At 50.8% G+C, this 121,896-nt stretch overlaps 3 protein-coding genes across 10 annotated transcripts; 1 reads left to right on the top strand and 2 right to left on the bottom strand.

The window, feature by feature from the left end:
• Positions 1-355: 355 nt before the first annotated feature.
• On the bottom strand, positions 356-51,131 carry KIF9 (kinesin family member 9). 7 transcript variants are annotated; one of them, XM_073551168.1, is made up of 22 exons: positions 50,998-51,127; positions 43,711-43,772; positions 20,629-20,733; positions 20,392-20,557; positions 20,182-20,288; positions 19,367-19,591; positions 19,128-19,211; positions 18,238-18,330; positions 17,784-17,928; positions 17,528-17,592; positions 16,903-16,980; positions 12,384-12,452; positions 11,931-12,035; positions 11,796-11,851; positions 11,241-11,331; positions 10,056-10,204; positions 9,660-9,845; positions 9,079-9,287; positions 7,520-7,699; positions 5,333-5,448; positions 857-961; positions 356-778 (listed from the first exon to the last, which is right to left on the bottom strand). In XM_073551168.1, the coding sequence occupies exons 2-22, from the start codon at positions 43,759-43,761 to the stop codon at positions 671-673; spliced, it is 2,493 nt and encodes an 830-aa protein (XP_073407269.1). In that variant the 5' UTR covers positions 43,762-43,772; positions 50,998-51,127; the 3' UTR covers positions 356-670. The 7 variants fall into 7 exon arrangements, with proteins under 7 accessions (XP_073407269.1, XP_073407268.1, XP_073407270.1 ...); XM_073551167.1 differs by lacking the exon at positions 43,711-43,772 and adding an exon at positions 25,215-25,276 and having other exon boundaries at positions 50,998-51,103; XM_073551169.1 differs by lacking the exon at positions 50,998-51,127 and adding an exon at positions 47,998-48,089.
• Positions 51,132-51,321: 190 nt separating this feature from the next.
• On the top strand, positions 51,322-68,208 carry KLHL18 (kelch like family member 18). 2 transcript variants are annotated; one of them, XM_073551173.1, is made up of 10 exons: positions 51,322-51,453; positions 54,853-54,983; positions 56,194-56,334; positions 56,575-56,773; positions 62,938-63,098; positions 63,180-63,316; positions 63,950-64,172; positions 64,262-64,366; positions 64,631-64,742; positions 66,361-68,208. In XM_073551173.1, exons 1-10 carry the CDS (start codon positions 51,328-51,330, stop codon positions 66,745-66,747), a joined length of 1,722 nt encoding a protein of 573 aa, XP_073407274.1. In that variant the 5' UTR covers positions 51,322-51,327; the 3' UTR covers positions 66,748-68,208. The 2 variants fall into 2 exon arrangements, with proteins under 2 accessions (XP_073407274.1, XP_073407273.1); XM_073551172.1 differs by having other exon boundaries at positions 63,935-64,172.
• Positions 68,209-111,341: 43,133 nt separating this feature from the next.
• On the bottom strand, positions 111,342-113,984 carry LOC141053993 (uncharacterized). Its single transcript, XM_073551135.1, has 2 exons — positions 113,975-113,984; positions 111,342-112,459 (listed from the first exon to the last, which is right to left on the bottom strand). Exons 1-2 carry the CDS (start codon positions 113,982-113,984, stop codon positions 111,552-111,554), a joined length of 918 nt encoding a protein of 305 aa, XP_073407236.1. The 3' UTR covers positions 111,342-111,551.
• Between the last annotated feature and the right edge of the window lie 7,912 nt (positions 113,985-121,896).

The following is a 121,896-nucleotide window of genomic DNA, read 5'->3' as shown; positions in this document are numbered from 1 at the left end:
TACAATAACCCCTCAATGCCCTAGCCAACCAGGGATCCGTACAATAACCCCTCACTGCCCTAGACCACCAGGGATCCATACAATCCCCATCAATGCTGTACACTACCAGAAATATTGGAATTAACTATCCCACTGCTCTAGACCACCATGGAATCGTTCACGGACTATTTCAAAATTTCCATTTATACCATCGCTGGCGACCACCAGGGACCCAGACATTTATCCTTTCCGTGTCCTAGACCACCATGGATGTAGACAATACCCAACAATGGAGGCCGCAGAGGGACGGCTCGTGTGTATGTGCTGCGGTGCTTGATCTTACTAGTAGAGACAGAGGTGAAATCCTCGCCGCGGCTTATGTGTCACCACCTTTATTACAGTATGAGACATTACCCCCAGATTGTTCCCACTTTACAGCGGGGTCAGTGCAGTGCCCTCTGGTGGCAGAAGCTTGTGACAAGGCGCCCTCTGGTGGTAGAGATGGTGCCCGCTGGTGGTAGAGATGGTGACACGGTGCCCCCGGTGGTAGAGATGGTGACACGGTGCCCCCTGGTGGTAGAGATGGTGACACGGTGCCCCCTGGTGGTAGAGATGGTGACACGGTGCCCCCTGGTGGTAGAGATGCTGACACGGTGCCCCCTGGTGGTGACAAGGCCTCATCGGACAGTTATTACATGGCCATCAGCATGGAGGGGGGTTTGCTCTTCACGCTGCTTGTGATTATTCCGGCTTTCTTCTTGGCCGGGGTGAGCTGAGCCTGGGCGCGGGTGTAATTGTGCTGCACGGAGAGACAATAATGTAAGAATTGTCGGCGTCCTCATATAACCGTACTGTCACCATTAATATCGGCACTCGCCTTTCGATCGGTTGTGATTCTGGCGATGTTGAACGGGAGGGCCCCCGGCGGCTCCATTAATATCTCCCGCTGAAGCTTGTCGCATCTCTCCTGCTCGTCTTCATCCTGTAAAATGTAAGGCGATGAAAGGCGTTAAATACTCTGTGCTGCGGGCGGCCTGGGTGTGTTGTAAATTTTGGTAAGAACATTGTCCCCCTTTTTACAACTCCTATGAGTTCAGCCTTTCTCAGTCCCTGCGGCCGGTTGGTATCTTCTGAATTTGAGGTGTGACACCGGAATGGAGGGCGCGCGTCTCTGGCGTCTGCTCCGGACAGCAGCTTATTCACCGGGATCAGCGAGGGACTCGGGGGGTGATCACAGGCTGCACCTCTGTCTATGGGGGCAGACACTCACCAGGGACAGCAGCTTATTCACCGGGATCATCGAGGGTCTCGGGGGGGCGATCACAGGCTGCACCTCTGTCTATGGGGGGCAGACACTGACCAGGGACAGCAGCTTATTCACCGGGATCAGCGAGGGTCTCGGGGGGCGATAACAGGCTGCACCTCTGTCTATGGGGGGCAGACACTGACCAGGGACAGCAGCTTATTCACCGGGATCAGCGAGGGTCTCGGGGGGCGATCACAGGCTGCACCTCTGTCTATGGGGGGCAGACACTGACCAGGGACAGCAGCTTATTCACCGGGATCATCGAGGGTCTTGGGGGGCGATCACAGGCTGCACCTCTGTCTATGGGGGGCAGACACTGACCAGGGACAGCAGCTTATTCACCGGGATCATCGAGGGTCTCGGGGGGCGATTACAGGCTGCACCTCTGTCTATGGGGGGCAGACACTCACCAGGGACAGCAGCTTATTCACCGGGATCAGCGAGGGTCTCGGGGGGCGATCACAGGCTGCACCTCTGTCTATGGGGGGCAGACACTCACCAGGGACAGCAGCTTATTCTCCGGGATCAGCGAGGGTCTCGGGGGGCGATCACAGGCTGCACCTCTGTCTATGGGGGGCAGACACTCACCAGGGACAGCAGCTTATTCACCGGGATCAGCGAGGGTCTCTGGGACGATCACAGGCTGCACCTCTGTCTATGGGGGGCAGACACTGACCAGGGACAGCAGCTTATTCACCGGGATCACCGAGGGTCTCGGGGGGGCGATCACAGGCTGCACCTCTGTCTATGGGGGGCAGACACTCACCAGGGACAGCAGCTTATTCACCGGGATCAGCGAGCGTCTCGGGGGGCGATCACAGGCTGCACCTCTGTCTATGGGGGGCAGACACTGACCAGGGACAGCAGCTTATTCACCGGGATCATCGAGGGTCTCTGGGGGCGATCACAGGCTGCACCTCTGTCTATGGGGGGCAGACACTCACCAGGGACAGCAGCTTATTCACCGGGATCAGCGAGGGTCTCGGAGGGCGATCACAGGCTGCACCTCTGTCTATGGGGGGCAGACACTCACCAGGGACAGCAGCTTATTCACCGGGATCATCGAGGGTCTCGGGGGGCGATCACAGGCTGCACCTCTGTCTATGGGGGGCAGACACTGACCAGGGACAGCAGCTTATTCACCGGGATCACCGAGGGTCTCGGGGGGCGATCACAGGCTGCACCTCTATGGGGGGCAGACACTCACCAGGGACAGCAGCTTATTCACCGGGATCAGCGAGGGTCTCTGGGACGATCACAGGCTGCACCTCTGTCTATGGGGGGCAGACACTGACCAGGGACAGCAGCTTATTCACCGGGATCAGCGAGGGTCTCGGGGGGGCGATCACAGGCTGCACCTCTGTCTATGGGGGGCAGACACTGACCAGGGACAGCAGCTTATTCACCGAGATCATCGAGGGTCTCGGGGGGCGATCACAGGCTGCACCTCTGTCTATGGGGGGCAGACACTCACCAGGGACAGCAGCTTATTCTCCGGGATCATCGAGGGTCTCGGGGGGCGATCACAGGCTGCACCTCTGTCTATGGGGCAGACACTCACCAGGGACAGCAGCTTATTCACCGGGATCATCGAGGGTCTTGGGGGGCGATCACAGGCTGCACCTCTGTCTAAGGGGGGCAGACACTCACCAGGGACAGCAGCTTATTCTCCGGGATCAGCGAGGGTCTCGGGGGGGGCGATCACAGGCTGCACCTCTGTCTATGGGGGGCAGACACTCACCAGGGACAGCAGCTTATTCACCGGGATCATCGAGGGTCTCTGGGGGCGATCACAGGCTGCAACCTCTGTCTATGGGGGGCAGACACTGACCAGGGACAGCAGCTTATTCACCGGGATCAGCGAGGGGGGCGATCACAGGCTGCACCTCTGTCTATGGGGGGCAGACACTGACCAGGGACAGCAGCTTATTCACCGGGATCATCGAGGGTCTCGGGGGGCGATCACAGGCTGCACCTCTGTCTATGGGGGGCAGACACTGACCAGGGACAGCAGCTTATTCACCGGGATCAGCGAGGGTCTCGGGGGGGGCGATCACAGGCTGCACCTCTGTCTATGGGGGGCAGACACTCACCAGGGACAGCAGCTTATTCACCGGGATCATCGAGGGTCTCGGGGGGCGATCACAGGCTGCACCTCTGTCTATGGGGGGCAGACACTCACCAGGGACAGCAGCTTATTCACCGGGATCATCGAGGGTCTCGGGGGGCGATCACAGGCTGCACCTCTGTCTATGGGGGGCAGACACTGACCAGGGACAGCAGCTTATTCACCGGGATCATCGAGGGTCTCTGGGGGCGATCACAGGCTGCACCTCTGTCTATGGGGGGCAGACACTCACCAGGGACAGCAGCTTATTCACCGAGATCAGCGAGGGTCTCGGGGGGGCGATCACAGGCTGCACCTCTGTCTATGGGGGCAGACACTGACCAGGGACAGCAGCTTATTCACCAGGATCATCGAGGGTCTCGGGGGGCGATCACAGGCTGCACCTCTGTCTATGGGGGGCAGACACTCACCAGGGACAGCAGCTTATTCACCGGGATCATCGAGGGTCTCGGGGGGCGATCACAGGCTGCACCTCTGTCTATGGGGGGCAGACACTGACCAGGGACAGCAGCTTATTCACCGGGATCATCGAGGGTCTTGGGGGGCGATCACAGGCTGCACCTCTGTCTAAGGTGGGCAGACACTGACCAGGGACAGCAGCTTATTCTCCGGGATCAGCGAGGGTCTCGGGGGGCGATCACAGGCTGCACCTCTGTCTATGGGGGGCAGACACTCACCAGGGACAGCAGCTTATTCACCGGGATCATCGAGGGTCTCTGGGGGCGATCACAGGCTGCACCTCTGTCTATGGGGGGCAGACACTCACCAGGGACAGCAGCTTATTCACCGGGATCAGCGAGGGTCTCGGGGGGCGATCACAGGCTGCACCTCTGTCTATGGGGGGCAGACACTCACCAGGGACAGCAGCTTATTCACCGGGATCATCGAGGGTCTCGGGGGGCGATCACAGGCTGCACCTCTGTCTATGGGGGGCAGACACTGACCAGGGACAGCAGCTTATTCACCGGGATCAGCGAGGGTCGCGGGGGGCGATCACAGGCTGCACCTCTGTCTAAGGGGGGCAGACACTCACCAGGGACAGCAGCTTATTCACCGGGATCATCGAGGGTCTCGGGGGGGCGATCACAGGCTGCACCTCTGTCTATGGGGGGCAGACACTCACCAGGGACAGTAGCTTATTCTCCGGGATCAGCGAGGGTCTCGGGGGGGCGATCACAGGCTGCACCTCTGTCTATGGGGGGCAGACACTCACCAGGGACAGCAGCTTATTCTCCGGGATCAGCGAGGGTCTCGGGGGGGCGATCACAGGCTGCACCTCTGTCTAAGGGGGGCAGACACTCACCAGGGACAGCAGCTTATTCTCCGGGATCAGCGAGGGTCTCGGGGGGCGATCACAGGCTGCACCTCTGTCTATGGGGGGCAGACACTCACCAGGGACAGCAGCTTATTCACCGGGATCATCGAGGGTCTCGGGGGGCGATCACAGGCTGCACCTCTGTCTATGGGGGGCAGACACTGACCAGGGACAGCAGCTTATTCACCGGGATCAGCGAGGGTCTCGGGGGGCGATCACAGGCTGCACCTCTGTCTAAGGGGGGCAGACACTCACCAGGGACAGCAGCTTATTCTCCGGGATCAGCGAGGGTCTCGGGGGGCGATCACAGGCTGCACCTCTGTCTATGGGGGGCAGACACTGACCAGGGACAGCAGCTTATTCACCGGGATCAGCGAGGGTCTCGGGGGGGCGATCACAGGCTGCACCTCTGTCTAAGGGGGGCAGACACCAGGGACAGCAGCTTATTCACCGGGATCATTGAGGGTCTCAGGGGCCGATCACAGGCTGCACCTCTGTCTAAGGGGGACAGACACCAGGGACAGCAGCTTACTCACTGGGATCATCGAGGGTCTCGGGGGGCGATCACAGGCTGCACCTCTGTCTATGGGGGGCAGACACTCACCAGGGACAGCAGCTTATTCACCGGGATCAGCGAGGGTCTCAAGGGGTCGGATACTTTCACAGAATTCTGCACGTCCTCCGGGATGACGAACGACTCATTGTACCAGATCTCAAACTCTAAGACAAGATGGTAGAACGTTATTAACTGGACCCGGGACAGGAATCCGCCATCACCAATGCTCCACTGTACCCCCCCGCCTCCCCTCCGATAGCCCTTGTGGATATTACAGGAGCACGTGTGTCCATAGTGACAACACAGCGACTAACAGAAGACCATCCCCAAAATCCACCTCCCCTCCCACGAGACAGGTGTCCTGTCCTTGCCATGCTTTATCCTGCTGCTCTGCTCCACTTCCACTATGATCACTGATTCCTGCTTTCTTATCTAGGACACTAAACTCATTGTTGTCCTCCTGAGAGGCTGTTTTAGCTTTCCCCTATGCTTTACACTACAGATCTGCTTGGTCTACATGGGAGGAAGATTTTATACAAGCACGGTAAAGAAATCGGGAAACTGCTGAACATAGACAAGGAGGTGGAGCCTCAATGTTCTTCATAATGGGAGGAGCTTATTAAGGTGAGCTGCTCAGTGGTTAGTACTGTACTATATAGGGCAGCACGGTGGCTCAGTGGTTAGTACTGTACTATATAGGGCAGCACGGTGGCTCAGTGGTTAGTACTGTACTATATAGGGCAGCACGGTGGCTCAGTGGTTAGTACTGTACTATATAGGACAGCACGGTGGCTCAGTGGTTAGTACTGTACTATATAGGACAGCACGCTGGCTCAGTGGTTAGTACTGTACTATATAGGGCAGCACGGTGGCTCAGTGGTTAGCACTGTACTATATATAGGGCAGCACGCTGGCTCAGTGGTTAGCACTGTACTATATATAGGACAGCACGGTGGCTCAGTGGTTAGCACTGTACTATATAGGGCAGCACGGTGGCTCAGTGGTTAGTACTGTACTATATAGGGCAGCACGCTGGCTCAGTGGATAGTACTGTACTATATATAGGGCAGCACGCTGGCTCAGTGGTTAGTACTGTACTATATATAGGACAGCACGGTGGCTCAGTGGTTAGTACTGTACTATATAGGGCAGCACGGTGGCTCAGTGGTTAGTACTGTACTATATAGGGCAGCACGGTGGCTCGGTGGTTAGTACTGTACTATATAGGGCAGCATGCTGGCTCAGTGGTTAGTACTGTACTATATAGGGCAGCACGCTGGCTCAGTGGATAGTACTATACTATATATAGGGCAGCACGGTGGCTCAGTGGTTAGTACTGTACTATATAGGGCAGCACGGTGGCTCAATGGATAGTACTGTACTATATATAGGGCAGCACGGTGGCTCAATGGATAGTACTGTACTATATATAGGGCAGCACGCTGGCTCAGTGGTTAGTACTGTACTATATAGGGCAGCACGCTGGCTCAGTGGATAGTACTGTACTATATATAGGGCAGAACGGTGGCTCAGTGGTTAGTACTGTACTATATAGGGAAGCACGCTGGCTCAGTGGATAGTACTGTACTATATATAGGGCAGAACGGTGGCTCAGTGGATAGTACTGTACTATATATAGGGCAGAACGGTGGCTCAATGGATAGTACTGTACTATATATAGGGCAGCACGGTGGCTCAATGGATAGTACTGTACTATATATAGGGCAGCACGCTGGCTCAGTGGTTAGTACTGTACTATATAGGGCAGCACGCTGGCTCAGTGGATAGTACTGTACTATATATAGGGCAGAACGGTGGCTCAGTGGATAGTACTGTACTGTATATAGCGCAGCACGGTGGCTCAGTGGTTAGTACTGTTTTGCAGCGCTGGAGTCCAAGATTGAAGTCCCATCAAGGACATCTGCGAGGAGTTTGTATGTTCTCCGTATTTTCCTGGGTTTCCTCCCACATTCCACAGACTGATCGGGAATGTAGATTGTGAGCCCCGATGGGGGCAGAGATGATGAGGCCTGTAAATTAATGGCGCTATATAGGTATCACAAATAACGTATCTGATCCTGGATGGAATCGATGGTCCCCCATAGTCCATCGCAGGGATAAGGTGCACGGCCGGGTCTGTTACTGAACAGGCAGCAGATTTCACAGCCGTCGGGTCCTGATGCCACAGACAAATCCTTTATTCACTAGGTCACGAGTCCGGGGTCCACAGCTCACCTGTAAGCAGCCGCTGCCGGCACTGATCCACCAGCTTCTGGCAGTACTGCACCTCAGCCTTCAGATCCTGCAGCTCGTCATAGTCCGCCCGGTACTGCTTCTTCAGGTCCTTGAGTCTGCAGATCCAGCCGAACTCCTGCTCATCAATGATTACCTGCCCCTCATCACTGATGTACGCACCTAAGGGGAGACACACCGTACACAAGGGATCACGGCCTGTGACACTGAGCACAGCACCCAGATGAGTGATGTAAGGACAGTGACTGCACCAGCAGAATAGTGAGTGCAGCTCTGGGGTATAATACAGGATGTAACTCAGGATCAGTAATGTAATGTATGTACACAGTGACTGCACCAGCAGAATAGTGAGTGCAGCTCTGGGGTATAATACAGGATGTAACTCAGGATCAGTAATGTAATGTATGTACACAGTGACTGCACCAGCAGAATAGTGAGTGCAGCTCTGGGGTATAATACAAGATGTAACTCAGGATCAGTAATGTATGTACACAGTGACTGCACCAGCAGAATAGTGAGTGCAGCTCTGGAATATAATACAGGATGTAACTCAGGATCAGTAATGTAAGTACACAGTGACTGCACCAGCAGAATAGTGAGTGCAGCTCTGGAGTATAATACAGGATGTAACTCAGGATCAGTAATGTATGTACACAGTGATTGCACCAGCAGAATAGTGAGTGCAGCTCTGGGGTATAATACAGTGTCGCGTTGCGTGCCACTGTCGAGGTAGCTATTTAGGGAGGGCTAAATTAACCCTTCACGGTTGAGCCAGTGATTTCCAAATTATTCCAGTGTTGCTAGCAACTCAAATGACCACACGGAGACTGGGGTCTCTGTACGGGAGGATCGAGGCAGATCACTAAGCCCCTTTATTTTAGTCACATCTTTTATAATCTTTTGCTTAATTATGCAAGGTTCTCAAGTACCAATAGCATCATTTCACTTTATAAGCCAATAATATTGCAAGAAAACCGGAAACTACATATATGTCCGTACCTAGATAGCGTAGAAAGTAGTATAATGGCATATTCTTCAGAGATTTACACCCCCGCCTCCCTTATCTTATACAGATGGGAACAGTCTGGTTTCATGACAGCCCATGCCAATTATAAAAATTTATCTTACAACAACAAAAACGGAGAAACGAAACCTCCAGAGAATGGCTAAAACGAAACTTCAACTCTGATTTTAGTATTAACCCTTCACAACAGGATGTAACTCAGGATCAGTAATGTAATGTATGTACACAGTGACTGCACCAGCAGAATAGTGAGTGCGGCTCTGGAGTATAATACAGGAGGTAACTCAGGATCAGTAATGTAATGTATGTACACAGTGACTGCACCAGCAGAATAGTGAGTGCAGCTCTGGGGTATAATACAGGAGGTAACTCAGGATCAGTAATGTATGTACACAGTGACTGCACCAGCAGAATAGTGAGTGCAGTTCTGGAGGATAATACAGGATGTAACTTTTGATCAGTAAGACTACAATAACTGATGCTGGGACCTGTAGTCCTCCGCAGGCTGGGTGATTACCTTGCTTCTCCCTCTCCAGTTTGGCTATGTTGAGGTTCTGGCTCGTTGTGTCGATTTCTTTCTTGATGAGGTTTATCCGCTGAGTGACCTCCTTTAGTTTCCCTCGTTGCTTGGCCAGGGTGGATTTATTCTCCTTGAATATTCGGTTCAGTTCGCCGCCTCTTTCTACCTTGAAGTCTTCGAATGCTGCGGCTTTGGGTGGAGGGGTCCTGGGGATGACAGCAGAGACTGAGAAATTCTTGCATCTATAAAGTGCCCTGAAAGGGTTAATAGTTAAATTTCGAGCACAGCGGTAACACCTGCAGTGTGAAGTACAGTGTAAGGATAGAAAAGCAACATCAACCCGTTATGAGTGGATTTCAGACTCCGACAGACAATGTAACCAAGCTGGGGTCACTGATCATTGCCAAGTTAAATCGAGCAGTGCTGCAGTGTAAAGCAGTGTAATAGTTGCTGATGAGACAGAATATGGATTTCAGATCACTCCATACCCCAACAGAGGTGACCAGGACTACGACAGTAGATCCACTTTCCACGAGAAGCCTACAGCTGTCATCCACCACACACACTACGACTCTCACCCAGGTCGGCTGGCCTCCTCTTTTGCTGCCGTCTCTGACCGCTGGGTGGCCATAGCTGTGGTTTCCTGCTGCTCCTTGTTTGGCGGCTCCTGGGCGGACAAGGACATCATAGTTTTCGAAGGTGAAGTGGCTTCTAGCTCCTTGGCGGGGGCCGGGCTCGCTGCCCCTTCTCTGCGGCTAGTGGGACTTAATGAAAAGTGAAGAATGTAAGCGCTGGACTGTGTGCCGCAGCCATACCAACCATGTCATAGACCAAACCTCCGCCGCACGGGGGGCAGAAACACCACCAGTGAGCCAATGCGATAAGAGATCGGCGGTGGCCCGTCCCCTCCGTGGGCTCCCGACATGTCAGACCTTCCTGAGTGCTGATGCCCAGGGCCCGTTACCTCCTCTCACCTGGACGGATCCTTTGATTTCCGGCCTTTGGACTTTTTCGCAGACAAGGAACGGTTCGTCTTGGAAGAAAATGGAGCGGCTCCGATGCCAAAGCTGCTCCCATCCATCTCCCCGACCAGGTGTCCGTCTGCTGCATCCAGCACGCCAGCCTGGAGGAGGAGCACGTGGTAAGGGGATGCGGAAGGCACCGCGGCACGACAATCACGACACAGCCATCCTGCGGGAAGCTGGCGGACAACTTCTGGTCCTGACCAGGGCAACTTAAGTCCAAGGTTTCTCCAAGAGAACACCTTAGGGGCCGATGTCGCACCCTGTGCCTTCCACGCCAGTGCAGCTCTGCTGTTATGGAGGTTGGGGGGGATTCTTGGCCCCCCACTGCGGAGCATCAAGTTCATTGTGTGACCCCAAACCCCTTTAAGGGTTATGGCATCTCCACAGGATGAGTCCACAGCTACATATAGGTTTTCTTACAGCTCTGGCTGCCATATTAAACAGGCCACCCCGTTATTAAATACTATACCCTTATACTCACCCCCACGCACACACCGGCGCCACCAGACGTGTCTGCACTAGGTCTATCGGTGCTTGTGTGACATTGTCGTGTCATAGAAGCGCTGCAGCCAATCAGCGGCTGCTAATGGGCAATTTCGCTTGTGCTTCTGTGGGATGAAACTGGAACGTGGATGAGAGATGTGAGCGCTGCAGCCCATTAGCCTCCTGTGATTGGCTGCAGCGTTATGTGACATTGCTGGTTTGGGAGGGGAGTATAAAGTTTTCTTATCTTACTCGCGATAGGAGTGGGGTAAGAGGTGGATAACCCCTTGATGACAAATGCTTGACCTTTATAGTGATGAAGCCTGGTGTTAATCACCAGCACAGTGATGACGTGGGCCCGACAGCGGACTGACGGCCTGCCGCCTACACAAAGGCCGAGATCTGAGATTAATCGTGATCTAAGTGCTCACATTATGGAGGAACTCGCTATAGTGTGCCATTGGCCACACTGGTGATGCAGTCACATAGGGCAACGACTTAAAGGGGTTAAGTGAATTCACGCGATATATAAGAGATGGTAAACCGTTGCTTTACACTGCAGCTGCACTCCAGGCTAGTTCCTCAGAATACCCAGTATTAGTGGGGGATGTTCTGTGCTACCAGTCTGATCGGCCAGACCCCGTCACTCACCTTCTGCGCGGCAGCGATGGCCGCGGAGTCGCTCTTCTCAATCATGGTGTATTTCTCCCTCAGCCGCGACTCCACCGCCTGCTCCTGTTGGCTGAAGCACAGGGACCGCATCAATCCCCGACCCTCCGAGTCTACGCTCCAGCGTCCCCTTGCACGTCACGTTTAACCCCTTGGGACATGTACAGACTATGGCGCTGCCGGAATAGGTGTGAACACTGGCGTTAATCCATGTCCCAACCCCAAATATCGTGCATGGAAAAAAAATATCTGGGAGAATCAGCAGCCGGTGACTTGTCCCCACAGATCCTAGAGAGTATCAACAGCTAGTGCTCCCCATGCTTTACACTGCAGCTCTGCTTCATCACAATGGCTGCTGTATAGAAGCACAAGCAGGAGGGCAGACAACAGAGGGGAGAGGCGGCCACAAGGGGAGGGGCTTGTATGAGAAGGTGGAGCCTCCACAAGGGGAGGGGCTTGTATGAGAATGCAGCACCTCCCCCAAGGGGAGGGGCTTGTATGAGAAGGCGGAGCCCGGATGAGGCTGCAGACACTCACTTCAGAATCATCTTAAACTGGGAGAAAACTTCCAGGATCTGCCTAAGATTCACAATCTGTGGAGGAGAAATGGAAGGGTTAAACATGGCGTCTGCGTCACCTGCGGTCATCCAGGTGTCAGCATCTCACACTCACATCGATCTCGTCCAGTGTACCGTCCAGATACCGGCGGACCTGAGCGCGGATCTCGGCCATCTGGGCATCGGTGAAGGGCTCGTAGCTGGAGGGGGGGCGTCTGCTCTGAGAACACAAGAACAGGACCCCTGTAATGTCACACCGTACACCACCAGCTCAAGCACCTAAATATAAGCTTTTTCGTATCTCGGGAGAAGCAGAGCTGCAGTATAAAGCACAAGGAACAACAAAACAGTGCAGAAAATGTGTGTATACCAAAAATACCCCCGTGCAATACACCATGGACAGCACTTCACAGGGTAAAGCTACAATCTGCATCAAGTAGTTACTCCAGTCACATCCAGAGCTGGATTCACCATCCCCCAGTCACATCAAGAGCTGCATTCACCATAACCCAGTCATATCCAGAGCTGCATTCGCCATCCCCCAGTCACATCCAGAGCTGCACCTTACCAGGGTGTCATGGATGGCCAGCTCCCGCCTCAGGTGCTCGATCTCTCTCTGCAGGTTCTTACACACTCGCTGAGGACGAAAAAGGAAATTGGTAATTCAGAAGAGTTCTCGGGGAGTACATGGGGGGCTCAGGTTTGTGGGGAGCCCCTCTGTGCCCCGTGTATAGTAACATATAGACATAAATCAGCTCTGTGTGTTAGACGGGGACACACTGTGTCTGCAGTTCCCCCTCATCTGTGTTGGGGGACACACTGTGTCTGCAGTTCCCCCTCGTCTGTGTTAGACGGGGACACACTGTGTCTGCAGTTCCCCCTCATCTGTGTTGGGGGACACACTGTGTCTGCAGTTCCCCCTCGTCTGTGTTGGGGGACACACTGTGTCTGCAGTTCCCCCTCGCCTGTGTTGGGGGACACACTGTGTCTGCAGTTCCCCCTTGTCTGTGTTGGGGGACACACTGTGTCTGCAGTTCCCTCTTATCTTTGTTGGGGGACACACTGTGTCTGCAGTTCCCCCTCGTCTGTGTTGGGGCCACACTGTGTTTGCAGTTCCCCCTCGTCTGTGTTGGGGACACACTGTGTCTGCAGTTCCCCCTCGTCTGTGTTGGGGCCACACTGTGTCTGCAGTTCCCCCTCGTCTGTGTTGGGGGGACACACTGTGTCTGCAGTTCCCCCTCGTCTGTGTTGGGGGGACACACTGTGTCTGCAGTTCCCCCTCGTCTGTGTTGGGGGACACACTGTGTTTGCAGTTCCCTCTTGTCTTTGTTGGCGGACACACTGTGTCTGCAGTTCCCCCTCGTCTGTGTTGGGGGACACACTGTGTCCGGGGACACACTGTGTCCGCAGTTCCCCCTCGTCTGTGTTGGGGGACACACTGTGTCCGCAGTTCCCCCTCGTCTGTGTTGGGGGACACACTGTGTCTGCAGTTCCCCCTCGTCTGTGTTGGGGGGGACACTGTGTCTGCAGTTCCCCGTCTGTGTTGGGGCCACACTGTGTTTGCAGTTCCCCCTCGTCTGTGTTGGGGGACACACTGTGTCCGCAGTTCCCCCTCGTCTGTGTTGGGGGACACACTGTGTCCGCAGTTCCCCCTCGTCTGTGTTGGGGGACACACTGTGTCTGCAGTTCCCCCTCGTCTGTGTTGGGGGACACACTGTGTCTGCAGTTCCCCCTCGTCTGTGTTGGGGGACACACTGTGTCTGCAGTTCCCCCTCGTCTGTGTTGGGGGACACACTGTGTCTGCAGTTCCCCCTCGTCTGTGTTGGGGGACACACTGTGTCTGCAGTTCCCCCTCGTCTGTGTTGGGGGACACACTGTGTCTGCAGTTCCCCCTCGTCTGTGTTGGGGGACACACTGTGTCTGCAGTTCCCCCTCGTCTGTGTTGGGGGACACAGTGTCCGCAGTTCCCCCTCATCTGTGTTGGGGGACACACTGTGTCTGCAGTTCCCCCCTCGTCTGTGTTGGGGGACACACTGTGTCTGCAGTTCCTCCTCGTCTTTGTTGGGGCCACACTGTGTCTGCAGTTCCCCCTCATCTGTGTTGGGGGACACACTGTGTCTGCAGTTCCCCCTCATCTGTGTTGGGGGACACACTGTGTCTGCAGTTCCCCCTCATCTGTGTTGGGGGACACATTGTGTCTGCAGTTCCCCCTCGTCTGTGTTAAGGGACACACTGTGTCTGCAGTTCCCCCTCGTCTGTGTTGGGGGACACTCTGTCTGCAGTTCCCCCTTATCTGTGTTAGGGACACACTGTGTCTGCAGATCCCCCTCGTCTGTGTTGGGGGACATATCCCCCTCGTCTGTGTTGGGGGACACACTGTGTCCGCAGTTCCCCCTCGTCTGTGTTGGGGTACACACTGTGTCCGCAGTTCCCCCTCGTCTGTGTTGGGGGGGACACTGTGTCTGCAGTTCCCCCTCGTCTGTGTTGGGGCCACACTGTGTTTGCAGTTCCCCCTCGTCTGTGTTGGGGGACACACTGTGTCTGCAGTTCCCCCTCGTCTGTGTTGGGGGACACACTGTGTCTGCAGTTCCCCCTCGTCTGTGTTGGGGGACACACTGTGTTTGCAGTTCCCTCTTGTCTTTGTTGGCGGACACACTGTGTCTGCAGTTCCCCCTCGTCTGTGTTGGGGGACACACTGTGTCCGGGGACACACTGTGTCCGCAGTTCCCCCTCGTCTGTGTTGGGGGACACACTGTGTCCGCAGTTCCCCCTCGTCTGTGTTGGGGGACACACTGTGTCCGCAGTTCCCCCTCGTCTGTGTTGGGGGACACACTGTGTCTGCAGTTCCCCCTCGTCTGTGTTGGGGGGGACACTGTGTCTGCAGTTCCCCGTCTGTGTTGGGGCCACACTGTGTTTGCAGTTCCCCCTCGTCTGTGTTGGGGGACACACTGTGTCCGCAGTTCCCCCTCGTCTGTGTTGGGGGACACACTGTGTCCGCAGTTCCCCCTCGTCTGTGTTGGGGGACACACTGTGTCTGCAGTTCCCCCTCGTCTGTGTTGGGGGACACACTGTGTCTGCAGTTCCCCCTCGTCTGTGTTGGGGGACACACTGTGTCTGCAGTTCCCCCTCGTCTGTGTTGGGGGACACACTGTGTCTGCAGTTCCCCCTCGTCTGTGTTGGGGGACACACTGTGTCTGCAGTTCCCCCTCGTCTGTGTTGGGGGACACACTGTGTCTGCAGTTCCCCCTCGTCTGTGTTGGGGGACACACTGTGTCTGCAGTTCCCCCTCGTCTGTGTTGGGGGACACAGTGTCCGCAGTTCCCCCTCATCTGTGTTGGGGGACACACTGTGTCTGCAGTTCCCCCCTCGTCTGTGTTGGGGGACACACTGTGTCTGCAGTTCCTCCTCGTCTTTGTTGGGGCCACACTGTGTCTGCAGTTCCCCCTCATCTGTGTTGGGGGACACACTGTGTCTGCAGTTCCCCCTCATCTGTGTTGGGGGACACACTGTGTCTGCAGTTCCCCCTCATCTGTGTTGGGGGACACATTGTGTCTGCAGTTCCCCCTCGTCTGTGTTAAGGGACACACTGTGTCTGCAGTTCCCCCTCGTCTGTGTTGGGGGACACTCTGTCTGCAGTTCCCCCTTATCTGTGTTAGGGACACACTGTGTCTGCAGATCCCCCTCGTCTGTGTTGGGGGACATATCCCCCTCGTCTGTGTTGGGGGACACACTGTGTCCGCAGTTCCCCCTCGTCTGTGTTGGGGTACACACTGTGTCCGCAGTTCCCCCTCGTCTGTGTTGGGGGGGACACTGTGTCTGCAGTTCCCCCTCGTCTGTGTTGGGGCCACACTGTGTTTGCAGTTCCCCCTCGTCTGTGTTGGGGGACACACTGTGTCTGCAGTTCCCCCTCGTCTGTGTTGGGGGACACACTGTGTCTGCAGTTCCCCCTCGTCTGTGTTGGGGGACACACTGTGTCTGCAGTTCCCCCTCGTCTGTGTTGGGGCCACACTGTGTCCGCAGTTCCCCCTCGTCTGTGTTGGGGCCACACTGTGTCCGCAGTTCCCCCTCGTCTGTGTTGGGGCCACACTGTGTTTGCAGTTCCCCCTCGTCTGTGTTGGGGGACACACTGTGTCCGCAGTTCCCCCTCGTCTGTGTTGGGGGACACACTGTGTCCGCAGTTCCCCCTCGTCTGTGTTGGGGGACACACTGTGTCCGCAGTTCCCCCTCGTCTGTGTTGGGGGACACACTGTGTCCGCAGTTCCCCCTCGTCTGTGTTGGGGGACACACTGTGTCCGCAGTTCCCCCTCGTCTGTGTTGGGGGACACACTGTGTCCGCAGTTCCCCCTCGTCTGTGTTGGGGGACACACTGTGTCCGCAGTTCCCCCTCGTCTGTGTTGGGGGACACACTGTGTCTGCAGTTCCCCCTCGTCTGTGTTGGGGGACACACTGTGTCTGCAGTTCCCCCTCGTCTGTGTTGGGGGACACACTGTGTCTGCAGTTCCCCCTCGTCTGTGTTGGGGGACACACTGTGTTTGCAGTTCCCTCTTGTCTTTGTTGGGGGACACACTGTGTCTGCAGTTCCCCCTCGTCTGTGTTGGGGGACACACTGTGTTTGCAGTTCCCTCTTGTCTTTGTTGGGGGACACTCTGTGTCTGCAGTTCCCCCTTATCTGTGTTAGGGACACACTGTGTCTGCAGATCCCCCTAGTCTGTGTTGGGGGACACACTGTGTCTGCAGTTCCCCCTCGTCCGTGTTGGGGGCCACACTGTGTCTGCAGTTCCCCCTCGTCTGTGTTGGGGGACACATTGTGTCTGCAGTTCCCCCTCGTCTGTGTTGGGGGACACATTGTGTCTGCAGTTCCCCCTCGTCTGTGTTGGGGGACACACTGTCTGCAGATCCCTCTGTCCTGCTGGCGCCTCCTGTGGGCAGTGCTCAAATTACCGCTCTCCCCTGCGGACAATAGTTGAATACAGCAGTAATGACCCCATCAGTCCCATATCTCCTGCTGCGGCTGCATTTAACCTCTCACCTGCCGGTATTCATTTCCTGGAGGTGTGGGTACTCCATGGTGTGCGGCGGTGACTTACCACAGGGTCGCAGCGCTCAACGACGGCCGTCTCTACTGGGACACATCTCATCCTGCTGGCGAAGCGAAGAGTGGAGAGCTGAGAAAACGAGAGGACGCTGAGATCAATAGTGATGACGGCAGGATTTACATTTATCCATGGTGACTCCGTTTTGGATATTCTACAGACATCTGCCTGCGCGTCTTGAGATAATGTCTTTGTCTAAAGACTTAGAAATAACAGAGAAACGAAACCAAAGTGAAACCCCTGGACTCTTCAGCTGGGGGGCAGACTATTACCTGTAGCCGGTGAGATGTATGTCTGCTAATGCCAGCACAGAAACAGAGGTAAGAGGAGACCATGATATCGCCACAGTGAATGTCCAAGAAATTCCTATATAACGTGATGTCATGACGTAATAAAGAGGGATCTGCCGTGATGCTCAGTGTGTCAGCGCGGCTCCTCCGTGCACGTACTTGGATTTGACATTTTAATTTGGAACAGTCACATCTCAGAACATCCTACACTATGTGGCGACAACAGCGGCGGGGTATGGGACGTACACAGCCTAGTTAGGGGGAGCACACCGCTCTCTGCAGACATGTCCTACCCCTGCCTGAGCCTATCACATCCCAGGCAGACTCACCGTCTCGTCGATCTGAGCCGCCTCTCCGTAGATGTTCGCCACCAGGACGGTGATGCAGTTCCCTCCTAAAAATCAGGAGAAGAAAACGAGGAATGTGGGGACCCCTGCTTCTACCTATGTGTGACACGACAGGGGCTACCTGAGAAGTCTCCCACCACGCCCTGCTCGCTCATGGTCTGCATTCTGGGACCTGTGCTGCTGACGCCAGGCCCCTCTATGTTATGGGCTGTGCACAATCCTGCTGACGGTTTCTTACCGATGGAGTCCTTGAGGGCGTGAGTCAGTTTACTTTGCCGGAACGGCACGTGGTCGCGGCGGTCGGCCAGAGCCACGATCGTCTGCTCCAGGAAGGATAGAGACTTGTTGATGTAAGTGGCTTCTCTCAGGACTTGTCCTTCAGACTGAGGAACAGAGCAAAAAGGTCAGGGCTGCTGACACTAAGGGAGTTCTGTGTCCCCGCCGGGGCATACGTCCAAAATCCTCTGCAAAATGGGGTCTGGACGCAAAGCACGGGCCAGAGACTGTAATGATGCAGAGTGAGCGTGTGCTCTGTCGTGCATCATCTCCGTGCGTGTATGCCGACTGGAGGCCAACACCAGGCCAGGGTGAGCATGTTCTCCCCGCAGTCCCGGCTCCCCGCAGACGTGGCCCCCGGCACCGGGAAGCACCGTTTCTGGCCGCTCTGCACAGACCGTCGGCCGTCCGCTCACCCTAGTTTTTCCTAGTCTCTCAGATCCTGCCAGGTCCACCAGGTTAATCTTCGATACCGTGTATTTTGCATCGGATAACGTCCTAGAGTGAGACTGGAGAATAAAAGGTTAATTGATTCCCTGCCGCCGTCTTCAAGGCTCCCAGGACAATGCGCTGAGGTCCAAATCCAGGGGGGCATACTGGATCAGTGGTCCATCGGGGGCAGCGCATTCTGTGCCCAAACCTGAGTGCTGAGGGTATGAGAGAGATCAGAAGGTGTTAATGGTTTATATAGTGTGGCGGGTGGTCTGTGGGGACCCCTCAAATCTATCCTCATCTGTGAGAGGAACATGATCGGGTCTATGGAGCTCAGGGTCCACATAGAACAGGTATCGGGTATGAGACACAATGGAATAGTGACCACAGCTCTGAAGGTGACTGGAGGAGAAGACACGATGGAACAGCAGAATAGTGACTGCAGCTCAGGAGGTGACTAGAGGATAAAGGATAAGACACGATGTAACAGCAGAATAGTGACTGCAGCTCTGGAGGTGACTAGAGGATAAGATATGATGTACCAGCAGAATAGTGACCACAGCTCAGGAGGTGACTGGAGGATGAGATACGATGTAACAGCAGAATAGTGACTACTGCTCTGGAGGTGACTAGAGGATAAAGGATAAGACACGATGTAATAGCAGAATAGTGACTATGGCTCTGGAGGTGACTGGAGGATAAGACACCATGTAACAGCAAAATAGTGAGTGCAGCTCTGTCTGTGGCTGGAGGATCAGACCTGACAGTGAGTGCAGCTTTGCCTGTGACTGGAGGATGAGACGTGAGGCCCTGTAGCAGGCATACACACAGTATACCCAGTATGATGTGGCTGCGGACACTGTACGTCACTCACCTCCAGGTGGACGGTGAAGATGCAGTGGGATCGGGAGGAGCTCTTATTCAGGGTGTGTGACCCAATGATCCTGTTGGTCTCGCCCTGCAGGGAATATAGCGACACTGTGACATAGTGACCTGTAGAGCGGAGCAGACACCGTGCAGACCGCCCACATGATGTGTGAGAGCCGACAATCTACACTTCAGCATCCGATAATCCAGAACATCGTCGTCCACATGGGCACCATGGCGTTTCACCTCAAACAGCAGGTTCAGGGCGTGCTCTTCGTCTGCAGCGTGATGGAGTGAGAGCCCTTTCACAGACACCCCCTGGGGCTCGTCCACTATGGTCATCTGTGTGCCGGAGGCTGAGACGTCCGGCATGGTGGACAGGAGGTCAAACAGCGTCTCGTTGTAGATCTCCAAGTACGAGATCCTCACAGTCACTGTGCGATCACTCTGCTCATCGATCTCTTTAAACACCTGCAGGATGGAGAAAAAAATAAAAAACAAATCTGAACTGAGAAAAGTAAGTTAATGTGTATGCACAATGTAAGTGCATATTAACACATGACCATTAACCAGAGAAAACAAAAAGCAAAAAACACAAATATCCTGAACTAAAAGTAAAAAATATACTGCAAATAATGCATAAAGGTAATAATAATAATAAGGGTATTTAGTAAACATAATTTTGATCAAAATAATGAACAAGCCATTGTTTAAATACTAGAGTAGGGACTGTCCCACAAGGGTTGCCGTGACGTGGCGGGATGGCTTGTTCATTATTTTGATCAAAATTATGTTTACTAAATACCCTTATTATTATTATTACCTTTATGCATTATTTGCAGTATATTTTTTACTTTTAGTTCAGGATATTTGTGTTTTTTACCTGCAGGATGGAGGCAGAATAACGTCAGGCCGGGTGAAAGGACCTCGACATTATCATCTCCAGTCACATCCAAAGCTGCGTTCACAAAGCTGCTCACTACCTGCTGTGCAGCTCTTGATGTGACTGGAGTGTGACAGGAGATTACAGTCAGAACTGCCCGCACCCCCGGGATCAGTACCTGCTGCAGTGCTCTGGGTATGACGCCGCGGTTCTTGTAGTTCTCTGTAGCGCCGGTGACGGTGTACGTCTTTCCGGCTCCTGTCTGTCCATAGCACATGATTGTACCTAGAGAAACACAGCACAGTCACTGACGGGCAAAGAAAGACTGAAATTAAAGGGTTAAGACAGTCACCAATATCCCTGTATACATTGCTGGCACACCGCTCACCGTTGTAGCCTTGTAACCCTCGTGTTACCACAGACTTGGCCACACCATCGTACACCGTGGCCTGGGACGCATCGTGAAGGACTCCGTCCACTTTGAATGACCAATCATATCGCTTGTTATTGACCACGCCGAATTTATCATCCTTCCGAAGGTGAATGTCAACGGCCTGACGGAGACAAGACATCCATTATAGGAGGCCAGAACCGAGACCTCCCCAGCACTGATCACCCCCCTCACCTTATTATCAGCATCCAGAATGATCACGTCCTGAGCAAAATGTGGAGTGGGACGGAAACGGACGAATACTTGTACATCACTGCTGCCGGCACTCATCTCGCTGCCCTGCAAGACCGAACAACGTACATTACACTGATCCTGCATTATACTCCAGAGCTGCACTCACTATTCTGCTGGTGCAGTCACTGTGTACATACATTACATTACTGATCCTGAGTCACATCCTGTATTATACTCCAGAGCTGCACTCACTATTCTGCTGGGGCAGTCACTGTGTACATACATTACTAATCCTGAGATACATCCTGTATTATACCCCAGAGCTGCACTCACTATTCTGCTGGTGCAGTCACTGTGTACATACATTACATTACTGATCCTGAGTCACATCCTGTATTATACTCCAGAGCTGCACTCACTATTCTGCTGGTGCAGTCACTATGTACATACAGTACATTACTAATCCTGAGTAACATCCTGTTCCAGAGCTGCACTCACTATTCTGCTGGTGCAGTCACTGTGTACATACATTGCTGATCCTGAGTTACCTCCTGATTTATACCCCAGAGCTGCACTCACTATTCTGCTGGTGCAGTCGCTGTGTACATACATTACTGATCCTGAGTTACATCCTGTATCTCTTTTATTATAAAAATATCAAAACACAATACATAATACATAAGACAGACAAAAACAACATTCCAGAAATCAAAAACCACGATACATGAACTAAAATAAACCACACCGACATACAAAAACTTGTGCAGATATGCTAGCTTACGACAGTCCATCTCTGAAGAACATAGTGCAGCGTCTACAGGCTTTGCAGCCTGAGGGACCCCCAGCAGGAACCTCCTAAAAAAAAGAAAACAAACAAAAATCTATTCCTTCACATTCAACCCCATTCACACCTTCACTCATGCTCCCATTCATTCCTATATACTGGATTTAAAGCAGGAAAGTAAACACTTTTCCTGGCCCACTGCCTTAAACAAAAAAAAAACAGCCATCTTGGCAGACCCTCAACTACTTCCCCTCAACACAGCAAGAAACCCCCCCCCCTTTTTTTTTTTATCTTTTTATATTTTTTTTATTTATTTATTTATTTTTATTTTTTTTTCCCTCCCTTTCCATCACCAACACCACAGGTCCACAAGTTCGTAGCCTTTTCCACACCTAGGTCCATGAAAGTTTATGGCCTCAGAGAAAAAAAAAAAAAAAAAAAAAATACAGCACTCCAGGGTCCAAGAAAGTTTATGGCCCGTCTTTACGTTTCATATTTCACATGGTCCTTGGTGTAGTTCCCAGGCCATCTTCCTTCTCATCTTCGGCCCTTGATTTTTCAGGGTCCTTTCCAGGGTCCAAAATTCCCCCCCCCCCAACAAGAAACCCCCACCCAACCTGACTGTACCCCTTCCCCCTTTCATAACTATAATATATACATTTTAAAAGCACCATCCTAACAACATACATACAATACTACATATGCACATACACAAAAGGAACATACTACACTTGTAATGCACCTAAGATACGACCTGCTTATATAACCAGTGATAATATTACCCAAACAATCAGTATTAACCACATTTCCAAAAACCTTGCCACAGGCCCAAGTTTGGTGCCTGCAAGCCCAATATCCATTAAATTTCATGCTTCCAAAACAAAAAGCTAAAGTGACATGCACCAGCCCAACACCAGGAAAGGAGTTCTGGAGGCCCCATCCCTCACTAACACATTCACCCTGTCCCTCAACAACTAAGACTGTCCCTACTTCTGTCCCTAAAGAAACTGTCCCTATCTGTCCCTACCTGCCCCTACTCTACCTAACTTATCATAACTAACTCTCTATCTGTCCCTCAGTGCCTGTCCCTCCCTGTCCCTATCTGCCCCTACTTCTGTCCCAAACACACCCAGTGAAACTTATGCTGTCACTACCCTCATTCACACGGAGCTAGCTCTCCCTTGAGTGAGTTTTTAAAAGGAGAGGCCTCTCCAAAGCCAAGAGGCCTTCCTCACACCCAACCTTTAGAACTCCAAAGAACAGACCTTCACCAGGTCACCCAAGATGTTTCCTACCACCTCATCCCTTGGGAGGGTTTTTTTCCGCGTCGAAACTAGGCACCGTGCATTCCAAGTGTAGAACCTAACCACTACACTGACTAGGAATAAAGTGCACGGGTCCCGGCCACCCAGGGATCTGAACGCTCCATAGGCCCACTCAGCGTAGGAGAGGGACGCCAGCCGTTGCCAACGTATGGAAGCACCCACCCTGTTGTAAACCTCTGCATTAAAGGGACAATGAAGCAGGAAGTGCTCCATGCTTTCCAGCACGTCGCCACATTCCTCACGGGGACAACCCCGATCATCAGCTTTCCTGCACTTCAAGTTATCCTTTACATACAGCCTCCCGTGGAAGCAACGCCAGGTCAAGTCCCAAAACTTCATGGGGATCCGCTTAGAATTTAAAAGCCCCAGCCCGACCTCCAGATCCCGGCCTGGGCAATCCTTAAGGGCCAGGGGCTTCTGGAAATGGGTCAACAGGACCCTCCTGTCAAGGCATTGCCTCGACATGGTCCTGATTTCCTACATTCCCAGACCCCACCGGCGGATCACCTTCAGAACCGGGGTAGCGTAAGCCGGGAGATGCCCATGAGGTGTGCGTAGGTCCTTCACCTGCCCTCCTGTCTCCCATTCCTGGAAGAAAGGCCAAAGCCAACCCTTGCAGGAGACTACCCACGGAGGAGCCCTCTCTAGCCAGAGGTTGGAGATGTTAGTATTAAGAAAGGTGTTTACTAGAAACACCACCGGGTTGACCATACCCAACCCGCCTAGTCTCCTCGTACGGTATGTAACCTCCCTCTTGATTAGGTTAAGCCTATTCCCCCATAACAATTGGAAGAACAGGCTATAGACCCGTGTCCAGAGAGGTTCCGGCAAGATGCACACACTGCACAGGTATATCAATAAAGGTAGCAGAAAGCCTTTAGCCAGGGCAACCCTTTCCCTCAAGGTTAAAGACCAACCCTTCCATTGGTCCACCTTTTGGGCGGCGATCTTAAGTCTGCCCTCCCAATTTTGCTGGGGGTAATCCCCGGGGCCAAATTCGATGCCTAGAATTTTGGCGGTGGCCTGGGGCCCTGGAAGGGTGTCCGGGAGATCAAACCTGGGATCTCCCCCTCCCAGCCAGAGACTTTCACACTTATCCCGGTTGATCATGGACCCGGATGCCTCCGAGTAGCGCACTACCTCCGACATGACCCAATCCGCCTTCCCTCTCGAGGACACGAAAAGGGAAACATCATCGGCGTACGCCACCACCCTCAGAGAGGACCTAGAGCCCGCCTGGTCCATCCCGACTCCCGCCAACGGTCCACGATCTACCCTCCTTAGGAAGGGATCGATCGCGAACGCGTATAAAAGCGGGCTCAGCGGACAGCCCTGACGGACCCCAGAACCCACCTCAAAAGGGCGACCTGACCAACCGTTCACCAGCGGAAAAGTCTCAGCCCCTTGGTACAAGATCTCTAACCATTTTACAAACCTCCCAGGCAGACCATACCTCAAAAGGACAGACCAGAGGTACTCGTGGTTGACCCGGTCAAAGGCCTTCGCTTGATCTAATGACAGCAAGTACCCCTTCCAGTGACCTGCCCTACCCTGCTCCACTGCCTCTCGGACACAGCACTAAAAGTACTGCGGCCTGGAACAGAGCAATGCTGGGCCCCTGAAAGGAGCCGGGGTGCAAACTTCACCAGCCGATTAAACAGCACCTTGGCCAGAACCTTCCGGTCCGTATCGAGAAGCGCTATGGGACGCCAATTCTCGATACGGGACGGATCCTTACCCTTTGACAGAATAATGAGGGCTGACTTCCTCATTGAGTCGGGAAGAGTGCCCGAGAAGAGACACTCATTAAATACCCCTGTCAAGAGGGGGACCAAGGAGTCCCTAAAAGTCTTATAGAACTCGGATGTTAAGCCATCCGGACCTGGCGATTTCTTGGGCCAAAGCCCATCAATGGCCAGTCTCACTTCCTCTTCCCTGATTTCTTCTGCCAAAACACCAAGAGAGGGATCACCCCCTGGCTCAGGGACGGTTTCAGCCAGGAAAGCCGACATCCCGTCCCGATCCAGATCTTTCTTCTCCAAGAGGTGTGAGTAGAAGGATCTGACCACCTCCAGGATCCCTGATTTGGATCTGTTCAGGGACCCCGTACTGTCGATCAGTCCTGTTACCATCTTACAATTCACTGACATCTTACAGTTTCTGTAAGGGTCGGGCGAGCGGTACTTCCCGAAGTCCCTCTCAAAAACCAAAGATGTGTGCCTATCATACTGACACCTCTTGAGTAAAGATTTCACTCTGGAGATTTCCTCACGGTCACCTCCAGTCGAGACAAGCTGCTCGAGTTTCCTCCCCAGAGCCTGATACAAGCGGTGCCTGTTCAGACTTCTGAGGCTCGAGAGCTGACGGAAGAACCCCGCCACCCGCTTTTTGAAGATCTCCCACCACTCTGACTTACTACTACAGAGATCCAACAGCGGTACCTGGCTCTGAAGAAAGTCCTCGAAGGATTGTCTCACCTCCGCTTCTTCCAGCAGGGACGAATTGAGCTTCCACAGCCCTCTTCCCATCCGAGGAGTCTCTGCAACATTCAGAGAAAACAAAATTAAACAGTGGTCGGAGAACTCCACCTCAACGGCGGACACAGCAGAAAAGATGGCGTCCTCCTTCAAAAAAAACCTGTCTATTCTAGACCTACTGCTACCCCTATGGTAGGTGAAACCCCCGTGACCTGGGGTGTGCCGGATGTGGACATCCACCAGGCGAGCTTCACTGGCTATGCTATTCAACGCGACACTATCATAAGCCAGGCGATCTCCGGGACCCCCCCGGTCACGGGACCTCGTAATGGTGTTGAAGTCTCCACCGAAGACCACCTGCCGGCTCGTAAAAAGAAAGGGCTTGATCCTCAGGAAGAGACATTTGCGGTCCCACTTGGATTGTGGGCCGTAGATGTTGATGAGCCGGAGCTCTTGTCCCCTCATGAAGACATCTAGGATCAGGCACCTCCCCATTTCCAACTCAGTAACCCGTCGGCATTCAACAGCTGCAGTCTTAAAAAGGACTGCCACCCCGCTATACGGCTCGGCCGCAAGAGACCAGTATGAGGGCCCGCACCTCCACTCCCTCCGTGCTTTATAGATGGCCCCCATGTCTGTTAGTCTGGTCTCTTGCAAGAATAAAATTTCTGCCTCAATCCGGGAGAAAAAATCAAAGGCCGTGAAGCGAGCCGCATCTGACTTTATGCTGGCAACATTAATAGATGCCAGCGTCAACGGGGCGAGTTCCGCCATCATGGGTGATCAAGTTGGATGGCCAACTTCTTACCACTGCTATCACCTCCACCTGGGGAGGGGTCGGACACCTTCCTTTTCAGGGAAGCTCCCGTTGTGTCCATCCCACCCCCCCCGGTGTCCTCGCCCCCGGGTTCCAGGTCTGTCCCCCCCCCAGGAGGAACACTGCCCCCTGAGGGACGGACCCCACCATCCCCCGAAGGACCCTCCGGTGGTACCCTTGGCCCAGCATCCTCGTCTTGCGGCCCATCATCCGAGCCTCCGAGGACGCTGAACCTGTTGGAGAGATCAATCAGAGGGGGGTCAGCGGGCCCTTCCGTGCGCACCCTGGTGGTCGGGGGCGGGGGAGATTTTGAAGGCTTGCCAGCCTTCTTCCCCCCCGATTTGTTACGATTGGCACGTTTGCTTTTGCCACCCGCTGCTGTAGGCTGCTCCTGGACCTCCTCATCAACACTTTCATACTGTGAGGACCTGTCCGAGTCAGCCGCTTTATCCTCCCTCTCCATCCTCCTGATCTCACCACACTCTCCCTCAGGACCTCAGAGGCTTTTGCCACGGGCCTGGAGGGAGGAGCAGGCATCGACCCGGTTCCCCGAGACTTTACCTGCCCCCCACCCCCATGGCGTTTTTCTTGCCTCCGCACGTACGCGGGGCCCCTCACCTTGGCATTGCCCTTCCTCACCGGTCCCTCAGCCCCTTCCCCTCCGCCACCACCTGCCACAGCTGCAGGAGCGCCGCCAGAGGTTTCTCCCTCACGGACTCCTCCCGCCGGGCCTGGAGCGGCATTAGAAAAGGAGCGAGGGCAGCGGCTGCGAGGGTGACCTAGGTCACCACACAGGTGACACCGAATGTCTTTACACGAGGCGGCCAGATGACCTACCCCACCACACAAGGCACATTTCTGTACCTTGCAGCTAGCGCTGAAGTGAGTGGGGTCGCCGCACTTGTGGCAGACCTTCGGCTGCCCCTGGTAGAAGACCAGGATCCTGTCCCTTCCCAGGAACGCCGAGGAAGGGATGTGGGTGACCGTGCCGCCGGAAACCTTCAATTTAACCATGAAGGTCCAGCCCCCCGACCAGATGCCGAATTCGTCCCTGTTCTTTTTGGGGACCTCGGTGACTTCCCCGTAACGGGAAAGCTACATCATAATGTCCACGCCGGCAAGTGACTCGTTACAAGTGACCACGGTCACTCGCTTGACGGAATTTTGGCGAGACACCGCTTGCGCAACGAAGTCTCGCCATCCGGGCTCTTCCTGCACCAGCTCATAGTTAGACCAGAAGAGCTCAAGCCCCTCTGGCCGCACAAAGCTGACGTCGAAGAAGCGAGACGCCGAAGGATGTATCAGGGCAAAGATGTCATTCGCCCCAAAGCCCATCTTAAGGAGGAGCTCCACCACCTTGCTCCTAGGTGGACCAGCTTCACTGCCCCCCCACCTAAGACGGACCACATTCCTCCTTTGCGGCCCCTGCCCGGCTGTGGGGAGAGACCAAACAGTCCCTCCCTCCCTTTGGTTTTGGAAGGCAGCAAGGCCGTGTCTCTCTATCCAGAAAGACAAGTCCACTGTCCCCCCCTCTACCACTATCGACCTTTCTCCTTTTTTGAGAGCCTCCAGGAAACGGTGGTGCAAAGTGCCGTCCCTGGAGCCCGGAGGCGAGAAGACCCCCCCAGGACCACCCCGACCCCCAGCCGCGGCCCCTGCATAATTGCGTTGGGGTCTCGCGGCCGGAGTGGCAGACGGGCCAGCCCTCCCACCACCACTTGTGCCAGCACCCTCATTCGTCCTCCCATTCACTCTTATTATTTGCATTCACTCCAGCACTTTCATCCACATTCACAGTAGCACTCACTCCCTCATCCATGTCACTCATATCACCATTCACTTCAGCAAACATCTCCTCAAATATGTCCACTCCGCTTTCGTACTCACTCTCACTCGCACAATTGGTGAACATAGCAACATTATTTACATTTTTTACATTATTTACATTTCCTGAACCAGTGCAGTTCCTCTCTTTGCCTGCTGGGGGCCCTGAGCTCTCTTGCTGGGAGCTACTCCAGCTCCTGTCCAGGAGCGCCGCTGCCCCTTTAAATGCCTCAGTGCTGATGACATCATGCACTCTGCCCTGGCTGGGCCTAGGAGCAGCAGCAGCTCCTGGTTTCAGCTCCATTTTTTTTTCTTTTCCTGAGTTTTCCTTGCTCTGGGCAGGGACGGCCACTGGCACCGCTCCCTGCCCTGCACTTTTCTTCACCCCCGCCGCCGGCTTGCCAGGGAGCGCCAGAGTCCCCGCAGCCTCAGATGAAGGTAGGTGGGACGGGGACCTCGACAACTCCCCGCCAGCTTTTGGGGGCAGCACATCATTACTTGGAAGGGTGGATGGGACAGAGGGCAGTGGGCCCGCCGTGGCCACGCCCCCCCCCACCGGTCGCAGCCACCCCAGGCAGAGCCGCGGCCCCTTGCGAGGCCACGGCCCCCCCAGGTGACGCGAGCACAGAGGGCGGAGCCGCGACCGCCGAGGCCACGCCCCCCCACCAGTCACAGCCACCACGGGAAGAGCAGCGACCCCTTGCGAGGCCACGCCCCCCCAGGTGACGCAGACGCAGCGGGTGGGACGACGGCCGAGGAGGACACGCCCCCCCCGCACGCCGCAGCCTTTGCAGGCCGGGCAACACTCGGGGAGGCCACGCCCCCCTCACAGACCACCGCCGCCACCCTATGCCCACCACTTGAGACAGGCAAGGCCGGCCACTCCCCCTCGTCGCCCAGCGGCGGTGGAGCCCCATGCACGGACCCCTTTTTGGGTCGACGTGCCGGAGACCCCGCTCTCACCACAGGCGCCGACATGGGAGCGACCAGCACTTTGCATCGCCTCAGCTGCTGCTTGATGTTCTGTTCGCCCTTCCTAGGCTTCTGGACCCCCACTAGCGATCCAGACTTAGCGGATCCGTACGTGGGGGGTCCAGAAGCCCCAGCACTCGCCGCCGGAGGTGCGGCCCTGGCTGTACCAACTTTACCTGGTGCCAGGCCAGCCCCCCCTGCCACCGAGGGCTGAGCCCGGACACCACCACCACAACCAGCACCGACCTCCATGTCGCTGCCCTGGTCTGAACTGTCACCAGATGCGACAGTCAGGTCACAACAGTCTCTCCCCGCTCCCTCGCTGCAGACCCACCACAGGGCCCGAGCCGGGGTGGGTAGCGGGTTCCACACAGCGGGACAGAGGGGCCCCGGGAAGAGGAGCAAAAACTAGTTGTTCCTCCACGCCTTCAGAGGCCTTACGCCTGCGCCTCCTGTTTCTCCTCTTCCCGGTTGCCTCATCCTCTGGGCAGACTTCATACCCAAACAACAGCGTGCCAAACCGTGCTGGGGATTCCGTCTGCCGTACTTGTTTAAGGATGAGGCAGCCCCCCTCAGAACTACTCCCGCTCCCTCCATCCTCCCCCTCGCTCCCGCTTTCCTCCGCGTTACTGGAGTCCAGCGGGAGAGCCACCTGCTCGGGGGCTATCCCACTGTATGTTACCTGGCTCACGCTGGTGTCCGCCAGGTCTTCAGGTGGAGGCGGCCCGGGTGTGGTGTGGGCGCCATCTTGCTCTTCCTCCTCCTCGCTTTCCTCCACCTGGATGGGGACTCCTGACCCCCCAGGAGACCCACCGGCCATGGCCCTGAACCGGTCCTCGTTTTGAAGCTTTTCCTGGAAGGGGCCGCTGCCGGCCATGATGGTACTTCGCCGGTCCTCCAGGGCCCGAATCTCCCCTTTCAGCCGCTTGACCGTGGCGGTGACCTCCGCTCTCTTTGAGGCAGGGAGCCTGTTTTTACTGATGACCCGGGCTCCCTCCAACTCCCCCCGGAGTCTCCTGAGCTGCTTGCCGGCCTCCTCGTACTCGGAGAGGTGGGCATGAATGCGGGAGGCATAGGTGGTAGCTGGCTCTCCCGCAACCTTGGAGCCCCAGATGTTAAGGGGGGGCCCCGCCTCACCTCTGCCGGCTGCTGCACCTCCGGGGGAAGGGCCCGCCACAGCCTTCACTTCGGGGGTCCCGGACCCTGGAGCCTTGCGGCCCCCTGGGGTCCGCTTTTTCCCCATCCCTGGGACTGTCTGGCTGTGCCTTGGGCCTCCTGGTGATGGATGAGGCCCCCCACCCCCAGCTGGCTTGCCGGAGGGTGGGAGCCAGGGGCACAGCCCCGGCGCTCAGTCCCAGGGAGAGTCCTCTTTCCTGGGAAGGGGGCAGATGGAAAGTCCTTGCAGGAAAAAAAACCTCCCTTCCCAGGAGCTTAGCAAAACCCCAGCCTGCAGAGCTCAGCCCAGACGCTCCTCCTCTTCCTGGGCGTGCCCAGAGCTGCACTCACTGTGTACATACATACATTACTGATCCTGAGTTACATCCTGTATTATACCCCAGAGCTGCACTCACTATTCTGCTGGTGCAGTCACTGTGTACATACATTACTGATCCTGAGTTACCTCCTGTATTATACCCCAGAGCTGAACTCACTATTCTGCTGGTGCAGTTACTGTGTACATACATTACTGATCCTGAGTTACCTCCTGTATTATACCCCAGAGCTGCACTCACTATTCTGCTGGTGCAGTCACTGTGTACATACATTACATTACTGATCCTGAGTTACATCCTGTATTATACCCCAGAGCTGCACTCACTATTCTGCTGGTGCAGTCACTGTGTACATATATTACATTACTGATCCTGAGTTACATCCTGTATCTCTTTTATTATAAAAATATCAAAAACACAATACATAATACATAAGACAGACAAAAACAACATTCCAGAACTAAAAAACAAGACAAAACCATACAGAAACATACAACGCCTGTGCAAAACTTGCAATGTCCTTTGTGGTCCTCAAGCTTTCCAGCTTGGAAGGCCCCCAGCAGGAACTCTCCAACAACACTATACAATTTAAAAAATAAAAAACCCCAGATATAATCCATTCATCCTCATGCATACCCGTTCACACCCCATTCACATTTCCCATCCATACCTATATACAAATAACTAAAGAAATACTTCCGGCCCATACTGCCTCAAAACTAGCTTTAGCCATTAACTTGGCAAAAAGAACCGCCACCGAGCTTACCACCCCTATCCTTTTTTTTTTTTTTTTTTAATTTTTTTTATTATATATTTTTTTTTTTTATAATTTTTTTTTTATTTAATTTTTCCCCCCCCACCTTTTTTCCTCACCACAGGCCCATATACGTCCATGGCCTATCACTCCACAAGGTCCATAAAAGTTCGTGGCCTTATCACATCTACTTGAGGAGCACGAAAGTTTTATGCCCCTCAAGAAAAAAAACCCTCCACCATTTGCCTCCGATGTGCTCCAGCATGCCTTTTTCCTCCATGGTCCATCTCCACTTGCCACTTCCCTTTGACTTGGGGTCCTTTGGTTTTTTTCACTCTCACCTCCCCCATTCACCCCCCTCCCAACCTCACTATACCCTCCCATGCCCTCTAACTAAAAGAAAATAATAACACATACACATAACATACAATACAATATAACACATAATACACCAATTAAATATAATGTTATAACATCCTATTCATCATTACTAAATACACCATACCCTTCAAAACTTTTCTTACAGGCCCAAGTTCAGTGCCTGCAAGCCCAATATCCATCAATGCTCTATGTTTCCAAAACAAAAGACTAGAGTGGCATGCTTTAGCCCTCCACCAGGAAAAGGAGTTCTCGAGGCCCCGTCCCTCACTAACTCATTCACCCTGTCCCTCAACAACTAAGACTGTCCCTGCTTCTGTCCCTAAAGAAACTGTCCCTATCTGTCCCTTCCTGTCCCTACTCTACCTAACTCATCATAACTAACTCTCTATCTGTCCCTCAGTGCCTGTCCCTCCCTGTCCCTATCTGCCTCTACTTCTGTCCCTAACACACCCAGTGAAACTTATGCTATCCCTACCCTCATTCACACGGAGCTAGCTCTCCCTTGAGTGCGTTTTTAAAAGGAGAGGCCTCTTCAAAGCCAAGAGGCCTTCCTCACACCCAACCTTTCAAACTCCAAAGAACGGACCTTCACCAGGTCACCCAAGATGTTTCCTACCACCTCATCCCTTGGGAGGGTTTTTTTCCGCGTCGAAACTAGGCACCGTGCATTCCAAGTGTAGAACCTAACCACTACACTGACTAGGAATAAAGTGCACGGGTCCCGGCCACCCAGGGATCTGAATGCTCCATAGGCCCACTCAGGGTAGGAGAGGGACGCCAGCCGCGGCCAACGTATGGAAGCACCCACCCTGTTGTACACCTCTGCATTAAAGGGACACTGAAGCAGGTAGTGCTCCATGCTTTCCAGCACGTCGCCACACTCCTCACGGGGACAACCCCGATCATCGGATTTCCTGCACTTCAAGTTATCCTTTACATACAGCCTCCCGTGGAAGCAACGCCAGGTCAAGTCCCAAAACTTCATGGGGATCCGCTTAGAATTTAAAAGCCCCAGCCCGACCTCCAGATCCTGGCCTGGGCAATCCTTAAGGGCCAGGGGCTTCTGGAAATGGGTCAACAGGACCCTCCTGTCAAGGCATTGCCTCGACATGGTCCTGATTTCCCACATTCCCAGACCCCACCGGCGGATCACCTTCAGAACTGGGGTAGCGTAAGCCGGGAGATGCCCATGAGGTGTGCGTAGGTCCTTCACCTGCCCTCCTGTCTCCCATTCCTGGAAGAAAGGCCAAAGCCAACCCTTGCAGGAGACTACCCACGGAGGAGCCCTCTCTAGCCAGAGGTTGGAGATGTTAGTCTTAAGAAAGGTGTTTACTAGAAACACCACCGGGTTGACCATACCCAACCCGCCTAGTCTCCTCGTACGGTATGTAACCTCCCTCTTGATTAGGTTAAGCCTATTCCCCCATAACAATTGGAAGAACAGGCTATAGACCCGTGTCCAGAGAGGTTCCGGCAAGATGCACACACTGCCCAGGTATATTAATAAAGGCAGCAGAAAGCCTTTAGCCAGGGCAACCCATTCCCTCAGGGTTAAAGACCAACCCTTCCATTGGTCCACCTTTTGGGCGGCGATCTTAAGTCTGCCCTCCCAATTTTGCTGGGGGTAATCCCCGGGGCCAAAATCGATGCCTAGAATTTTGGCGGTGGCCTGGGGCCCTGGAAGGGTGCCCGGGAGACCAAACCTGGGATCTCCCCCTCCCAGCCAGAGACTTTCACACTTATCCCGGTTGATCATGGACCCGGATGCCTCCGAGTAGCGCACTACCTCCGACATGACCCAATCCGCCTCCCCTCTCGAGGACACGAAAAGGGAAACATCATCGGCATACGCCACCACCCTCAGAGAGGACCCAGAGCCCGCCTGGTCCATCCCGACTCCCGCCAACGGTCCACGATCTACCCTCCTTAGGAAGGGATCGATTGCGAACACATATAAAAGCGGGCTCAGCGGACAGCCCTGACGGACCCCAGAACCCACCTCAAAAGGGCGACCTGACCAACCGTTCACCAGCGGAAAAGTCTCAGCCCCTTGGTACAAGACCTCTAACCATTTTACAAACCTCCCAGGCAGACCATACCTCAAAAGGACGGACCAGAGGTACTCGTGGTTGACCCGGTCAAAAGCTTTCGCTTGATCTAATGACAGCAGGTACCCCTTCCAGTGACCTGCCCTACCCTGCTCCACTGCCTCTCGGACACCGAGCACAGCACTAAAAGTACTGCGGCCTGGAACAGAGCAATGCTGGGCCCCTGAAAGGAGCCGGGGTGCAAACTTCACCAGCCGATTAAACAGCACCTTGGCCAGAACCTTCCGGTCCGTATCGAGAAGCGCTATGGGACGCCAATTCTCGATACGGGACGGATCCTTACCCTTTGACAGAATAATGAGGGCTGACTTCCTCATTGAGTCGGGAAGAGTGCCCGAGGAGAGACACTCATTAAATACCCCTGTCAAGAGGGGGACCAAGGAGTCCCTAAAAGTCTTATAGAACTCGGATGTTAAGCCATCCGGACCTGGCGATTTCTTGGGCCGAAGCCCATCAATGGCCAGTCTCACTTCCTCTTCCCTGATTTCTTCTGCCAAAACACCAAGAGAGGGATCACCCCCTGGCTCAGGGATGGTTTCAGCCAGGAAAGCCGACATCCTGTCCCGATCCAGATCTTTCTTCTCCAAGAGGTGTGAGTAGAAGGATCTGACCACCTCCAGGATCCCTGATTTGGATCTGTTCAGGGACCCCGTACTGTCGATCAGTCCTGTCACCATCTTACAATTCACTGACATCTTACAGTTTCTGTAAGGGTCGGGTGAGCGGTACTTCCCGAAGTCCCTCTCAAAAACTAAAGATGTGTGTCTATCATACTGACACCTCTTGAGCAAAGATTTCACTCTGGAGATTTCCTCACGGTCACCTCCAGTCGAGACAAGCTGCTCGAGTTTCCTCCCCAGGGCCTGGTACAAGCGGTGCCTGTTCAGACTCCTGAGGCTCGAGAGCTGACGGAAGAACCCCGCCACCCGCTTTTTGAAGATCTCCCACCACTCTGACTTACTACTACAGAGATCCAACAGCGGTACCTGGCTCTGAAGAAAATCCTTGAAGGATTGTCTCATCTCCGCTTCTTCCAGCAGGGACGAATTGAGCTTCCACAGCCCTCTTCCCATCCGATGAGTCTCTGAAACATTCAGAGAAAAGAAAATTAGACAGTGATCGGAGAACTCCACCTCAACGGCGGACACAGCAGAAAAGATGGCGTCCTCCTTCAAAAAAAACCTGTCTATTCTAGACCTACTGCTACCCCTATGGTAGGTGAAACCCCCGTGACCTGGGGTGTGCCGGATGTGGACATCCACCAGGCGAGCTTCACTGGCTATGCTATTCAACGCGACGCTATTATAAGCCAGGCGATCTCCGGGACCCCCCGGTCACGGGACCTCGTAATGGTGTTAAAGTCACCACCGAAGACCACCTGCCGGCTCGTAAAAAGAAAGGGCTTGATCCTCAGGAAGAGACATTTGCGGTCCCACTTGGATTGTGGGCCGTAGATGTTGATGAGCCGGAGCTCTTGTCCCCTCATGAAGACATCTAGGATCAGGCACCTCCCCATTTCCAACTCAGTAACCCGTCGGCATTCAACAGCTGCAGTCTTAAAAAGGACTGCCACCCCGCTATACGGCTCGGCCGCAAGAGACCAGTATGAGGGCCCGCACCTCCACTCCCTCCGTGCTTTATAGATGGCCCCCATGTCTGTTAGTCTGGTCTCTTGCAAGAATAAAATTTCTGCCTCAATCCGGGAGAAAAAAATCAAAGGCCGTGAAGCGAGCCGCATCTGACTTAATGCTGGCGACATTAATGGACGCCAGCGTCAACGGGGCGAGTTCAGCCATCATGGGTGATCGAGCTGGATGGCCAGTTTCTTCCCTGCCCCGCTATCACCTCCACCTGGGGAGGGGTCAGACACCTTCCTTTTCAGGGAAGCTCCCGACGTGTCCATCCCACCCCCCCCGGTGTCCTCGCCCCCGGGTTCCAGGTCTGTCCCCCCCTCAGGAGGAACAGTGCCCCCTGAGGGACGGACTCCGCCATCCCCTGAAGGACCCTCCGGTGTTGCCCCCGGCCCAGCACCCTCGTCTGGCGGCTCATCATCTGAACCTCCGAGGGCGCTGAACCGGTTGGAGAGTCTGATCAGAGGGGGGTCAGCGGGACCTTCCGTGTGCACCCTGGTGATCGGGGGCGGGGGAGACTTTGAAGGCTTGTCAGCTTTCTTCCCCCCCGTTTTGCGCTTGGTACGCCTGGTTTTGCCACCTGATGCTGTAGGCTGCTCTCTGACATCCTCGTCGACACTTTCATAACGAGAGGAGTCGTCTGAGTCAGCCGCTTTCTCCTCTCTCTCCATCCTCCTGATCTCCTCACTCACCGCTCTCTCCCCCAGGGCCTCAGAGGCTTTGGCCACGGGCCTGGAGGGAGGAGCAGGCATCACCCTGGTTGCCCGAGGCTCCACCTGTCCCCTACCTCCCTGACGCTTTTCCTGCCTCCGCTGGTACGCGGGGCCCCTTGCAGCATTGCCCTTCCTCACTGGCCCCTCAGCCCTTCCTCCTCCGCCACCACCTGTCACAGCAGAAGAAGCGCCACCGGGGGTTGCCCCCCCACGGTCTCCCCCCACCGGGCCTGCGGCGGCATTAGAGAAAGAGCGAGGGCAGCGGCTGAGAGGGTGACCTAGGTCACCACACAGGTGGCACCGAATATCCTTACACAAGGCGGCCAGGTGACCTACCCCACCACACAACGCGCACTTCTGCACCTTGCAGTTGGCGCTGAAGTGGGTGGGGTCGCCGCACTTGTGGCAGACCTTCGGTTGCCCCTGGTAGAAGACCAGGATCCTGTCCCTTCCCAGGAATGCCGAGGAAGGGATGTGGGTGACCGTGCCGCCGGAAACCTTCAATTTAACCATAAAGGTCCAGCCTCCCGACCAGATGCCGAATTCGTCCCTGTTCTTTTTTGGGACCTCGGTGACCTCCCCGTAACGGGAAAGCCACGTCATGATGTCCACGCCTGCGAGTGACTCGTTACATGTAACCACGGTCACTCGCTTGACGGAATTTTGGCGAGACACCGCTTGAGCCATGAAGTCTCGCCATCCGGGCTCTTCTCGCACCAGCTCGTAATTCGACCAGAAGAGCTCAAGCCCCTCTGGCCGCACGAAGCTGACGTCGAAGAAGCGGGATGCCGAAGGATGTATCAGGGCAAAGATGTCATTTGCCCCGAAGCCCATCCTAAGGAGGAGCTCCACCACCTTACTCCTAGGTGGACCAGCTTCACTGCCCCCCCACCTAAGACGGACCACATTCCTTCTTGGCGGCCCCTGCCCGGCTGTGGGGAGAGACCAAACAGTCCCTCCCTCCCTTTGATTTTGGAAGGCGGCAAGGCCGTGTCTCTCTATCCAGAAAGACAAGTCCACTGTCCTCCCCTCTACCACTATCGACCTTTCTCCCCTTTTGAGAGCCTCCAGGAAACAGCGGTGCGAAACGCCGTCCCTGGAGCCCGGAGGCGAGGAGACCCCCCCAGGACCACCCCGACCCCCAGCCGCGGTCCCCGCATAATTGCGTTGAGGTCTCGCGGCCGGAGGGGCAGACGGGCCAGCCCTCCCACCACTACCACCACTTGTGCCAGCACCCTCATTCGTCCTCCCAGTCACTCTCCCATTCACTCTTTTATTATTTGCATTCACCCCAGCATTCACTCCAGCACACTCACCCACATTCACAGTAGCACTCACTCCCTCATCCATGTCACTCATATCACCATTCACTTCAGCAAACATCTCCTCAAATATGTCCACTCCGCTTTCGTACTCACTCTCACTCTCACAATTGGTGAACACAGCAACAATATTTACATTATTTACATTTCCTGAACTAGTGCAGTTTCTCTCTTTGCCTGCTGGGGGCCCTGAGCTCTCTTGCTGGGAGCTACTCCAGCTCCTGTCCAGGAGCGCTGCTGCCCCTTTAAATGCCTCAGTGCTGATGACATCATGCACTCTGCCCTGGCTGGGCCTAGGAGCAGCAGCAGCTCCTGGTTTCAGCTCCGTTTTTTTTTCTTTTGTTGAGTTTTCATTGCTCTGGGCAGGGACGGCCACTGGCACCGCTCCCTGCCCTGCACTTTTCTTCACCCCCGCCGCCGGCTTGCCAGGGAGCGCCAGAGTCCCCGCACCCTCAGATGAAGGTAGGTGGGCCGGGGACCTCGACAACTCCCCGCCAGCTTTTGGGGGCAGCACATCATTACTTGGAAGGGTGGGTGGGACAGAGGGCAGTGGGCCCGCCGTGGCCACGCCTCCCCCGCCAGTCGCAGCCACCCCAGGCAGAGCCGCGGCCCCTTGCGAGGCCACGTCCCCCCCGGGTGACGCGAGCACAGCGGGAGGAGCCGTGACCGCCGAGGCCACGCCCCCCGCCAGTCACAGCCACCACGGGCAGAACAGCGACCCCTTGCGAAGCCACGCCCCCCCGGGTGACGCAGACGCAGCGGGTGGGACGACGGCCGAGGAGGACATGCCCCCCCCCGCACGCCGCAGCCTTTGCAGGCCGGGCAACACTCAGGGAGGCCACGCCCCCCTCACGGACCACCGCCGCCACCCTATGCCCACCACTTGAGACAGGCAAGGCCGGCCACTCCCCCTCGTCGCCCAGCTGTGGCGGAGCCCCCTGCACGGACCCCTTTTTGGGTCGACGTGCCGGAGACCCCGCTCTCACCACAGGCGCCGACATGGGAGCGACCAGCACTTTGCACCGCCTTAGCTGCTGCTTGATGTTCTGTTCGCCCTTCCTTGGCTTCTGGACCCCCACTAGCGATCCAGACTTAGCGGATCCGTACGTGGGGGGGTCCAGAAGCCCCAGCACTCGCCGCCGGAGGTGCGGCCCTGGCTGTACCAACTTTACCTGGTGCCAGGCCAGCCCCCCCTGCCACTGAGGGCTGAGCCCGGACACCACCACCACAACCAGCACCGACCTCCATGTCGCTGCCCTGGTCTGAACTGTCACCAGATGCGAGTCAGGTCACAACAGTCATCTCTCTCCCCGCTCCCTCGCTGCGGACCCACCACAGGGCCCGAGCCGGGGTGGGTAGCGGGTTCCACACAGCGGGACAGAGGGGCTCCGGGAAGAGGAGCAAAAACCAGTTGTTCCTCCACGCCTTCAGAGGCCTTACGCCTGCGCCTCCTGTTTCTCCTCCTCCCGGTTGCCTCATCCTCCTGGCAGACCTCATACCCAAACAACAGCGTGCCAAACCGTGCTGGGGATTCAGTCTGCCGTACTTGTTTAAGGATGAGGCAGCCCCCCTCAGAACTACTCCCGCTCCCTCCATCCTCCCCCTCGCTCCCGCTTTCCTCCGCGTTACTGGAGTCCAGCGGGAGGGCCACCTGCTCGGGGGCTATCCCGCTGCATGTTACCTGGCTCACGCTGGTGTTCGCCAGGTCTTCAGGTGGAGGTGGCCCGGATGTGGTGTGGGCGCCATCTTGCTCTTCCTCCTCCTCGCTTTCCTCCACCTGGACGGGGACTCCTGACCCCCCAGGAGACCCACCGGCCATGGCCCTGAACCGGTCCTCGTTCTGCAGCTTCTCCTGGAAGGGGCCGCTGCCGGCCATGATGGTACTTCGCCGGTCCTCCAGGGCCCGAATCTCCCCTTTCAGCCGCTTGACTGTGGCGGTGACCTCCGCTCTCTTTGAGGCAGGGAGACTGTTTTTACTGATGACCCGGGCTCCCTCCAACTCCCCCCGGAGTCTCCTGAGCTGCTTGCCGGCCTCCTCGTACTCGGAGAGGTGGGCATGAATGCGGGAGGCGTAGGTGGTAGCCGGCTCTCCCACAACCTTGGAGCCCCAGATGTTAAGGGGAGGCCCCGCCTCCCCTCTGCCGGCTGCTGCATTTCCGGGGGAAGGGCCCGCCACAGCCTTCACTTCAGGGGTCCCGGACCCTGGAGCCTTGCGGCCCCCTGGGGTCCGCTTTTTCCCCATCCCTGGGACTGTCTGGCTGTGCCTTGGGCCTCCTGGTGGTGGATGAGTCCCCCCACCCCCAGCTGGCTTGCCGGAGGGTGGGAGCCAGGGGCACAGCCCCGGCGCTCAGTCCCAGGTAGAGTCCTCTTTCCTGGGAAGGGGGCAGATGGAAAGTCCTTGCAGGGAAAAAAAAACCTCCCTTCCCAGGAGCTTAGCAAAACCCCAGCCTGCAGAGGCTCAGCTGCGACGCTCCTCCTCTTCCTGGGCGTGCCCAGAGCTGCACTCACTGTGTACATACATACATTACTGATCCTGAGTTACCTCCTGTATCTCTTTTATTATAAAAATATCAAAACACAATACATAATACATAAGACAGACAAAAACAACATTCCAGAAATCAAAAACCACGATACATGAACTAAAATAAACCACACCGACATACAAAAACTTGTGCAGATATGCTAGCTTACGACAGTCCATCTCTGAAGGACATAGTGCAGTGTCTCCAGGCTTTGCAGCCTGAGGGACCCCCAGCAGGAACCTCCAAAAAAAAAGAAAACAAACAAAAATCCATTCCTTCACATTCAACCCCATTCACACCTTCACTCATGCTCCCATTCATTCCTATATACTGGATTTAAAACAGGAAAGTAAACACTTTTTCTGGCCCACTGCCTTAAACAGAAAAAACAGCCATCTTGGCAGACCCTCAACTACTTCCCCTCAACACAGCAAGAAACCCCCCCCCCTTTTTTTTTATATATATATATTTTTTTTTTTTTTTTTATTTATTTATTTTTTCCCACCACCACACCACAGGTCCACAAGTTCGTAGCCTTTTCCACACCTAGGTCCATGAAAGTTTATGGCCTCAGAAAAAAAACAACAGCACCTCAGGGTCCAGGAAAGTTTATGGCCCGCCTCTACATTTCCTTATATATTTCACATGCTCCTTGGTGTAGTTCCCAGGCCATCTTCCTTCTGATCTTCGGCCCTTGATTTCTCAGGGTCCATTCCAGGGTCCAAACTTCCCCCTCCCTCCCGCAAGAAACCCCCACCCAACCTGACTGTACCCCTTCCCCCTTTCCTAACTATAATATATACATTTTTTTAAAAGCACCATCCTAACGACATACATACAATACTGCATACATGTACAGATACACAAAAAGCACATACTACACTTGTTATACACCTAAGATACGACCTGCTATAACCAGTGATAATATTACCCAAACAATAAGTATTAACCACATTTCCAAAAACCTTGCCACAGGCCCAAGTTTGGTGCCTGCAAGCCCAATATCCATTAAATTTCATGCTTCCAAAACAAAAAGCTAAAGTGACATGCACCGGCCCAACACCAGGAAAGGAGTTCTGGAGGCCCCATCCCTCACTAACACATTCACCCTGTCCCTCAACAACTAAGACTGTCCCTACTTCTGTCCCTAAAGAAACTGTCCCTATCTGTCCCTACCTGCCCCTACTCTACCTACCTTATCATAACTAACTCTCTATCTGTCCCTCAGTGCCTGTCCCTCCCTGTCCCTATCTGCCCCTAATTCTGTCCCTAACACCCAGTGAAACTTATGCTATCCCTACCCTCATTCACACGGAGCTAGCTCTCCCTTGAGTGCGTTTCTAAAAGGAGAGGCCCCTCCAAAGCCAAGAGGCCTTCCTCACACCCAACCTTTCGAACTCCAAAGAACGGACCTTCACCAGGTCACCCAAGATGTTTCCTACCACCTCATCCCTCGGGAGGGTTTTTTTCCGCGTCGAAACTAGGCACCGTGCATTCCAAGTGTAGAACCTAACCAATACACTGACTAGGAATAAAGTGCACGGGTCCCGGCCACCCAGGGATCTGAACGCTCCATAGGCCCACTCGGCATAGGAGAGGGACGCCAGCCGCGGCCAGCGTATGGAAGCACCCACCCTGTTGTAAACCTCTGCATTAAAGGGACAATGAAGCAGGAAGTGCTCCATGCTTTCCAGCACGTCGCCACACTCCTCACGGGGACAACCCCGATCATCGGATTTCCTGCACTTCAAGTTATCCTTTACATACAGCCTCCCGTGGAAGCAGCGCCAGGTCAAGTCCCAAAACTTCATGGGGATCCGCTTAGAATTTAAAAGCCCCAGCCCGACCTCCAGATCCCGGCCTGGGCAATCCTTAAGGGCCAGGGGCTTCTGGAAATGGGTCAACAGGACCCTCCTGTCAAGACACTGCCTCGACATGGTCCTGATTTCCCACATTCCCAGACCCCACCGGCGGATCACCTTCAGAACCGGGGTAGCGTAAGCCGGGAGATGCCTATGAGGTGTGCGTAGGTCCTTCACCTGCCCTCCTGTCTCCCATTCCTGGAAGAAAGGCCAAAGCCAACCCTTGCAGGAGACTACCCACGGAGGAGCCCTCTCTAGCCAGAGGTTGGAGATGTTAGTCTTAAGAAAGGTGTTTACTAGAAACACCACCGGGTTGACCATACCCAACCCGCCTAGTCTCCTCGTACGGTATGTAACCTCCCTCTTGATTAGGTTAAGCCTATTCCCCCATAACAATTGGAAGAACAGGCTATAGACCCGTGTCCAGAGAGGTTCCGGCAAGATGCACACACTGCCCAAGTATATTAATAAAGGTAGCAGAAAGCCTTTAGCCAGGGCAACCCTTTCCCTCAGGGTTAAAGACCAACCCTTCCATTGGTCCACCTTTTGGGCGGCGATCTTAAGTCTGCCCTCCCAATTTTGCTGGGGGTAATCCCCGGGGCCAAATTCGATGCCTAGAATTTTGGCGGTGGCCTGGGGCCCTGGAAGGGTGTCCGGGAGATCAAACCTGGGATCTCCCCCTCCCAGCCAGAGACTTTCACACTTATCCCGGTTGATCATGGACCCGGATGCCTCCGAGTAGCGCACTACCTCCGACATGACCCAATCCGCCTCCCTTCTCGAGGACACGAAAAGGGAAACATCATCGGCATACGCCACCACCCTCAGAGAGGACCCAGAGCCCGCCTGGTCCATCCCGACTCCCGCCAACGGTCCACGATCTACCCTCCTTAGGAAGGGATCGATCGCGAACACGTATACAAGCGGGCTCAGCGGACAGCCCTGACGGACCCCAGAACCCACCTCAAAAGGGCGACCTGACCAACCGTTCACCAGCGGAAAAGTCTCAGCCCCTTGGTACAAGATCTCTAACCATTTTACAAACCTCCCAGGCAGACCATACCTCAAAAGGACGGACCAGAGGTACTCGTGGTTGACCCGGTCAAAGGCTTTCGCTTGATCTAATGACAGCAAGTACCCCCTCCAGTGACCTGCCCTACCCTGCTCCACTGCCTCTCGGACACCGAGCACAGCACTAAAAGTACTGCGGCCCGGAACAGAGCAATGCTGGGCCCCTGAAAGGAGCCGGGGTGCAAACTTCACCAGCCGATTAAACAGCACCTTGGCCAGAACCTTCCGGTCCGTATCGAGAAGCGCTATGGGACGCCAATTCTCGATACGGGACAGATCCTTACCCTTTGACAGAATAATGAGGGCTGACTTCCTCATTGAGTCGGGAAGAGTGCCCGAGGAGAGACACTCATTAAATACCCCTGTCAAGAGGGGGACCAAGGAGTCCCTAAAAGTCTTATAGAACTCGGATGTTAAGCAATCCGGACCTGGCGATTTCTTGGGCCGAAGCCCATCAATGGCCAGTCTCACTTCCTCTTCCCTGATTTCCTCTGCCAAAACACCAATAGAGGGATCACCCCCTGGCTCAGGGACGGTTTCAGCCAGGAAAGCCGACATCCTGTCCCGATCCAGATCCTTCTTTTCCAAGAGGTGTGAGCAGAAGGATCTGACCACCTCCAGGATCCCTGATTTGGATCTGTTCAGGGACCCCGTACTGTCGATCAGTCCTGTCACCATCTTACAATTCACTGACATCTTACAGTTTCTGTAAGGGTCGGGTGAGCGGTACTTCCCGAAGTCCCTCTCAAAAACTAAAGATGTGTGTCTATCATACTGACACCTCTTGAGCAAAGATTTCACTCTGGAGATTTCCTCACGGTCACCTCCAGTCGAGACAAGCTGCTCGAGTTTCCTCCCCAGGGCCTGGTACAAGCGGTGCCTGTTCAGACTCCTGAGGCTCGAGAGCTGACGGAAGAACCCCGCCACCCACTTTTTGAAGATCTCCCACCACTCTGACTTACTACTACAGAGATCCAACAGCGGTACCTGGCTCTGAAGAAAATCCTCGAAGGATTGTCTCACCTCCGCTTCTTCCAGCAGGGACGAATTGAGCTTCCACAGCCCTCTTCCCATCCGATGAGTCTCTGCAACATTCAGAGAAAAGAAAATTAGACAGTGATCGGAGAACTCCACCTCAACGGCGGACACAGCAGAAAAGATGGCGTCCTCCTTCAAAAAAAACCTGTCTATTCTAGACCTACAGCTACCCCTATGGTAGGTGAAACCTCCGTGACCTGGGGTGTGCCGGATGTGGACATCCACCAGGCGAGCTTCGCTGGCTATGCTATTCAACGTGACGCTATCATAAGCCAGGCGATCTCCGGGACCCCCCCGGTCACGGGACCTCGTAATGGTGTTGAAGTCCCCACCGAAGACCACCTGCCGGCTCGTAAAAAGAAAGGGCTTGATCCTCAGGAAGAGACATTTGCGGTCCCACTTGGACTGCGGGCCGTAGATGTTGATGAGCCGGAGCTCTTGTCCCCTCATGAAGACATCTAGGATCATGCACCTCCCCATTTCCAATTCAGTAACCCGTCGGCATTCAACAGCTGCAGTCTTAAAAAGGACTGCCACCCCGCTATACGGCTCGGCCGCAAGAGACCAGTATGAGGGCCCGCACCTCCACTCCCTCCGTGCTTTATAGATGGCCCCCATGTCTGTTAGTCTGGTCTCTTGCAAGAATAAAATTTCTGCCTCAATCCGGGAGAAAAAATCAAAGGCCGTGAAGTGAGCCGCATCTGACTTTATGCTGGCAACATTAATAGATGCCAGCGTCAACGGGGCGGGTTCCGCCATCATGGGTGATCAAGTTGGATGGCCAACTTCTTACCACTGCTATCACCTCCACCTGGGGAGGGGTCGGACACCTTCCTTTTCAGGGAAGCTCCCGTTGTGTCCATCCCACCCCCCCGGTGTCCTCGCCCCCGGGTTCCAGGTCTGTCCCCCCCCCAGGAGGAACACTGCCCCCTGAGGGACGGACCCCACCATCCCCCGAAGGACTCTCCGGTGGTACCCCCGGCCCAGCATCCTCGTCTTGCGGCCCATCATCCGAGCCTCCGAGGACGCTGAACCGGTTGGAGAGATCAATCAGAGGGGGGGTCAGCGGGCCCTTCCGTGCGCACCCTGGTGGTCGGGGGCGGGGGAGATTTTGAAGGCTTGCCAGCCTTCTTCCCCCCCGATTTGTTACGATTGGCACGTTTACTTTTGCCACCCGCTGCTGTAGGCTGCTCCTGGACCTCCTCATCAACACTTTCATACTGTGAGGACCCGTCCAAGTCAGCCGCTTTATCCTCCCTCTCCATCCTCCTGATCTCCTCTCTCACCACACTCTCCCTCAGGACCTCAGAGGCTTTTGCCACGGGCCTGGAGGGAGGAGCAGGCATCGACCCGGTTGCCCGAGACTTCACCTGCCCCCCACCCCCATGGCGTTTTTCTTGCCTCCGCACATACGCGGGGCCCCTCACCTTGGCATTGCCCTTCCTCACCGGTCCCTCAGCCCCTTCCCCTCCGCCACCACCTGCCACAGCTGCAGGAGCACCGCCAGAGGTTTCTCCCTCACGGACTCCTCCCGCCGGGCCTGCAGCGGCATTAGAAAAGGAGCGAGGGCAGCGGCTGAGAGGGTGACCTAGGTCACCACACAGGTGACACCGAATGTCTTTACACGAGGCGGCCAGATGACCTACCCCACCACACAAGGCACATTTCTGTACCTTGCAGCTAGCGCTGAAGTGAGTGGGGTCGCCGCACTTGTGGCGAAGAAGACCAGGATCCTGTCCCTTCCCAGGAACGCCGAGGAAGGGATGTGGGTGACCGTGCCGCCGGAAACCTTCAGTTTAACCATGAAGGTCCAGCCCCCCGACCAGATGCCGAATTCGTCCCTGTTCTTTTTGGGGACCTCGGTGACTTCCCCGTATCGGGAAAGCCACGTCATAATGTCCACGCCGGCAAGTGACTCATTACAAGTGACCACGGTCACTCGCTTGACGGAATTTTGGCGAGACACCGCTTGCGCAACGAAGTCTCGCCATCCGGGCTCTTCCTGCACCAGCTCATAGTTAGACCAGAAGAGCTCAAGCCCCTCTGGCCGCACAAAGCTGACGTCGAAGAAGCGGGACGCCGAAGGATGTATCAGGGCAAAGACGTCATTCGCCCCAAAGCCCATCTTAAGGAGGAGCTCCACCACCTTGCTCCTAGGTGGACCAGCTTCACTGCCCCCCCACCTAAGACGGACCACATTCCTCCTTTGCGGCCCCTGCCCGGCTGTGGGGAGAGACCAAACAGTCCCTCCCTCCCTTTGGTTTTGGAAGGCAGCAAGGCCGTGTCTCTCTATCCAGAAAGACAAGTCCACTGTCCTCCCCTCTACCACTATCGACCTTTCTCCTTTTTTGAGGGCCTCCAGGAAACGGTGGTGCAAAGCGCCGTCCCTGGAGCCCGGAGGCGAGGAGACCCCCCCAGGACCACCCCGAGGACCACCCCGACCCCCAGCCGCGGCCCCCGCATAACTATGTTGGGGTCTTGCGGCCAGGGGGGCAGATGGGCCAGCCCTCTCACCACTACCACCACTTGTGCCAGCACCCTCATTCGTCCTCCCACTCACTCTCCCATTCACTCTTTTATTATTTGCATTCACTCCAGCACACTCACCCACATTCACAGTAGTACTCACTCCCTCATCCATGTCACCATTCACTTCAGCAAACATCTCCTCAAATATGTCCACTCCGCTTTCATACTCACTCTCACTCGCACAATTGGTGAACATAGCAACATTATTTACATTTTTTACATTTCCCGAACCAGTGCAGTTCCTCTCTTTGCCTGCTGGGGGCCCTGAGCTCTCTTGCTGGGAGTTACTCCAGCTCCTGTCCAGGGGCGCCGCTGCCCCTTTAAATGCCTCAGTGCAGATGACATCATGCACCCTGCCCTGGCTGGGCCTAGGAGCAACAGCAGCTCCTGGTTTCAGCTCCATTTTTTTTTCCTTTTTCTAAGGTTTCCTTGCTCTGGGCAGGGACGGCCACTGGCACCGCTCCCTGCCCTGCACTTTTCTTCACCCCCGCCGCCGGCTTGCCAGGGAGCGCCAGAGTCCCCGCACCCCCAGATGAAGGTAGGTGGGCCGGGGACCCCGACAACTCTCCGCCAGCTTTTGGGGGCAGCACAGCATTACTTAGAAGGGTGGGCGGGACAGAGGGCAGTGGGCCCGCCGTGGCCACGCCCCCCGCCGGTCGCAGCCACCCCAGGCAGAGCCGCGGCCCCCTGCGAGGCCACGGCCCCCCCGGGTGACGCGAGCACAGCGGGCGGAGCCGCGACCGCCGAGGCCACGCCCCCCGCCAGTCACAGCCACCACGGGCAGAGCAGCGACCCCTTGCGAGGCCACGCCCCCCGGGTGACGCAGACGCAGCGGGTGGGACGACGGCCGAGGAGGACATGCCCCCCCTGTACGCCACAGCCTTTGCAGGCCGGGCAACACTCGGGGAGGCCACGCCCCCCTCACGGACCACCGCCGCCACCCTATGCCCACCACTTGAGACAGGCAAGGCCGGCCACTCCCCCTCGTCGCCCAGCGGCGGCGGAGCCCCCTGCACGGACCCCTTTTTGGGTCGACGTGCCGGAGACCCCGCTCTCACCACAGGCGCCGACATGGGAGCGACCAGCACTTTGCACCGCCTCAGCTGCTGCTTGATGTTCTGTTCGCCCTTCCTAGGCTTCTGGACCCCCACTAGCGATCCAGACTTAGCGGATCCATACGTGGGGGGTCCAGAAGCCCCAGCACTCGCCGCCAGAGGTGCGGCCCTGGCTGTACCAACTTTACCTGGTGCCAGGCCAGCCCCCCCTGCCACTGAGGGCTGAGCCTGGACACCACCACCACAACCAGCACCGACCTCCATGTCGCTGCCCTGGTCTGAACTGTCACCAGATGCGACAGTCAGGTCACAACAGTCTCTCCCCGCTCCCTCGCTGCGGACCCACCACAGGGCCCGAGCCGGGGTGGGTAGCGGGTTCCACACAGCGGGACAGAGGGGCCCCGGGAAGAGGAGCAAATACCAGTTGTTCCTCCACGCCTTCAGAGGCCTTACGCCTGCGCCTCCTGTTTCTCCTCCTCCCGGTTGCCTCATCCTCCTGGCAGACCTCATACCCAAACAACAGCGTGCCAAACCGTGCTGGGGATTCAGTCTGCCGTACTTGTTTAAGGATGAGGCAGCCCCCCTCAGAACTACTCCCGCTCCCTCCATCCTCCCCCTCGCTTTCCTCCGCGTTACTGGAGTCCAGCGGGAGGGCCACCTGCTCGGGGGTTATCCCGCTGCATGTTACCTGACTCACGCTGGTGTCCGCCAGGTCTTCAGGTGGAGGTGGCCCGGATGTGGTGTGGGTGCCATCTTGCTCTTCCTCCTCCTCGCTTTCCTCCACCTGGTTGGGGACTCCTGACCCCCCAGGAGACCCACCGGCCATGGCCCTGAACCGGTCCTCGTTCTGCAGCTTTTCCTGGAAGGGGCCGCTGCCGGCCATGATGGTACTTCGCCGGTCCTCCAGGGCTCGAATCTCCCCTTTCAGCCGCTTGACTGTGGCGGTGACCTCCGCTCTCTTTGAGGCAGGGTGCCTGTTTTTACTGATGACCCGGGCTCCCTCCAACTCCCCCCGGAGTCTCCTGAGCTGCTTGCCGGCCTCCTCGTACTCGGAGAGGTGGGCATGAATGCGGGAGGAGTAGGTGGTAGCTGGCTCTCCCGCAACCTTGGAGCCCCAGATGTTAAGGGGGGGCCCTGCCTCACCTCTGCCGGCTGCTGCACCTCCGGGGGAAGGGCCCGCCACAGCCTTCACTTCGGGGGTCCCGGACCCTGGAGCCTTGCGGCCCCCTGGGGTCCGCTTTTTCCCCATCCCTGGGACTTGCTGGCTGTGCCTTGGGCCTCCTTGTGGTGGATGAGGCCCCCCACCCCCAGCTGGCTTGCCGGAGGGTGGGAGCCAGGGGCACAGCCCCGGCGCTCAGTCCCAGGGAGAGTCCTCTTTCCTGGGAAGGGGGCAGATGGAAAGTCCTTGCAGGAAAAACCTCCCTTCCCAGGAGCTTAGCAAAAGCCTAGCCTGCAGAGCTCAGCCCAGACGCTCCTCCTCTTCCTGGGCGTGCCCAGAGCTGCACTCAGTATGCTGCTGGTGCAGTCACTGTGTACATACATTACTGATCCTGAGTTACCTCCTGTATTATACTCCAGAGCTGCACTCACTATTCTGCTGGTGCAGTCACTGTGTACATACATTACATTACTGATCCTGAGTTACATCCTGTATTATACCCCAGAGCTGCACTCACTATTCTGCTGGCGCAGTCACTGTGTACATACATTACTGATCCTGAGTTACATCCTGTATTATACTCCAGAGCTGCACTCACTATTCTGCTGGTGCAGTCACTGTGTACATACATTACTGATCCTGAGTTACATCCTGTATTAAACTCCAGAGCTGCACTCACTATACTGCTGGTGCAGTCACTGTGTACATACATTACATTACATTACTGATCCTGAGTTACCTCCTGTATTATGCTCCAGAGCTGCACTCACTATTCTGCTGGTGCAGTCACTGTGTACATACATTACATTACTGATCCTGAGTTACATCCTGTATTATACCCCAGAGCTGCACTCACTATTCTGCTGGTGCAGGCACTGTGTACATCTAATATATAAAGCTCAAAGTGTGTATGTATGTATGTATGTCCGGGATTGGCATCCGCACCGTCGCAGCTACAGCCACAAAATTTGGCACAGTCACACATCTGGACCCCGAGAGCGTCCTAAGCTATGTTGTGAGGCGAAATTTTAACCCCGCGCGTTACAATTTACCAAACAATTTTGCCCCTATCTACATACTGGGGAAAAAGTGTGTGCGCGTCAAGCCCCGCCCCTCATTATGATGTCACAATGGTTTACTATGGGATGGAGGATGTGTGATGGGTATATGGGCACTCGACTATGGGATGGAGGATAGTTAGTTACTATGCCCAGACAGCGCCGGGCTCTTCAGCTAGTACTGTATATTACTCTGTCCTCCTCCTCTTGGACCTGTCGGCTGCCTTTGACACAGTGGACCATTCCCTATTACTACAGACCCTCTCATCCCTTGGCATCACAGACTTGGCCCTATCCTGGATCTCATCATACCTAACAGACCGGACATTCAGCGTCTCCCATTCGCACACCACCTCCTCACCTTGCCCCCTATCTGTCGGAGTCCCGCAAGGTTCAGTCCTTGGGCCCCTGCTCGTCTCCATTTATACCTTTGGCCTGGGACAGCTCATAGAATCTCATGGCTTTCAGTATCATCTCTACGCTGATGACACACAGATCTACATCTCTGGACCAGATATCACCTCCCTACTAACCAGAATCCCTCAATGTCTGTCTATTTCATCCTTCTTCTCTACCAGATTTCTAAAACTTAATATGGACAAAACAGAATTCATCATCTTTCCACCATCTCACGTGACCCCCTCAACGAACCTATCAATTACAGTAAATGACTGCCCACTCTCCCCAGTCCCACAAGCTCGCTGCCTCGGAGTAATCCTTGGCGCTGATCTCTCCTTCAAACCACATATCCAAGCCCTTTCCACTTCCTGCTGACTTCAACTCAAAAATATTTCCCGGTTCCGTACATTCCTCAACCAAAAATCTGCAAAAACCCTAGTCCATGCCCTCATCATCTCTCGCCTTTACTACTGCAACCTCCTGCTCTGTGGCCTCCCCTCTAACACTCTCGCTCTCCTCCACTCTATTCTTAACTCTGCTGCCCGACTAATCCACCTGTCCCCCCGCTATTCCCCAGCTTCTCCCTGCACTGGCTCCACCTTCACATTACCCAAAAACTCCAGTACAAAACCCTAACCATGACATACAAAGCCAGCCACAGCCTGAGTCCTCCATACATCTGTGACCTCGTCTCCCGGTACTTTCCTGCACGCATCGTCCGATCCTCACAAGATCTCCTTCTCTACTCCCCTCTTATCTCCTTCCCACAATCGCATACAAGATTTCTCTCGCGCTTCCCCCCTACTCTGGAACTCTCTACCACAACATATCAGACTCTCACCTACCATCGAAACCTTCAAAAAGAGCCTGAAGACCGACCTCTTCCGACAAGCCTATAACCTGCAGTAACCACCGATCGACCAAACCGCTGCACGACCAGCTCTACCCTCACCTACTGTATTATCACCCATCCCTTGTAGATTGTGAGCCCTCGCGGGCAGGGTCCTCTCTCCTCCTCAGGGAATAATAATAATAACACGCAGCACTACAACTCCCAGCACCTCCCACCTACCGCTCTCAGGAGCTTCTGTGTAAACTCTCGGTCTCCATGGTAACAGTCAGGGAGCCGGAAGTGAGCGCAGCTTCCATCCGGTCAGGTGACTTTTCTCGCTCCCCGGGGGCCTCGCTGGGCTCCGGTCGTTCCGCCTCCCCCGTCCCTCCTCGCCCCCTGCACACATCCCCGCAGCAGCCGGCACCGGACATGGTCAGGGACAGCGGCGGCCCGCGACCATCGGAAGTGACGTCACCGGTTCAGTGTAGGGGGCGGAGCCACCTGAGGAGGGCGGGGCCTGCGCGGGTCACAAGGTGAGCGGTGTCAGATCGTTTCCCGCCGGGTCACAAGATGGTGGACGAATTAGAGGAGCTGGAAGACCTGGTGCATGTTACCGTGGGCGATCTCCCCAGCCGGGGCTACGGGGTGATGGAGGAGATCCGGCGGCAGGGGAAGCTGTGTGACGTCACCCTGAAGGTGAGAAGAGCCCCCCCCCCGCTCAGGAGTGGTATCTGTCAGTCACCCTGATACCAATCCCCGGTGCCGCCCCCCCCCTCCCGGTACCGGACCCTCCCCCGGTACGGAACCCCCCCCCCCCCCCCCCCCCAATACCAGACCCGTCCACCCCATCTCTTGTGTCCCCCCCTCCCCCTCGCGGCGTCTCGCGTCCCGTCCCCCCCCCTCCCCCTCGTGGCGTCTCGCGTCCCGTCCCCCCCTCCCCCTCGTGGCGTCTCGCGTCCCGTCCCCCCCCTCCCCCTCGTGGCGTCTCGCGTCCCGTCCCCCCCTCCCCCTCGTGGCGTCTCGCGTCCCGTCCCCCCCCTCCCCCTCGTGGCGTCTCGCGTCCCGTCCCCCCCTCCCCCTCGTGGCGTCTCGCGTCCCGTCCCCCCCCTCCCCCTCGTGGCGTCTCGCGTCCCGTCCCCCCCCTCCCCCTCGTGGCGTCTCGCGTCCCGTCCCCCCCCTCCCCCTCGTGGCGTCTCGCGTCCCATCCCCCCCCTCCCCCTCGTGGCGTCTCGCGTCCCGTCCCCCCCCTCCCCCTCGTGGCGTCTCGCGTCCCGTCCCCCCCCTCCCCCTCGTGGCGTCTCGCGTCCCGTCCCCCCCCTCCCCCTCGTGGCGTCTCGCGTCCCGTCCCCCCCCCTCCCCCTCGTGGCGTCTCGCGTCCCGTCCCCCCCCCTCCCCCTCGTGGCGTCTCGCGTCCCGTCCCCCCCCCTCCCCCTCGTGGCGTCTCGCGTCCCGTCCCCCCCCCTCCCCCTCGTGGCGTCTCGCGTCCCGTCCCCCCCGCCCTCCCCCTCGTGGCGTCTCGCGTCCCGTCCCCCCCCCCTCCCCCTCGTGGCGTCTCGCGTCCCGTCCCCCCCCCCTCCCCCTCGTGGCGTCTCGCGTCCCGTCCCCCCCCCCTCCCCCTCGCGGGCTCTCGCGTCCCCCCCCTCCCCCTCGTGGCGTCTCGCGTCCCCTCGTGGCGTCTCGCGTACCGTCCCCTCTCTCCCCCTCGCGGGCTCTCGCGTCCCGTCTCTCCCCCTCGCGGGCTCTCGCGTCCCGTCTCTCCCCCTCGCGGGCTCTCGCGTCCCGTCTCTCCCCCTCGCGGGCTCTCGCGTCCCGTCTCTCCCCCTCGCGGGCTCTCGCGTCCCGTCTCTCCCCCTCGCGGGCTCTCGCGTCCCGTCTTTCCCCCTCGCGGGCTCTCGCGTCCCGTCTTTCCCCCTCGCGGGCTCTCGCGTCCCGTCTTTCCCCCTCGCGGGCTCTCGCGTCCCGTCTTTCCCCCTCGCGGGCTCTCGCGTCCCGTCTTTCCCCCTCGCGGGCTCTCGCGTCCCGTCTTTCCCCCTCGCGGGCTCTCGCGTCCCGTCTTTCCCCCTCGCGGGCTCTCGCGTCCCGTCTTTCCCCCTCGCGGGCTCTCGCGTCCCGTCTTTCCCCCTCGCGGGCTCTCGCGTCCCGTCTTTCCCCCTCGCGGGCTCTCGCGTCCCGTCTTTCCCCCTCGCGGGCTCTCGCGTCCCGTCTTTCCCCCTCGCGGGCTCTCGCGTCCCGTCTTTCCCCCTCGCGGGCTCTCGCGTCCCGTCTTTCCCCCTCGCGGGCTCTCGCGTCCCGTCTTTCCCCCTCGCGGGCTCTCGCGTCCCGTCTTTCCCCCTCGCGGGCTCTCGCGTCCCGTCTTTCCCCCTCGCGGGCTCTCGCGTCCCGTCTTTCCCCCTCGCGGGCTCTCGCGTCCCGTCTTTCCCCCTCGCGGGCTCTCGCGTCCCGTCTTTCCCCCTCGCGGGCTCTCGCGTCCCGTCTTTCCCCCTCGCGGGCTCTCGCGTCCCGTCTTTCCCCCTCGCGGGCTCTCGCGTCCCGTCTTTCCCCCTCGCGGGCTCTCGCGTCCCGTCTTTCCCCCTCGCGGGCTCTCGCGTCCCGTCTTTCCCCCTCGCGGGCTCTCGCGTCCCGTCTTTCCCCCTCGCGGGCTCTCGCGTCCCGTCTTTCCCCCTCGCGGGCTCTCGCGTCCCGTCTTTCCCCCTCGCGGGCTCTCGCGTCCCGTCTTTCCCCCTCGCGGGCTCTCGCGTCCCGTCTTTCCCCCTCGCGGGCTCTCGCGTCCCGTCTTTCCCCCTCGCGGGCTCTCGCGTCCCGTCTTTCCCCCTCGCGGGCTCTCGCGTCCCCCTCGTCTCTCTACAATGTCTCAGCTTCTGTGCAGCACAATCTGGACACAATTGTGACGACACCCCAGCTGTGAGGCGTCCGGTGTAGGGCGGTCTCCGTGCCCGCGATTCTGCTGTCCTGTGTGCGCCTGTTGCCTCCTGTTTCTCGGGTGTGACCGCGTTCTGCTGCCAGGTTGTACCCACATCACCCGTCCTGGTCACCTGGGTGCAGCACCGTGACTCTGCAGAGCCGTCGCCTACACCGGCATGTTCTGGATCGCTGCCAGGGGGAATCCCGAAAACTGCTCATCCTGCAGGAATTGTGCGTGTTACTGCCAAACCGTGCACTGCAGCATCACACACCGTGCCGCCCGGACGTGTGTGCAGACTGACGCTGGCCAGACCCTCTGTGCGGTGAGCCGGCGTCTGCTGTCATTGGAGGGAGGAAGTGACGTACAGCGGTGCGGATGAACCGAGCCGCGAGTTTGTTCTGGTGTCAGAGATAATCCCCCTGTGCCGCCCTCTGATGCCCGTCTGCCCGCGGGGCGTTACTGGCCACCTCTCATCACTCTGGTGGACGAGGCGCCGGATTACACTGGGGTCAGTGTGGCGGTGTAGCCCAGGCTGTACGCCAGCACGGTGACAGATACCGGGTGACCCGCCGTGCTGTGGCCGCGGAATCGCGCTCCTCTAGAATAGTCCTGGTGCGGCTCACAGGTCGGCTTTGCGGAGTGGAGTCCGGAGAGTCCGGTAATGCGGCATCTGGATCATCGGACTCTGTCCATGCTCTCGGCGTCAGCCCAGCGCTCGTTACTCCGTATATTCCTGGGGGGCGCGGCGCCCCGGGAAGTGCGGCTGTCCCGGGGGGGGCGGTGGGAGGATGCCAACAACCCCCATCATCCTGCACCAGTGCGGTCTCCGCAGATCCAGATTAATTCGGTGTCTCGGCCATTTCTTGCCTGCAGAAAGTTCATGACTTCTGAATCCTCCGTGGCTTCACTTTTCTCGTGTGTGCTCCTCCAGTCACATCTAAAGCTGCCGTCACCGCTCTGGCAGTTTCCTGACAGCTATGGAACATCAGGTTGGCTAGGTGAAGATGATGCATAGTGCAGCAGAGCTGTGCGTGCGGGGAAGACGCTGCACCATCCAAAACAGCAGACCCTGAACCAACAGCAGATCCCTATGCGGATAAGAAACCTGAAGCTGTGTGAATGCAGCTCTGGATGTGTCTGGAGTAGAGCTGGTGACACAGCGGATCCAGTAACAGATGTTGTATGTTTCTCAGGTCGGGGAGCACAAGTTCAGCGCGCACCGCATCGTGCTGGCGGCCTCCATCCCGTACTTCCACGCCATGTTCACCAACGACATGATGGAGTGCAAGCAGGACGAGATTGTCATGCAGGGAATGGACCCCTGGTAAGTAGCGGGGCCGACACATTGTAACAAACTCTCAGATGTCAGCATCTATAAGGAACTACCCCAGCTTGTCCTGTAGGTGACCCCCCCCGTGTGGGAGATAGTTGCCCCCTATAGATGACCCCTGGGTGGGAGATGATTGCCCCCTCTGGTCCTGTAGGTGACCCCCGGGTGGGAGATGATTGCCCCCCCTGGTCCTGTAGGTGACCCCCCCCCCTGGGTGGGAGATAGTTGCCCCCTATAGATGACCCCCGGGTGGGAGATGATTGCCCCCTCTGGTCCTGTAGGTGCCCCCCCCCCCGGGTGGGAGAGAGTTGCCCACTTTAGGTAGTTGCCCCCTATAGATGACCCCTGGGTATGAGGTGATTGCCCTTTATAGATTGTAGGTGTGACCCCCGGGTGGGAGATGATTGCCCCCTATAGATGATAACCCCCTCTGGTCCTGTAGGTGACCCCCGGGTGGGAGATGATTGCCCCCTATAGATGATAGCCCCCTCTGGTCCTGTAGGTGACCCCCAGGTGGGAGGTGATTGCCCCCTATAGATGATAGCCCCCTCTGGTCCTGTAGGTGACCCCCCAGGTGGAAGGTGATTGCCCCCTATAGATGATAGCCCCCTCTGGTGCTGTAGGAGACCCCCCCCCCCCCCCCCCCCCCGGGTGGGAGATGATTGCCCCCTATAGATGATAGCCCCCTCTGGTCCTGTAGGTGACCCCCAGGTGGGAGGTGATTGCCCCCCATAGATGATAGCCCCCTCTGGTCCTGTAGGTGATCCCCTGGGTGGGAGGTGATTGCCCCCTATAGATGATAGCCCCCTCTGGTCCTGTAGGTGACCCCCAGGTGGGAGGTGATTGCCCCCCATAGATAGCCCCCTCTGGTCCTGTAGGTGATCCCCTGGGTGGGAGGTGATTGCCCCCCATAGATGATAGCCCCCTCTGGTCCTGTAGGTGACCCCCACTCCTGGGTGGGAGGTGATTGCCCCCTATAGATGATAGCCCCCTCTGGTCCTGTAGGTGACCCCCACTCCTGGGTGGGAGGTGATTGCCCCCTATAGATGATAGCCCCCTCTGGTCCTGTAGGTGAACCCCACTCCTGGGTGGGAGGTGATTGCCCCCTATTGATGACAGCCCCCTCTTGTCCCGTAGGTGACCCCCCGTGTGGGAGGTGATTGCCCTCTATAGATGATAGCCCTCTCTCTCTCTCTGTCCTCAGCGCCCTGGAGGCTCTGATTAACTTTGCGTATAACGGGCACTTGGCCATCGACCAGCAGAACGTGCAGTCCCTCCTGATGGGCGCCAGTTTCCTGCAGCTGCAGAACATAAAGGACGCCTGCTGCGCCTTCCTGAAGGAGCGGTAAGTGGAGCTGTGACATCGCGGATCCGCGGACTCCTTCCCCAGTAACACTGCATCTCTGCGCCCACCACACTGGACGCCGACTGCCTGATGCTGGGTGGAGATGTACAGAGTACCCGACGGTGGGCTTAGTTGCCGGATGCCTGCAGTGGGGGGGACACGTCCCGTCTCTCGGGGGTCCTTGTTGCCGGAGCTGCAGGCATTGGGGCTTGTATCCTGATATCTCCGCTCTCCTCTAAGGTTGCACCCCAAGAATTGCCTGGGCGTGCGGCAGTTTGCGGAGACGATGATGTGCGCGGTGCTGTACGATGCCGCCAACCGCTTCATCCACGAGCACTTTGTGGAGGTCTCCATGTCGGAGGAGTTCCTGGCTCTCTCCTTCGATGAGGTCCTGGAGCTGGTGGCCAGAGATGAGCTGAACGTGAAGGCAGAGGAGCAGGTGAGACGAGGGGGATCCCGCCGACCTCCACACCCCTCATCAGAAGGATCACACCACCCTCCTCCATGATCACCTCTAATCTCCCGAAATACTCTGTGCTGCGGGGGAGAGTCATCCTTCTACAACGTAATATTACACAAGATGAACCCCTCGCTCTGCTGAAATACTCTGTGCTGCGGGGGAGAGTCATCCTTCTACTACGTAATATTACACAAGATGAACCCCTCGCTCTGCTGAAATACTCTGTGCTGCGGGCGACTTTTGGGCATCGGTCTCCTTGCACAAGTAATGGACACTGCGACCTATAATATCAGATCACTTTTTCCTGAAACACTCTGTGCTGCTGGGGAGCTGTCTCCTCTTGCTATAAATGACTCGGTCTAAAACCTCCCACAAAACTGACTTCACGTGTTCCCAGCAGCACAGAGTGTTACAGCAGAGGAGTGTGCGGATATTACAGGATGTCACAGCAGAAGGAGCCGGCTCCCCAGCAGCGCAGAGTATTTCAGGATAGGAGTGTGCGGATATTACAGGAGATCATATTAGTAGCCGGCTCCCCAGCAGCGCAGAGTATTTCAGGATAGAAGTGTGCGGATATTACAGGAGATCATATTAGGAGCCGGCTCCCCAGCAGCACAGAGTATTTCAGGATAGGAGTGTGCGGATATTACAGGAGATCATATTAGGAGCCGGCTCCCCAGCAGCACAGAGTATTTCAGGATAGGAGTGTGCGGATATTACAGGAGATCATATTAGGAGCCGGCTCCCCAGCAGCACAGAGTATTTCAGGATAGGAGTGTGCGGATATTACAGGAGATCATATTAGGAGCCGGGTCCCCAGCAGCACAGAGTATTTCAGGATAGGAGTGTGCGGATATTACAGGAGATCATATTAGGAGCCGGCTCCCCAGCAGCACAGAGTATTTCAGGATAGAAGTGTGCGGATATTACAGGAGATCATATTAGGAGCCGGGTCCGCAGCAGCACAGAGTATTTCAGGATAGGAGTGTGCGGATATTACAGGAGATCATTTTAGGAGCCGGCTCCCCAGCAGCGCAGAGTATTTCAGGATAGGAGTGTGCGGATATTACAGGATGTCACAGTAGAAGGAGCCGGGTCCCCAGCAGCGCAGAGTATTTCAGGATAGGAGTGTGCGGATATTACAGGAGATCATATTAGGAGCCGGCTCCCCAGCAGCACAGAGTATTTCAGGATAGAAGTGTGCGGATATTACAGGAGATCATATTAGGAGCCGGGTCCCCAGCAGCACAGAGTATTTCAGGATAGGAGTGTGCGGATATTACAGGAGATCATATTAGGAGCCGGCTCCCCAGCAGCACAGAGTATTTCAGGATAGAAGTGTGCGGATATTACAGGAGATCATATTAGGAGCCGGGTCCGCAGCAGCACAGAGTATTTCAGGATAGGAGTGTGCGGATATTACAGGAGATCATTTTAGGAGCCGGCTCCCCAGCAGCGCAGAGTATTTCAGGATAGGAGTGTGCGGATATTACAGGATGTCACAGTAGAAGGAGCCGGGTCCCCAGCAGCGCAGAGTATTTCAGGATAGGAGTGTGCGGATATTACAGGAGATCATATTAGGAGCCGGCTCCCCAGCAGCACAGAGTATTTCAGGATAGGAGTGTGCGGATATTACAGGAGATCATATTAGGAGCCGGCTCCCCAGCAGCACAGAGTATTTCAGGATAGGAGTGTGCGGATATTACAGGAGATCATATTAGGAGCCGGGTCCCCAGCAGCACAGAGTATTTCAGGATAGAAGTGTGCGGATATTACAGGAGATCATATTAGGAGCCGGGTCCGCAGCAGCACAGAGTATTTCAGGATAGAAGTGTGCGGATATTACAGGAGATCATATTAGGAGCCGGGTCCCCAGCAGCGCAGAGTATTTCAGGATAGAAGTGTGCGGATATTACAGGAGATCATATTAGGAGCCGGGTCCCCAGCAGCACAGAGTATTTCAGGATAGGAGTGTGCGGATATTACAGGAGATCATTTTAGGAGCCGGCTCCCCAGCAGCGCAGAGTATTTCAGGATAGGAGTGTGCGGATATTACAGGATGTCACAGTAGAAGGAGCCGGGTCCCCAGCAGCGCAGAGTATTTCAGGATAGGAGTGTGCGGATATTACAGGAGATCATATTAGGAGCCGGCTCCCCAGCAGCACAGAGTATTTCAGGATAGGAGTGTGCGGATATTACAGGAGATCATATTAGGAGTCGGCTCCCCAGCAGCTCAGAGTATTTCAGGATAGGAGTGTGCGGATATTACAGGAGATCATATTAGGAGCCGGGTCCCCAGCAGCACAGAGTATTTCAGGATAGAAGTGTGCGGATATTACAGGAGATCATATTAGGAGCCGGGTCCCCAGCAGCGCAGAGTATTTCAGGATAGGAGTGTGCGGATATTACAGGAGATCATATTAGGAGCCGGGTCCCCAGCAGCACAGAGTATTTCAGGATAGAAGTGTGCGGATATTACAGGAGATCATATTAGGAGCCGGGTCCGCAGCAGCACAGAGTATTTCAGGATAGGAGTGTGCGGATATTACAGGAGATCATTTTAGGAGCCGGCTCCCCAGCAGCGCAGAGTATTTCAGGATAGGAGTGTGCGGATATTACAGGATGTCACAGTAGAAGGAGCCGGGTCCCCAGCAGCGCAGAGTATTTCAGGATAGGAGTGTGCGGATATTACAGGAGATCATATTAGGAGCCGGCTCCCCAGCAGCACAGAGTATTTCAGGATAGGAGTGTGCGGATATTACAGGAGATCATATTAGGAGCCGGCTCCCCAGCAGCGCAGAGTATTTCAGGATAGAAGTGTGCGGATATTACAGGAGATCATATTAGTAGCCGGCTCCCCAGCAGCACAGAGTATTTCAGGATAGGAGTGTGCGGATATTACAGGAGATCATATTAGGAGCCGGCTCCCCAGCAGCACAGAGTATTTCAGGATAGAAGTGTGCGGATATTACAGGAGATCATATTAGTAGCCGGCTCCCCAGCAGCACAGAGTATTTCAGGATAGGAGTGTGCGGATATTACAGGAGATCATATTAGGAGCCGGCTCCCCAGCAGCACAGAGTATTTCAGGATAGAAGTGTGCGGATATTACAGGAGATCATATTAGGAGCCGGGTCCGCAGCAGCACAGAGTATTTCAGGATAGAAGTGTGCGGATATTACAGGAGATCATATTAGGAGCCGGGTCCCCAGCAGCGCAGAGTATTTCAGGATAGAAGTGTGCGGATATTACAGGAGATCATATTAGGAGCCGGGTCCCCAGCAGCACAGAGTATTTCAGGATAGGAGTGTGCGGATATTACAGGAGATCATTTTAGGAGCCGGCTCCCCAGCAGCGCAGAGTATTTCAGGATAGGAGTGTGCGGATATTACAGGAGATCATATTAGGAGCCGGCTCCCCAGCAGCACAGAGTATTTCAGGATAGGAGTGTGCGGATATTACAGGAGATCATATTAGGAGTCGGCTCCCCAGCAGCTCAGAGTATTTCAGGATAGGAGTGTGCGGATATTACAGGAGATCATATTAGGAGCCGGGTCCCCAGCAGCACAGAGTATTTCAGGATAGAAGTGTGCGGATATTACAGGAGATCATATTAGGAGCCGGGTCCCCAGCAGCGCAGAGTATTTCAGGATAGGAGTGTGCGGATATTACAGGAGATCATATTAGGAGCCGGGTCCCCAGCAGCACAGAGTATTTCAGGATAGGAGTGTGCGGATATTACAGGAGATCATTTTAGGAGCCGGCTCCCCAGCAGCACAGAGTATTTCAGGATAGAAGTGTGCGGATATTACAGGAGATCATATTAGGAGCCGGGTCCGCAGCAGCACAGAGTATTTCAGGATAGAAGTGTGCGGATATTACAGGAGATCATATTAGGAGCCGGCTCCCCAGCAGCGCAGAGTATTTCAGGATAGAAGTGTGCGGATATTACAAGAGATCATATTAGGAGCCGGCTCCCCAGCAGCACAGAGTATTTCAGGATAGGAGTGTGCGGATATTACAGGAGATCATATTAGTAGCCGGCTCCACAGCAGCGCAGAGTATTTCAGGATAGAAGTGTGCGGATATTACAGGAGATCATATTAGGAGCCCGGTCCCCAGCAGCACAGAGTATTTCAGGATAGGAGTGTGCGGATATTACAGGAGATCATATTAGGAGCCGGCTCCCCAGCAGCGCAGAGTATTTCAGGATATAAGTGTGCGGATATTACAGGAGATCATATTAGGAGCCGGCTCCCCAGCAGCACAGAGTATTTCAGGATAGGAGTGTGCGGATATTACAGGAGATCATATTAGGAGCCGGGTCCGCAGCAGCACAGAGTATTTCAGGATAGGAGTGTGCGGATATTACAGGAGATCATATTAGGAGCCGGGTCCCCAGCAGCACAGAGTATTTCAGGATAGGAGTGTGCGGATATTACAGGAGATCATATTAGTAGCCGGCTCCACAGCAGCGCAGAGTATTTCAGGATAGAAGTGTGCGGATATTACAGGAGATCATATTAGGAGCCCGGTCCCCAGCAGCACAGAGTATTTCAGGATAGGAGTGTGCGGATATTACAGGAGATCATATTAGGAGCCGGCTCCCCAGCAGCGCAGAGTATTTCAGGATATAAGTGTGCGGATATTACAGGAGATCATATTAGGAGCCGGCTCCCCAGCAGCGCAGAGTATTTCAGGATAGGAGTGTGCGGATATTACAGGAGATCATATTAGGAGCCGGGTCCGCAGCAGCACAGAGTATTTCAGGATAGAAGTGTGCGGATATTACAGGAGATCATATTAGGAGCCGGCTCCCCAGCAGCACAGAGTATTTCAGGATAGGAGTGTGCGGATATTACAGGAGATCATATTAGGAGCCGGCTCCCCAGCAGCACAGAGTATTTCAGGATAGAAGTGTGCGGATATTACAAGAGATCATATTAGGAGCCGGCTCCCCAGCAGCACAGAGTATTTCAGGATAGGAGTGTGCGGATATTACAGGAGATCATATTAGGAGCCGGGTCCCCAGCAGCACAGAGTATTTCAGGATAGGAGTGTGCGGATATTACAGGAGATCATATTAGTAGCCGGCTCCACAGCAGCGCAGAGTATTTCAGGATAGAAGTGTGCGGATATTACAGGAGATCATATTAGGAGCCGGGTCCCCAGCAGCACAGAGTATTTCAGGATAGGAGTGTGCGGATATTACAGGAGATCATATTAGGAGTCGGCTCCCCAGCAGCGCAGAGTATTTCAGGATAGAAGTGTGCGGATATTACAGGAGATCATATTAGGAGCCGGATCCCCAGCAGCTCAGAGTATTTCAGGATAGAAGTGTGCGGATATTACAGGAGATCATATTAGGAGCCGGCTCCCCAGCAGCACAGAGTATTTCAGGATAGGAGTGTGCGGATATTACAGGAGATCATATTAGGAGTCGGCTCCCCAGCAGCTCAGAGTATTTCAGGATAGGAGTGTGCGGATATTACAGGAGATCATATTAGGAGCCGGCTCCCCAGCAGCTCAGAGTATTTCAGGATAGAAGTGTGCGGATATTACAGGAGATCATATTAGGAGCCGGCTCCCCAGCAGCACAGAGTATTTCAGGATAGGAGTGTGCGGATATTACAGGAGATCATATTAGGAGCCGGCTCCCCATCAGCGCAGAGTATTTCAGGATAGGAGTGTGCGGATATTACAGGAGATCTTATTAGGAGCCGGGTCCCCAGCAGCACAGAGTATTTCAGGATAGAAGTGTGTGGATATTACAGGAGATCATATTAGGAGCCGGCTCCCCATCAGCGCAGAGTATTTCAGGATAGAAGTGTGTGGATATTACAGGAGATCATATTAGGAGCCGGCTCCCCAGCAGCTCAGAGTATTTCAGGATAGGAGTGTGCGGATATTACAGGAGATCATATTAGGAGCCGGCTCCCCATCAGCGCAGAGTATTTCAGGATAGAAGTGTGCGGATATTACAGGAGATCATATTAGGAGCCGGCTCCCCATCAGCGCAGAGTATTTCAGGATAGGAGTGTGCGGATATTACAGGAGATCATATTAGGAGCCGGCTCCCCAGCAGCACAGAGTATTTCAGAAAGCAGCCTGCCCACCTGTGTGACCCTCCTCTCTCCCGGCAGGTGTTTGAGGCGGCCCTGGCCTGGGTGCGCTATGACCGGGAGCAGCGCGAGCTCTTCCTCCCCGAGCTCCTGACTAAGATCCGGCTGCCCCTGTGCCAGCCGCAGTTCCTGACGGACCGGGTGCAGCAGGACGACCTGGTGCGCTGCTGCCATAAATGCCGGTAAGGGGCGGCCGTGTGTGAGGCGTCCACGTCTCCTCCGACTCCCAAACCCCCCCCAATAATGGCGTCTGTGGATTTCAGGGACCTGGTGGACGAGGCGAAGGATTACCACCTGATGCCGGAGCGTAGGCCACACCTCCCGGCGTTCAAGACCCGCCCCCGCTGCTGCACCTCCATCGCCGGCCTCATCTACGCCGTGGGAGGACTGAACTCTGCAGGTATCTTGTAATCCAGAATATGTGCGGAAATGTCCGCTGTCTCCATGTGTGACGCGGTGCTGAAATACTCTGCACTGCTGTAAGCAGCAGCAGCAGCCTTCACCCGGAGGCCGAGCTTCTCATCGGTCAGGCAAGCAAGGGGTTACAGCAGCCCAGCGATTACTCCGGGCCCGGATTATGGACGGGAGGGCGGCACATGCCGCGAGGATCGCTGAGCCGTCCGTCCGATGGCCCCTGACTAATCCTCCGCCCCGAGCTGCGGAAAGTCATTCCTACATGGGACTGCCGGCAGTCCTATGTAACACCACAGATAACACAGTGATAACTCTCGGAGTACAGATAATGTAGTAGATGTCACCTGCAGTCCTATGTAACACCACAGATAATACAGTGATAACGGAGTACAGATAATGTAGTAGATGTCACCTGCAGTCCTATGTAACACCACAGATAACAGTGATAACTCTCGGAGTACAGATAATGTAGTAGATGTCACCTGCAGTCCTATGTAACACCACAGATAACAGTGATAACGGAGTACAGATAATGTAGTAGATGTCACCTGCAGTCCCATGTAAGGTGTATGGGGATCTGGCGATCACTATGTAAGACGAGTAGCGCATTTCTACGCAGGTGATTCGCTGAACGTGGTTGAAGTCTTTGACCCAATCGCCAACTGCTGGGAGAAGTGCCAGCCAATGACGACGGCTCGCAGCAGGGTGGGCGTCGCCGTGATGAATGGACTCCTGTACGCCATTGGTGGCTATGACGGCCAATCGCGGATGAGCACTGTGGAGGTGTACAACCCTGAGAGTGACTCGTGGACTAAGGTCGGGAGTATGAACAGTAAGAGGAGGTGAGTGCGGGGAACGGCCGCTGCCGGATTATCGGACGTGCGGACTACTGGATCCGCCGTAACGTGTGATCTGTGTCTTCTGGCCTCAGTGCGATGGGGACGGTGGTGCTGGACGGACAGATCTATGTCTGCGGGGGATACGACGGCAGCTGCTCGCTGAACTCCGTGGAGACGTATTCCCCGGAGACGGACAAGTAAGACGCGGGAGGCGGAGGGTTAACCTCTGCTGCATTGTGACCACAGCTGAGGGTTTGTTACAATTGATCCTCTGGGAGCTGCAAGTCTGATACATTGTAACAAACGCTCAGCGGTTTGGTGTTTGTTACATGCTGGATGAATCCAGATCTCTGCTGTCAGTGAATGTGGATAATGGTGGGGTTCATTGATGCTGTGGGGGTTCAGGTATCTGTTAGGATGGAGGACGCCCCACTAGCTGCTGCCTTGTGCTTTTTGTCTAGGTGGTCCGTGGTGACCCCCATGAGCTCCAATCGTGGCGCAGCGGGAGTGACTGTATTCGAAGGGCGGATTTACGTGTCAGGCGGTCATGACGGGCTACAGATCTTCAACACTGTAAGTGCGATACTAAGTGATGTCATCGGACCCCCATCCTGCAGGGTTTCCCTCATCGCTAGCACCACGACCACCGCCGTCCATGGCCGCTGCTGTAGTGAAGCCAATCACTGACAAGTAGCAGCGTTACTTATCAGAGCAGCCATAATGTCTTTACACGAGGCAGCCGCCCAAACAAGTCACCGGACCGACAACCCGCTCAGTCATGGAAACTACAGCAGAATGAAATACTGACATAATGTGCGTCACTGGTACCGGGTATGTGTCGACAGCGTAGGATGGGGGGGCAGATACTGAGCTGTGGGACTCGCAAAGGTTTTTTTTTTTTTTTTTTTACCCTTTTAGGCCGGTTTCACATTAGCGCTTTTTCAGCGCGCGCACGGCCGGGGGTAGCTCCGCCCCCGAGCCGGCTCTCTGCCCGGCGTGCCCGCCCCTTGCTTGTAGCGCCGCCTACTAGCGGACAGCGGCGCCTGCGATCGGCGTACCCTATCTTTAGCATAGGGTGCGCAGATCGTGCGCAGGTCGTGCGCTAGTTGCGCTTTGACCTGCGCTGCGCACTTTTGACGGTGCGCCGTGCGCGCCAAAATCAAACTTTTCGGATTTTGGCGCGCACGGCGCACCGTCAAAAGTGCGCAGCGCAGGTCAAAACGCAACTAGCGCACGGCCTGCGCACGATCTGCGCACCCTATGCTAAAGATAGGGTGCGCCGATCGCAGGCGCCGCTGTCCGCTAGTAGGCGGCGCTACAAGCAAGGGGCGGGCACGCCGGGCAGAGAGCCGGCTCGGGGGCGGAGCTACCCCCGGCCGTGCGCGCGCTGAAAATGCGCTAATGTGAAACCAGCCTTATTCAGTTTCTTATGTAAAAATGTTTAAGAATCAAGACATGTGGGCCCCTTCTTTCCCCTCCCGCGTGCGCAGACGGAGCCGGCTGGGACCAGACCCTTCTTTCCCCTCCCGCGTGCGCAGACGGAGCCGGCTGGGACCAGACCCTTCTTTCCCCTCCCGCGTGCGCAGACGGAGCCGGCTGGGACCAGACCCTTCTTTCCCCTCCCGCGTGCGCAGACGGAGCCGGCTGGGACCAGACCCTTCTTTCCCCTCCCACGTGCGCAGACGGAGCCGGCTGGGACCAGACCCTTCTTTCCCCTCCCGCGTGCGCAGACGGAGCCGGCTGGGACCAGACCCTTCTTTCCCCTCCCGCGTGCGCAGACGGAGCCGGCTGGGACCAGACCCTTCTTTCCCCTCCCGCGTGCGCAGACGGAGCCGGCTGGGACCAGACCCTTCTTTCCCCTCCCGCGTGCGCAGACGGAGCCGGCTGGGACCAGACCCTTCTTTCCCCTCCCGCGTGCGCAGACGGAGCCGGCTGGGACCAGACCCTTCTTTCCCCTCCCGCGTGCGCAGACGGAGCCGGCTGGGACCAGACCCTTCTTTCCCCTCCCGCGTGCGCAGACGGAGCCGGCTGGGACCAGACCCTTCTTTCCCCTCCCGCGTGCGCAGACGGAGCCGGCTGGGACCTGACCCTTCTTTCCCCTCCCGCGTGCTCAAACAGAGGCCCCGCCCCCGGCTATACTATGCTGCCCTCAGATTGGAGACTACAATTCCTGCTTTCTGCTATTCCACAGATGGAGTATTACAACCACCACACAGCTACGTGGCACCCGGTGGCGAATATGCTGAACAAACGCTGCCGTCATGGAGCGGCCTCACTGGGCAGCAAGATGTTCATCAGTGGCGGTTATGATGGTTCTGCCTTCTTGAGCATTGCAGAGGTTTATAACTCCATGGCGGACCAGTGGTACCTCATCACCCCTATGAACACTAGGCGCAGCCGTGTCTCTTTAGTAGCCAATTGTGGCCGCCTGTATGCAGTGGGTGGCTATGACGGCCCGTCCAACTTGAACTCTGTAGAAATGTACGACCCTGAGACCAACCGATGGACGTTTATGGCTCCCATGGTTTGTCATGAAGGTGGTGTAGGAGTGGGCTGTATACCGCTTCTGACAATATAGCGGTTGGTGGACTGCTACAAGAACATATTCCTCTTCGATGGGAAACTGGCTCAATGTCTGTGTTTTTTATATTAATGTGAACGTAAGGACCCTGTGGTATGAGGTGCTCATCTCTCCTCCATTGTGATAAATGTTCTGTGGTTTACGTAATGAGAATGTATGTATGGACTATGTGTGGGACCGCCATGGGGTCAACCACAACCCCAGACTTATAAGTGTTGGATTTCATAAAGATGTGTGGATTTGTTGATTATAGCTTATGCACCAAAGTGATGCGAGTGTTGTGCACCATGCTGTGCGCTGTAGTCTGACTGTCCGGGAGCTTGCAATCAAGTAAAAAGTTACTTTCTTAACTTAATTATCTTTGACTACAGGTTTACCTATTATTGTGATGATTATAGTGCCATAGTTACTTGTAATGACCAACAAAACTTCTACAGCTCCTGAATTGCATCCCTTCTCGCCTCCTTCTACCTGCCGCCATCAACTTGTGTATACGGTGAGATGTGGAGAATTATAGCCACGATCACTGCATTACGTTTCTCTGCTAAAACAAATCCAACATTTTGCAGTTCACTAAAACTGAATGCAACTGTTCCAAAAATGTTGGTTTATCCTTGTTTACTCCAGTCACATCCAGATCTGAATTCAGTTTTTCTGGTTGCAATGTGATCTTCATACATGTCTCGGCTTACTCTGGGAACACTGTACCAGTTGGCGGCAGTAGAGAGCGGTGTGGCGCTGCAGCCTGAGAGTTAACAGAAAGTCAGCACCATGCAGATTAAACCTGTTAAATAATCAGAAGTAGCGCCGTACTGTCCATTGGATTTTATGTTGCGCTGTGGCCCTCTGACCGATGTCGACAATCCAGATGTTCCCTTTTGTTTATCATGGTGCAATGATGGGGGTTATACTCCCAGAAATAAGGGGCTGCAATAACTACAAATGTGGATTCTGAATTGTTCTGCAGGGAGACTTTCCTTCTGGGTCATTCTTATGATGTCTCCACCAGAGGGCGCAGTACATGATCTAATAGTCTGCATGTGTAAGTGCGTGAGGCAAATAAAAGATGTACTTAAAGGGATAATTGGGAGGATGGTAAGTGACCTGTAACAGTAAGGAAACGTCTTCTCGGCAGTCGGCCATGCAGAGGATGCCTTCAACACCTCCCAGTTTAACCCTTTATGGCCTTTGTGTAGATGCCTCATGAAGTGCAGCGGTCGGTCGGTTGGTTCTGCCGGGTGCAACCTCCCCATCGTTCCCTGCCTTTCTTGCATGTTTTCCCCCCCATGTACCAGGTTGTCGCTGTGAATTGGTTTTGTGATTTCTATTCCTAGTGAGGTGAGTTACATGATGCAGTCTCTAGGGGGCGCTGTCATAGACGAGGTACAGCCTGTATTTATTATAAGGAATTCTGGGGAGTTTTCAATGCTTTACTACACAATAAACTGGTGAACATTGTGAGTGTGTTACTTTATTTTTGTGGTTGACCTCCTTTCACTTGGTGGGGTCCTCTGACCTCTTCGAGTAGAGTCTTTTAGACCCTCGCTGATATTTTCTACATCAGACTGGTAAGTGGGGGAACCGCCATTATCCCATTTTACATGAGGTTTATGAGGTTTGTGGGTGCCTCTTCATGTGGTGCTTCCTGCACTGCCGTGATTCCTAAATCTGGGGTCACTGAGCCCTAATCGCTCATGGTTTTCCTCGGGTCGGTCTCAGCGCTCATGGTGCTGGATCTCGTGCGGTCTGCGCATGTAGTTACGGGTATGTAATGCATCATGCAGTGCAGAGTGTGTCACATCCGCACAGGAGCGGAGCTCTGCTCCGTCCTCTGAGTCCTGTCAATCCTGCTGATCAGGTCTCATGGTGCTGCACCCGTGTAGCTGCTGGGCAGTAGGCCGTCAGTCTGATCCGAATATACGCTCCCTGTACAGTAGAGCTCGATCTGTTCCTGGAGTCGCCCTGATCAGGTGTGCTATTTATCTTGTCGTGATGGGTGAGTAATACAGGTGCAGCTCACAGACTTGGATTATCTTCAAAAAGTGAATTTATTTCAGTTCTTTAATACAAAAAGTGATCTATTCTATAGAGTCATTACACACAGAATAGATCACTCTATGTGTTTATTTCTGGTAATGTTGATGATTATGGCTTACAGCAACCTGGGCTTCCATAACCCCTCAGCAGTACCAAAGGCTGATCGCCCCCATGCCACGCCGCATTGATGCAGTAATTGATGCAGAAGGAGCCCGACCAAGTATTGAGGGCATTTACTGATCAGACATTTCAGGAGGACAACATTTCAGATTTTACAATCATTTTTTCAAGCTGGTGTTATCAAGTATTCTAATTTACTGAGATAATGACTTTTGCTTTTTCATTGGCTGTAAGCCATAATCATCAACATTACCAGAAATAAACCCGTGAGATAGATCACTCTGTGTGTAATGTCTCTATAGAATAGAGGAGAGTCAGTTTTTGTGTTGAAGAACTGAAATAAATTCACTTTTTTAGAATCTAATTTTGTGAGAAGCTCCCGGCTTTCACTCAGATCAGGATATCTGTCTCCTCCATTGTGATATATGCCTGTTACCTCCAGAAAGAACGTATGTATCAACTATAGTCAAAAGGGACCGTCATGGAGTCAACCACAACTCCCAAGGTTACAAGTGTGGGATTTCACAAAGATGTGCAAACTTGTGGATCGTGGCAAATGCACCAATGTGATCTGGGTGTTGTGCAGGACCGTGGGTTCTGTTTCCCTATGGAGCTCGTGAGTACTGGGCAACCCTGCTACGTACAGATTAAAACCAATCTACACTCGCCCGCTGCAGCAGCGCAGTTTCTATGATGTCTGCACCGCGGTTCCCACCAGGTTACATTATCGGCCTTTACTATTACGGCAGTGAACGTCCGCTCTAGTGTGGTATGGAGGAGCTGTAGTGCTGATGTGACAACAGTACCGCATGAGCTGCCGAGAATATCAATGCTGACAGTGGAGGAATGGCGGCAGCGAACGGAGATGAGTGTACAGTTTATTGATGTGGCCCTGATGTCTTTAAGCATAGGTTGTCCCTCTTTAATTAGACCCATTGTTTGGTAATGGAAACCCCCGGATTTATCTGGTAAATAAATGAAATTCTTAGCACAAAACTGCAATATTCTGTATATTAGTTTTTTTTCTACATTGTGAAGCTTCTTTTCTAGGAGCCTTCATTCACCGCAATGGATGATTGCTGTGTTCATCCTGATCCTCCTGGTTCCTTGAAGATAAGTTGTGCGGCAGGTGAGTGACAGCCGCTCCAGGCACCATAGTCCCATCTGTCACCCATAGAAGAGTAGAGAACGGGTCCAATGTCGCCATCCCCGTGTCTCCTCATTATCCCACACTCCCGTCTGTCATGGTTCTCTGTACTGGAGACATGTAATCCCCTCTAATCTACAGCGCCCGGGAATCAATGTGCTCTAAACCAATAACGTATCACAACAGATGAAACATTGTATCCAAATCTCTGCAACATCTACCGCCATAACGGAGGCCGGTGCAGAGCTGGTGACCATGGCTGCTCCTCACCCTGGTCCAGAACAAGGATAAGACACTGAATGAACATATGGGGTGCGCTGTATGGCGGTACATTGTGTGATAAGTGTAGGAAGGGCGAGTGGTGTAGTGCTCAACCCTAGCTGCTGCAGCGCTTCTTCCCCGGTCCTCACAATGATTAGAAGGCCGAGATATTGGAGGAGGACGGTCAGACATCTCGCCCCTCTTTTCTTTGATGCCATTCTTGATGTATTCACCCACATACATTTTAGGGCCACACCTGAACCCCTAAGGTCTGTAGGCTGAGGAAACAGAAATGTATGAATGAGGGTCCCTGGACCACCTTACATTAATAATCCGAGCCCTAAAACAAGTCTGTGCAGCAAGGAGAGGCAGTCTGCTGTAAAGCGTGATATGGAGTCTATGCACGTGCCTACGTGATGGTCATGTGGCTGTGAGGAATCCTGCGCCATCACGTCAATCAATAGGTGCGGCCTGCAAGCAAAGGGATCTGTCCTTCCCCATGACCCAGAAGTCTCCCCCACGATCATTACTGTTGCATTGGTTTATTTAACATTCCAAATATACAGCCCAGACATCGAGAGAGGTCCGAGCTCTCGTACTCCGGGAGCGCCTCATCCTGGCCGGGGTCCGAGCTCTCGTACTCCGGGGACGCCTCATCCTGGCCGGGGTCCGAGCTCTCGTATTCCGGGGACGCCTCATCCTGGCCGGGGTCTGAGCTCTCGTACTCCGGGGACGCCTCATCCTGGCCGGGGTCCGAGCTCTCGTACTCCGGGGACGCCTCATTCTGGCCGGGGTCCGAGCTCTCGTACTCTGGGGACGCCTCATCCTGGCCGGGGTCCGAGCTCTCGTACTCCGGGGACGCCTCATCCTGGCTGGGATCCGAGCCCTCTGCTTCGGTGGTTGTGATCGGGGTCTCCTCCACAGACTTCTCCCCAGCTGTCCCCTAAACCAGAAGAGAAATAGGAAACATCAGACTGCGGGGGTCTCTATGTGGACAAGCTCTGCTATAGAGAAAGGTCCCTCCATATTCAGCTGATCACAAACTATAGCGCCCCCAGAGGGGAGATGAGAGAGTACACCGTGCCTCTGCTTGTGTGTGTAGTGCAGGACAGTGCAGGTCCTCCACAGAGACGTCAGTATGGAGATGGGGTCTCGAAGCTGCAGGACCCCTGGTAGTGTCTATCTGCAGCGCAGGGGGCTGTGTCCGGCCTTCACACAATAGCTGCAGTTCTCAGCTGTGATGCTTCTCTATCTCCGGTGTCTGTCTCATCTCACACGTCAGGAATCGCTGAGCTCAAAACCAGGAACAATGTCTGAGCGAAACGCCAAAAAGACGCGGTGCCCGAATACCAGCTGAGGAGGCAGACGACTGACCGGGAGACTGGGGAAGACCCGGCCGTCCTGTCTGAATGGTTCCCTCTATGGAATCATCTATGGACACAAATAATAACAGAAGCGATACAATGTGACGGAGCGGCTGACTCACCTTGTCACAGGTAACCGTGTACTTCAGCGGCTTCTGATTGGTCAGGAATCCGAAACATGTCCTGACAACCTGCGGGAAGAAACGGAGAAAGTCTAAGGCCTGTTTCACACTTCCGTTTTTTCAAATCCGTCAAAATCCGTTGGTTTCCGTTAAAAAACGGATCCGCCAATTTTTTTGCAGGATCCGTTTTTGTCCCATAGCGGTTACCGCGGATCCGTCAAAAAAACGGAAACGGATCCGTTTGGCGGACACAAAAACGGAGGTGTGAAACAGGCCTAAGACGCCATCATAGAGGCGAGTAGTGGAGGATACTGTGTCATTGTGTGCAAGGTACCATGCAGCAGACTGCTATAACCTGGGCATCTCCTGTATATAATTATATATGTACAGCCGGTGTAACCTGGGCATCTCCTGTATTTAATTATATATGTACAGCCGGTGTAACCTGGGCATCTCCTGTATATAATTATATATGTACAGCCGGTGTAACCTGGGCATCTCCTGTATATAATTATATATGTACAGCCGGTATAACCCGGGCATCTCCTGTGTGTAATGATGCATGTCCAGCTGGTATAACCTGGACGACATCTGTATATAATTATATATGTCCAGCCGGTATAACCTGGGCATCTCCTGTGTGTAATGATGTATGTCCAGCCGGTATAACCTGGGCATCTCCTGTGTGTAATGATGCATGTCCAGCTGGTATAACCTGGACGACATCTGTATATAATTATATATGTCCAGCCGGTATAACCTGGGCATCTCCTGTGTGTAATGATGTATGTCCAGCTGGTATAACCTGGGCATCTCCTGTGTGTAATGATGTATGTACGGCCGGTATAACCTGGGCATCTCCTGTATATAATTATATATGTACGGCCGGTATAACCTGGGCATCTCCTGTATATAATTATATATGTACAGCCGGTATAACCTGGGCATCTCCTGTATATAATTATATATGTACAGCCGGTATAACCTGGGCATCTCCTGTATTTAATTATATATGTACAGCCGGTGTAACCTGGGCATCTCCTGTATATAATTATATATGTACAGCCGGTATAACCTGGGCATCTCCTGTATTTAATTATATATGTACAGCCGGTATAACCTGGGCATCTCCTGTATATAATTATATATGTACAGCCGGTGTAACCTGGCCATCTCCTGTATATAATTATATATGTACAGCCGGTATAACCCGGGCATCTCCTGTGTGTAATGATGCATGTCCAGCTGGTATAACCTGGACGACATCTGTATATAATTATATATGTCCAGCCGGTATAACCTGGGCATCTCCTGTGTGTAATGATGTATGTCCAGCCGGTATAACCTGGGCATCTCCTGTGTGTAATGATGCATGTCCAGCTGGTATAACCTGGACGACATCTGTATATAATTATATATGTCCAGCCGGTATAACCTGGGCATCTCCTGTGTGTAATGATGTATGTCCAGCTGGTATAACCTGGGCATCTCCTGTGTGTAATGATGTATGTACGGCCGGTATAACCTGGGCATCTCCTGTATATAATTATATATGTACGGCCGGTATAACCTGGGCATCTCCTGTATATAATTATATATGTACGGCCGGTATAACCTGGGCATCTCCTGTATATAATTATATATGTACAGCTGGTATAACCTGGGTATCTCCTGTGTGTAATGATGTATGTCCAGCCGGTATAACCTGGGCATCTCCTGTATATAATTATATATGTTCGGCCGGTATAACCTGGGTATCTCCTGTATATAATTAGATATGTACAGCTGGTATAACCTGGGCTTCTCCTGTATATAATTATATATGTACAGCTGGTATAACCTGGACATCTCCTGTATATAATTATATATGTACAGCTGGTATAACCTGGACATCTCCGGTATATAATTATATATGTACAGCTGGTATAACCTGGGCATCTCCTGTATATAATTAGATATGTACAGCCGGTATAACCTGAGCTTCTCCTGTATATAATTATATATGTACAGCTGGTATAACCTGGGCATCTCCTGTATATAATTAGATATGTACAGCCGGTATAACCTGAGCATCTCCTGTGTGTAATGATGCATGTCCAGCTGGTATAACCTGGGTATCTTCGGATACATGGTGCTATAGTCAGTGTGATACTTTTTACATACCATGTCACTTGTGTTTCTCTGCCCCTGGTGAGGACTTCTGTCTTCTGTGAGGGGCTTCTTCCAGGTCATTTTTAGCACAAATTGATATGTTGGGGGCTCATAGAGCCAAGGGAAGAGACGTTGGAGGAGGCGACTTTGGCGGTTCACATACAACGTATATTTAAAGAACGTTCCTGTTTTCTGTGGGAGAAGAAAGAAATAAAGCAAAGAGTGAGCTTGTGTTCTTCTTTGTGTCGGAATGTTTCCCGTCCCTGAACCTTCTCTTGGCCAATATTGATACTTTGGAGCTCAGGGGATTAGTAATAAGTCACTTGGCTCCATCGGCGCTACAATAAATAGGTGCAGCCACCGGTAACAGATCCGGGAGAATTCTGGGTGTAGAATCCCCCTGTCCTCGCCCAAATATTGCAACACGCACAACCCAAACTCGCACCCTGACCCCCTGTGATGACGGGCTGCCCACCCTGACCCCCTGTGATGCCGGGTTACCCACCCTGACCCCCTGTGATGCCGGGTTACCCACCCTGACCCCCTGTGATGCCGGGTTACCCACCCTGACCACCTTGTGATGCCGGGTTACCCACCCTGACCCCCTGTGATGCCGGGTTACCCACCCTGACCCCCTGTGATGACGGGTCACCCACCCTGAGCTCCTGTGATGCCGGGTTACCCACCCTGACCGCCTTGTGATGCCGGGTTACTCACCCTGACCCCTTGTGATGCCGGGTTACCCACCCTGACCCCCTGTGATGACGGGTCACCCACCCTGACCCCTTGTGATGCCGGGTTACCCACCCTGAGCCCCTGTGATGACGGGTTACCCACCCTGACCGCCTTGTGATGCCAGGTTACCCACCCTGACCCCTTGTGATGCCGGGTTACCCACCCTGACCCCCTGTGATGCCGGGTTACCCACCCTGACCCCTTGTGATGCCGGGCTTCCCACCCTGACCCCTTGTGATGCCGGGTTACCCACCCTGACCGCCTTGTGATGCCGGGATACCCACCCTGACCGCCTTGTGATGCCGGGTTACCCACCCTGACCCCTGTGATGATGGGTCACCCACCCTGACCCCTGTGATGACGGGTCACCCACTCTGACCCCCTGTGATGCCGGGTTACCCACCCTGACCCCTGTGATGACGGGCTTCCCACCCTGACCCCTTGTGATGCCGGGTTACCCACCCTGACCCCTTGTGATGCCGGGTCACCCACCCTGACCCCTTGTGATGCTGGGTCACCCACCCTGACCCCTTGTGATGCCGGGTCACCCACCCTGACCCCTTGTGATGACGGGTCACCCACCCTGACCCCTTGTGATGCCGGGTTACCCACCCTGACCCCCTGTGATGACGGGTCACCCACCCTGAGCTCCTGTGATGCCGGGTTACCCACCCTGACCGCCTTGTGATGCCGGGTTACCCACCCTGACCGCCTTGTGATGCCGGGATACCCACCCTGACCGCCTTGTGATGCCGGGATACCCACCCTGACCGCCTTGTGATGCCGGGTTACCCACCCTGACCGCCTTGTGATGCCGGGTTACCCACCCTGACCGCCTTGTGATGCCGGGTTACCCACCCTGACCGCCTTGTGATGCCGGGTTACCCACCCTGACCGCCTTGTGATGCCGGGTTACCCACCCTGACCCCTGAGATGCCGGGTCACCCACCCTGACCCCTGTGATGACGGGTCACCCACCCTGACCCCCTGTGATGCCGGGTCACATGCTCTTATTACCTGTGGATACTTTGTTGGAAGATCCAAAAATTTTAAGTCAAAATCTGTGTTCAGCTTGTGGTTACAATTGTCAATTGCATTAGTGATGGCGTCCTCCTGGGGGGTGCTGGAGGTTAATACACGGCACCCCAGAAGTGTGAGCACCGCGATCCAGCGCAGCATCCTCCAGACTGCAGCTCCTGACTGTGCAGCCGCCTGGACGCGGGTCAGGAAAGTGTCTGAGGACGAGCCGGGGAGTTCCCGTTTACTTTGTGGTTTTACGTCTCATGGCCCGAAAACCAAATACAGGAAAATCTGAGCCGGACACTTTAATGGATGTGATGAAAAGTGATTGATCCGGAGGATGTTCTAGTATCTGAGGCTTCCACTTAATACTAGATGCATTGTATAATCTCACTGGTTACATTGTATCCAGAATCTTCCCCCATAATGGTCAGATTTAACCCCTTCACATCCTGGCAGTTTTTGTTTTTGCATCTTTGCTTTTTCCCTCCCCTTGTGCCAGGAGTTGCCATCGCATTTCAGTTCTCCGTCACCACCGCCGTAGGGAGACAACTTTATAACGTAATGTGCAGAAAAACAGGAAAAAATTCCAAAAGAAATGAAATGGAGGAAAAAGTTGTCCATTGTTTTCTGCGCTTCATTTGTACAACTTACATTGTGGAGTAAAAGTGAAGCAGAAGTAAAATTCCACCGGTCAGTAGGATTTCCGTGATACCAAACATTTGCAGGGGTGTTTCTCATTTTAATGGTTAAAAAATTCGAGGAAGAAAATTGGGAATATAAAACCCATGAAATGTAATTTGTCGCCGTTTTGAGACCCGTAACTGTTTTTTTAGTTTTCAATGGAGCTGTTTGAGGGCCTGTTTTGTGCAAGGGCAACTCTTGTTTTTACTGTTACCCCTTTGGGTACATATTACAGATTTGCATAATTTTTTTATTACTATTTTTGAGAAAAGTGCAACAGTCAAACCACAGTAAAAGTAGAAACCTCAGCACCAAAAGAGAAAATAATCCCAGAGGTTTTGCTTCTGTGTTATTTATTTGATCCAGCAAGGAAAACAGATATGGTCCAACGTTGCCACCGAGAGCGGTCTTCATCTAGGAGCCGGGGAACAGGAAATGTGGCACGTTGAAGGCCTTGACAACGACCGCTATGGGGCACGCTACACCATGTGCAGAATTATTAGGCAAGTTGTATTTGAGAGGATTCTTTTTATTATTGAATAACAACTATGTTCTCAATCAACCCAAAAGACTCATAGATATCAAAGCTTAATATTTTTGGAAGTTGGAGTGGGTTTTTTTTTTTTTTAGATTTGGCTATCTTAGGAGGATATCTGTTTTTTCAGGTTACTATTACTGTGCAGAATTATTAGGCAACTTAATAAAAACCAAATCTATACCTATCTCACTTGTTTATTTTCACCAGGTAAACCAATATAACAACACAAAATTTAGAAATAAACATTTCTGACATTCAAAAACAAAACTCAGTGACCAATATAGCTTTCACCTTTCTTTCTGATGACACTCACCTTCCTTCCATCCATAGATTGTCAGTTGCTGGATCTGTTTACGATCAATATTGCAATGTGCCGCAGCCACCACAGCCTCCCAGACACTGTTCCCAGAGGTGTACTGTTTTCCCTCCCTGTAGATCTCACATTTTATGAGGGACCACAGGTTCTCTATGGGGTTCAGATCAGGGGAACAAGGGGGCCATGTCATTATTTTTTCTTCTTTTAGACCTTTACTGGGCAGCCACGCTGTGGAGTATTTGGATGCATGTGATGGAGCATTGTCCTGCAGGAAAATCATGTTTTTCTTGAACGATACCGACTTCTTCCTGTACCACTGCTTGAAGAAGGTGTCTTCCAGAAACTGGCAGTAGGTCTGGGAGTTGAGCTTCACTCCATCCTCAACCTGAAAAGGTCCCACAAGTTCATCTTTGATGATACCAGCCCATATCAGTACCCCACCTCCACCTTGCTGGCGTCTGAGTCAGAATGGAGCTCCCTGCCCTTTACTGATCCAGCCTCGGGCCCATCCATCTGGCCCATCAAGAGTCACACTCATTTCATCAGTCCATGAAACCTGAGGAAAATCAGTCTTAAGATATTTCTTGGCCCAGTCTTGACGCTTTATCTTATGTTTCTTGTTTTCCAGCCTTCCTTACCTTGGCCATGTCCCTGAGTATGGCACACCTTGTGCTTTTTGAAACTCCAGTAACGTTGCAGCTCTGAAATATGGCAAAACTGGTGGCAAATGGCATCTTGGTGGCTTCACGCTTGATTTTCCTCAATTCATGGGCAGTTCTTTTTTTTTTTATCAACACGCTTCTTATGACCCTGTTGGATTTTTGCCATGAAATGCTTGATTGTTCGGTGATCACGCTTCAAAAGTTTGGCAATTTCTAGACTGCTGCATCCCTCTGCAAGACATCTCACAATTTTTGACTTTTCAGAGTTCGTCAAATCTTTCTTCTGACCCATTTTGCCAAAAGGAAAGGAAGTTGCCTAATAATTAAGCACACCTTATATAGGGTGTTGATGTCATTAGACCACACCCCTCATTACAGAGATGCAAATCACCTGATTTACATAATTGGCAGTTAGCTTTCAAGCCTATACAGCTTGGAGTAGGACAACATGTATGAAAAGGATGATGTGATCAAAATACTCATTTGCCTAATAATTCTGCACCCAGTGTATAGTTAAAAGGACAGTGCGCTGGTGTTTCTTCTTTGTCTAACCAAAAAACAGTAATTGTGGCAATTTATTTTTTTTCTTCTATACAGTGTTTATTGTGCAGACCGTCTCTGTACCTTTCCCCCCCAAATACATCCTCTTTCTGTATCTCCCTCCCCACAGGCATACTTTTTGTGTAGCTCCTCCCCTACAGGAAGCCGCTTTGTGTAGTTCCACCCCCAAAGACTTTCTGTAGCTCTTCCCCCACAAAAATCCTCCTCCTGTAGTTCTTCCACCACAGGAATCATCTTTCTGCAGCTCCTTCCCCACATGAATCCTCAACCCATCTTTTTTCTGTAGCTCCTCCACCACATACATTCCTTGTGTAGCTCCCCCCCACAGAAATCTTCTCTCTGTAGCTCCTCCCCCACAGACATCTCTCTGTAGCTCCTCCCCCACAGACATCTCTCTGTAGCTCCTCCCCCACAGACATCTCTCTGTAGCTCCTCCCCCACAGACATCTCTCTGTAGCTCCTCCCCCACAGACATAACTCTGTAGCTCCTCCCCCACAGACATCTCTCTGTAGCTCCTCCCCCACAGACATCTCTCTGTAGCTTTTCCCCCACAGACATCCTCTGTAGCTTTTCCCCCACAGACATCTCTCTGTAGCTCCTCCCCCACAGACATCCTCTCTCTATAGCTCCTCCCCCACAGACATCTCTCTGTAGCTCCTCCCCCACAGACATCTCTCTGTAGCTCCTCCCCCACAGACATCTCTCTGTAGCTCCTCCCCCACAGACATCTCTCTGTAGCTCCTCCCCCACAGACATCCTCTCTCTATAGCTCCTCCCCCACAGACATCCTCTCACTGTAGCTCCTCCCCCACAGACATCTCTTTTCTGTAGCTTCTCACATACATCCTCTTTTTCTATCTCATCCCCCACAGTCATATTTTTTCTTTAGCCCCTCCCCCACAGGAATACATTTTCTGTAGTTCCTCCTCTACAGGAAGCTTCTTTTTGTAGCTCCACCCCCAAAGACAACCTGTTTCTATAGCTCCTCCCCACAGACATCCTCTTAGTGTAGCTCTTCCACCACATGAATTCTCTTTCTGTAGCTCCTCCCCCACAGTCAGCTGTAGCTCCTCCCCCACATCAATGTTTATGTAGCTTCTTCCTCTTACTGTTCCTCCTCCCCCACAGGCAGCATTTTTTCTCTGGCTCCTCCCCAATAGTCAGCCTGTTTCTGTAGGTCCTCTCTGTCATACATAGTTTTTGTGTCGCTCCTCTCCCACAGCAACCTATTTTATATCTCCTCCCCCTTTGAGACAGACTGTTTCTGTACATTCTGGCAGCACTGACGACTCCACATCATCTTCTGCATATAGCTATAGATACAGTGGGGGAAAAAGTATTTAGTCGCCACCAATTGTGCAACTTCTCCCACTTATAAAGATGAGAGCGGCCTGTAATTGCCATCATAGGTAGACCACAACCGTGAGAGTCACAATGAGAAAACAAATCCAGAAAATCACCTTGTCTGATTTGGGAAGATTTATTTTGCAAATTATGGTGGAAAATAAGTATTTGGTCACCTAGAAACATGGAAGATTTCTGGCTCTCACAGACCTGTAACTTCTTCTTTAAGAGGCTCCTCTGTCCTCCACTCATTACCTTTAGTAATTGCCCCTGTCTGAACTTGTAATCAGTATAAAAGACACCCGTCCACAACGTCAGTCACACTCCAGACTCCACTATGGTGAAGACCAGAGAGCTGTTGAAGGACACCAGAAACAAACCTGTAGCCCTGCACCAGGCTGGGAAGACTGAATCTGCAATAGCCAAGCAGCTTGGTGTGATGAAATCAACTGTGGGAGCAATAATAAAATGGAAGACATACAAGACCACTGATAATCTCCTTCGATCTGGGGCTCCACGCAAGATCTCACCCCATGGGGTCAAAGTGATCACAAGAACGGTGAGCAAAAATCCCGGAACCACACGAGGGACATAGCGAAATGACCTGCATAGAGCTGGGACCACATAGCAAAGGCTACCATCAGTAACCCACTACGCCACCAGGGACTCAGATCCTGCAGTGCCAGACATGTCCCCCTTGGCGCATTATTTAAATCACCTGGGTCCGATCCGATGGGCAGTGTTTTGGGTCCTTTCCTCCACCCCTCCTTGGCTGCTGTCCACAATATTTCTGATAATTTCCGTACTTGGCCTCCATATTACGTGTGTGCGCATTGCAATCTGGACTCGCGCATGCGCAGTATGCTTTGCCCAACTGCGGGGAAAGCCGAAAAAAATTAGTGTGCATGTGCTGGGGAACTGTCCCGGAAGTATTTTGCTGTGTTCTGGGACATAGTTCACCGGCGCATGTGCACTAATGCTTTTCGGCTTTAGCATACTGCGAGTCCAGATTGAAATGCGCACACGCGTAATATGGAGGCCAAGTACGGAAATTCCCAGCAATATTGCGGACAGCGGCCAAGGAGGGGTGGAGGAAAGGACCCGAAACACCGTCCCTCGGACCAGACCCAAGTCATTTAAATACCGCGCCAAAATGAGGTGACAGATTCACAGTTTGCTAGAGAGCATTTGGATTATCCGGAAGAACCAAAGTAGAACTGTTTGGTAGAAATAAAACTCATCGAGTTTGGAGGAGACAGAATGCTGAGTTGCATCCAAAGAACACCATACCTACTGTGAAGCATGGGGGTGACAACATTACATCATGCTTTGGGGCTATTTCTCTGCAAAGGGACCAAGATGACTGATCCATGTACATGAAAGAATGAATGGAGCCATGTATCGTGAGATTTTGAGTGCAAACCTCCTTCAATTAGCAAGGGCATTGAAGATAAAATGTGGATGGTTCTTTCAGCATGATAATTATCCCAAGCACACCGCCAGAGCAATGAAGGAGTGGCTTCATAAGAAGCATATGAAGGTCCTGGAGTGGCCCAGCCAGTCTCCAGATCTCAACCCCATAGAAAACCTTTGGAGGGATTTAAAAGTCCATGTTGCCCAGCGACAGGCCCAAAACATCACTGCTCTAGAGGAGATCTGCATGGAGGAATGGGCCAACATACCACCAACAGTGTGTGCCAACCTTGTGAAGACTTACAGAAAACGTTTGACCTCTGTCATTGCCAACAAAGGATATATAACAAAATATTGAGATTAATTTTTGTTAATGACCAAATACTTATTTTCCACAATAATTTACAAAATAAATCTTCCCAAATCAGACAAGGTGATTTTCTGGATTTGTTTTCTCATTGTGACTCTCACAGTTGTGGTCGACCTATGATGTCAATTACAGGCCGCTCTCATCTTTGTAAGTGGGAGAACTTGTACAATTGGTGGCGACTAAATACTTTTTTTCCCCCAATGTATACAGCTGATATAACTGATATCACTAGAGTATCTCCTATATACAATTATACAGCGCCTTGAAAAAGTCTTCATACTCTGTGAATTTTCCTCATGTGTCACGGCACAGCTGTCGGGTGTCAAAGAAATGGTTAATCTTAGTTTCTATAGAACAGAAAAATAACTGAAAAACAACTTTTAACCCATGACACTATTTTAATTGTTATCATCTGTCTACGTGGTTAGAAAATTCTGCCAAGTGGTCAGTTCCAAAATTCTCTCTCTTAGAATAATGTCTAAAATGTCAAGGCCAAGTATTTTGGCCTGTTAGTATTACCGGATGCAGTTCCATGAATTGTTAAATTGATATCGAGGAAGTGCCATATTCCCGTCATCCCCAATTAGACACATAATATATCATTTTGTCATATCTGTTATATAACTATTGTTTTTGCCAACCATCCACCATTTCGCAATTGTTACATAATATTACGGAAATTGTCTATATTTGTCTATTTCCTCTTTTGTGATCCTATAAAAGAAGTACCCATCTTAATAAAGGGGAGAGATTAACTTGAAAGACAAGCCTCCTGTGTCTCTCTCTTTATTCTTCCACTCCTAGGATCCTAGGTAAGAGAAGCTCTAAATGAGCTTTTCCCGAGGTTGGTGACCATAAGAAAAATCCCGGCGCTGACAAACTTGGAGGCCCCAGCGAGATTGAATTCCCCTTTAACTATCAATTTGGACTGAAAAGGATTGCCTTGCTCTGTCGGGGGGAGAACAGAAGGGAGACCCGGGTACGTGAGCCATTTTGGCTCGCATCCTTTCTTGTCTCCCTAAGACAGGGTAGGTAGGTCAGTCTGTCTGGATCTTTGAATGGGAATCCCCTCGGGTAACAACAATTAAGGTTTGTTTTATTTATTTTTTTTTATTTTTTTTTAATTTATTTTATTTTTAAGTTTTTTTTTATTTTTTTTGTTTGTTTTGTTTCTTGGCTTTAATGTAGTTTGTATTGTTTGTGGTTGCATATTTGTATTTGTTTATCTGACTAAAAATACTAACCATCCTAACATCCTAATTTTGTGTGCTTAATTGTTATTGCAAAGCAAGACCGGATAGACCAAAAGACTGCTGAAATTGTGTGTTTGGATTATGGGAACAATATTGTGTGAGTTGTATGTTGCATGCAGAATGCAGTCCTGATATTTGCTATATCTGTGTTGTGGGACACTAAGCTGCGCTGTTGATGTATGGAGACTAAAGGACGTGTGCTCAGTGTATAAAATAGTTTTCTTACTCAAAGAAGTAAGATAAAACTCTCCAGTTAGTTGCTACTTGGAAAAATTTACAGGAAGGTCCCGGGTAGGAGTTTGTAGTAAAGAGGGAGAATCACGTGAAGACAATCTATGTGAATATAAATATAAATGTTTTTTGTATGCAACCCGGCACTCAGATAGGACGCTAATTAGAGGATATAGTGAACCAAGCAAGAGTTTCTACAAATAGATGTGATTCATGTTTTCGTCCATTGGCACTAGAGCATTTTTTTTATAAGACGCGGGGAGCGAGAGAGTACAGAAGTACTGCGTGTATGGATGTGATTGAAATGTCAGACAGATGCTTACTATGTGTGCACCATATGCTGTGTGAAAAGGGTCTGTGTTCAGTCCACCAGTATAGGCGCAGAGTATATTCTTGTCATATGCATTGCTTAAAAGCTGGATAGGTGTATTGGTCTCTAGATGGAAGCGATTTAGCAGAGAACATGATAAATGGATTAAGAAACATGGTTATGAGGAGGAAGTGGTCGCATGGATGAGATCAGCTGAGCAGCATGATCCATATCAGGACTGATGACGAGAGGGAGTTCGCCCAGAATAGGAGAGGGAGAAATCAAATAGCGCAGGGATGAGCAGCAGCCCCTCCTTTACAGCGACAGTCTGTGTCCGCAGCTCCCTCCACCCCTTTGAGTGAGAGTAGGGAAATCTCTCTTAGTGACTCAAATGTTACCAGTAGTTGCAGTCCTACAAGGGACAGAATCCAGTTGGTAAGTAGTAAAAGGATAAGAATTGGTTGATTGGTTGGTGTGAATCTGAAAACCCCACGTTATTGGAAGTCTGAGGAAAAGATCACTGGAGGAGTCGGCTGGTGGGCAGGCATAACGTGGCTTGGACCTGTGAGAGTGTATATTTTGACTATAAATATTCATTTTAGAGTACCTCGAGATATCCCGGTCAATTGTGAGATAGCGAAGATTTGGAAGTGCAGGAGCCAGTTATTGCCTGGTGGCTTTGAGACACTTTGAGATGAATACTGGTCTGTGAAGTGTACGTGTTACATGTCATGTGAAAATTGTTTGCATTCGGTTACTATAGTAAAGTGTGAGAAGATTAAGATCTGATTGGTTTCTGGAAAGAATACATTTGACGCCAGTTGCTCCCCATCAGTACAAGAGAGTAAATAAGTTGTATAGAGTATTCTCTTGTCATGTAAAAAGTTGGTCATACATCTTAGAGGCTAGATGGTACATGCCAAGGTGGCAAGATATAGTTTCACATGATTATTATTTTGATTTCTCTAAAACAGACTCAGGAATAGATTTGGCATGCTCAGAGTCTAGCGAGAATCCAGGTTCTGATTCTGCTGTATGAGGAGTATACAGCGCTTGTGTTTGGAACTGTGTTGTTGACAGTAATCTGTCTAATTGTTTGGGAGAGTATGTATCAGCATCAGGACAGAACAGAGAGTTGCGGTTTATGTTATTGCTTTGATAGTGGGATTGCTGGCTATTGTAGGTAGACCAGTGGGATCCCACTAATACATAACAGGGCTGAAGATAGGGGTCGCTACCTTTGACAGCTGTTATGGGTGCTGGGCACACTAGGTACATAACGGGGCTGAAGACAGGGGTCGCTACCTTTGACCGCTGTTATGGGTGCTGGGCACACTAGGTACATAACGGGGCTGAAGACAGGGGTCGCTACCTTTGACAGCTGTTATGGGTGCTAGGCACACTAGGTACATAACGGGGCTGAAGACAGGGGTCGCTACCTTTGACAGCTGTTATGGGTGCTGGGCACACTAGGTACATAACGGGGCTGAAGACAGGGGTCGCTACCTTTGACAGCTGTTATGGGTGCTAGGCACACCTGGTCAGGACAGACTACGGATCCAAGATATAAGATAAAGGACCTGCAGGATTATGAAGCAGTTAACGATACCGCTGACAATTTTTGAAAAGGCAGAAGTGCCAAGGAATGGATGATTGGATGCTGAGAGATACGAGTGTTTAAGTAAGGAGCATGCTGTATGGATTGGAAAATGTGATTATGGTGTGCAAGTTGCAGCGTGGATCAGAACCTCTGAATGATATGGTCTGTTTTAATACTAAGAATGATGACGTTATTACTAAGAAGTTATGATGAATGATGAAGTTAATACTAAATGTGATGACGTTAGAGAGAATGTACTGTATGTCAGGCAATCTGCAGCGTCTCCACACACAGGCTGCTCCCCCTTCACAAGATCAGTTTGTGCTTCCGCAGCTCCCTCCGCTCCTGTAGTAGCGGAGGGGATGAGACCGGCCCCCCCTTAAGCAGCCCAAAGAGCGAAGTTATGTGCTGACAGGAGATTTCTGCAGCCTTAACATCTGTATAATTCTATACACCCCATGTCTGGTAGACCCTGGTGATATACCATCAGCCAGGGGTCCCATAGGTGCCAAACACGGGGGGAGGAATGATCCCCATGTCTCCGCAGATGCAAACTAGCTGATTTGTATATGATGCTTCTCCTCTATACTTATTACCCTTGGGTTGCCACAGGGGTTCACAGACAGTCTCTCCACTCCGGTAAGAACAGCCCCAAGCAGTTCCTACGGAGGGGAGAAAATGAGGAAGCATTTTACATTACACTTGCAGACAACCCCAGAGAAGCCAGATTTGTAAAAATATGTTACTGATAGGATTGAAGGAAGATCTGAGAACAGATCTGAGAACAGAAGTGATGAGAGTACAGTCAGAATGTATATACAATCCCTTCCCATGTTTAGGGGATAGAGGACCAGATTAACAATAGGAAAGTAAAGAAACAGCAGAAGGCAACTCCTGTTATGGTGAATACAACTCCGGATGCATTTAATAATGCAATAGTGAATGCTGTGAAAACTGTGGTCCAGGTGGCAGGTATAGGTATACATCACAGGGTAACAGTGGAGAGAGAAGAAAAGAAAAGATGGGATAACAAATCCAGAGAAGTGTAAACAAAAATAATGGTTCCCCCACGGGATGGTCCAATCACTATGACATAATTAAAATGTCCTCCTGGGAAACAAATGAAATATTTAATTGATACGGGGTGAGCCGTACTATAATATATAAGTAAAAGGATATGCCACAACAATTCAAACTCAGGATCTTTTGTTTACCACAATTCATGACAGGGAAAATGGTACAGGGATTAGGAGCAGGTGGAATAGATCATCCCTTGTATGAAACAGAACCTATGAATGTGTGAATAGCACGTACTACATACTTGTGTGCATAATTACTAGTCAAAGATAAATGTCCTATAATCTTGATAGGTGCTGATATCCTGAGTACTATGAATGCAGTTTTTTTTATTAAGTTTGGAAGAAAGGCATTACTGTTACAGGCCCGTTGTCTGAAGCAACCCTCTCACAAGGATGTTGCCAATTTAGCTAGATGGTGAGAAAAACTGCAACTGACCAATGTGAGGAAATAATGCATATGCTCGAGCAGATACCAGCTGCGGTATGGGTAAAGGATAAGACAGGTGTTTTTTTTTTTTTTAGGATAGTACCAGTATTCATTAGATTGAAGCCAGAAACTGTACCGGTGCGTATTAGACGATATCCCCTGAGCAGAGAGATCAAACGGGTACTGTATGTTTAATGGAAAAAGCTTCCTTGTTAATATTTTTGTACCATGAAGTATGTAAGGTCTAAAGAGGTAACTGCTAATAGCAAAGGAAAAAGTTGTTTTCTTAGGTCATTGCATTTCACTTCAGCTGAAACACATAACACCAGAAGAAAAAGCCATAAGCCAAGCAATGGAGCTCACTTCCATCTGCCACTGAGTATATTCCTGGGGCTGATCAGCTACTGTAGAGAAGCCATGCCAACTGACCCCGGAAGCAAAAGAGGGGTTCAAGGACATGAAGGAAGCCATTCTCTCAGCCTCGGCTCTAGGAATCCCAAATTATGACCTCCAATTCCATTTGCACTGTCATGAATGGGGGGACATGCTAAGGGTATACTGTATTTTTAACATGGCTACTTGCCAATGTGCAAGAGACACCAATTCCTAATGTAGATCAAGAGTTTTATATAGATGTTTCATAGGTTTATCAAAATGAAGTACCTTATACAGGTTATTTATTCAATAGTTGATCAATATAAGGTGGTACAAAGTAAAGCTTTGCCTTCTAGGATGTCTACTTGAGAAGCTGAATTGAAAACACTCGCTGACGTGTGTATAATCGCTGAACATTTGACAGAAAATACTTTCACAGATAGCCGCTATGCATTTGGCATATGCCATGATTATGGTCCCATATGGAAGAGCAGAAAGTTTGTTGGTTCCTCTGGTAAGCCCATTAAAAATGCAGAATTGGTGGCCCAGCTCCTTAGAGCATTGGAGCTGCCTAAGAAAGTTGCTGTAGTAAAAGTGCAAGCTCACACAAAGGAGCGCACTAAGGAAGCTGAAGGTAATAACCGAGCTGATATTGCAGCCAAGGCTGCTGCTTTATTCCCTCTTCCCGCAGGAACATACACTGTACAGGTGTCGGGGGAGGTGGATCTACAATTACTTCAGAACCTGCAAGATCAGGCCTCTGCACCAGAAAAGGAAGAATGGCAAAGGCACTCAGGTGCGAAGGAAGAAGATGGATTGTGGAGAGCGGATGATAGGTATTGTTTGCCCAGGGCATTGTACCCTATGGTGTGCTCCCTCTCCCACGGAATAACCCATCAATCCAAGGATGGAATGGTAAGTCAGGTAAAAGCAAGTTGGGTCGCACCAGGGTTCCATTATGCAGCTGCAAAATTCGTACAGGGATGTGTAATCTGCGCATGCCACAATGTGGGAAAAACAGTAAAGGTGCCACTAAAGTGCACCCCGAGGCCATTGTACCCTTTTCAGCGACTGCAGATTGATTTCATTCAGCTTCCAAGGGTAGGCAACTATGAATATGTGCTGGTATGTGTGGATCTTTTCTCAAATTGGCCAGAGGCATGGCCCTGTGCTCATGCAAATGCACGTACTGTGGTTAAAAAGTTGATATCAGAAGTTGTTTGCAGATTTGGAGTACCAGAGGTAATCGAAAGTGACCGAGGTAGTCACTTTACTTCACAGGTGTGCCAAGGAATCACTCGAGCCTTGGGGATAGAACAATCTTTTCATACTCCCTATCACCCTCAGAGCAGTGGCAGGGTGGAAAGGTTAAATGTACACTGAAATTGAAAATTGAAAAGGCAATGGCAGAGACAGGTAAACCATGGACTGAGTGTCTTCCCATTGCATTGTACACTGTTAGGGTAACTCCCAACCGAAAGACAAGGTTAAGTCCATATGAAGTGTTGTTTGGGAGCCCTCCCAAGACAGGATTGTACTTTCCCCAGCAGATGCAGGCCTCTCATTCAAATATGACGGCCTATGTAGGCGCGTTACAGCAGGTGTTACAGCAAATTCATGCACGTGTTTTCAGTTCCCTTCCAGATCCGTCCTCCTTATCAGGCTCACATGATCTTAAGCCTGGAGATTGGGTGGTGACGCGAAAGCATCTAAGGAAAAGTCTGGATCCTCGCTTTGAAGGACCCTACCAGGTCCAGCTGACCACGCCTACATCTGTTAAGCTGGAGGGAAAAACCACCTGGATTCACGCTTCTCACTGCAAGAAGTTCCACAGAAACTAAGAAGGATGGAATTTGGGAAGTACTATCCATTCTTGCTCCTCACTGTGATGTCGTCTATGCAATGTAAAAAAGATAATGATGTTTTTGAACCATGGGATAGTGGGGTGTCAAAATGATGGGCTAATAAATTTATCCAGTACCATAGCTATATTGCCCAGGTCAGAAATCTATCCAATTGCTGGATTTGTTTACATGCCCCAATTGCTGTAAAAACTATGCAATATTTTGTAACTCTATTGAGAGAGAGAGGCAGTTTACGTAGATGAAGAAACCAGAGAAGGTCAGTATGGAGATGGAGCTGCTGAGATGTCTATAAGTATAAATACTGACCCAGAATGCTAGTCATTACGATATTATAGGGCAGTCACTACAGATTTAGACGACTCTTGGTGTCTTTACACTGCCACTACCAGGTTAGTTTCAATGACAATAGCTGTTCTTAATAAATTTCAGTTTATAAACATAGTATGTGGGAGTAATGCATATAGGTGGATTCCTAAAGGAGCTGAAGGTGCATGTACACTGGCTAGGTTAGAGCCAGCCACCTGGGTATGGAATGAGAATGATTTCCCTTATAAAAATGTCCCTGATCACATGATAGCAAAGCGTAGTGCACCCTCTCCCCAGCCACCCAAACATTTAATGCACACTCCATGGTATCTTAAAAAACTGGGATGGTCCTCACTGGTCCTTTGGGAGTTATGTTCAGAATTCTAAGAAATGCTCAGATGATAGAAGAATTGGGTGATAGCTTTGATAAAGTAACTGAGTGTTTATTTGACGCCATCAATGTAGGATCTGCCTATATGAGACAGCTCATTGTTATAACTAACCAACACTCTATGGTGCTTGACTATCTTACAGCATCTCAAGGGGCATTCTGTCAGGTAATGGGACTTGCTGGTTGTCATTATATAGATCCATGCGGACTGATGAGAGTCACTCATGACATAGAACCAGCTAGGCTGATAAAGGAAGGAATACGGAAGGTTAATTCCCTGGAAGACCTGCCCCTCCCTGAATGGCTCGCATGGTTAAATCCTTTGAATTTGTTTAAAGGGATAGGGGATGGATATCAGGAATAATTCATTTTCTAATTCAAGCAGTCTTTGTAATATTGGTTATTGCAGTAATGATAAGAATATTTGTTTTACTCATAAAGAAAATTCTTGGCTCTAATTGTAAATATTTTCCAGGTAAACATAAAGCTAGAATCAATACTGACTCTGATATAAAGCAAACCCAAGTGATGACGACCTTCATAACCACTGTTCAGCGTGAATGTATATTCTGCAACAAGCAAACGTCAGTGGACTTGGCTGATTGTCTGCATTGTGGAAAACCACTGGTTTGAACAAAGATAAAGAGAAGAACTTCAAGAAGAACTACAACGATGAAGATTACATGCATTATGGACTTCAAATGATTAAATGATTAACAATTACTAATGAATAAAGATATAAAATATATATATACATATCAATATATCAAAATATATGTTACAATATATTACCATAATTATGAATTTACTATGTCTCGTTAACACGTTACTCACAAAATAGACATAACTTCCCTCAATAAAATCTGTATTCCTCTGAGATAGGGCAATAAGTAGAACAGAGGTAGGGAAAGAAGGTCTGATTTCCAGGTATAACCTGAATGGATACGCAGCAGGACTGGTATCCCATGATATACATAGGACAAGCCGTGTATTTTGTGAAGTAGGGTTATCTTGCAGGCCTTGGATAAAGGCAAGGATAGATAGAGGTAGGTAGACAGAATGATAAAAAGAGGGGAGTTGTCAAAGAAATGGTTAATCTTAGTTTCTATAGAACAGAAAAATAACTGAAAAACAACTTGTAACCCATGACACTATTTTAATTGTTATCATCTGTCTACGTGGTTAGACAATTCTGCCAAGTGGTCAGTTCCAAAATTCTCTCTCTTCTTAGAATAATGTCTAAAATGTCAAGGCCAAGTATTTTGGCCTGTTAGTATTACCGGATGCAGTTCCATGAATTGTTAAATTGATATCGAGGAAGTGCCATATTCCCGTCATCCCCAATTAGACACATAATATATCATTTTGTCATATCTGTTATATAACTATTGTTTTTGCCAACCATCCACCATTTCGCAATTGTTATATAATATTACGGAAATTGTCTATATTTGTCTATTTCCTCTTTTGTGATCCTATAAAAGAAGTACCCATCTTAATAAAGGGGAGAGATTAACTTGAAAGACAAGCCTCCTGTGTCTCTCTCTTTATTCTTCCACTCCTAGGATCCTAGGTAAGAGAAGCTCTAAATGAGCTTTACCCGAGGTTGGTGACCATAAGAAAAATCCCGGCGCTGACACGGGTGATCCAGGACCAGGGACTCCGTCCCTGTCCCTAACACTAGGGGCGCCCTAGCTCGCCCTGCTCCCCGGGATACTTCAGATGGTGAAGATGCCGGGGCCTTCACCCTTGCTTTATCTCCTGAGTTAGCCCTCCGTCTGTTCTCTTCCCCCACCAACGGAAGAGGGGGTGCTACTGTGCACCACAGTACACCAACACAATAAACAAGGGTTAATTGAGAACACCAGGCATACAAAATATTCACTCACATGTACAGAGGAATGCAGCGGAGTGTGGTGATGGGGAAATAAACCAAAATAGAGAAGGATAAGGAATTATCACACATACAAACCAAACAGTCACTGATAACTCCTCCAAGTCTCATCATATGTGCTCCTCGTCCTCCGTTAGCCATGCAGTAAATGCTACTCTGACAAGGATTAGTAGCAGAGCCCAGATTATAAAGGGAAAAGGAGTGGCTAACTGAGCTCAGCTGTGAGCACTGGGATTCCCAACATGGCCGATTAACCCATGTTCTGCCAGAAGGAATAAACACCATTAAAATGAAGAAGTGCGTCTTCTCAGCGAATCAGAGGCTGCGGTCTTCCAGCTCCACACTGTCGCGGTAACCCCGTGACAACATGTTTCAAGTTACACCCATAGACTTAAATGTACTGTATCTTATTGGGATTGTCTGTGATACAACACAAAGTAACACGTTTTTGTGAAATATAAAATAAATGATATGAGGTTTTCTAAATATTTTACATATATAAATCTGAATATGTGAGGTGCATTATTATTCAGCCCCCTGTAGTCTGATGCCAAAATAAAATCCTGAGTGACCAATCGCCCACAGAAGTCACATAATTAGCACATTGTGTCCACCTGGGTGTGACTTCTCAGTATAACTACAGTTGTTCCGTGAAGGCCTCAGAGGTCTGTGTGAGAACATTAGGGATCAAACAGCATCATGATAACCAAGGAGCCCATCAGACATGTCAGGGATAAAGTTGTGTAGGGTTAGGTTATAGAAAATAGCCCAAGCTCAGAACATCTCACAGAGCACTGCTCAATCCATCATCCAAAAATGGAAAAAGTATGGCACAACTGCAAAGTTACTAAGACATGGCCGTCACCTAACCTGACATCCCAAGCAAGGAAATCACTAATTAGAGAAGCAGCCAAGTGAGCCATGGTCACTGAGGAGCTGCAGAGATACACAACTCAGGTGGAGACTCTGTCCACAGGACGACTATTAGTCATCTGCTTCACAAATCTGCTCTTTATGGAAGAATAGCAAGAAGAGAGACATTTATGAAAGCCATAAGATGTCCCGTTTGAAATTTATAAAAAGCCATGTAGAGGACACAGAGAGCATGTGGAAAAAGGGGCTACTTTATGGGCTAAATGCAAAACGTCATGAGTGGTGGAAAGCTAACACTGCACATCACACTGAAAACACCATCCCCACCGTCACACATGGAGGAGGCCAAATTCTGCTGTGGGGAGGCTTTTCTTCAGCAGGGGCATTGAAGCTAGTCAACGGTGATGGGAGCATGGATGGAGCTAAATACAGGGCAATCCTGAAGGAAAACCTGTTAGTGGCTGGAGAAGACCTGAGACTGGTGCGTAGGTTCACCTTCCAGCAGGGCAATGACCCTCAAGATCTTGCAGGAGCTACAATAGGGGGTTTAGATCAGAGTATATTGATGGTTTATACATGTACAGCTTCTCCGCTCCCGCTGCCAATTATTAACAGGTCTCTCCTTGCCCGTTTGCAAAATGGCGAGATCTGTCACTCCAGGGAAGCGGGCGTGGAGAAGCTGACGGGGACCTACCTGCCCCACTAGTCTCACATGTGGCTCAGTCCTATAAAACTATTGTATCCTCTGAAACTTTGCAGCACATGTCTGAGCTCATATGTCCCCTCAAAGCTAAAGTTGGTGCGAGGTCATCACCCCGAAACACAGCAGATACCTCCGCTATATGGACACATGACATAACATGGATACACAGGCGTTTTCCAGCAGTCATTTTCTTATTTACTCATATAAATCACTGGAGATTACAGAGAAGTTTTCATACAAAATCATCATCTCCCAAGATAGTCAAAGATGCAGCCGAGACAACTGGAGGAGAAATGATCCTTTAGTTTCAGAAATGAGCCCTGGTTGGAACCTGAGACGGCCGGATCTGTCAGATCTTCAGTAGGTTCCTCATCTGTGACCTAAATGACAAGAAGATCAATTATTCTACATGAACTAAAGCTTTCACTATTGCTCCAAGGCAGCCGAGCGAGCTCAGACCTAGAAGAGGAGGTAAAATAGCAGCCGCAAAACAAACTTCCAGTTTGATAATGCGGCTCTGTTGATTTAAATGGACGCCGTGATCGTATGCCGTGAAAAATACTGAGCAAACTCAATATTTTTTCACGGCCGTATATTAGGCCCTCACGGCCGTATGGGGCACAGCTCACCATTGATTTTTTGCGGGCCAATTTTGCGGCCTCATAGAAATGCATTGGGCCGCAAAATCGGCCCGCAAAAATACGGCAAATGTAAAACCACCCTAAAACACTAAAATATTACAATGCAGAGCTGCACTCACTATTCTGCTGGTGCAGTCACAGTGTACATACATTACTGATCCTGAGTTACATCCTGTATTATACTCCAGAGCTGCACTCACTATTCTGCTGGTGCAGTCACTGTGTACATACATTACATTACAGATCCTGAGTTACATCCTGTATTATACTCCAGAGCTGCACTCACTATTCTGCTGGTGCAGTCACTGTGTACATACATTACATTACAGATCCTGTACTGATCCTGAGTTACATCCTGTATTATACTCCAGAGCTGCACTCACTATTCTGCTGGTGCAGTCACTGTGTACATACATTACATTACTGATCCTGAGTTACAGCCTGTATTATACTCCAGAGCTGCACTCACTATTCTGCTGGTACATTCACTGTGTACATACATTGCATTACTGATCCTGAGCTACATCCTGTATTATACCCCAGAGCTGCACTCACTATTCTGCTGGTGCAGTCACTGTGTACATACATTACATTACTGATCCTGAGTTACATCCTGCATTATACCCCAGAGCTGCACTCACTATACTGCTGGTGCAGTCACTGTGTGCATACATTATATTACTGATCCTGAGTTACCTCCTGTATTATACCCCAAAGCTGCACTCACTATTCTGCTGGTGCAGTCACTGTGTACATACATTACATTACTGATCCTGAGTTACATCCTGTATTATACCCCAGAGCTGCACTCACTATTCTGCTGGTGCAGTCACTGTGTACATACATTACATTACTGATCCTGAGTTACATCCTGTATTATACTCCAGAGCTGCACTCACTATTCTGCTGGTGCAGTCACTGTGTACATACATTACATTACTGATCCTGAGTTACAACCTGTATTATACTCCAGAGCTGCACTCACTATTCTGCTGGTGCAGTCACTGTGTACATACATTACTGATCCTGAGTTACATCCTGTATTATACCCCAGAGCTGCACTCACTATTCTGCTGGTGCAGTCACTGTGTACATACATTACATTACTGATCCTGAGTTACATCCTGTATTATACCCCAGAGCTGCACTCACTATTCTGCTGGTGCAGTCACTGTGTACATACATTACATTACTGATCCTGAGTTACCTCCTGTATTATACCCCAGTGCTGCACTCACTATTCTGCTGGTGCAGTCACTGTGTACATACATTACATTACTGATCCTGAGTTACATCCTGTATTATACCCCAGAGCTGCACTCACTATTCTGCTGGTGCAGTCACTGTGTACATACATTACATTACTGATCCTTAGTTGCCTCCTGTATTACACTCCAGAGCTGCACTCACTATTCTGCTGGTGCAGTAACAGTATTATACTCCGGAGCTGCACTCCTAGCAGTGATGTGTGGTGATTATATTCTGCTATGTGATCAGTGGATGTGATACAGTGTCCTTGGTTGGTGACCACAGAGGGTCACTACGGCCGATCTCCGGGTTCTTCCCCCATAAAACACATAATACTCAGTGAATGTTTTTTTACCATTCTGTTGTCAGTGCTGGGAGTAAAACCTCCATCAGGTGATTCCGCAGCTGCTGGAGTTTCAGGAACAGGGACGGACAAAATGATTGCAAATTGAAGACATAGGAGGAAGGTGATGAAGAGCCCCATCACGCCTCAGCTCTGCTACACCGGCTCTGCTGTGTCCACTCTGCTGCACCGTCTCTGCTGTGTCCACTCTGCTACACCGGCTCTGCTGTGTCCACTCTGCTACACCGGCTCTGCTGTGTCCACTCTGCTACACCGGCTCTGCTGTGTCCACTCTGCTACACCGGCTCTGCTGTACCCGTTCTGCTGTGTCGTCTGGTGTGATCTCAGCGCGGGGGGTTAATTTTGTGCTTGTTCTCAGTCTTCCCGGATTTATCTTGTGTTTATTTTTGGTATTAATGTTCGGATTTCACGCTTCGCAGATCTGACATTAAGGATCAGTTCATGTTCTCAGCCCCGGACCGTCCCACGGTGCACAGCGTCCCATGCTGGAGCGCCGGCCTCCATGGGCTTCAACTTTATACACTGAAGTTTGTTGTTACCAATGATTCTGTATGAAGCTGCAGAGATCAGCGCTTTATAATCTTCCTGACAACCAACCTGTATATCCTGCGAAAGGTTGTCAGGTCTGCCCCCGAAGATGACATCACTGATACCACACCCCTTATGCTCCAGCTCGTCATCTATCACTGCTGACAATCAGCCTGTATACATGTGTGAGAGGTTGTCAGCCCCGCCCTATGACATCATTGATATAATGAGCTGAGACCACACCCCTTATACTTCAACCCCGCCCCGAGTGATGACATCACTGATATAATGAGCTGAGACCACACCCCTTATACTCCAGCCCCACCCCTGGTGATTACATCACTGATATAATGACCTGAGACCACACCCCTTATACGCCAGCCCCACCCCTGGTGATGACATCACTGATATAATGATGAGACCACACCCCTTATACTCCAGCCCCACCCTGAGTGATGACATCACTGATATAATGAGCTGAGACCACACCCCTTATACTTCAGCCCCGCCCCGAGTGATGACATCACTGATTTAATGAGCTGAGACCACACCCCTTATACTCCAGCCCCGCCCCGAGTGATGACATCACTGATATAATGAGCTGAGACCACACCCTTTATACTCCAGCCCCACCCCTGGTGATGACATCACTGATATAATGAGCTGAGACCACACCCCTTATACTCCAGCCCCACCCCTGGTGATGACATCACTGATATAATGAGCTGAGACCACACCCCTTATACTCCAGCCCCGCCCCGCGTGATGACATCACTGATATAATGAGCTGAGACCACACCCCTTATACTCCAGCCCCACCCCTGGTGATGACATCACTGATATAATGAGCTGAGACCACACCCCTTATACTCCAGCCCCGCCCCGAGTGATGACATCACTGATATAATGAGCTGAGACCACACCCCTTATACTCCAGCCCCGCCCCGAGTGATGACATCACTGATATAATGAGCTGAGACCACACCCCTTATACTCCAGCCCCACCCCTGGTGATGACATCACTGATATAATGAGCTGAGGCCACACCCCTTATACTCCAGCCCCGCCCCGGGTGATGACATCACTGATATAATGAGCTGAGACCACACCCCTTATACTCCAGCCCCACCCCTGGTGATGACATCACTGATATAATGAGCTGAGACCACACCCCTTATACTCCAGCCCCGCCCCGAGTGATGACATCACTGATATAATGAGCTGAGACCACACCCCTTATACTCCAGCCCCGCCCCGAGTGATGACATCACTGATATAATGAGCTGAGACCACACCCCTTATACTCCAGCCCCACCCCTGGTGATGACATCACTGATATAATGAGCTGAGACCACACCCCTTATACTCCAGCCCCACCCCTGGTGATGACATCATACATAACAGAACTCTGTAGGGTTTTTCCCGTCACTTCCCATGTTTATCCTGATTCTCACCACCCTGGACTCCTGGATGATGGGGTTGTTCCTTTCGGTGTTCAGCACACAGGTAAATGTCAGAGGCCTCACAATGTGGCAGTCAGTGCGGATTATCACTAATCCTCCCAGGATTTCTTCTTACCTTCCTAAACCTTCGTATCGTTTGTCAACCACAGAGCGGAGACGACGTCACTGCGGATCATAATGGGTAGAAAGATAGATGAATTCCTGCGCCATGCAGCACTTTTCATTTCAGGGGTCACCTGACAAATAAGACTACTGGGATAGAAAACAAGGTCCCAGAAACTCAAAAAGAAAAAAATTAAGAGACCCCCTTACTATATACAAAGAAAAGGGGTCAGAGGGTGAGAACTGATGAGGAGCGGGGCGCCACATCAAATACTAGGGTGCCAACCTGGCGGCAAGGTAAAGTGGGTGAGAGCATTATAGGGGTGGCCCCACTGCCCCCTCCCACTCTATTGTTATCACATTTATTAGACTCTTTAGCCTTTTTATGGTATTAAAATATTACAATAAAAGCCTTTGTAAATAGTAGGAGGGTCTTTATTTTAGCCTTGACTCTGAGACATATTTTTAAGAAGAAAAAGCTGCAAGCTCCTCCCTATATTGAAGCTCCTCCCTATAGTGAATCCTCACTGTGTTAAAGCTCCTCCTTGTATTAAAGCCCTTCCCATATTGATTCCTCACCATTTTTTAAAGCCCCTCCCTATATTGAATCCCCAACCTGTTGTCATGATCCAGGTTGGATATGACAGGTTTTGAATAAGTAACCTTTTTTTTCCTTTGAGCTGGTTGCTTAGAGTTAGTTTTGCCCCCAGTTGCCATTAGGGTTATTACACAGTGGTGTTTATTGTTCTAGTTTGCCCCCGGTGGTGGTGAGCGTTTTTGCACGGGAATCTCTAACTGGTGTGAGACTCTGGCTCCTAACGATAAAGGTGCGTCAGGTGTTCTCACTCACGTTTGGTGATATTGGTCTTTTCCAACCATCCTTGGTGAAGGAAGGAACTTGAGAAGAGTCCCGGGCAGCCCAGTCAGAATCCTGGAGTGGCAGCTATGGTGTCAGCGAGTTCTTGCAAAGCTTGGAGGAGTGGCAGCTATGGTGTCAGGGTGGAGTTCTTGCAAAGCTTGGTGGAGTGGCAGCTATGGTGTCAGCGAGGAGTTCTTGTAAAGCATGGTGGAGTGGCAGCTATGGTGTCAGCGAGGAGTTCTTGCAAAGCTTGGTGGAGTGGCAGCTATGGTGAAAGCTGCACTCAGATGCTGGACTCTGTTGCTGTAAAGCTGCACTCAGATGCGGGACTCTGTTGCTGGAAAGCTACACTTGGGTGTTGGATACGGTTGGAGGAAAAGATGCACTCAGGTGTCGGACTCTGTTGCTTGGAGCATTAGCAACAGAGCAAAGCTAAGTGGTGTTTCCCTGTTTGTCACTTTCCTCAATATGTGTTTTTGTGCAGTGGTGGGATTAGTTTCTTCACCGTCCACTTCACTAGTAAGGGATTGGTTCAGGGCGAGCTAGGGATTTCACGTATCCTGATCGGCGCCCAGTGCGGAACCGGCCTTGGGTTCGTTAGAAGTGTAGAGACACTGACTCGGGAGTGCAGGAGGTCTCCATGTCCCAGTTACCTATCGCAGGGCCACCATTGTAATTGTTTTCCTGGTCATCCCCTTTATTCTGAAATTCGCCCTGCTGGAGGCGGTGTATCCAGACATACGTGTACTATTGAAATTCGCCTGCTGGAGGCGGTGTATCCGGCTGCACGTTCTATTATTTAAATTTGCCCTGCTGGAGGCGGTGTATCCAGGGTCACGCGTATCATATAAATTCGCCCTGCTGGAGGCGATGTGTCCAGTCACACGTGACCATGACACCTGTATTGAAGCTCCTCATTCTTACAGCCATCGTCCCTCCATGAACTGCGGTCCTGCGGAGATCCTGCTCAGATGTCACAGCCAGTCTGAACCCCTTGAGCTGCAGTGGGAAGTGCAGAGATGAGAGGAGGCTGCAGCCCAAGACTCAGAGCAGAGGTGAAGTGTCACAAGGGTGTCGCATTCTCCTGGAAGACCTGGAGTCAGACTGTCACATCGAGTAATGAATCACAGGTCTTATTTAGAGATGGTGTGATTTGTGTTCCGTATTAAATGGATGTAGTTTCCTCGGGCTGAAAAGGTTAAATACCCTTTCTATGCTGGTCAGAAACATGCAGCTCCATTTCAGCTGCTTCTCATCTGGTCATTACCTCTTCCTGTAAGAATTGGTCAGACCTTCTTGTCCCTGCTGGTGAAAGATTTGTCTTCCTGTGCTATGTGCTAAAGCTAAGTGGTTGGTGTAGAGGTGATGTAGTAGTGTTCTGTGGTTTGCTGTAGTAGGTGTGTTATATCCTGTCCCTGTTCCTCGTAAGTTTATTCCTCCCTGTCCCTATCCTCCTTCCTATTGTTGGTTTGTGCTTTTGTATGATAGAGTTTTTCTGTTATCCCTGTTTTGCCTTTGTGTCTCATTTACGTTACATTTCTGTACCATAGCTCATGAGGTGAGGGAGGGGATAGATTAGGGTTTAACAGGAGCATAGTAAGGTCAGAAACTTTAGCCTCTACCTTCAAGAGAACCCCCTGGACAGGGAAAGTTAGGGTCCCAGTTCTAGGGACAGTTTGAGGTCCCCTCTTCCTTACCGAAGACCAACACAGCATGGCATGAAGACAGAGAGCGACAGCTTGATAGATCACCTGTGACCAGGGCCACCATCTGGGCATTACTGCCCTTACTGCTGCTTGGGGTCCAGTCAGCGCCGTATTTAGGGTTTATGCTGCTCTAGGCTCTCTTAGTGCTGCCTCCCCCATTGGTGAGTATGACTAATGCAGACACTGTCGACAGTGACTTAGGCTACTTTCACATCAGCGATTTTTGCCATTCATGGCAGATCCCCCACTCACCCTACTGTGTCTGCACCCATCCCCCATACTGTTTCCTCATACATGCCCTCATACATACATACTCTTCATTTTGGGTCCTCAAATCCCCCCATACAAATTAAATGCCCCATCCCCACTCCAAACCACCCACACATTAAGTACCCTCCATCCCCACTCCAAATCTCCCCACACACATTAAATCCCCCCAATCCCCACTCCAAATCCCCCCCCACATTAAGTTCCCCCCATCCCCACTCCAAATCTCCCCACACACATTAAATCCTCCCATCCCCACTCTAAATCCCCCCATCCCCACTCCAAATCTTCCCATGCACATTAAATCCTCCCATTCCCACTTCAAATCTCCCCACAGAGAATGACTGACTCCCTGTCCGGGGGGCGGCATAATGCAGCTGCCAGGGGAGACACTGTGGACCGCCGCATTATGCGGCCCGACTGTGCCCCCCTGCCAGCTGCCCCCGGGGCACATGCCCCGGCTGCCCCCCCAGATAGGTCTCTGCTTCTGATTGAGCTCTCTGCCCCTTACCCTCAGGCATTTTTAATTGCAGCAGGATTCTACCCCTCCATTGAGATATAGACTTTAGTCCAGAGAGGATGCACATTAGGCTCCCAGAGAGATGTAGACTGTCTAAGAGAGGATTGGCATTAGGTAATGGCAAATGAGAATTGCCATAACATGGCTGCCAGGTGCACATGATTTGGCCAATTTATGCGCTAAGCATTCTCAATTTTTCATATTTGTAGTGCAATAATGCAATTCAATTTTCATATTTCATGTTTGCATGCTATAGTGCTACAGAGTGCTGACTTTTAGTTTTATTGCCCACAGATAAAGACATGAACAGTCTATAATTTTAATGATAGGTTAATGTTAGCATTGAGAGATAGAATATCAAAAATAAAATCCAGAAAATCACATTGTATAAATTATATAAATTAATTTGCATTTTGCAGTGAGAAATAACTATTTGATCCCCTACCAACCATTAAGAGTTCTGGCTCCTACAGACAAGTTAGACGCTCCTAATCCACTCGTTACCTGCATTATAGACAGCTGTCTTACATAGTCACCTTATAAAAGACTCCTGTCAACAGACTCAATCAGTCAGACTCTAACCTCTACAACATGGGCAAGACCAAAGAGCTTTCTAAGGATGTCAGGGACAAGATCATAGACCTGCACAAAGCTGGAATGGGCTACAGAACCATAAGTCAGATGCTGGGTGACTACTGTTGGTGCAATAGTAAGAAAATGGAAGAAATACAAAATAATTTCAATCGACATCGATCTGGGGCACGATGCAAAATTTCACCTCGTGGGGTATCCTTGATCATGAAGAAGGTGAGAGATCAGCCTAAAACTACATGGGAGAAGGTGTTAATGATCTCAAGGCAGCTGGGACCACAGTCACCAAGAAAACCATTGGTAACACATCACGCCATAAAGGTTTACAATCCTGCAGTGTCTGCAAGGTCCCCCTGCTCAAGAAGGCACATGTGCAGGCCTGTCTGAAGTTTGCCAATGAACACCTGGATGATTCTATGAGTGATTGGGAGAAGGTGCTGTGGTCAGATTGTTGGGGGGGTGCTGTTACGGACAGTAAGAAACACCTTGCCTGGTAAACATGCACCTTGGTCGGAGTGGATGCATTTTGGGCACCCATACACCCGAATGAAGTCTTAACAAATGGCCCGCACTGCCAACTACTGCAGGGGTTCCACCAGTCCAATACGTAGAACAGTGTACTCTATTTTTCCAATTTTGTTGCCTCCTCTATAGAGGCTGTTTCCGCATTACACGTTCCTTCGTTACACTGTGACCTTGATGTTGTTGTGGCCGAGGACGACCATCATTAAGTAGGGAGGCATGTTGGGGGGTTGTGCTGTTACGGACAGTAAAAAACATGCGGCCACTTTAAGAGACAGCACCCCCTTGTTTAGTGTGATGGAATGTTCTGCTCCCCCTGTAAAAAACTGTGCTAATGAACTGTCCATGGCTGAGGAGGGGAGGAGTTGAGCCTGTGAAAGAGCATTAGCTGGAAGCTGCTGAGGAGAATGGCTGTGCATGAAGCTGTCTAAAAGATCGCACAGCTTGGGACGTAGTGGACTTGTGAAATTGAACAGACTCTTTGGGTGTAGCAAAGGTGGCTGTCCTGTGCTATTTTGAGAATCCATGAAGAGATCGAGAAAGGGATTTACAGTTTCACGGAGCACCTCCAGGACCCTGAAGCAAGGAGAAGACCATGTTTCAAGGATCTACCAGACAGCTGTGCGCACCACCGTACAGGACTGTTGGGGACCCCCGGAACTGGACCTAAGTCCCCAACATTACCGTGAATTTGTTCCCGTTTGTGCACATGACAGGGCCTATTGTGGGCTTCAACAGACAGAACATGGCAGCCATGTGGCCTGTTTAGTAGAGGCCAGGGAACAAAGGAGTGGCTCAAAAAGAATCACATTAAGGTCATGGAGTGGCCTAGCCAGTCTCCAGACCTTAATCCCATAGAAAACTTATGGAGAGAGATGATTTACAGATGATCTGCAAAGAGGAGTGGAGCAAAATTCCTCCTGACATGTGCACAAACCTCATCATCAACTACAAGAAACATCTGACTGCTGGGCTTGCCAACAAGGGTTTTACCACCAAGTATTAAGTCTTGTTTGCAAGAGGGATCAAATACTTATTTCTCACTGCAAAATGCAAATAAATGTATATAGTTTATACAATGTGATTTTCTGGATTTTATTTTTGATATTCTGTCTCTCAATGTTAAAATTAACCGACCCTTAAAATTATAGACTGTTCATGTCAGTGGGCAAACTTACAAAATCAGCAAGGGATCAAATACTTATTTCCCCCACTGTATGTCCCCACATTTTCTGTGGTTCACTAGTGATGCCTCGCGGATTGAGAAGCGCTGACAGAAGGGATGTTACCAGGTTGTGTTCTGTGCTCCTCATGTCTTCGGCCTCCAGGAATTCTGTATAGTTTTCGTCCTCAGTTACTTTATCAGCAGAGGAGACGTCTCCATGTCTGGGGGCTGAGAGCACCAAACAAGTCTGAAGACATAGGAAGATCAGGAGGACGCCCATCTGTCCTTGTACGCCGCTCCCCTGCACTGAGTGCTGCGGCCTCCAGTGCATCTAGTATAGAGATTACGGTCTGAGATTATCTAAGGTCTCAGGATGGTGAACGCCTTTTAAAGGATCTGAGGATCATTAAAACAAATTTCCCACAAGGCTACTAATAGTAATAGTCATTATTATTTATGTAGCATCAACATATTCGGCAGCACTTTACAATTTAGAGGGGACAAGTACAATGAAGACATTACAGAATAACACCTGACACATCACAGACCACAAGGAGTGAGGGTCCTAGAGACAAAAAAATGCAAAAAGTAAGGTCCAGACATGAGTGTAACAAACCAAATCACGCTGTAAGAACTGGTCATCAGCCTAATACCCAAATATGTCCAGATGCAAAGTGCTACTGAGTGCATGGAGGGTGAGGAACAGATGACAGGTAGGCGGCATACGGAGATGAGGAGGAGAGGTAGGGCGGTGCAGCACTGTAGAGAGGACGGGTAGAGTGGTAGACAGAGATGAGGAGATGTAGGGCGGTGCAGCACTGTGGCAACAACAGGTATGGTGGTAGATAGAGATGAGGAGGAGAGGTAGGGTGGTGCAGCACTGTAGAGAGGATGGGTAGAGTGGTAGACAGAGATGAGATGTAGGGCGGTGCAGCACTGCAGAGAGGACGGGTAGAGTGGTAGACAGAGATGAGGAGATGTAGGGCGGTGCAGCACTGTGGCAACAACAGGTATGGTGGTAGATAGAGATGAGGAGGAGAGGTAGGGTGGTGCAGCACTGTAGAGAGGATGGGTAGAGTGGTAGACAGAGATGAGATGTAGGGCGGTGCAGCACTGTAGAGAAGACGGGTAGAGGTAGACAGAGATGAGATGTAGGGCGGTGCAGCACTGTAGAGAGGACGGGTAGAGTGGTAGACAGAGATGAGATGTAGGGTGGTGCAGCACTGTAGAGAGGACGGGTAGAGTGGTAGACAGAGATGAGATGTAGGGCGGTGCAGCACTGTAGAGAGGACGGGTAGAGTGGTAGACAGAGATGAGATGTAGGGCGGTGCAGCACTGTAGAGAGGACGGGTAGAGTGGTAAACAGAGATGAGATGTAGGGCGGTGCAGCACTGTAGAGAGGACGGGTAGAGTGGTAGACAGAGATGAGATGTAGGGCGGTGCAGCACTGTAGAGAGGACGGGTAGAGTGGTAGACAGAGATGAGATGTAGGGCGGTGCAGCACTGTAGAGAGGACGGGTAGAGTGGTAGACAGAGATGAGATGTAGGGCGGTGCAGCACTGTAGAGAGGACGGGTAGAGTGGTAGACAGAGATGAGATGTAGGGCGGTGCAGCACTGTAGAGAGGACGGGTAGAGTGGTAGACAGAGATGAGATGTAGGGCGGTGCAGCACTGTAGAGAGGACGGGTAGAGTGGTAGATAGAGATGAGGAGATGTAGGGCGGTGCAGCACTGTGGCGATGACAGGTATGGTGGTAGATAGAGATGAGGAGGAGATGTAGGGTGGTGCATCACTGTGGAGAAGATGGGTAGGGTAGTAGACAGATGAGGAGATGTAGGGAGGAGCAGCACTGTGGGGGGATGGGTAAGGTGGTAGACAGATGAGATGTAGGTCAGGACAACACTGTAAAGAGTATGAGTAGGTGATAGACATGAGGAGATGTAGGGCAGTGCAGCACTGTGGAGAAGACGGGTAGGGTGGTAGACAGAGATGAGGAGATGTAGGGCTGTAAATATCAGCATGGGGGATATGTATGCCAAGATGGGGGACATATATACAGCTCTGGCAAAAATTAAGAGACCACCACATCCAATCCCTGCCATGGCGGCCCAATCTCCAGCCCTGAACCCCACTGAAAACCTCTGGAATGTAATCAAGAGGAAGATGGAGAGTCACAAGCCATCAAAGAAGAACTGCTGACATGTGTGTCCCAGGAGCGGCATAAGGTCACCCAAAAGCCGTGTGAGAGACTGGAGGAAAGCAGCCAAGACCCAGGAAAGCTGGGGTTAACAATCATGGGGATCCCACAGAATATTGATCTCTGAACTCTTCCTGAGGTAAAACATCAGTATTGTTGTTTCTAAATGATTATGGACTTGTCTTCTTTGCATTATTTGTGGTCTGAAAGCACCGTTTTTTTTTCCAATTTTGACCATTTCTCCTTTTTTGATAAAAAAGCAAAAAAAATGTATTGCTTGGAAATTCGGAGACTTGTTGTCAGAAGTTTATAGACTAAAAGAGCAATTTACATTTTACTCAAAAATATAAAGAGAAAAATCAGAGAAACTGAAAACTGTGCAGCGGTCTGTTAATTTTTGCCAGAGCTGTATATATACCAGGTGGGGGATATATATATATATATATATATATATATATATATATCAGGATGGGCACAATAAAAGGGACATCTATAAATACACACCAGGATGGGGGAGGCGTCAGTCCAAATCTGGCACTGGGGCCCGTCGGACCCTCATTACACCACTTACATTCACCTTATAGCACATTATAGTATTATTTGCTTGTGATAATGGTAATTTGTTTCATAATGGCATAACAGTAACAGTGGAGCATGGTATGGCGGTATTCTGTGCTGATATTGCGGAATTATTCAGATGTGTTGGCATTGTTTGGTCACTGTTGCCTGGTCCTAATTAATGAAGGTATGGCAGTATTATTTAATGTTGGTGTGGAAAGGTCATTTCTTCATAGTATGGTGACATTATTCAGTCACTGCATAGCCATAATAATTGGTTTTGGTGTGTAGTTTTATTCTTTCATTTTATAGAAGCGATATTTAGTCCTGATGTAATGATTTTATAGAGTGATATGTTACTGGTATTACATGGTATGTCAGTATTATTGTTTTATTACAGTATTATTCGTTAATTATGTGGCACAGTGTGTTAGTGTTTAGATGTAGTACAACAGTCAGTTTGCTACATTGTATCAGATTGGTATTTTGTCAGCTGGTCCTGAAATGTGTCATTGTGTGGTTAGTGAGTGGCGGTATTATTCACCGTCCGTAATATTAGACTGGAGTGTGGTAAATAGCAATAAATTATCCTGATACAAAACAGTAATTATAATGGGGGTAATAATCAGAAGAAACAAACATTTATTGCAGAATTTACAGTAAGACACAAGGACACGTAGTATTGACCCCGGGATGATGCTTCTTCGTACACTCAGGCTTCAAGTTGTCACCGCCATGGCAGCCACCGGAATATACACCCGATGCAGCTCCTCGAGGAGATGATGGGCGCTTTGGCTGCTGTCGCTTGCTCTTCGTTGTCCTCTGGGTTTATATCTCTACTTTCCTCTCCTGCTTCATTGTCTGGGATCTGGTGCTGAAAAAAATAATGAAAACCTCAAAGTCACAGATTTATTTCCTACAATGTTATATCTGTTATCAATTAAAAGAAGGAAAGTGAAGTGTTCGATGGAGACTTCAGTAATGGTCTGGGGCTGAGGAGGACCCAATGCCAAAGTCTCTGCTGGTCTGGAGTTCTGGAGTCATTCCTGGTTTCCTCATGGTCTAGGACAATGGATGGGGGTAATGGTGGTCTCCCTGACAGTTTATGGTGATGATGAGGGTAGTTTCCATATTGGTCTACGACAGTGAAGAGGTTAATTATTTTCTTCTCAATCTTCTAGGTAAAGTTAACTCCTGGAAGGCCCTAGACCACCAGAGGTGATGTCATGAACACCTTCAATTCCCTAGGCTATCACTAACCTTGCCTCTGCCCTAAAGTACCAGGACAAGTACCCCATCACTACCGGTCTGCACCCCACCAGACATGTTATTAAGGGGGTATTCCGGTCTATATAATGTATCACTTATCCAGTAAAGAGGTGACAACTTTCACATATCTGGTGATCAAGATTAGTGAAAGGGTTAATAAAAATATTACAGGTGGCATAGGGTGCTGAAAGAGTTAACAATCTTATTTCTGGTGGCCCAGTGCAGGGAAGTGGTTAATAAGAGTAAACCTTGCTGTCCTAGGGTGTGAAGGGGTTAAAAGTGGTAGTCAGCGGTGTACAAGTTATCCATGGTGCACATGGTAATTATTGGACTGGGAGGGTCCTGACACCGGGACACCCACCGATCGCCTGATCAATCATGGCTACCATGGAGCGGCTGGCGGAGTGTGCGCTGCACGCTGCGGACACAAGGTAACAAGATGGCGCTAACAGCCAGCAATCACTATGTAGAGAAGTACCTGCACTGGGTATTTATAGGGTTAACATAAGAATGTGTCTATAGGAATATTAATAATTACCAGGTCCAGGGGGGCACTGCCATATTCATCCTCATCCTGTGACCCCGCACCAGAGAAAACGGCCTCATCTACAGGGAAAACCAGCGCCATACAGGTCTGCAGCCAGAAGACGTAGACCAGCGGTGTACCCATGGGGGACTCGGGAACCTCCAGGCTCCACTCATGGAAGTGACGTCCAACGCCGGAGATCACATTATATCTGCACAAACCCAATGTTGACATTTTATATTAACAAAATCATTAGGCGCAAAATAGTAAACTCCTTTTAAAGGATCAGTTACAGCAAAAACCACAATTATATGGATCATATCCCCTCCCTGAAAAACTGGCATATTACTAAGCAAATAAGGCGGTATTATAGTAGTTATATTCTTGTACATAGGAGCAGTATTATAGTAGTTATATTCTTGTACATAGGAGCAGTATTATAGTAGTTATATTCTTGTATATAGGAGCAGTATTATAGTAGTTATATTCTTGTACATAGGAGCAGTATTATAGTAGTTATATTCTTGTACATAGGAGCAGTATTATAGTAGTTATATTCTTGTACATAGGAGCAGTATTATAGTAGTTATATTCTTGTACATAGAGGCAGTATTATAGTAGTTATATTCTTGTATATAGGGGCAGTATTATAGTAGTTATATTATTGTACATAGGGGCAGTATTATAGTAGTTATATTCTTGTACATAGGAGCAGTATTATAGTAGTTATATTCTTGTACATAGGAGCAGTATTATAGTAGTTATATTCTTGTATATAGGAGCAGTATTATAGTAGTTATATTCTTGTACATAGGGGCAGTATTATAGTAGTTACTGTATATTCTTGTACATAGGGGGCAGTATTATAGTAGTTATATTCTTGTACATAGGGGCAGTATTATAGTAGTTATATTCTTGTACATAGGAGCAGTATTATAGTAGTTATATTATTGTACATAGGGGCAGTATTATAGCAGTTATATTCTTGTACATAGGGGCAGTATTATAGTAGTTATATTCTTGTACATAGGGGGCAGTATTATAGCAGTTATATTCTTGTACATAGGGGCAGTATTATAGTAGTTATATTATTGTACATAGGGGCAGTATTATAGTAGTTATATTTTTGTACATAGGAGCAGTATTATAGTAGTTATATTCTTGTACATAGGAGCAGTATTATAGTAGTTATATTCTTGTACATAGGGGCAGTATTATAGTAGTTATATTCTTGTACATAGGGGCAGTATTATGGTAGTTATATTCTTGTACATAGGGGCAGTATTATAGTAATTATATTCTTGTATATAGGGGCAGTATTATAGTAGTTATATTCTTGTACATAGGGGCAGTATTATAGTAGTTATATTCTTGTACATAGGGGCAGTATTATAGTAGTTATATTCTTGTACATAGGGGCAGTATTATAGTAGTTACTGTATATTCTTGTACATAGGGGGCAGTATTATAGTAGTTATATTCTTGTACATAGGGGCAGTATTATAGTAGTTATATTCTTGTACATAGGGGCAGTATTATAGTAGTTATATTCTTGTACATAGGGGGCAGTATTATAGTAGTTATATTCTTGTACATAGGGGGCAGCATTATAGTAGTTATATTCTTGTACATAGGGGGCAGCATTATAGTAGTTATATTCTTGTACATAGGGGGCAGTATTATAGTAGTTATATTCTTGTACATAGGGGGCAGCATTATAGTAGTTATATTCTTGTACATAGGGGGCAGTATTATAGTAGTTATATTCTTGTACATAGGGGGCAGTATTATAGTAGTTATATTCTTGTACATAGGGGGCAGTATTATAGTAGTTATATTCTTGTACATAGGGGCAATTTTTATTGTAAAAACAAAACAAATACAAATAACATTCCTCCAATAATACAAAACTGAATTCACTAGGATTGTACATACATTCATTTCATATCCAGTTTATACATATCAAATTAACTTAGAGTCCATACTCCTAGTTTGAGGAGAGAAAAAAAAAAAAAAACACTTGCAAACAGAGCTCATCATGTTCCTACCCAGTGACTCATCCTTCTCTATCTTAACATTTCCTAATTTCTCCTAATGATTTTCCCTATCTGAGTTTGGACATTATCTGGTTGACAGTGTCACAGATCTGAGTCGGAGTTATTCTGTTCACCACCGGTCTCCATCTCAGACTCTACCCGAGTGCCCTCAGGTAAGGGCTTCCGCTTTGGCGGAGGACAGTCCTCTACATCCCTATCACACTCTGCGTCAATTCTTTTAAGGTCATCTTCAAAATCGCCGTCAGACTCAGACAGAACATCAAACCTGTTAGATACGACCATTACACCTGCAGTACTCTGGAATTTCTTCCCGTCTCCTTGGCCAGTGTCATACTCCTCAGGTTTACGGGAGGCCTTGTCCTTTTTCTTCCTTTTCTGATTATTGCTATACTCGTGAGACACAGATGGTAGCACTGAAGTAATGCCTTCCTGTGACCGCTGCCCCTGAGGTACAACCTCCATACTCCCCTGTTCTCTCTCTGAACCCTGCTGCTCTGGTGTTAGCTGAGTAGACCTCTGGTGGACCTCTGGTCTGGTCAGTATTTCCCCTGACAGTAAAGCTGCCTCCTCCAGAATCTCTGCCCCTGCCACCAAGTCCTCGTCAGGAAAGTCCTTACAGATATTGTGCCAGGCGTCTGGACAGTCCCTGTGAGGGTGACCGATCTTCCCACAGAGGTTGCACCTGATGTTCTGGCAGTCTGCAGCTAGATGGCCGACCTCCCCACACAGGCTGCACTTCACCACAGTACAGGTATTTGCCAGGTGACCGGCCTTGCCACATTTAAAGCACTTACGAGGCTGCCCAGGATAGAAACACACACCCCTCTCCCTCCCAATAAAGAAGGAGTTGGGTAAATGGGCCGTGATGTTATTGCATTGGCGCAGTTTCACCAAAACCCGCCACCCTCCCGTCCAGATCCCATCACTGTCTCTGCTTTGGGTGAGGTCAGAGACCAGGTCACAATGCCTCCGGAGCCACACCACAATGTCCTGCGGGGGAACAGACTCATTCCAGAAGATGACACTAACAGTAACGGTATCTGGCTTAGAGATAGGAATAAAGCTGAACTTACTCCAGCCCTCCGTGTCTCTAAACTTGGGGAAACTAGACCAGAATCTGTCCAGGTCAGACATGAGCTTAAAGCTGACATCATAGCCCTGCCTGTCTGGAAGATTAATCACTGCTGACTGGCACAAACCCCATCTGGTGGCACAAGAGCTCCCTGACGACAAACCTCCTGTCCAGCAGATCCTCCTTGGCACCTCTGTGCCGGAAACGCACGACGTTTCTCCGTTTAAATGCCTGGCCCTGTATAATTGGAACCAGAGGTAAAGGACGGAGCACCACGACTCCAGGCATTACTGGGTGGACCGTGCGGGGTCACATTGGGTTGACTGACGGGGTGAAGGTCTGCAGCAGGAGGGGCAGCCACACCTTGTGTGCTTGAAATTAAAGGGGGAAAATCACAGACATTATCATGCACATTTTTATCATCAGCATCAATGTCATTATCAGACTGTGCAGCGTCCACCAATTATAGTAGTTATATTCTTGTACATAGGAGGCAGTATTATAGTAGTTATATTCTTGTACATAGGAGCAGTATTATAGTAGTTATGTTCTTGTATACTACAGGGCCCACCTTTGTCACGCCACACAGGGCCAGTCACATATCGTTACAGCAAGGGGGTAGAAGATGGACAAGAGTTCTGAGAGTTTTCTGCCGTCCTCCGGAGTGGAGGACCATGCACCATCTCTTGACCATATTTACTATCATATAGCAAGGTGGAACCAAAAACATTTACATCTTTAACTATTTTAAAAGTATGTGAAAACGATAAATAGAGGCCAGAAAATGGATAACAACTTTTATTCATTTATTGGGACCTTTGGTTGTTCTTTTGGGCACACATTCAGTTTGGGCACACATAGACATCATCAATACTAGCTAGTTCAGAAGTATTGTCCAAGTAGACCCGGCATGATAAGATTGCAAGCTTCTTGAACACTGCATGGGTAGTTGAAACGGCAACATTCTAGGACATTAGATGGTTTGTTGGAGCTTCAGCTTTCTTGGATATTGGATGGTTTGGTGGAGCTGCAGCTTTCTTGGATATTGGATGGTTTGGTGGAGCTGCAGCTTTCTTGGATATTGGATGGTTTGGTGGAGCTGCAGCTTTCTTGGTTATTGGATGGTTTGGTGGAGCTGCAGCTTTCTTGGTTATTGGATGGTTTGGTGGAGCTGCAGCTTTCTTGGATATTGGATGGTTTGGTGGAGCTGCAGCTTTCTTGGATATTGGATGGTTTGGTGGAGCTGCTGCTTTCTTGGTTATTGGATGGTTTGGTGGAGCTGCAGCTTTCTTGGTTATTGGAAGGTTTGGTGGAGCTGCAGCTTTCTTGGATATTGGATGGTTTGGTGGAGCTGCAGCTTTCTTGGTTATTGGATGGTTTGGTGGAGCTGCAGCTTTCTTGGTTATTGGATGGTTTGGTGGAGCTGCAGCTTTCTTGGTTATTGGATGGTTTGGTGGAGCTGCAGCTTTCTTGGTTAGTGGATGGTTTGGTGGAGCTGCAGCTTTCTTGGATATTGGATGGTTTGGTGGAACTGCAGCTTTCTTGGTTATTGGATGGTTTGGTAGAGCTGCAGCTTTCTTGGTTATTGGAAGGTTTGGTGGAGCTGCAGCTTTCTTGGTTATTAGATGGTTTGGTGGAGCTGCAGCTTTCTTGGATATTGGATGGTTTGGTGGAGCTGCAGATTTCTTGGATATTGGATGGTTGGGTGGAGCTGAAGCTTTCTTGGTTATTGGATGGTTTGTTGGAGCTGAAGCTTTCTTGGATATTGGATGGTTTGGTGAAGCTGCCGCTTTCTTGGTTATTAGATGGTTTGGTGGAGCTGCAGCTTTCTTGGATATTGGATGGTTGGGTGGAGCTGAAGCTTTCTTGGTTATTGGATGGTTTGTTGGAGCTGAAGCTTTCTTAGTTATTGAATGGTTTGGTGGAGCTGCAGCTTTCTTGGATATTGGATGGTTGGGTGGAGCTGAAGCTTTCTTGGTTAATGGATGATTTGGTGGAGCTGCAGCTTTCTTGGATATTGGATGGTATGGTGGAGCTGCAGCTTTCTTGGATATTAGATGGTTTGGTGGAGCTGCAGCTTTCTTGGTTATTGGATTATTTGATGGAGCAGCAGCTTTCTTGGATATTAAATGGTTTGATGGAGCTGAAGCTTTCTTGGATATTGGATGGTTTGGATATTATATGGTTTGGCGGAGCTGCAGCTTTCTTGGATATTAAATGGTTTAGTGGAGCTGCTAAAATTTTGGATGTTGGATGATGTGTTGGAGCTTTAACATTGTCTTGAGAAGTTCTGTTGAGCTCAGTGTTTGGGGAGCAGGCTGAATATACAGGGCAGACACATGACAGTCTCTTGGTTTTCAATCTTGTTTTTCTGTAATAAACTTCCCTCCGATTCTCCAACTATTTTGTCTGGAAGTAACATTTTTGCTGTCTGAAAAAACAAAAAAGTCATGAGGAGACCTGTAAAGCTACAACATCACAAGATGTGTCCTTATATATACTGTATGACAATGTGTTGAGAATTGGGTGGAGACAGATGAAGACGATCATGAGAGCAGTGTTACACGGTCTATAGTTCCCAGTTACACTGGATACAGAATATTGGCCCATTATTAATTATTTCACCCATGTAATCTTTTGTCTACAGAAAGAGCCAGAGCAAGTTACCCCAGAGTTGCAGAAAAGTAGAAATCCAGGGTCACAGTCTGCGTCTCCTCCACATAGGAAACTTTGAAACTTTTTCTGGTAGAATTTGTACCGTTTCGACCTAGTTGAATGCATTCAATATAAAGTATCAGCAGCAAAGCAGCTGAAACAGACGTCGTATTCAGCAAGATATTGTGATGCAGAAAATTATGACTAAGCTCCTCTATTGTGACATTGTCAGTAATGTGTGCTGTATTACAGGGGCATGTAAAAGTTTGCGCGCCCCTGGTCAACATTACTGTTATTGTGAACAGTTAAGCAAGTTGAAGTTGAAATGATCTCTAAAAGGTCTAAAGTTACAGATGACACATTTCCTTTGTATTTTAGGCAAAAAAACAAACATATATATATATATATATATACACATATAGTAATTTTTTTATATTTAAATTGTAATTTTTAAAAAATACAAAAAGGAAAATGGGCCAATGCAAAAGTTTGGGCACCCTTGGAGATTTGTGTGCTCAGATAACTTTGACCAAGGTTTCAGACCTTAATTAGCCTGTTAGGGTTAAGGCTTGTTCACTGTCATTGATAGGATAGGCCAGGTGATGCAAATTTCCCAGCTTTATAAAAACCCAGCCTCCTCGAACTTTGTGCCAAAAACAGCAGCCATGGGTTCTTCTAAGCAGCTGCCTTGTTACGATTTCCACTCTGTTTCTGTCTTTTTGTTACTTTGTGTCGGGACTGTCAGTCTGTGCTGCAATCACCTGTATTCATTTCCCTTAATCAGGCTTCTACTTAAGCATGCTAGTTCCTTCCCGCAGTCTCAATCGTACACTTGCTGCTGCCTGTGGAGCATTGATCCCTCTGCACTCTGTGCCTGACCCTGCTTGACTTGATTCTCCTCCTGGTCTCAGACTCTTTGCTTGTGACCTGACTTTGCTTGTGCCTGCTCTCTGTAAACTGTTTTGTCTCTCTGGCTTTCCAGACCTCAGCTTGTGTATTGGACTTCGTCTCTGATTTCCCTTTGTCGTACTGCACCTTTTCATGGACCTGACCTCCGATTGTTTGACCTTACAGTAAGTAGTATATATATTTACTACCGTGACTCACGTCACATGCCTAGCAGTCTGAAAATGAAAATGGTGGAGTCCCACAGAGCAGAAGAAGTATATAAGAAGAAAGTAAAGTGTTTTCAATTTGCCCTATCCTCAGTTTGAAATGTAATTAAGTGTAACGGGGTCTTCTGTGCTGTAATACCTCTTACATTACCACCCCGTTTCTCAGGAGGTCCACTCTGCTTTTCCTCACTTCTGGATGAAGGATACTGTCTCGAAAGGCTTTGTAACATGGGAACGTATAAAAGATCACTGCTACTCCACGTATTTCCAGTGTGACAACATTTTAGTCATCGGTCTCAGAATATATATACATACAGAGGGCAGGACAATCAATGTGTTTCGGGCCAGTAGATATCAGGCTCCAATTAAGACACCAGACGTACATTACAATAGCCATGGGATTTACAAAGGTGGGGGGAGGTCAGAAGTGGGATATCTCTTTTGCCTCTGCCCAGGGGGTCGCAGCCAGTCGGTTGCTGCATTAAGGGCATACATCTCACATTGCACCTATCATACATGCATCTCCTATTTGGGGTGCTGGGGAGTTCTGTAACATTAAGAAATGGCAGGTACCAGGAACAGTGGAGGTCAAGATAAGGTCTGGAAGACTAAGCAGTGAGAGCTGCAAAGCAGGATTGCTAGAGAGACCAGGCAAACTCTGGAGTTGTGGTACAATCATGGAAAACAGGTGAAGTCCCAGAAGATTGGAGAAGGGCAAATGTTGTCCCATCTTCAAAAAATGAAAGAAGACGGAGCCAGGAAATTATAGGCCAGTGAGTCTTACTTCTTTTTATACCAGGAAAGATATTTGAACAATTTATTAAGCAGCATGTATCTAAGTACTTGGATAAGAATACAGTAATTAACCCCTTCATTACCAAGCCTATTTTGACCTTAATGACCTGGCCATTTTTTGCAATTCTGACCAGTGTCCCTTTATGAGGTAATAACTCAGGAACGCTGCAATGGATCCTAGCGATTCTGAGATTGTTTTTTCATGAAATATTGGGCTTCATGTAAGTGGTAAATTTAGGTCGATAATTTTTGTGTTTATTTGTGAAAAAAATGGAAATTTGGTGAAAATGTTGAAAATTTCGCAATTTTCAAATTTTGAATTTTTATTCTGTTAAACCAGAGAGGTATGTGACACAAAATAGTTACTAAATAACATTTCCCACATGTCTACTTTACATCAGCACAATTTTGGAAACAACATTTTTTTTTTGTTAGGGAGTTATAAGGGTTAAAAGTTGACCAGCGATTTCTCATTTTTACAACAAAATTTACAAAACCATTTTTTTTTAGGGACCACCTTACATTTGAAGTCACTTTGAGCGGTCTATATGGCACAAAATACCCAAATGTTACACCATTCTAAAAACTGCACCCCTCAAGTTACTCAAAACCACATTCAAGAAGATTATTAACCCTTCAGGTGCTTCACAGGAACTAAAGCAACGTGGAAGGAAAAAATGGACGTTTTAATTTTTCTAACAAAAATTTTCATTTAGCATCAATTTTTTCATTTTCACATGGGTAACAGGATAAAATGGATCATAATATTTGTTGGGTAATTTCTTCTAAGTACACCGATACCTCATATGTGGTCATAAACCACTGTTTGGGCGCACGGCAGGGCTCAGAAGGGAAGGAGCACCATTTGACTTTTTGAATGGAAAATATGCTGGAATATTTAGCGTTTGCCATGTCACGTTTGGAGAGTCCCTGTGTGCCTAAACATTGGAGCTCCCCCACAAATGACCCCATTTTGGAAACTAGACCCTTCAAGGAACTTATCTAGATGCATAATGAGCAATTTGAACCCCCAGGTGCTTCACAAATTGATCCGTAAAAAAAAAAAAAGTACTTTTTCTCACAAAAATGTTCTTTTAGCCTCAGTTTTTTCATTTTTACATGGGCAACAGGATAAAATGGATCCTAAAATTTGTTGGCCAATTTCTCCTGAGCACACGGATACCTCATAAGTCGTCATTAACCTCTGTTTGGGCGCACGGCAGGGCCCGGAAGGGAAGGAGCGCCATTTGAGTTTTTGAGTGGAAAATTAGCTCCAATCGTTAGCGGACACCATGTCGTGTTTGCAGAGCCCCTGTGTGCCTAAACATTGGAGCTCCCCCACAAGTGACACCATTTTGGAAACTAGACCCCCTAAGGAGCTTATCTAGATGTGTGCTGAGCACGTTGAATCCCCAAGTGCTTCACAGAAGTGTATAACGCAGAACCATGAAAATAAAAAATATTTTTTTTTTTCCCTCAAAAAATGATTTTTAGCCCACTATTTTTTATTTTCACAAGGGTAATAAGATAAAATGGACCCCAAAAGTTGTTGTCCAGTTTGTCCTGAGTACACTGGTACCCCATAAGTGGGAGGGGGACCACTGTTTGGGCACACGTTGGGGCTCGGAAGGGAAGTAGTGACGTTTTGAAATGTCGACTTGATGGAATGGTCTGCGGGTGTCATGTTACGTTTGCAGAGCCCCTGATTTACCTAAACAGTGGAAAACCCCCACAAGTGACCCCATTTTGGAAACTAGGCCACCCAAGGAACTAATCTAGTTGTGTGGTGAGCACGTTGAACCCCCAAGTGCTTCACAGAAGTGTATAACGCAGAGCCGTGAAAATAAAAAATAATTTTTTCTCCACAAAAATTATTTTTTTAGCCCCCAATTTTTAATTTTCCCAAGGGTAACAGGAGAAATTAGACCCCCTAAGTTCTTGTGCAATTTTTCCTGAGTACACTGATACCCCATATGTGGGGGTAAACCACTGTTTGGGCACACGTCGGGGCTCGGAATGGAGGCAGCACTGTTCGACTTTTTGAACGCAAAATTGGCTGGAATAAATGGTGCCATGTCGCGTTTGGAGACCCCCTGATGTGCCTAAACAGTGGAAACCCCTCAATTCTATCTCCAACCCTAACCCCAACACAACCCTAACCCTAATCATAACCCCAACACACCCCTAACCCTAATACCAACTCTAACCCTAATCACAAACCTAACCCTAATCCCAACCCACCCCTAACCCTAGCCCTAACCCTAGCCCTTAACCGTAACCCTAACCCTAACCCTAACCATAGCCCTAACCCTAACCCTAGCCCTAACCCTAAACCTAGCCCTGTTTCTAACCCTAACCCTCTTTCTAACCCTAATTGAAAAATAAAAATATTTTATTATTTGTCCCTATGGGGGGTGATAAGGGGGGGCGGTGATTTACTTTTTTTTTTATTTTGATCACTGTGAGTTTATCACAGTGATCAAAATAAAAAAAATGAATCTGCCACTGGGAAATGCCGGCGGGCGCACTTCGCATGCACCCGCCATTTTCCAAGATGGCGGCGCCCATAGACCGGGACGGCCGGACGGCGGGACACCGGGACGGCCAGGGGGGGTTAGTGAGTATTGTGGGGGGGAATCAGAAGGTGGGGGAGAGCGGAGGGAAGGGGGAGGGGGGCAGATTGTGACAGCGGCGGCCGATCGGCGCCGTCAGTCAATGGTGGCGCCCGATCGGTGCCGTCAGTCGGAGGGGGGGTTAACTTAGTGTCTCCAGCCATGTCCGATGCTATTTCAGCATCGGCCATGGCTGGATTGTAATATTTAATCAATTTTCATTGATGAAATATTACTATCGCTCTGATTGGCTGTTTCACTTTTAACAGCCAATCAGAGCGATCGTAGCCACGTGGGGGCGAAACCACGCCCCCTGTGGTGAAGAACAAAGCCCCCTGTATCTGCGGGTCAGGTGACCTTTCAGTGACCCCGGTCACCAGACCCGCAGGGGGGTTTTAAAGTCATGACGCCACATAGGCATCCTGGGTCGTTTTGGCACGACTTTTCATGACGCCTATGTGGCCTCAAAGGTCGTGAAGGGGTTAACCAGAGCCATCATGGGTTTGTAGCAAACAAGTCATGCCAGACTAATTTAATTCCATTATATGATGGAATCACTGACTGGATGGATCAGTGAAATTCGGCACATATAGTATATTTCGGCTTCAGTTAAGCATTTGATAAAGTGTGGGATTGACAAGGCGGTTTATGGTTAGGTGGATTCATAACTGGCTCAGTGATCGTACACAGGGTGGTGATAAATGGTTGCACATCCAATTGGAAGAGTGTTTCAAGTGGGGACCCCAAGGCTTTTTCCTGGCCCCAGTGTTGATGAACATTTATATAAATGATCTAGATAAGGGAACTGAAGGTAAACTGATCAAATCTGCAGACGATGCAAAGCTGGGAGGGATGGCTAACACTAGAGAAGGCAAAGAATTCAGAAGGAAATAGAGAAGCTTGAACAATGGGCAGTAACTAACAGAATGGTATTTAACCGGTAGAAATGCAAGATTATACATCTGGGCAAAAACAAAAACAAAATTACATCTACAGAATGGGAGGAATAGAACTAAGCAACAGCACATGTGAAAAAGACTTGGGTATACTTGTTAGGGCTGGCGGAACACACCAAATAATAAAATAATAGTGGGTGCGTTCGCAGCCTGGGGTCCACCGTGCAGGGGTGGTAAACTGCTGCTTAGTAATGGCGGAAGTATAAAGCGGTGTACCAAAGGTCACACGTGTGTTAACGTCACCCAGTGTGACCAGAAGCGAACACTAGTAACTCACAGAGCCGCGCTACCGCAGAACATAAATGCCGGTGCCTGTTTAGCTCACAGAGCCCGGCCACGGAGCGCACTGAAAGCGGTCACAGAACTCTGCCCCAAGGACAGAGGGAGTCTCTCTAGACCATCGGAGCGCGCGGCGTCGCACCTGCAGACACCACTATAGACGCTGACTATGGAGTATCGAGCATGTGCACCATGGACACTGATGCCTGTCTCAGACTCTGTCCTACCTACCTAAGCCTGGGTGCTTAACAGGCTAGGCTGCACAACACATGCGTACCAAGGTGTTGTGAATTCTCTCTCTGGCTTCCCTCTGGTGATTACTGAAGGTAGTGGAGCTGGTCAGATTGACAGAGGGGTTGCGAGTTCACTCTCTGGGATCCTTCTGGTGGTTACTGGAGGTAGTGGAGCTGATGTGACTAACGGAGGCTTGCCACCTGATAATGATGAAGACGATTGGAGATCTGGGGTTTCAGATTGGGATTTATGACAGCCGACTCCCTCTATCCCTGCTGGTGAATTTCTTCCTGTGCCTCCTGAGGTCTGATGTCTCCTGCTCTTTTCCCTGCATCTTCAGTTAAGTGGTTCATTTGCTACTCCGTTTGCATTTGATCTGGTTTTGTCTATCTCTGCTTTGTGCGGGTCAGCTAGCTCCGGCTGGGGCTGTGCTGAATCACCGCCCAAACGTTACTACTTGTGCCAGTTTGTTTTGTCCCCTGTTATATTGGTCTCCTTTTGCTTTGCTTTCCGAATATACCAGAGTGCGACTTCAGTGTTTTTGTGCATCAGACGTGTTGGACTTTTGCAGGTTTTTTTGCGATTGCAGACAGAGTCTTTCCTTTCCTGTCCTGTCTAGTCAGTGTGGGCCCCATCATTTGCCCAGTCTATTTTTCTGCCTGCGTTTGTGCTTTCATCTTGTCTCACCGACAATATGTATTTGGGGGCTATCTATTCCTTTGAGGTCTGCTCCGGGGCAGTTTAGATTTCCCCTTTCTTGCTTTAGGCTTAGTTAGCTCTTCGGCTGTGCCGAGGTGTCTAGGATCATTGTAGGCACGCTCCACGGCTACTGCTAGTTGTGTGGATAGGATCAGGGGTCTGCATCTGCTTAGTTACCAACCTCTCTGGTTTTCTGTGGCTTATCCTGAGCCTGCTATCCTCCTCGGTGACCCATTCATAACACCAGGGGTAGGGGTTCTTAATGAGTCATTCACCAGAGACATTCATACATGCATACGACACTCATTCCTCATAGTCTGATAATGCAGTCTATACTAACGCATGGCGGAGCGGCCATGCAAACCTTTTATAGCTGCGTCCTTCCGGGACCTTCCTGACCTTTCTGATGGTCCAATCTGAGCTGGAGAAGGAACTGAGCATGTGACCTCCGATCTCCAATGAGAGATCGTCCCACGGGCTGCTCAGTGGATCGAAAGGAGGACTTAGTCCCTGGAGTAGCTCGCTGCTGACCAGCATGTGTTGCTATAGCTGGACCAGAGGTGGCAGCAGCAAACAAACCCACAGAGCTGGTTTGAGCAGAGCGCCGGGACCAATGAGTCTGCTGAGCAGCCTCCTCTGCGGCCGGAGAGGAATGGGAGACTACCGAATGCAAGGCTTGGGATTCCTGCTGTGCAGAGACAGGAACCTGACGCCTAACAATACTAATAGATCACAGACTGCACATGAGTCAACAGTGTGATGCAGCAGCAAGAAAGGCAAACACAGTTCTAGGATGTATTAAGAAAAGCATAGAGTCTAGATCATCTATTATCTATCTCTTCTATTAGTTTTTCTTGCACTATGGCTGACTAGTGACTACATATAATCTGTCTGCTGTTGTTAGACTTTCCAATTCTATCTATCTATCTGTATTTCTATGCAGCTGCACACTCCGGTCTCAAGTGCCGGTGGCTGTGCTGGATATTGAGGTGCGAGTTTCTTGCAAGTGTGATCCTGACCTAATATTATCTATCTTTCTACATATTATCTATTATCTATCTATAAAATCTATTATCTATCTATATATCTATCTATCTATCATCTATCTATTATCTATCTCTTCTTTCAGTTTTTATTGCACTATGGCTGACTAGTGACTACATATAACCTGTCTGCTGTTGTCAGACTTTTGAATTCAATCTATCTATCTATCTATCTATCTATCTATCATCTATCTATCTATCTATCTATCTATTATCTATCATCTATCTATCTATTATCAATCTATCTATCTATTATCTATCACCTATCTATTATCCATCTATTATCCATGTATCTATCTATCATCTATCTCTCTATTATCTATCATCTATCTATCTATCTATTATCTATCTCTCCATCTATAGGATCAATCTATCTCTTTATCTATCTATCTACCTATTATCTATCTATCTATCTATCTATCTATCTATCTATCTATCTATCTATCTATTATCGATCTCTTCTTTCAGTTTTTCTTGCACTATGGCTGACTAGTGACTACATATAACCTGTCTGCTGTTGTCAGACTTTCCAATTCTACCTATCTCTCTTATCTATCTATCTATCTATGTATCTATCTCTCTATTATCTATCTATTATCTATCTATCATCTATTATCTATCATAAATCTATGTATCTATCTATCTATCTATCTATCTATCTATCGCTCTATTATCTATCTATCTATCTGTCATCTATTATATATCTATCTATAGATCAATCTATCTCTTTATCTATCTATCTATCTATCTATCTATTTATCTATCTATCATATCTCTATTATCTATCTATCTTCCATCTATTATCTATCATCTATTATCTATCTCTCTATCTATACATCAATCTATCTCTTTATCTATCTATCTATCTATCTATCCATCTATCTATCTATTATCTATCTATCTATCTATCTATCTATTATCTATCTATCTATCTATCTATCTATCTATCT

This window comes from Dendrobates tinctorius, unplaced genomic scaffold, assembly GCF_039654945.1.
Source record: "Dendrobates tinctorius isolate UK_male_01 unplaced genomic scaffold, ASM3965494v1 ptg000173l, whole genome shotgun sequence".
Lineage (NCBI taxonomy): Eukaryota > Metazoa > Chordata > Amphibia > Anura > Dendrobatidae > Dendrobates > Dendrobates tinctorius.
This window is presented reverse-complemented; position numbering and strand designations above follow the sequence as displayed.

What these genes read in the sequence shown, in the direction of transcription:
- KIF9 (XM_073551166.1), bottom strand. Translation starts at nt 34,636, where the DNA reads ATGGGAAGAGGGCTGTGGAAGCTCAATTCGTCCCTGCTGGAAGAAGCG. An exon ending in CCGGCAGCGGCTGCTTACAG is followed by an intron (nt 5,449 to 7,519) that starts GTGAGCTGTGGA and finishes ATCTTGTCTTAG; the next exon opens with AGTTTGAGATCTGGTACAAT. An exon ending in GAATCACAACCGATCGAAAG is followed by an intron (nt 779 to 856) that starts GCGAGTGCCGAT and finishes CTCTCCGTGCAG; the next exon opens with CACAATTACACCCGCGCCCA.
- KLHL18 (XM_073551172.1), top strand. Translation starts at nt 51,328, where the DNA reads ATGGTGGACGAATTAGAGGAGCTGGAAGACCTGGTGCATGTTACCGTG. An exon ending in TGCGCCTTCCTGAAGGAGCG is followed by an intron (nt 56,335 to 56,574) that starts GTAAGTGGAGCT and finishes CTCTCCTCTAAG; the next exon opens with GTTGCACCCCAAGAATTGCC. An exon ending in AGTATGAACAGTAAGAGGAG is followed by an intron (nt 64,173 to 64,261) that starts GTGAGTGCGGGG and finishes TTCTGGCCTCAG; the next exon opens with TGCGATGGGGACGGTGGTGC.